Source organism: Heptranchias perlo, chromosome 14, assembly GCF_035084215.1.
Source record: "Heptranchias perlo isolate sHepPer1 chromosome 14, sHepPer1.hap1, whole genome shotgun sequence".
NCBI classification, from domain to species: Eukaryota; Metazoa; Chordata; class Chondrichthyes; order Hexanchiformes; family Hexanchidae; genus Heptranchias; species Heptranchias perlo.
The window spans coordinates 45,984,507-46,128,685 of NC_090338.1; the positions used below are offsets into that span (position 1 = coordinate 45,984,507).

At 43.7% G+C, this 144,179-nt stretch overlaps 2 protein-coding genes across 6 annotated transcripts; both read left to right on the forward strand.

The window, feature by feature from the left end:
* The first annotated feature begins 28,976 nt into the window (after positions 1-28,976).
* Positions 28,977-108,148, forward strand: fbxo38 (F-box protein 38). 5 transcript variants are annotated; one of them, XM_067996385.1, is made up of 23 exons: positions 28,977-29,066; positions 29,743-30,061; positions 31,618-31,786; positions 32,875-33,008; positions 35,339-35,502; positions 39,715-39,880; positions 39,984-40,121; positions 41,459-41,596; positions 42,672-42,765; positions 45,364-45,494; positions 45,702-45,872; positions 46,893-47,035; positions 47,737-47,923; positions 51,133-51,246; positions 59,712-59,894; positions 72,222-72,989; positions 87,570-87,670; positions 90,458-90,560; positions 95,205-95,371; positions 96,546-96,691; positions 101,791-101,894; positions 104,393-104,506; positions 107,180-108,148. In XM_067996385.1, the coding sequence occupies exons 3-23, from the start codon at positions 31,659-31,661 to the stop codon at positions 107,356-107,358; spliced, it is 3,573 nt and encodes a 1,190-aa protein (XP_067852486.1). In that variant the 5' UTR covers positions 28,977-29,066; positions 29,743-30,061; positions 31,618-31,658; the 3' UTR covers positions 107,359-108,148. The 5 variants fall into 5 exon arrangements, with proteins under 5 accessions (XP_067852486.1, XP_067852485.1, XP_067852488.1 ...); XM_067996384.1 differs by lacking the exon at positions 29,743-30,061; XM_067996387.1 differs by lacking the exon at positions 29,743-30,061 and having other exon boundaries at positions 104,399-104,506.
* Positions 108,149-121,007: 12,859 nt separating this feature from the next.
* Positions 121,008-127,690, forward strand: LOC137332213 (proline-rich protein 36-like). The gene is made up of 2 exons (XM_067995907.1): positions 121,008-121,071; positions 126,036-127,690. The coding sequence occupies exons 1-2, from the start codon at positions 121,008-121,010 to the stop codon at positions 127,688-127,690; spliced, it is 1,719 nt and encodes a 572-aa protein (XP_067852008.1).
* Positions 127,691-144,179: the final 16,489 nt, after the last annotated feature.

The window sequence follows — 144,179 nt, forward strand, 5'->3', positions numbered from 1 at the left end:
GGGATGGTTGAGGAGTGACCTGATAGAGATCTTTAAGATAATAATAACGTTTGATAGGGTAGACGTAGAAAAATGTTTCCACTTGTGAGGGAGTCCAAAACTAGAGTTCATAAATATAAAACAGTCACTAATAAATCCAAAAGGGAATTCAGGAGAAACTTCTTTACCCAAAGAGTGGTAAGAATGTGGAACTCGCTACCACAAGGAGTAATTGAGGCAAATAGCATAGATGCATTTAAGGGGAAGCTAGATAAGCACATGAGGGAGAAAGGAATAGAAGGGTATCTTGATAGGGTTAGATGAAGCAGGGAGGGAGGAGGCTCATGTGGAGCATGATCGCATAATGAAGCATAGACCAGTTGGGCCAAATGGCCTGTTTCTGTGCTGTAGTTTTGATGTAACTCAAAGTAACTTGACTTCTAGGGAGAGCTTGAATGCTCTGAACAATTGAGACCATGTGATTGATTGCTGTGTGAGAGCTGTCGAATGAAATAAAATTAATCATGTAGTCAATCCAAACATTGGAGGTCAGAGCACTCTGACAAAGAATGCAACAATTAGTTTCTCTACCACTAAAATAGTATTGGGAGCTATTGTCGAAACCAATGATAAATGGCACAGCTACAGCATTAATCACTGGAAGTAATCATGCTGTTTTTCACAGGTGTTTTATTTTCCAGAATTCCCATGAGAACAACATAAGAAAAGGATGTAAATTATCTTCCATATCTCTCAAATTACTGGGTGGGCAGTCCTACTGATTAGCATTTGTTGCATCACCCTATAAAAGATTTAGGGGAGCTAATGGACTGAACAGCGCAGTTATACTAGCACTTCCACGTTGATGCATAACATATGTAGATGATTTAACACAAGATCAGCAGTGAAACTTGGTAGGTCAGGTCCCGATCTGACCCCTGAATGCATCGAAATTGAAAGCTATGAGATCAACTCGAGTAGGTAGCTCCACATCACTTAAACTTTATACTGGATGTACTATAACTCCAGTGAAAAGCCAAGTTTAAGAAGTGCTCAGGCAACCCAGTTGCCCACCTGGGTACTTTATAAACTTATTATTGAATCATGTAGTATCAGCAGAGGACTGATGCTCCAGCCTGCTCTTTCCTAACATTTTATATTAATAGGCTGGGCAGCAAAGTGCTGTGTATGATACTTGTATGCACATAGAGAGCTCCTTTCTTGGGGTGGATGCTGTACACAGCAACATTTAGCTGGCAGCATAACTGGAGTTTCCTGGTTGCACATCATACTGTACAGATACTTATATTTAGTTAGTGGTAGACTTAGATGATTCTTCTTACTGATTATACAAGGTATCTTTGTTTCACTCCCTTGCCCAGGAAATTTATTGCTAGGATCAAAAGAAGGCTAGGTTGCATCAAATTTATCTAGCAACAGTTCATAATAAGACTTTCTTCGTCAAATGTGTCATGATATGGGATTGCTTCAGGATGCAGTTTTACTGCTACTTTCACATCAATGCAAAGGAGCTTTGGTTACACATTGACACATAAAGTGGCAGTCTAACTTGCGAGTCAGATGATTCCAGAGTGCACTTAAGCCAATGGTATCAGATCGCTCCAGGAAGCTATATCACATTGGTTTGAGTTCACATTGGCTGAAATATGATTTCATGCAAATATGAAAAAGCATTTTAAAAGTGGACTTTTGAGGTGGTACTGGGGACTTCATAAACTTGCTTTTCATTGTTGTTAATTGTTAAAAGAAGATGGATGCTTCTGCTGCAATCTCCTAACATTAAAAATATGTTTCCTGGGTAGTGGAACTTTGTGCATGTACCCAAGCATTCATGTACAGAGCTCATTTTATCACTTGCCTTAGTACAGCCCACAGTTAGCAATATAACTCGGGCCTGAAGACTGTACATTGCATTCCACATATCAGTCTGATATTGGTAGCTGCAGCCTCCGAGAACTAGATGGGAAGGAGAGCTGCAGCTATATCGTAGCTAAGTTGGCTTTCCCATACTACAGTCAGATGTCTTGGGAAATTTCGTACTGTGATGTTCTCATGTAATAATTCAGCAACTTAACCTGGTTATTGATGATGAACAAGCATGAACCATGAGTTTAGATGTCTTCTTATCAAAAATGTTTTAAAAATTTATAACTTGGACACCCATCTGCAAATAGAAAATATTTACTAAGAATTACAATCTGTTTTGTGTTGATATATATCTGATTCCTCTGGAAAGTTGGTGAATGTCAGCAAAGCACTGCTGGATCCTTTTTTAATTAAATGTATCAAATATCTGCGTAGCACTGAAAATTAATTGTTATTTGTAAGTTAGAAGTAATGATCACAAATCACTTGAATGATAATCACTTTAATTTATATGGCAAAACTTCAGAAACATTTCTTTTCCTAGTAAGATTTGATCGCTTCCTCATAGGACAAGGTTTAAATACATGGAAGCAACAATCTAAGTATTTTTAGTGACATTTAGAATTCAGGAAAACAAACATCTTTCTTGCTAACCCTGATATGCCTTAGGAACATAGGAACAAGAGTAGGCCATTCAGCCTCTTGAGCCTGCTACACCATTCAATTAGATCATAGCCGATCTGTAGCACATCTCCATTTGCCCGCCTTAGCTACATATCCCTTGATACCCTTACCTATCAAAAATAAGGTCTTGCTGCTGACAGTACTCACCTATACTAAGTAATTCTGTTCAGTTAAGGGCAGATCAGGGAAAATGTTAGCTTTTTGATGTGAAATTCTAGGCGTTTGTCTCTAGCCACACATTTAACCCTCCAACTGGCTGTTTCTCTCGGGTTTTCGCCAATCTTACCGCCGAAGCTATGGTGAGAAATCAGGGATCCCCTGTGGAAATTCTACCCAATATCAGAGGGAAGAATTCCATTTCCAGGATAAGAGTGAACAAGTCGGCCTGGACTTGAACAGAGCTGGGACCAATATCCCGGTGGGGAGGTTAACTGGATCTGTGGGGAGGCCAAAAGTAAGATATTAGGCAGCTTGGATGGGAAGTAAGCACTAGCATACTTAGTAGGCGGATCTGGTCATGTTTTCTATTGGGAGGCATTTCCCTAATTTGTATAGATTACAAGCAAAAGAAAAGATTGCCCAGAAAAGTTAGTCTGTTGAATACATGGCTGGGGATTGGAAAATCTGAGACGGCAACAGTTTCTGAAAAGATGCAGCTACTCATTAAAGGGGAAGTTGCGATGGTGACAGAAAAATAGAAAAAACTATTCACAATGATGCAGCAGAGATAAGTAGGCCACACCACTCCCTATGAAGCTGAAGAGTTTCAGCCAATTCCCTTGGTCGAGGGTCATCAGGCATTCATGGTGGGCTCCTGACAGGATTCCTACCAGCAAGTTGTAGCCGGATAGTGGCCCCCAGGTAAATTCCAGCAATGTTGCACCTGAGAGCCGCATTAAAGGAACAGAAGAGCTAAGAGAACTTTGAGTAATCTGGAGAGTGAAATGAAAGGAGAGGATGCCATCAGAAGACTTGGGGGGCCTTCCCAATCCTAGTTGAGGGACAATGGCCAGGTTTCACCTGGCAGTCCCAAGGAGTGATGGGAACAGGAGTGGACTGGAGGGAAATGGGCTGGGAATCTGAGTCCTCCCTTCAGTCTTTGCATGTGGTGGACAAGGAAGAAGCAGCCAGTTGGATTCCCAGCAGAGGCTGGGGAAGAGGAAATTGAGGTCAGGCGGTGAGACAGCAATAGCCCTCAATGCCCAACTTTCCCCCTTTTCCATGCAATCCATCACATTGTCTCAAAACTGCTGGAAATGAATGTAATTAGAGACAGGAGATGTTGGAAAACAGATTATAGTTTTACCGGAACTGTATTTTGTAGCTATGCTAATGCCCTTCTTTACTGGTGGTGAAAAATGTTATAGAACTAAATCCTCCCTCCTTGCTTATAATTATAAAAGAACAATAGATAAGAATATACATACAATGGATCCATCATATAGTCTTAATAGAGCATATTCACTCCAGGGCATCAGTGACCTTAGGAACATAAACATAATTTGTTCTCATGGGTCACTTTCACTACGTTTAGCTGAAGGAATATTGATAACACAAGTTTTATTGAACAAATCTGAATGGAATATTCCAGTAGAAACCCCATTATATTCCATAATCTGAATATATAAATTGCAATGAGTTTCTCATAAACTGTAAAGTGCTCTTCACCAACAAGGTAAATTGCCAATGCATACCATTGCCTTGAGAATATCCTGGAAAGTAAGATCATAAATTTGAAATGAACATCTGAAAAGCAATCTTTCAACTTCAATAAATATAAATAATGGCATTCAGTATAAAAAGGTTTTTGCAAGTGACCTTGCTGCCTCACTTCAATGCAGAATTGTGGAATTCATGGTTGATAGTTTAGTAGGCTATCTCTGGTCTCCCAGTATGATGTATCACAAATAAAGAGAAAATCAATTCTGATAAATGATCCTGGTAGGTAGAGGTGGCCTAGTAACTACAAAACTCCCAATTTCAGTCTTGTGTATCATTCAATTTCAGCCTTCCACTGGAGGGTGAGTTTCATCAGCCTCAGCTGGGTCATCTGTTGTTTAAGAGAAAACTGTGGAAAGTTTGTTCCCTGGCTGCACAATTCATGTGTGTTTCCAGGTAGATGGACCAAAGATTTCCACCAATAATATGGGGACCTCTCCAAGGCAGATTTTCCCACCCTGAGGAGATAACCGTGGGCTAACTTGAGGGGATAAAGTAGAAAGAAAATATCAAATATAAAATAAAACAATGATCTTGATGACTGGAAGAAAATGCTGCATCACAGCACAGTGCTTCTTGTGGTATTCCTTGAGCCTCTTGCTATCCACATTTTTTACCCAGAAGTACAAAGGCCAACCTGAAGGTTATTCAACCTGTAGTTACCCTTGAAAAGCAGAGATAACTTCTTCAAAATTCAGCTGTGGAAATCAAAACCACTTAACAGTGCAGCTGCTGCTTCCAAATTTGCCATTTGATCAAATATAAAAACCCAACCTATATAATGGCAATCTAATTGTTAATAAAATATGATGATCTTGCTAATAATGTATAACACAAACCTTTAACATGGATTAACAAGAACCATAACTAATTCATCATAATGGGGAAGGAGGAGACAGGAAGGAAATAGAGTGGAAGTAGAGTTTCTGAACCATCATCCCTTTTGTCATTTAATCACTTGTGCCCTCTACTCTATCACAGACCTTCCCCTTTGTTCTTACCTCCCCACACCTTCCCTCCCTCCCCCCTTTCCCTCGCTCTGTACTTGCTCAAAAAACTTTAACTCTTTTTACATCTTCCAGTTCTGACGAAAGGTCTTTGACCTGAACATTAACTCTGTTTCTTTCTCCACAGATGCTGCCTGACTTGCTAACCTTCTCCAGCATTTTCTGTTTTTATTTTAGGAAATAGAGTGGGTAATGATGTCCAGAAACTTTAACTATAAACTAATTTAAAAACAATCATTATTACTCTTTGTAATGTAACATATTCATAAAGTAAAGTAAATTCTCTTTTGTAATATATAAATTAATTATTACAAATTGCTTTCATTAAATTGTAATAGTTATTCTTGTAATTTGCTGTTAATGGATTAAGATTTAAAAGATTGTATGGGAATATCAAGTGTTCATTTCTAGCTGTTTCTTTTTCAGGTATTGGAAGAAAAACACAGGATGAAAGTTCACTTTACCTTTCATTTATTCTAGAGAGTGTTCTCACATGTGTTCTTAAACTAGTTACAGAGATTGAGGGGGTAAATTTCCACGGGGATGCTCCCTATCACCCAGAAAAATTGCAAACCCCGTTTACGCTGATTGTCCATGGTTTCCACAGCTCTTCGGCCGAAGTTACGGTGGAGGAGCAGAAGAACTCCCACAGAAATTCAGCCCTTGAATGACGAGTAAAATGAATCAGGAGGAGGTTCAGAGTTTAGTTTGCCATCTTCCTTTTTCTAAAACATGGCTGCTATACTTTATGCAGTTGGATGATATAGTGTTTTATAACAACAGCAGTGTTATACCATGTAATGCACAATATTTTATATAATGCAACACAAGAACCCAACACCACCTTATTTTAGATTTCAGGAACTTATTTGAAAATTACAGTTTTAATGGGACAGTGAGGATGTTCCACTTATTTTGATTTTTCCCCATTTTCTTTACCGTTCTTCTGAAGGCTGTGTCTTACATAGAGCACCTCATCCAAGTGGCTATTCTTCATTTGTGAGCCCAGAAAGTGAACAGCAAGCTATTCAACCATGTAGGTATCATAGGTAAGCCTAATCTAGTCTTTATCTGATATCCACACACATTCCTTGCAGCAAGGGTCTCTATGTAGTGATCAGGAATGGGAAATCTAGCTAATTTTACCATAGAGACATAGAAAGGAATTTTAGCTTCCCTACTGCTGCCCCAGCGCAAATCTGTTAACCCAGCATAGACCAGGAAACAACCCTGGGACATTTCTGGTATGTGTGACTTAATACCACATAAGACAGTATACGTATCCACTGAGCCACCTGATCAGAGTAGATAAGTTCCTGGACTCAGACTGGCATATTCTCAAAGTGAAAGGCAATCGAGAGAGTTAACTTACAGGCTTACATTCTGAGTGCCATTTGTTCTGAGTGCTCCGGGACAGAAAATTGACACTGCATTAATGGAAAATTTGATAGTCAAATGTTGCTACACAACAGTATGAGACACAAATATATAATGTCACTTTTCACTTCAACAGAAAAAGGCAACAATTGAATCATGCTAGTCCAGACATTGATTGCATTTATCAATCAAGCCCTATATCTCTTTCACTTTTATAAATTGTTGACAGGATTTCAGCTGAGCATGATGCATGTTGGGTGTCATAAAATCATTGCAGACAAATGTCTCTGTATGTATCAGAAGATTGCCCATAAAAGCTTCTGCAGAACTAGACAATAATTTCTTAACCCATCCGGGGGGAGATATTTATTACCATAGTAGAAATATATACAACTTATACATTTATGTTTCAAACTGACACACGATACAGTTTTAAAGTATCAATCCTCACAGAGGCTACATATAACAGAATGCTGCCTTGATGCCCAATTATAGTACTCTCAGTTCCTAAAGATCCTGTGCCAGCTCCAATTAATATAAATGTATCATGTTGCTTGACATTGGAATTCTAGATAGAGTAATTGTGTTTGTCCCAGTTTTAAAGGGTAGTCCAGTTTATGATCTCTAACATTCAGAGATCACAATACCAATAAAAAAACTATACCATCCCAGTATGTCTGTATATCTAACCAAAGTGGAAGAGATTCAAGTATTAGCACTGAATGTTCAATGAAATAATCAACCAGGTTTCAAAGAATAGAATGAAATGTGCAATCCCCTGCTGTATGATGCTTGCCAAGTACATAATTTCACAAGGTAAAAACAATCTGGCTCTCCCTTGAACACTGTTGCGGTACTGTGAGCTGATGTTGTGTTAATTGTGATAGCACTAAATCATGTCTGTGCCATGCTTTGTGGTAAATCTCAACTTGTATTTTTTTTAAAAATAAGCAATAGAGCTGGGATTTTGTCCCTAAACATTTGGAAAGGAGCCGGATCATTTAAATCATTCAAACAGAGCAGTGAGACTAGCACTACCTCTCCACGCCGACCTCAACTTTCCCCCCACCCCGCCCTTGCCAGGACCACTGCTGGCTGCCCCTTTCTCACCAGAAACATCTAAAGGCCACTCCCCCCATTTGCCACCCCCTGAACATACTTAAAAACTGTTCATCTCTAACATCTTCCAGTTCTGATGAAAGGTCATCGACCTGAAATGATAACTCTGTTTCTCTCTCCATAGGTGCAGCCTGACCTGCTGAGTGTTTCCAGTATTTGCTGTTTTCATTTTTAATCTTAGCCAAGTTGCATTTCCAAAGAGTTAAATGGAGTGCACAATGGAGGTGTAAGTCACACTCGCAGCAGGGCTAAACGGTACACATTTGAAGGAAGCCCGAATGGAAGATAGCAACATGGCATCTGCTTCTCCCACTGTGGCTATTTGTCCTTTTAGAGGAGGAAAGGACAAATCAGATAATCTGATACACAAACTGAGGATGAGCCAGAGAATAACACATCTGAGGGAGAATAAGCACGATCAAAATATCTTGCATATGTCTAGTAGAGCAGCAGTGTATAAGGAGGTAGAGCATCTCCAGGAAGGTGGTTACATTGTTCTGTAAAGTGAGTAGATCTGTGGGCAAATGGTTGGAAAAACAGCTTCAATTTTATGCCATTGCTACAGGATCTTACCTGACAGTCAATCCAACGGTGCACATCAATAGCAAAGACTTCCATATCTCAATGTTAGATGGTCTGCAATGCCCAAAGTATGACCTTACATGTGAATGCTCAATACCTGAGATCAATGCATGACTCACGTCTTCAACCAGTCATCTGTATTTGTGATATTTTAATGTAATGATTGGCCGCAAGGCTGATTATTTTGGGTCTGGAGTATAAGCTTCAGCCTAAAAATGTGGCACAAATCTCCATTGTATAGCTGTCTGTGTTTTATTTAACACATTACCTTTTACTGCCATCTTCTAGTTTCAAATTTGTCTCTGTTCTACTTATTAACCTGATAGTGTTGCAGTTAAATGAATTAAGTTTGCGTCAACCACATATTTTAGCACAGTACATTGAAATCAATACTCATCAGTGTCTAAGCAGATTATGCATATTTACATAATGATGGAAAACCATCACTACTGTGGAAACTGAGGTTGACTGTCCTAAATGGCTTGCTATCCTCATTTCATTCTGCCAGTATATATGACAATATCTGTCATTGTTTAAACCGCTGCCTTGTTTTTCTGCCCCACTGCAGCTTTCAGGAATTGCTTCCCAGACTCAAACAATAATAGAAAACTTGCTACTGCCACTCATATGCTGAAGTGGGTGAATAGTTGATTATGTAGTTAAGCATCTTATGAAGGTTTCCTCAATCAGATCTGACAGTTCCTCAATTGAGTTTGAATATGAAAGATTTAGCCATTCCAAACACTGGCTGAATTTTTCAACAGATCACTTTTGAGGATCGTAACACTATTAATGGAAAATGAAGACAGTTGATACAACAATCTACCATTCCACTTCTGAGATTTGGTCACTGCAACATCTAGTGGCAGAAATCAAGTACTACATTACATGTAATGGCACATCCGAAGTGCACTGACTCTAAGCATTAAAAATTTATATGTGAGAGCTTCTTGTCGCAATGCAGTGAGTAAGAAAATAACATTTTGAGTCACTGATTAATAGGCTTTATTCTTCTTTCAAGAGTCTGTTTTAAAATGGAATATACTTCAATTCAGAATTTTCAGTTTTTTTAACATACTGCAATGCACAAAATAATTACAAAGGGAACCAACAAATCGAGATTTTCAAGTTTCTTATTGCTAGCAAGAATTATTCCTCAACTCAGCTTGTCTTCTAGTATTTACTTTTTTTCCAAAGAAATTTTCAGTCTACACATTCCTTTGAAGCCATTGGCAAATTGAAAGAACACCCAATCAGGGATACAGAAGGCAGTACTAAAACTTTTCTGGGATTGCCAAAACAAACAGAAATAGTTTTTCTAAAAACTTTTTATTGTACTGAAACTCCATTAAAGGAGTGCATTTCACAAAATCATTGTGTCTGTAGATATTTGGGCAGTAAATGCAAACAATTACAACATTAGGCACTCAAGGAATAACATGTGATTTAATATTTTAACACGTTGATTTACTGACAGTGGTAAATTAAACTATTCAATGTTAAGTTAAGCCATTCAGATTGAATCATGCAAATTAAACAGATTAACATCTTGAAATTAACCTTCTGAACTTTGTTAAAAGGCTGATTTATTTTACAGAGGCCGGAAGTGAAACAAAATGCCATGAGAGGTACAAACTATTATGTTACCAAGAAGGCCTGGCTCGAGGTGGCAGAGGAGGTCACCTGCACCACCAACATATCGCGCACCTGCATACAGTGCAGGAGGCGCTTCAATGACCTAAGTAGGTCAGCCAAAGTGAGTACACTTACTCATTCCTCTACACTCCGTCTGCCACATCACCGCCCCCACCCCACATCTCCTTCTGCACTGCCAACACTACTCTATCACATCACCCCTCACACCCACTCAAAGCTCATCCTCATCTTACCTGCACTTACCTCGCCAGTACTCATCCCACCGCTACCACTCAACCCAATCCTCATACAATCTCATGGCTCTATCTCATACTCACCCTCTCATGCATCTCTTTCACTGTCAGCCTCACTCAACCTGCCACTACCTGTGCTGCAGCCACAGGGCATGCATCACATATGTGCAGTAGGAAGCATAAGGCGATCGTGTCGTGAGCATGAAGGGGATGCACAAGGATGTTTGAGGGCTTGTCATGGTGTTTACCTATATTTAATTTCTGATCAACTCACATAACATTATATTGTCACCACTACTGCCACATCTTTGCGAATCTTGTCTGGTTTGTGCAATAATGCCCTTTCCTGAGGATCACTATGAAGACCCACACCTGATGCCACCCATTGTGTCACTGCAGAGTGGGTGTAGGTGTATTTGCAGGGCTCTTTTGGGAGACGACTGAGAGACGTCGATGATGTCACTGGTGGCACCCTGGAAGGATGCGGAGGAGAAGTTTTTGAGGGCAGTGGTGACTTTGACAGCGACAGGTAAGAAGGTGGTGCTCGGGCCAGCCGAGAGTAGCTCGGCATGAAGGAGGCTGCAGATGTCCACGACTACATGTCGAGTGACTCTGAGCCTCCGTGTGCACTACTGCTCAGAGAGGTCCAGGAAGCTGAGCCTCGGTCTGTAGACCCTGTGGCGAGGGTAGTGCCTTCTGCGATGCAGCTCTCTCTGCCGTTGCCTTCCCTCCTGCTGTGCAGGTGGATATGTCACAGCACTGTGTTGTGGGGCTCTATGTGTCAGAGGTGGACGGCGTGGCCGGCGAGGCTGGTGATGCTGTTCGTCCTCTGAGGAGGTCATGACTGCAGCTACGGCGGCCCCCATCCGGAAGATGTACATTTGAGGAGGTCCGCAAGGTAGGTACATGTGTCTGGACACCGGGGTAAGTGTGCAAGTTTGTGCATTTTATTGTTAGGAGGAGGGTGGTGGAGGCCAAACTTTGTCCAAAGTGACAGAGTGGCCTCCTGCAATAAGTGAGGGTCTCCCCCCACCCCCCACCTGTCAAATGGACATTTGCAACTGCCACATGCTGATGGCTGCAACACGTCCATTTGAACTGGGAATGTTTCCCCCAGTACGGGAAACAATCTCAGTTCATTGCAAAATCCCACCCGTCCTAAAATGTCATGTTAATCAGGTCTGTAAACGACCTGAAGTACCTTAATGAGTACTTTAAGTGGCACCCTGCTGGCTTTAATTGCCGGCGGGAGTCCCACATGTGGGGGCTGCACGCGCGTGTCAGCACGTCACTGGAAGTGGGCGGGTTGGAGCCGGGCTCCAGACCCGCCCTGGGAATCCCAGATTTTCGCAGCCCCCCCGCCACGAACGCACCCGATCGGGGGTGCGAAAATCGAGCCCTAAGAGTCCAGGCTAAAACTGACAAAAATGAACAATTTGAGAAACCAGGAGAGATTGGTGAGTTTGCATTTGGATTATTTTATGCAGATTTATGCAGCCTGTCTACAAAATGATACATGATGGAAGATTCAGAGAGGCTCACAGAAATTAGTTTGTTTTCATTAGAGAAAATAGCATTGGTGGGAATGATGATCCAGGTTTTCAAAATATTGAGAGGTATAGATAACATTGAAGATGCACACAGGTTATTTAACTTGCACTGTGAGCACAGAATTGAAAGAATTAATACAATATTAATAGGACCTTGAATTTCCCCACATATATATAGGATATCTCAACTAAATCAATTAAATGTCATGCCAATTAACACCTTGTAAAAAAATGTTGCTGAATTAGCCGATTTAACCAGGGTAGTGACAAACAATCGAAGTTAGAATCCCTAGAGGCGGGAAAGATCAGCCAGAATCACCGCTCTGATTATTATTCAGTGGTCACTGTGGGAAAGTATGCATATATTAACGTTGAATATAGACACGTTCCATCTCTCCCCCATAGGGTTAAAGAGACTGTCAATACTCACTATTTCGGCTCACTCCTAAAGAAGATACTTGAATGGGTAGCAGAGGACTGCCGATATCCATAGAACTGTACCTCAACATTTGTCACCGCCTAGAGGATAGGAAAGGGAAAAATTGATGGAATACAAATCTTTAAAAAGATGAATACCTGGTTACAAATAGAACTGAAGTTTAGAAGAATGCATGCACACAAAGATAATCAAATGCTGTGTGCAACATGAGTTGCTGGCACCATGGAAACGTCATGCCAACTTGTCTAGGCTTACACTGTAGGACAGGGTATACAGGAAGAAATAATGGGGGCTTGTGAGAAAGGAACAGCGATAATCATAGGTGATTTTAATCTACATATAGATTGGAAGAATCTGATTGGTAAAGGTAGCCTGGAAGATGAGTTCATAGAGTGCTTTCGGGACAGTTTCTTAGAGCAGCACGTTCTAGAGCCAACCAGACAGCAGGCTATTCCAGATCTGATAATGTGTAATGACACAGGATTAATTAATGACCTCATTGTAAAGGAGCCTCTAGGTAGCAGTGATCACAATATAATTGAATTTCGCACTCAGTTTGAGGGAGAGAAGAGTAAGTCTGAGACTAGTGTTTTAAACTTAAATAAGAGCAATTATGAGGGCATGACGACAGAGCTGGCTAAAGTGAACTGGGAACTTAGGTTAAGGGATATGTCAGTAGAGATGCAGTGGCAGACATTTAAAGAGATATTTCATAACACTCAGCAAAGAAACATTCCAATGAGGAAGAAAGACTCTAGAGGAAGGATGTACCATCCATGGCTAACTAAGGAAGTTAAAGATAGTATCAAATTGAAAGAAAGAGCATACAATTCCACGAAGATTAGTGGTAGGTCAGAAGACTGGACAGAATATAAAAAACAGCAAAAAAGATTAAAAGAATAAGGAGGGAGAAATTAGAGTACGAGAGAAAGCTAGCTAGAAATATAAAAACAGATAGTAAGAGTTTCTAAGAGGTATTTAAAAAGGAAAAGAGTAAGTAAAGTGAGCATTGGTCCGCTAGAGAGTGAGTCTGAGGAATTAATAATAGAGAATAAGGAAATGGCGGATAAATGGAACATTTTTGCATCCATCTTCACTGTGGAGGATAAAATAAAATGCCAGAAATAATTGTGAATCAAGAGGTGAAAGGGAGGGAGGAACTTAAAACATTTACAATCACCAGGGAAAGGGTTCTGAAAAAAATATTAGAACTAAAAGCTGACAAGTCCCCAGGTCCTGACAGACTTCATCCTAGGGTCTTAAAAGAAGTGGCTGCAGGGATAATGGATGCATTGGTATTAATTTTCCAAAATTCCCTAGATTCTGGAAGGGTCCCATCAGATTGGAAAATAGCGAATGTAACTCCTCTATTCAAGAAAGGAGGGAAACAGAAAGCAGGAAACTACAGGTCACTTAGCTTAACATCTGTCATGGGGAAAATGCTAGCATCTATTATTAAGGAGATTATAGCAGGGCACTTAGAAAATCTCAATGCAATCAGACAGACTCAACACGGCTTTGTGAAAGGGAAATCGCGTTTGACTAATTTATTAGGGTTCTTTGAGGAAGTAACAAGCAACGTGGATAAAGGGGATCGTGTGGATGTGGTGTACTTGGATTTCCAGAATGCTTTTGACAAGGTGCCACATCAAAGACTACTACACAAAATAAGAGCTCATGGAGTAGGGGGTAACATATGAGCATGGATAAAGGATTGGTTAGCTAACAGGAAACAGAAAGTAGGCATAAATGGGTCATTTTCAGGTTGGCAAGATGTAAGGAGTGGAGTGCCACAGGGATCAGTGCTTGGGCCTCAACTATTTACAATCTATATCAATGACTTGGATGAAGGGACCGAATGTATGATTGCTAAATTTGCTGATGACACAAAGTTAGGTAGGAAAGTAAGTTGTGACGAGGACATAAGGGGCCCGATTTTAGCACCCGCTACCGGGTGCGTTCTCGGCAGGGGGGCCCCAAAAATCCCGAAATCCAGGTGCAGGACCGGATCGCGCCTCGATCCCGCCCACTTCCGGGTTCCCCGATGACGCGCCGGCGTGCGCGCGCTGCCCCCACTGGTGGGAATCCCGCAGGCAATTAAAGCCAGCGGGATGCCACTTGAGAGTATTTACCTTGCTTGTTCAGGTCATTAACTGACCTGATTAAGGGACTGTGTGTGATTTTGGGGAAACATGGGACTGTTTCACACACTGGGGGAAACACTCCCAGTTGAAATGGACGTGTTGCAGCTGTCAGCCTGTGGCAGCTGCAAAGGTCCATTTGACAGGTGGGGGGGGGGGGGGGGAGACCCTCAGCCATTGCAGGAGGCCACTCTGTCACTTAGGACAAAGGTTGGCCTCCACCACCCTCCTCCTGATGGTCGAAGTCACCAACCTGCACACTTACCCCGGGGTCCGGAGACATGTACCTACCTTGCGGACCCCCTCAGATGTACATCTTGCGGATGGGGGCCGCCGTAGCTGCAGTCATGACCTCCTTGGAGGGCAAACAGCATCACCAGCCTCGCCGGCCATGCCGTCCACCTCTGACACGTGGAGCTCCACAACACAGTGCTGTGACACATCCGCCTGCACAGCAGGAGGGAGGGCTACCGCAGAGAGAGATGCGTCGCAGAGGGCACTACCCTCGCCACACGTTCCACAGACCGAGGCTCAGCCTCCTGGACCTCTCTGAGCAGCAGAGCACACGGAGGCTCAGAGTCAGTCGACATGTAGCCGTGGACATCTGCAGCCTCTTTCATGCCGAGCTGCTCCTGGCTGGCCTGTGCACCATCTTCCTACCTGTCGCTGTCAAAGTCACCACTGCCCTCCCGAACTTCTGCTCCACAGCCTTCCAGGCTGCAACCGGGGACATCCCCAATGTCTCTCAGTCGTCTGCGCAGAAGAGCCCTGCAAATACACCTACACCCACTCTGCAGTGACACACTGGATGGCATCAGTGGTGGGTCCTCATAGGGATACCCAGGAGTGGGCATTATTGCACAAACCGGACAGGATTCGCAAAGACATGGCAGTAGTGGTGCCAATATAATGTGTGATGTGAGTTGTCCTTTAAATCAATAGAAGTAAGAACCATGACAAACCCTCAAACACCCTTGTGCATCCCCTTCATGCTGACGACACGTTTGCCTTACGCTGCCTACTGCACATATGTGATGCATGCCCTGTGGCTGCAGCACAGGTGGTGGCAGGTTGAGTGAGGCTGAGCGTGAGAGAGATGCACGAGAGGGTGAATATGGGATAGAGCCATGAGATTGTATGAGGATTGGGTTGCGTGGTAGTGGCGGGGTGAGTACTCGCGAGGTGAGTAGGTGCAGGTAAGATGAGGATGAGGTTTGAGTGGGTATGAGGGGTGATGTGACAGAGTAGTGTTGGCAGTGCCAAAGGAGATGTGGGGTGGGGGCAGTGATGTGGCAGATGGAGTGAAGGGGAAAGACTATGTGTTCTCACTGTGGCTGACCTACTGAGGTCATTGGAGCGCCTCCTGCACTGTATGCAGGTGGGCGATATGTTGGTGGCGCTGGTGACCTCCTCTGCCACCTCGAGCCAGGCCTTCTTGGTGGCAGAGGCAGGCCGCTTCCTCCAGCCCGCCGGGTGGAAGATCTCTGTCCTCCCCCTCCTCCTCACCCCATCTAATGATACCTGGGGTGAGGCATCATTAAACTGGGAGCAGCCTTCCCCCTGGGCTGCTCCATGCTGTAATTTTTGCTGTTTGTTGCAGCATCTGTCAGTGGAGGACTGCCCCTTTAAATAGAGCGCCTCCAGCTGACAGATCTTACTGCACATGAGCAGCCCGCCCGACGCACAGATCAGCAGCGGGGAACCCGGGGGAGCAGGTAAGTGGATCCAATTAGTGTGTGGCCTGCTACGATCGCGCGGGAAACCCACTAATTTCACCGGGGGCGTTTTCAACGCACCTGCTGGTCCACCCGCCGAGAACCCGCACCCCTGGTAAAATCGGGCCCAAGTAGTCTGCAAAGGGATATAGATAGGTTAAGTGATGGGCAAAAAGTTGGCAGATGGAGTATAATGTGAGAAAATGTGAACTTGGCCACTTTGGCAGGAGGAATAGAAAAGCAGTAAATTATTTAAATGGAGAGAGATTGCAGAACTCTGAGATACAGAGGGATCTGGGTGTCCTAGTACATGAATCACAAAAAGTTAGTATGCAGGTACAGCAATTGATTAGGAAGGCAAATGGAATCATAGAATCATAGAAGTTACAACATGGAAACAGGCCCTTCGGCCCAACATGTCCATGTCGCCCAGTTTATACCACTAAGCTAGTCCCAATTGCCTGCACTTGGCCCATATCCCTCGATACCCATCTTACCCATGTAACTGTCCAAATGCTTTTTAAAAGACAAAATTGTACCCGCCTCTACTACTGCCTCTGGCAGCTCGTTCCAGACACTCACCACCCTTTGAGTGAAAAAATTGCCCCTCTGGACCCTTTTGTATCTCTCCCCTCTCACCTTAAATCTGTGCCCCCTCGTTATAGACTCCCCTACCTTTGGGAAAAGATTTTGACTATCGACCTTATCTATGCCCCTCATTATTTTATAGACTTCTATAAGATCTCCCCTTAACCTCCTACTCTCCAGGGAAAAAAGTCCCAGTCTGTCTAACCTCTCCCTGTAAGTCAAACCATCAAGTCCCGGTAGCATCCTCGTAAATCTTTTCTGCACTCTTTCTAGTTTAATAATATCCTTTCTATAATAGGGTGACCAGAACTGTACACAGTACTCCAAGTGTGGCCTCACCAATGCCCTGTACAACTTCAACAAGACATCCCAACTCCTGCATTCAATGTTCTGACCAATGAAACCAAGCATGCTGAATGCCTTCTTCACCACCCTATCCACCTGTGACTCCACTTTCAAGGAGCTATGAATCTGTACTCCCAGATCTCTTTGTTCTATAACTCTCCCCAACGCCCTACCATTAACGGAGTAGGTCCTGGCCCGTTATCATTTATTGTGAGGGGAATGGAATATAAAAGTAGAGATGTTTTGCTACAGTTGTACAGGGCATTGGTGAGACCACATCTAGAATACTGTGTGTAGTTTTGGAATCCTTATTTAAGAAAGGACATAATTGCTTTGGAGGTGGTTCAGAGAAGGTTCACTCGACTGATTCCTGGGATGAGGGGGTTATCTTATGAGGAAAGATTGAACAAGTTGGGCCTGTATACACTGGAGTTTAGAAGAATGAGAGGTGATTTTATTGAAACATATAAATTCCTGAGGGGACTAGAAGGAGTAGATGCTGAGAGGATGTTTCCCCTTGTCGGAGAAATTAGAACTAAGGGCGACAGTTTAAAAATAAGGGGTCTCTCATTTAAGAGGAGATGAGGAGAAATTTTTTCTCTCAGAGGGCCATGAGTCTGTGGAACTCCCTTCCCCAGAGAGCGGTGGAGGCAGGGTTATTGAATATTTTTAACACTGAGTTAGATAGATTCCTGATTAACAAGGGAGTCAAAGGTTATAGTAGGTAGCCGGGAAAGTAGGGTTGAGGTCACAATCAGATCAGCCATGATCTTATCAAATGGCAGAGCAGGCTCAAGGGGCCAAATAGCCTACCCCTGCTCTTAATTCGTATGTTCATAGGCCGCATAATGTATTTTGTAAGGTTAGAACAGAATTCTGGAGCTTTGCTTTACTTAGGAGAAGGAGAGATTTTGTAGAGCCTTCTCTTAGGACACTGAATACCATGGGTAGAGTCCATGATGCAACATAATCTGTGGAAAGAATGGGCTTGACGGAACTAATCTTTCCTTATTCCATGTTTTCCAGGTACCAGCTTGGCTTAATTGGTCGCACTCTTTTTTCTGTAGGTTCAAAATCTCACTATGGACTTGAGCACATAATCTGGCACTTCAATGCATTACTGTGGGAATGTTATATATAGAAATACATAGAAGTTGCAACACAGAAATAGGCTATCCAGCCCAACCTGTCCATGTTGGTGTTTGCCCTGAATGTAAGCAAATACTTTTAATCACTAGTACCCACCCTGTTTCTATATCCCTTCATCCACCTATCCAATCTAATCTTCAATGTTGACATTTGGCCCCGATATTTACGGGGAGATGGGGAGTGTGCGAGGGAGGCCGAAAACGGCCGAAGAACCCGGTAAGGCCGGAGACGTGGAGGTCCTGTCAAACTTAATGGCAGGGCGTCATTATCATTTTTTTGATCCATTTCCCGCCTGGCAGCTGGCCAAATTGACAGCCTGGCCAGTGGCCGGGAGGGTAAACCAGTGGCAGGAGGCCACAGCCAGGGACCTTTGGGGCAATCGGGAAGGGAGAAGGTTGGCCTTCGTGGCTGGGGAGAGAAGATTGGCCATTGCGACTTTGTTGGGGAAGAGATCATATATTGGGGCTAGAGGTAGAGAGAAGCCATTGGGGCTGGAGTGGGGGAGGTCGGCAATCATGGCGGGGGAAGAGAGAGGCTGTGATTGGCCATGATCGGCAGAGGGGAGAGGCCACGATCAAGAGGGGGATGCCTACATTTGGAAGAGTGGAGGTCGAAGGTTTCCTTGAGGGCTGGGGGGAGCACTCTTACTCCTCCTTGCCCACAAGGAGTGCTGGAAAAGGCAGCTTCTGCCTCCCTTTCACTGCCGGGTTTCCCGACCCCTGGGAAACCTGCGCAGCAGCAGTGAATTTTAAATTGGACTCCCAATTGCACTATGGAAACCTGATTTAAATATATTAATGAAGTGTTCCGTCTCTCCATGGAGGGACACTCGGACGCCCCAATATCCACTGTCGTAAAAAAAATTGGTGGGCTTGTGCGCAGAGCATTGGGGACACGTTTCCCATATTTAAGTCTTTAACCAAACCCCCTTACCCTTTCCCGCCCATTTTGCAGGGTGGCGGGGGCGCGGTTTAATATCAAGGCCATAATTTCTACCTCAACCATGAACCCTTGGTGAATTCCACTGCCTCATAACTCACTGTGTAAAGTAGTGTCTCTTGCCCTCTGTTCTAAATCTCTTGCATTTAACCTTGTATCTATGGCCCCTTGCTCTAGATCCCTCAACTACTGGAAACAAGCTGCTTTGTTTCCAGTCTAATCAACCTGAGGTACTAACTTTAATATTCCATGAAGCTGTCCCCCCAATTCCCTCCTCTCTTTTATAACACTGAGCCTATTTCCATTCAGAGTATAATTATTGCTGTTGTAATGTCAAAGGTGCTGTCTTTCAGCTGAGATGTTGATTTAGATATATTTAGCTAATCTCAGCTGGGGAGCAGTTTCGTGCCACAATTGGCCACTACACCCCTGGGATAGGTAGAGGAAAAACAAACTTGGGTTCATTGCTATCCAGTAACCCCTCGATGAAAGTTACGAATTTCCAGTCTGCCCTAGATATTCTCATGGGTTCAGCACTCACCGCTTATGATTAGGAGTCTATCTTTACTAGTCAATATCGAGATATACAATAGTGTGACCGGGGGCCCTGACAATACAAACTCCCTTGTTATATGAACTGGATACCATAATCTCACATGCGCAGCAACATGAGGTGAGGCCAAATATGAATCATCAAGCTGTTTCATTTTACAGGCAGTAAGTGAACATTCAGAGCAACATTTATCGCAAATCTCTCCCTATTTCAATTTAATTCATTCCCTCCTCATAATATAGAAAATAACAAAGCATGCCACACTGTCCCTGTTAGCAAATTAAATATTGCTTTTCTGATCAGTAGTTCTTCTGACTGGCTCCCTCAACAGATCTTTACAAATGACTCCAGACCATGTGATCCCCTGTTCTTTGTTTCCCAGTGGGACCAGAACGCTAACGGCTTGAGCAGTTCCCTGCTCTCCCTGCCCAGGGACAGCCAGTAAAGCTAACAGTTAAACCAGCTACTCACCTCCCTTCGCTCCCCATGGATACTCAACCAACATTCCCTGATGAGATCACAGGAAAGAAACCATACCAACATAATCACCCAACCTCATATTTGGAATGGATTAATGAATCTTATTGTCCCCACCTGATATGGAATACAAGAACTACCATCCTGAAATAATGGGTAAGGAAATTCATTGTAATGTCTGAATGGACTTCCATTGTGTCAAGTTGAAGTGGAATGTGAGAGGCATCATTTTATGAACTGACACAAAGAAATAGTCCTCGGCACTCAGGTAGATCTCTGCTCCAAAAGCACTCCCCATGAATTTGCTTTTGATAAGAGCCACCTGTAGCACAGCACTTCGAGCAAGCACAGTGATGAAAATCAAAACTATTTGTCATGTGTATGGTGTCACAGGAAGCTGCGCCCTGATTTGCTAGTGCAGCCCTTCCTCATATTAAGGGCTAACTTTCCCCTTAAAAAAGAGGCACTGTGAAAACTAAAGAGCTGCTAAGGTTCTGTGCGGCCTAAGTCAGCAAACTAGTAAGGTAAAGCCATTATTTCGTAAAGAAACTTTGAGCTCCAGTTAAAAAGGGCATTTTGTTCAGATATTTTGTTCTACTACTTGAAGCTACAAGGAAGACACCAGTGGAAAGGGCAGGGTGGGTTGCCCTTTGGGATCCCCAATCACATGTGTTAAATGGAGAAAAAGGAGGAGGATGAGCAAGAAGCACTGCTGAGTGCAATGGTGGTGAAACTGCGATGAAGGAGGAAGGCACTAACTCAGACATATCCAGCTAAGCGGGTATACAAACCAAGACAGACATTCCTGCACTTCTCAGAGGAGCAGTGCATGTGGAGGCTTTGTTTCAGCATGGAGCTAATGAAAGGGCGTTGTTACCTGTTGGAAGAGGGCCAGAAGTTGCGATGCCAAGCATCCACAGGTCTTTCTGTGCCAATGAAAACTACAATAGCATTGACCTTCTCTGCCACTGGAGGGTTTCGGAGGGCCATAGGTGACATTGCCTGCATCAGCCAGTCCATGGTTCATAGATACATCCACCAAGTCACTGTCACCCTGTTTGCCAGGCTAATGACTACATTGGCCAGGAATTTCTTCAGAGCTTCTCCTGTTCCACCACTGTAACTTCGCTGGAATCATAGCAGAAACCCATTTACGCATATAAGTGGGGTTTCCACTGCAGCTCCGGCAAAGGTAGGCAGCGGAGTAGGAGCGGCTCCAAAGAAATTTTTGGCTATTGTCTTTTCAATAAATGCCAGGAAGCACCAAGAATGTGCCCTTGGCTCTCAGAGCACTTCAATAAACTCTGCACAAAGTAGCATCTAGATCCAATACATTTATTTCATGGAATTACAATGTCTCACTATCAATCTAACTCTTATCAGTGTGGTGCTTTGTATTCTAATAGGGGCTGTCTCTTGTGCTCAGCAAACTAGTCTGGTGCTTCATCTAAGTGTTTCCCCTGAAGCAGGAAGCTGGCAGCCGTGTGTCACCTTCAGATTTGGAAAATCTTGCTTTTCTTTTCTTTCTTTTCAGGTGTCAACCTTGGGTCAATTGGTAGCACTCTTCCCTCTGAGTCAGAAGGTTGTGGGTTCAAGTCCCGCTCCAGAAACTTGAGCACAAAATCCAGGCTGACACTCTATTGCAGTACTGAGGGGGTGCTACACTGATGAACGTGCTGTCTCTCACATGAGATGTTAAACTGAGGCCCCGTCTGCCCTCTCACAGGGCTAGTGGACATAACAGATCCCATGGCACCATTTGAAGAAGAGCAGGGGAATCCACCCAGTGTCCTGACTGATATTTATCCCTCAACCAACATCATGAAAACAGATCACCTGGTTATTTCATTGCTGTTTGTGGGACCTTGGCATATTGGCTGCCACGTTTCCCTACAATACAACGGTGACTACACTTCAAAAGTACTTAATTGACGGTAAACGCTTTGGAACATCCTGAGGTTGTGAAAGGCGTTATAAATGCAAGTTCTTTCTTTGCCTTCTAGCCAGGCCATATGATTTGTTTTCCGTCATGCTATTTCTCAGAAAAGTGTAAATAGACATTAAAAGTGAAGAAAAAAAATCACAAAACCAATAAAGGAGGGAGGAATAAGGGTTCAGAAAAGGTCTGAAAGTCCTTTGTGTCATTTGTGAAAGCAAAAAGTAAAATACTACAGATGCTGGAAATCTGAAATAAAAACAAAAATTGCTGGAAACATTCAGCAAGTCAGGCAGCATCTGTGGAGAGAGGAAGGTAGGTTTAACAATTCGGGTTGATGATCTTTCGTCAGAACCGGCAGATATTACACACGAACAGCTTATAAGGAGGAAGAGAGCCAGGGAAAAGGGGGCGGACAGAAGTAAAAAAGAATGGGCTGTGGTTAGGTGGAAACTAGGAGATGATTAAATGACAGAAGTGATAATGGTGTAACAAAAAGGAGGCAATAATAAAAGTAACTATAACAACAACAACTTGCCTTTATATAGTGCCTTTGAAGTGCTACAACGTCGCAAGGCACTTTACAAGTGTGTTACCAGACAAAATTTGACTGAACTACATAAGGAAATATTAGGACAAGTGGCCAAAAGCTTGGTCAAAGAGGTAGCTTTTAAGGAGTGGCTTAAATGAGGACAGAGAGGTAGAGAGGTGGAAAGGTTTAAGGAGGGAATTCCAGAACTTAGGGCCTAGACAGCTGAAGGCACAGCCACCAATGAAGGGGCGAAGAATATCGGGGATGCACAAGAGGCCAGAATTGGAGGAATGCAGAGTTCTTGCAGAGTTGTAGGGAAGGAGGTGGTTACAGAGATAGGAAAGGGTCAGGCCATGGAGGGATTTGAACACAAGGATGAGAATTTTAAATTTGAGTCGTTGCTGGGCCAGGAGCTAATTTAGGTCAGCAAACACAGGGGTGTTGGATGAATGGGACTTGGTGTGAGTCAGGATACGGGCAGCAGAGCTTTGGATGAGCTCAAGTTTATGGAGGGTGGAGGATGGGAGAGGTTTGGAATAGTTGAATCTGGAGGTAATAAAGGCGTGGATGAGGGTTGCAGCAGCAGATGGGCTGAGGCAGCGGCAGAGACGGGCGATATTACGGAGGTGGAAGTAGGCAACCAAGACCCAGAAGATGTGTAAATGGTTAAATGGTTACAATAGAAAAGCAGAATGGGAGGGAAGCATGGAAAATATTGCAGCAGAAAATGGCTCCAGTGGCCTGGGAGTGTGGTGGAAGAAAAAGGCTTGTGACACCAGTAGTGCAGACCACCCCACTGACCGTGTACCATTGGGGATCCCCATTCCAAGCAGTAGCCCTCAACCTCCCCCATTCCCAGAAACGCTGGTGCACCCATCCTAAATAACCAACACCTGTGAGAAAATGGGAGCTGAAGTTATTAAAGTCAATGTTAAGGCCAGAGGGCTGCAAAGTACCTAGCAGAAAGATGAGGTATTATTCCTCAATGTCACGTTGAGCTTCATTGGAACGGCGTAAGAAGCCAAGGCAGAGAGGTCGGAATGGGAGTGGAATGGAGAATTAAAGTGGAAAGTCAGAGTCGCACTTTTGGATGGAATGGAGGTGTTCAGCAAAGCGATTATCCAATCTGCATTTGCTCTTCCAGTTACAGAGGAGACCATATTGTAGGCTGCGTCTACAATATACCAAGTTGGAAGAAGTACGTAAACTGCTGTCTCTTTTGGAAGGAGTGTTTGGAGCCCTAGATGGTAGCACGGGAGGAGGTAAAAAGGCAGGTGTTGCATCTCTAGCGCCTGCATGGGGAAGTATCGAGGAAAGGAAAGCAGGTGCTAGGATGATGGAGGAGTGGACCAGGATGTCACGGAGGGTACGTTCCCTTCAGAATGATGAAAGGGAAGGGGAAGATATGATTGGTGGTGGTATCATGTGGAAGATGGTGGAAATGGTGGAGGATGATATGTCAAATTAGGAGGATGGTGAGGTGGAATGTGAGGACAAGGAGGACCATATCAGAGTTCTTGGAGGGCGGAGAATGGGTGAGGGTGGAAATGCGGGAAATGGGATATACACGATCAAGGACCCTGTTTTCTATGTTGGAGGGGAATCCTTGGCTGAGGAAAAAGAAAGATGTTCAGTGTCCTTTCCCTGCATCTGTCAAGTTTTGATCTTGGCGAAGGCGACAATTGGTTCTACTCTAAAGTCCCGATTTTAACTCGGGGTGCATTCGGGACAAGTGGGGTGCAGGGCAGGAGGGAAACCTCTGTGTTGAGTTGAATGTAAAGCCAGTTTAACTCATGGGCTCATTTGAACTCGGCAGAACCATCTCCCGCCCTAACTGGCAAGAGTGACGTCAGGGCCATTGGGCGGGAGCAGTAATTCATCCAGCAGCCGAAGCCGTTGGGGACCCAAAGGAACAGTGTCCAGCATAAGGGTTACTTCTGGGAGAGGGGTCTGAAAGAGCTGTCGGTGGTGGGAGTGAGAGGGAAGACCAGGTCTGAGGAGGCCCAAGGACTTCCAGCAGGGAGCACTCCTGCTCCTCCTAAACCACAAGGAATCCTCACCAAAAGTTTAAAAAATCTATTTACCTTGGCCTCTCGTGGCCACTGTGCTGCCTTCCACCAGGTTTCGCTGGCAGTTTTGGCACAGTGCAGAATTTCCCGAGTTAGAATGGAGTCACGGCGTCGACGACATAATAGGGCTGCAACTTTAGCGTGCTAAGTAGGCCTGGGGTGAACGGTCCACCCATGCCTGATGTGTGTCTGGTTAAGATGGTGTCAGGCAAGAACGCGTCAGAAATGTGGTGCAAATTTACCCCGACCGCCATTTTAACTACCCGGTTCGTGCCAGGCAGGCTGGGTTAAAATCAGGGCATACATTCCAAGGCCGACTCTCTCTGGCTATTGTCAGCAACTTTGTCCAATTCCTTCATTCTGCATGGCAGCTCTCCTGACTTCCTGACGGTTTCATAGTACCATAAGTATACAATATTCACAATGCAATATATGACACACTTTTTTGTTGAATGAGTTGACAACAAAACTACAGTCATAAATTTTTTAATTGAAGGATATGAGTTTTCAAATTGAATTAGTTCCAGTAAGTAGCAATAGAATAACATTTCAGATGATGAGATGATAATAATGCAAAAATGGTGAATAATACATTGAGAAACTTCAGCATTTACTACAGCTGTGTGGTGTACCCTTGATCTCCATTTGGGAGATACTTCAGGTCAATACTAAGATTTGTCTGCTGGTCAATAGCACCCTTGCCAAACACCATTCCTATTTCCAGCTTGCTGCCTGTCTTGACACTGCTCCTCTAATTATATCACTCCACTCTCGACGTGCCATTCCTCAGTGCAATCAGAGTGGAGATAAAGTATGTGAGGGATCAGGAGAATTTAAAAAATGGACAATTAGCCACTATGGCCCTGATATTTACAGTGAAGTGAGGAGGGTGCGATTGAGATTGAGAGGCCTGTGACTCCAGGCCGCAGCTGGGGAACGGAGGGAGTGAGGGAGGGAGGTGAGTCAGACATCAGGGGGTTGGGGGGTAGACGGACACTGGGGGGGAGATCAAGGAGCACACGTTGGGAGGGAGATCGAGGGGCGGACGGTGGGGGGGTGCAGTGTTGGACATCGGGGGTCGGACATTGGGGGTCGGGTCAAACATCAGGGGTTAGACATCGGGGGTCAGACATTGGGGGAGTCGGACATCGGGGAAGATCGCGGGGTCGGACATTGGGGGTCGGACATCAGGGGAGGGGTGTCTGATGCGGGGGGGGGAGGTGTGAAATCAGCCGATCAAGGGGGCCGATCGCAGGGTGGTTTACAGGTGAGCTTGGTGGGCCACGGGGAAGCACTCCTGCTCCTCCTGGCCCATAAGCAGTGCTGGAAAGGCACGTACCTGTTTGATCCAGCCATTCTCGCTGCCCTTCAGCTGCTGGGTTTCCCAAAACCTGACCGGCACATTAAATCTAGAACAGAGATAAAATCTTAGGAACGCAGACTCATTAAAATATTGTAATGACGGGCCCGCCTACGGAGAGCAGGCTAGTCGCCCGCCCCGCCCCCCCAACCTGCCTCCAATAAAACCAGAAGTAGGCACGTTGGAGGCAGGTTGGGGTCGGGTTTCCCATTTTTTAATCCCACACCCGTCTCCCCCTACCCCCCCCCCCCACCTCCCGCCCGACCTGCGGGTTTAAAATTACCCCCTATGAGTCTGTGAAAAGTGGCTCAACTCCCGCTCTTTACACCCTATAGATACGTTGAACAAAGAGTGAAGAGCTGTAGTTTCACATTCCATGAATGCTTAGATTCAGGTCCACAGGAAAACTGTTGCCTTTCCACACAGCCAGAATTTACTTCTTAATTTACGTCTTGTAGTGAACTGTTTACCAACGTGATAGTGTGCACTTAGGCCTGTGTACGCTCGCCTACGTGGTGAGCCTGGTTCCTCCACTTTGCCCTCTTTCACATGCAGTTGCACCTGAAGGAATGCCCTCTCCCCGCTGCAGAACACGCACTTGAATCTGGATGCATAGCTTTCACAATAAACCATGCAGACTGTTCCCTCTGCTAGTACACATGAGAGGCAGCAGCCACAGCTGGACTTTCTCACCAGCCTGCAGTTCCTGCTGGTGGAAGGTGGACAATGCCTTCTCATTGTATGGGGCACAGCCAACCATGGTGGATTATGGGGCTGGTTGGAGGATTAATGTCAGGGTGGGGAGGATGTACTGAGTGGGGTGGCCAAGGGCTCAGATTTGAGGCCATTACTAATTTACACCAAGACTTGGATTCAGAAACTCAATGCAAACTGGTCAAATTTGTAGATGATACCAAACTTGGAGGGACAGTGGAACCAACAATACTAATAGAATGTTGAACTACATAGCCAAAACAGTAGACTACAAATCAGAGGAAGTTGTGTTTAAACTGTACAGTGCTATGATCAGACCACATCTTTAGTACTGCTTACAGTTCTTGTTGCTGAGAACCAAGGGAGGCATTTAAACACTGGAAACAGTGCAGAGAAAAGCCAAAAGCCTGATTCCTAGAGTCAGGGGTCTGAGTTATGAGGAAAGAGTGAAAAGGAAAGAGACAACTGCCTGGAAAGGAAATATCTGAAATATGATCTTATAGAGGTGTATATAAGATAGTAAATGGTATGGAAAATCCAGAATACTACTTTAAATGAAACAGTGAGAATAGGACAAGGAGATGCAGGTTTAAACTAGTAATAGGTAACTTTATGATTGATATTAGGAAGTTCTTCTTCACACAGATAGTGATCAACACTTGGAATGGATTGCCGGGGAGAATGGTGGGGCGAAAAACCCTAGAATGAATTAAGAAACAACTAAATGCAGCAAAGGGAGAAGTCTAGAGTTGTTCTGAATGGGTGAATTAAGATGGGCCAAATGGCCTTCCTCATTCGTAAGTATGTGAACACAGCAGTTCCTAAATTAGCTGTTTTCTTTGCCCCCATGCAAAATGCATAAAAATTGGTGGAAAAGTTAAGTATTTGCATGAAAAATGAATGGTTGGCAATCAGAGACTGTTCGTCAGTTGAGGCAAGTGACTTGGCATCCTGCATAGACTTCCCGTCGGAAAGTTATAGGTATTTAAATTTAGATCAGCAGTCTGCTTTTCTTTTCCTGACAATGTGAGGGAGGACGTCCTGCTGGAAAGTTCCCGGCCCCTCTACTAAATTCAATTTAACCACCGGGTGGTAGAGGATTAGCTATTCCCCACCCCCACCTGATTTTCTTTTCAAGACTTGCAATGTTTTCTTTTCAAGACTTGCAATGTGAAAGGGGATGTCTTGCCGGAAAGTTCCTGGCCCCGTATTAAATCAAACCCTGGGGGCCCACTTGATTTTCTTTTCCTAACTAAAAGCCAATGTGAGGGAGGATGTCCCGTGGGAAAGTTCCCAGGATGGATTTATTGGCCACTGTGCAGCAACATTTATTAAGCATTTTAATAGAGTAAATAAGGAGAAACTGGGCACCGCACTTTAAGGATATATTGGCATTGGAGGGAGTGCAGCGTAGATTTACTAGAATGATACCCGAACTCCAAGGGTTAAATTATGAGGAGAGATAACACAAATTAGGGTTGCGTTCCCTGGAAATTAGAAGATTAAGGGGTGATTTGATCAAAGTTTTCAAGCTATTAAGGGGAACTGATAGGGTGGATACAGAGGAACTATTTCTGCTGGTTGGGGAGTCTAGGACTAGGGGACATAGCCTAAAAATTAGAGCCAGGACTTTCAGGAGCAAAGTTAGGAAACACTTCTACACACAAAGGGTGGCAGAAATTTGGAACTCCCTTCCACAAACAGCAGTTGATGCCGGCTCAATTATTAATTTTAAATCTGAGATTGATAGATTTTTGTTAACCAAAGGTATTAACGGATATGGGGCTAAGGCCCCTCTATCCCTTATGGAGTTAGGTCATTGATCAGCCATGATCTCATTGAATGGCGGAACAGGCTGGAGGGAGCCAGTTCTGACCAAGGGGTGGTGGACACCAAACGTTAACTTCTTGTTTCTTTCTCCACAGACGCTGCCTGACTGGCGGAGTATTTCCAAGCACTTTTTGTGCTTTTAATTTCAAGATCTCCAGCATCCGCGGTATTTTGCGTCGGATTGAAGAATCCTGTGTCAAGAAGCCGGGGTTATAAAATCGAAACTGAAAGAGCTGAGGACGGAATCGCAAAAGCATATATATATAAAAAATTCAAAAAACAAAATCACCACCACAAAAACTAAAAGCGCTGCGAAATCTTTTTTTTTTGGCACCGACGGCCACCGTGGTGGCTGGTGCGCAGTCGCAGTCGGGGGGGGGGTAGAGGCGGGGGGAATTGTGGGTAGAGGTGACGGATGTTGATGTCGCCCGGCGCGAGCTCCCAGTCGAGCAGCGGCCGCTCCTCGGACACGCTCTGCCCGTCCAGGTGAGAGGCTCAACCGCCCGGGGGCGGGGACCGGGACCGGGACCGGGAGGGAGCCCAGCCAGGGGGAGGCAGTGGTCGGTGGGGCCGAGTTCCTGCCCGGGCTCCTCTCTCTCTCTCTCTCTATCCCCGGTAAGTGAAGGCGGGGCGGCGGGCCTGCTCCTGGCGAACCTACTGATTAATGACGGCCGTAATTAGCAGCGTTCCCAGGGAAAAAATAGAAGGAGCCGCCGCCGGGACCTCGTCACCGCGGGCCTCTTCTCCACCACCCCCCCCCCCCCCCCCATATTACCCGGAACCCCGGGAGGAGCCGTCTTCCAACTCCCACTGAAAGTTGTGGGTTGAGGTTGGGGGGTTTGGAACATCCTGACCCCGAGCCCAGGGACGGGTGTCCGGGGGGACTGCCCGCCCGGAGAGGGCGATTTTTTAAAATAGGTTTCGTTGGGGAGAGCTGCTCCATTTTTTTTTGTTTTGTTTCTGAACAGTTCTGTTGATGTCGAATTGAGAAGTGATAGCAACAGAAAATGTAGCCTAGACAGGAGTTCTTTCAATTTTAAAATATTCTTCCTCTCCCTTCCCCTCCCCGCATGATTTGCAAAAAAATTAAACAACACTTCCTGCAATTTTTTTTTTTGTTTGAACTGAATTTCTCCCATGACACCCTACAATTCCCATTCAGGTCTGCACTCGCAACCAACTGCTCACTTATGTGGAGCTATTCTGCTGATGTGGATTATGGGCGAATGATCTGGAAGTCGGCATTTTGAACTGTCCTGGGTGCAGCTAGAGATGGACAGCACTAGTTTCTTGACTGACTTACAGATCAGCGTAACATTTGATTCAAAGTGCTGATTTCTGCATTACACGAAGTGGTTTAGTTTCTAGACAGACCCCCCTCACCAATGTTGTTGGAGGGGTTCCCTGTTGTAAGAGGAGACCTGAAGTGATGGGTCTCCATGGGGATGAGATTCAATCGAAAATGTGATATTTCCTGCAAGGTAGGCAACCTTTTAATACAGTCTTTGATCTGTGTGCTGGCGATTTTTTTGCTTGGTTAACTTGATTGCTCAGCTTTCTTCTGCAATTTCTACAGCTAGTTCCCAAGTTGATTGGCCTGGTATACTATTATTCTGTAAGGGATTTCCTGTTAGTGATCAGCTTGCTGTTGCCCTGAAGTCCCTTGTTCAGTTGATTGACATTGTCCCATAAATCACTCCTTTTGGGTTTAGGAGTGCGAAGGCTGGCAGCCAGGACAACCTACTGAAAACAGGCCTTCCTAGCCACCAGCTTTAGTAAACCTGGTGTGTTTACTCTGGTGTTGACATCTGAGCATCATCCCAATATAAAAGCAGCTGTAGTTTGAATTGCAAAACCAACCTGAGTTCCTGATAACAAGAAACATTCAGGTGGATAATTAAAAACTTTGCAATAAGAATGACCTTTGAATATTTGAGAAATAAATGTGAAAACAGTAGAGAAACCACATGACAAGAGCAGGAGTCATAGTGAGAAACCAAGTGATCTGTAAGGGACAGGATAAAACTGAGAACACAGATCAAAGCTTAACCTTGTTATGAGTGAAGTGCATTGCAGAGACATACTGGATTTACTGGGCAGTACTTATGGGTGGGTAAGGAGAAAAATACTTTAAAAAAAAAAAAATCCCCTTTAGGATAGTTCGGGTAGCATCTTTGGTGACTATGTTATCTTTTGTGCGATTTGTGCTGGAATTTTAGTGGAAGGAAATATTTCCATAATTGCCTATTGTGTACACATCTTTAAATGTACTATGTACTATGTATTAGTATGTAGAATACATAGAGGATAATGGCATTGGTGATTCAAGAAAAGAAAGAACATGCATTTATCACTTCTGAGATGTCCCAAAGCACTTCACAAACAAAGAATTGCTTTTTGTTTGGCAGTTGCTGTTATTTAGGCAATCACAATATTTATATGATCAATGAAGCTCACCACACAGCCATTGAATTACTTTTGGGTTCTTGATTGTTGATATAAACATTGTAAATCTCACAACTGTAGTGTAAGTATTTCATTTATTTCCCCATGACATTTTTTTGTCCTAATTTTTTTCTGCTGAGGATTGGAACACTTTTTGTTGATAGCAACAGGCACTCCCAGGTCAACTTCATGCACTTGGGTACAGAATAAAGCTGCATCCACTCTGCTTAACTATACCTGAACCTCAACCTACTGCATCATTGTGAAATGTTACGATTTCATCAAAGGCCTCTTGAGTGAGATTGCCAATTGGTGCTGAATCGCTAACCGTTTTATGCTGAAAGGCCATGCCAATTAGAAACAGAGCCTGACCAAGTTTATTTCATGTAGGATACTTGCAGCCAGCAGACAGAGGATATTTTTATCAGGCTGGATGGGATTTGAGTCCACATCCCAGAGGTGAAAGAGCAGTGTCTAACCCACTGCATTACCTAATTATCTGGTGACAATTAAAAATAAAAATATTTAGAATTCTTATAGGAGCTAGATGATTGTTGACTGAAAATATACTTTGATATGTTTGGACTGTCAGTGACTTTAAAAAGGAGCGCACTTGGGAGGCACTTGCTGAAGATGGGACCTCGACGGAAAAGTCTCAAAACATGCTCAAATGTGAATGGAGGAGGAGAAGCTGCAAAGCAAGATGAGTCAAGGGACTACATGAATCAGTTTTCACATGAAGTACTGTGTCATATATTCAGGTGTGTATTTTAGTGTTTTTTTTACTATTATTGGTGGGACAGATGGGAATATTCATAAATGTTTGACTAGGTGTCTCAGTTGTGCTAGAAGTTGTAAATTGCACTCTGCTCCTGCCCAGTAAATTTTTAATGTCAGCACAGGCACAAGTGTCCACTTTAAAAACTGTTTAAATTAATAGTGCCCAGCAGGTCGAGTTGTTATTGGTATACCCCAGAGTTCCATCATTGGCACCCCTCCTCTTTATCATTTATATACCACTCCTTGATAATCCAGAAGCACAGAATCAGCTTTCACAGCAGCTCAATCTCACCGTCACCTCTTGATCATATAGCTGTTGCCACGTATTAAGACCTGAATGTCAAAACCACGTCCAGAGTTTTGGATTGGTCCAGCAAAGAGCCGGCACAGACAAGATAGGTTGAATGAGTTCCTTGTGTGCTGTAAATTCCATAATTTCATAGCTTATATAACTAAAACCGATGACTTCCTCTTTAGTGTCCACAAATGCCTGTGTGCCACCAGGCTTGCCTCTTGACCCTGTCTTCCCTCGCCAACTCTGTCGTCCTCCACAGCTGCCACCTCAGGCTTTACCCAGAGATATGAAACTTTGGTGTATTGCTTGCCTGACTGACTTGATTGTATTAAATCAGGCGTGGGGGAGAAAACTGTCATTAAGACAATCCTGCTATGTATCCTTTTTCTCTTCCCTCCCCTTTTTTGCTCCACTGTCAGTGGCAGAGCCTTCAGCTATATACCCCTGCACTTTGGAATTCTTACTTCTCTCTGCACCTTGAAAAGCCTCCTAAGAAACTATATCTTCAACTAAACCTTCAGTTACCTCATGTAGCTCTTGCTAAGTGTCAGTTCCTCTTTCTCTTTCTCCCCTCCCCCCCCCCCCCCCCCCCCCCCACCAAACCCCCCAGCAGCACCTATGCATGTGTTATGGTAAAGATGCCCTATAAATGGAAGTTGTTCTAGTAGTAATAATAACTATTAATATGTAATACAAAAGATTGTCTAGTTTTCCAGGAAGAAACTGCTTTGACCACATAAATATTAGCTTAATGTCCAAGTATCTTGTTTGCAGGTATCTTCCCCTACAGGACATCATGTGCATGGAATGCTTGTCTCGGAAGTTGAAGGAGGCAGTTACTGTATATATGCGAGTAGTGAAGGTTGTTGACCTGTGTGCTGGCTGCTGGTGGGAGTACATGCCATCAGGTGGGTGAAACATGAAAATAAAAAAATCGTTAATGTATTACAGTAATATTTGTGATTTGACTTCTACAAAGTGCTAGTGTATTTTTATAACCAACTAAAAATATATGTTAAGGACTTTCAGACTGTCTATTTGTCAGGATGCCTCTTCCTCCTCCTCCTCATGAAACAGTTCCTTTTTTAAATAGTTTAAAATGTAAAGTTCAGTTTTCAACTTTTAGTGCAGCCTATACAATCCACGTGTGTAGATTAAATGCAGGCTACTACAGTAGTTGACTTAAAGCTACATTGTCTTTCAGAATTTATAGTTAGAAATGTTGTACAGACACTACCAGTTCAGTGAATCAATGCTGGGAATAGAATTAATTTTCAATTTCAAGGAAAACTTCAAAATACATTTTAATAGTACATTGTACTTTAAGCAAGACCTGATCATTTGCAGTTGCTGTCTCCTTGGTTTGTTTGATAACTTGGCAAACCAACAAGACTGCTTGCCACGCAATTTTCTTTGACTGGGAAGGCAGGCTGATCTGCTCCTATGTTACTCCAATTGTGCTCTGTAACCAGTTGCCTGGAGGTATTCAGTTGCTTATACGAAGGCAAAGAACAGTAGAGATCCCGCGGACTGGAAGAGATATAAAGAACAGCAACAGGATGCAAAGAAGATGGTAAGAGCTGCAAAAAGGGAATATGAGAAAAAGCTTGCGAGGCATATCAAGGACAACACTAAAGGTTTTTACAAGTATATTAAAAGAAAGAGGGTGGCCAAGAGTAATGTGGGCCCGTTAGTGACAGACGCAGGTGATATTGTAATTGGAAATCAGGAATAGCAGACTTACTAAATAGCTACTTTGTATCAGTCTTCACAGTAGAGGATGAGGATGAAATATCAGATACAAGGTAAACTAAAAATAAATTAAGGGGAGGAACTAACTAGATTCAATATAAGTTTTATTTTTAAAAATGGAGTGCGCATGGAAGTGGAGGCAGCCTATTGGCTTGGTTAGGAGGTAGGAGACAGAGAGTAGGAATAATAGGTACGTACTCAAATTGGTAGGATGTAACCAGTGGTGCCCCCCAGGAATCTGTACTGGGGCCGCAGCTTTTCACTATATTTATAAATGACTTGGATGAAGGAATAGAGAATCGTATCTCTAAATTTGCTGATGACACTGTTAGGTTGCACAGTAAAATAGTGTAGATGGGAGCAGAAAGTTGCAAAGGGACATTGATAGATTAAGCAAGTGGGCAAAATTGGCAGATGGGAAAGTGTGAGGTCATCCACTTTGGGCCCAAGAAAGATAGATCAGAATGTTTTCTAAATGGCGAGAAGCTAGGAACTATGAATGAGCAGAGAGATTTAGTGGTCCAAGTACAGAAATCGCTTAAACTTGTGGACAGGTACAAAAAATAATTTATAAGTCTAATGGAATGTTGGCCTTTACCTGAAGAGGGCTGGAATACAAAGGGGTGGAAGTTATGTTACAGCTGTGCAGAGCTCAGGTTAGACCCCAACTGGAGTACTGCATTCATTTCCGGGCACCGCACCTCAGGAAGGATATATTGTCCTTGGAGGGGGTGCAGTGCAGAATCACCAGAATGATCCTGGGGCTAAAAGGATTCAATTATGAGGATACGTTGTGTAGACTAGGCTTGTATTCCTTTGAATATAGAAGATTAAATGGTGATCTAATTCGATGTTGAAGATGATTAAAGGATTTGATCGGGTTCCTTTGGGAGAGTCCAGAACAAGGGGGCATAATAAAATTAGAGCTAGGCTGTTCAGGGATGATGTCAGAAAGTACTTCTTCACACAAAGGGTAGTGGAAATCTGGAACTCTTTTCCGCAAAAAGCTGAAGCGAGGTCATTTGAAAATTTCAAAATTGAGATTGATAGATTGTTAGGCAAGGGTATTAAGGGTTACGGGACCATGGCGGATAGATGGAGTTAAAATACAGTTCAGCCATGATCTAATTGAATAACTGAAGAGGCTCAAGGGGCTGAATGGCCTACTCCTGTCACTATGTTCCAGTGTGACTTGCCCTCTCTTTCCTCCTCATTCCCACCCATGCGAGAATACTACTTCCAATATGCTTACTAAACCCTACAACTCCCTGACGCCGCGCTAATATACCAGTGCGCTGTATCAACAGCATGACCCTTTGTATCAGACTTCTGTTAATCTGATGTATATCATAAATTGCAATTGTCCTTGAGAAATGTTTACTAACCAAAATTGTTTTTTAATTAAACTGGTATATTTAGAGTGTGTATAGTGCCTAATTATTCTATACAAGTGAAATATAAACTGCTTCTGTGTATTTATTACCAGGTTTCATAGATGCCAGTTTTTTAACATTATTAAAGAAAATGCCTGATTTGGAACAGCTATATGGGTTGCATCCTCGACACTTAGAACGACGGCGAGTAAGAGGGCATGATGCATTCAGCATTCCTGGTGTACTTGAAGCTTTGCAGGCCTGCCCAAATCTATTGGCAAGTAAAACAAACTTTCAGTAAGCAGTATAGTTCAGCAAGTTAAAAATAAATGTATTTCTAAAAATTTTCTGTTATTTTACCTTACAATTTATCGTTTGTTTAGTTTTCTTAAATATCTGGAAAACGTTTTTTTTAAAACCAGTATGGCACAAATGGCAAAAATTGTGTTGATATTGTTCATAATCAACATGGAATAGAGGCAGATGGCTCAGATTATTAATGATTGCAATTGCTAAATGTATAGATATTATGGTTTTTGTCATTTAATCTTGATTATTGGGCTTTCCCTTGAATGCTGCATTGAATTCCATTCTCCTAAAATAAGCCACTTCTCAAGCCTTTTGAAATATCACAGGGTGTGGAGCACAGTCCAGCCTCGTTATAATGAAACAGTTTGGGTAGAGATAAGGAATAATAAGGGGCAACAAACACTCGTGGGCGTAGTATATAGGCCTCCTAATAGTTGCAACTCTGCTGGAAGAAGTATTAATCAGGAAATAGTCGGGGCATGTAATTAGGGAACAGCTATAATTATGGGGGATTTTAACTATCATATTAACTGGACAAATCAAATTGGGCAGGGTAGCCTTGAGGAAGAGTTTATTGAGTGTATTAGGGATGGATTTCTTGAGCAGTATGTAACTGAACCTACAAGGGGGCAAGCAACCTTGGACCTGGTCCTGTGTAATGAGCCAGGATTAATTAATAATGTCCTAGTTAAGGATCCCCTTGGAATGAGTGACCATAACATGGTTACATTCCATATCCAATTAGAGGGGGAGAAGGTTGGTTCTCAAACAAGCGTACTGAGCTTGAATAAAGGAGACTATGATGGTATGAGAGCGGAATTGATTAAAGTGGACTGGGAAAATAGTTTAAAGGGTAAGACGGTACATAAACAGTGGTGTTCATTTAAGGAGTTATTTTACAACTTTCAAAAAATATATATTCCACTGAGGAAAAAAGGGTGTAAAAGAAATGACAGCCATCCGTGGCTAAGTAAAGAAATTAAGGATAGTATCCGACTAAAAACAAGGACATATAAGGTGGCCAAACTTAGTGGGAGGATAGAAGATTGGGAAGTCTTCAAAAGACAGCAAAAAGTAACTAAAGGATTGATTAAGAAAGGGAAGATAGATTATGAAAATAAATTAGCAAAAAATATAAAAACAGATAGCAAGAGTTTCTACAGTTATATAAAAAGAAAAAGGGTGGCGAAGGCAAACGTAGGTCCTTTAGAGGATGAGACTGGGAAATTAATGGTGGGAAACATGGAGATGGTAAAAATGCTGAACAAATATTTTGTTTCAGTCTTTACAGTAGAGGACACTAAGAATATCCCAACACTGGACAAACAGGGGGCTCTAGTGGGGGAGGAGCTAAATATGATTAAAATCACTAAGGAATTGGTACTCAGTAAATTAATGGGACTCAAGGCGGATAAATCCCCTGGACCTGATGGCTTACATCCTAGGGTCTTGAGGGAAGTGGCAGTAGGGATTGTGGAGGCTTTGGTAATAATTTTCCAAAATACTCTGGACTCGGCAAAGGTCCCGGCAGATTGGAAAACTGCTAATGTAACACCCTTATTTAAAAAGGGTAGTAGGCAGAAGGCGGGAAATTATAGACCAGTTAGCCTAACATCTGTGGTGGGTAAAATTTTGGAGTCTATTAATAAGGAGACAGTAGCGGAACATTTAGATGAACATAATTTAATAGGACAAAGTCAGCGTGGCTTTACGAAGGGGAAGTCATGTCTGACAAATTTGCTTGAGTTCTTTGAGGATATAACGTGCAGGGTGGATAAAGGGGAACGAGTGGACGTAGTGTATTTAGACTTCCAGAAGGCATTCGACAAGGTGCCACATAAAAGATTATTGCTCAAGATAAAGAATCACTGGATTGGGGGTAATATTCTGGCATGGGTGGAGGATTGGTTATCTAACAGGAAGCAGAGAGTTGGGATAAATGGTACATTCTCGGACTGGCAACCTGTAGCCAGTGGTGTTCCGCAGGGGTCGGTGCTGGGTCCCCAACTCTTTACAATCTATATTAACGATTTGGAGGAGGGGACTGAGTGTAACATATCAAAGTTTGCAGATGATACAAAGATGGGAGGGAAAGTGGAGAGTGAGGAGGACATAAAAAAACCTACAAGGGGATATAGACAGGCTGGGTGAGTGGGTGGAGATTTGGCAGATGCAATACAATATTGGAAAATGTGAGGTTATGCACTTTGGCAGGAAAAATCAGAGAGCAAGTTATTATCTTAATGGCAAGAAACTGGAAAATACTGCAGTACAAAGGGATCTGGGGGCCCTAGTACAAGAAAATCAAAAAGTTAGTATGCAGGTGATCAAGAAGGCCAACGGAATGTTGGCTTTTATTGCTAGGGGGATAGAATATAAAAACAGGGAGGTATTGCTGCAGTTTTATAAGGTATTGGTGAGACTGCACCTGGAATACTGCATACAGTTTTGGTCTCCATACTTAAGAAAAGACATACTTGCTCTCGAGGCAGTACAAAGAAGGTTCACTCGGTTAATCCCGGGGATGAGGGGGTGGACATATGAGGAGAGGTCGAGTAGATTGGGACTCTACTCATTGGAGTTCAGAAGAATGAGAGGCGATCTTATTGAAACATATAAGATTGTGAAGGGGCTTGATCGGGTGGATGCAGTGAGCATGTTCCCAAGGATGGGTGAAACTAGAACTAGGGGGCATAATCTTAGAATAAGGGGCTGCTCTTTCAAAACTGAGATGAGGAGAAACTTCTTCACTCAGAGGGTAGTAGATCTGTGGAATTTGCTGCCCCAGGAAGCTGTGGAAGCTACATCATTAAATAAATTTAAAACAGAAATAGACAGTTTCCTAGAAGTAAAGGGAATTAGGGGTCACGGGGAGCGGGCAGGAAATTGGACATGAATTTAGATTTGAGGTTAGGATCAGATCAGCCATGATCTTATTGAATGGCGGAGCAGGCTCGAGGGTGCCGATTGGCCTACTCCTGCTCCTATTTCTTATGTTCTTATAACACTACCTCCAATTTAAATGTGCAACATAAGGCATGTGGTATAACTGGTCTCAATGGAGGGAAGCATACAGTGGTGTTCCCCAGGGGTCCGTATTAGGACCATTGATCTTTTTCATAATTAATGATCTGGACTTGGGTATACAGGGAATAATTTCAAAGTTTGCAGATGAGACAAAAGTCGGAAATGTAGTAAACAATGCAGAGAAGAGTAACAGACTTCAGGAGGACATAGACTGGTGAAATTGTCAGACACATGGCAGATAAAATTTAATGCAGAGAAGTGTGAAGTGATACATTTTGATCGGAAGAATGAGGAGAGGCAATATAAACTAAATGGTACAGTTTCAAAGGGATTGCAAGAACAGAGACTGGAGGGGTGTAAGTACACAAATTTTTGAAGGTGGCAGGACAAGTTGAGAAGGCTGTTTTAAAAAAAAAATGCATGGGATCCTGGGCTTTATTAATAGAGGCAAACAGTACAAAAACAAGGAAGTTAAACCCGAATAAACACTGGTGTAGGCCTCAGCTGGAGTATTGTGTTCAATTCTGTGAAACCATACTTTAGGAAGGGTGTCAAGGCTTTTGGGTGCAGAAGAGATTTACTAGAATGGTACCAGGGATGAGGGATTTTGGTTATTTGGAGAGATGGGAGAAGCTGGGGTTGTTCTCCTTAGAACAAAGAAGGTTATGGGGAGATTTGATAGAGGTGTTCAAAATCATAAACGGTTTTGATAGTGTAAATAAGGAGAAACTGTTTCCAGTGGCAGAAAAGTTGGTAACCAGAGGGGACAGATTCAAGGTGATCGGCAAAAGCGCCAGAGGCGACATGAGGAAACATTTTTTTACACAGTTGTAATGATCTGGAATGCACTTGCCTGCAAGGGTGGTAGAAGCAGATTCAATAGTAACTTTCAAAAGGGAATTGGATAAATACTTGAAGGGGGGGAAAAAAATGACAGGGCAATGGGGAAGATCAGGGGAATGGGACTAATTGGATAGCTCTTTCAAAGACCTGGCACAGGCATGATGGGTTGAACAGCTTCCTCCAGTGCTATACCATTTTATGATATTATGAAATCTAAGTAAATCTATTATAGAGAGGGCTTTGGCTGCTAATTATGTTGATATTTTTGTGTTTCCTCAGTACCATTATAATTATTTTTTGATTTTGGTAGGGTGTAGAAACTTCCCATTTAGAATTAGTAGAAGCCATCTGGAATTACATGCCACAGGTCCACATCTTGGGAAAGTTTCGAAATCGTAATGGTGCTTTCCCAATCCCTCCAGAAAACAAACTAACAATTCCAGTAGGAGTCAAGATACAAACACTTCATCTAGTTGGTAAGCAGTTTTTTTTTATGCATGTGGTTTGCTGTGGGGGAAAAGGGATTTTTGGTTGAAACGTTCCTGTAAATTTGAATTAATTTTTTTTTTATTGTTTTAGGAGTAAATGTTCCAGAAATTCCTTGTGTCCCAATGTTGAGACACCTGTATTTGCAGTGGGTCCGACTAACCAAACCTCAGCCTTTTAAAGACTTTCTCTGTGTCAGTTTACGCACTTTTGTAATGCGGAATTGTGCAGGTACAAAAGAAGATTAATTTGAACATTGATGTTGTACCATACAGAAAATGATTATTACTTACTTTCTATAACACTTCTCCAAGTTGCATAAAATGCACTGTATGAACTGCATTACAAGCCATGGTTTATGTGTATTGTTAATAAAGCATGATTTATGCTTACAATAGAATCATAGAAGTTTACAACATGGAAACAGGCCCTTCGGCCCAACATGTCCATGTCGCCCAGTTTATACCACTAAGCTAGTCCCAATTGCCTGCACTTGGCCCATATCCCTCTATACCCACCTTACCCATGTAACTGTCCAAATGCTTTTTAAAAGACAAAATTGTACCCGCCTCCACTACTGCCTCTGGCAGCTCGTTCCAGACACTCACCACCCTTTGAGTGAAAAAATTGCCCCTCTGGACCCTTTTGTATCTCTCCCCTCTCACCTTAAATCTATGTCCCCTCGTTATAGACTCCCCTACCTTTGGGAAAAGATTTTGACTATCTACCTTATCTATGCCCCTCATTATTTTATAGACTTCTATAAGATCACCCCTTAACCTCCTACTCTCCAGGGGAAAAAGTCCCAGTCTATCCAACCTCTCCCTATAAGTCAAACCATCAAGTCCCGGTAGCATCCTAGTAAATCTTTTCTGCACTCTTTCTAGTTTAATAATATCCTTTCTATAATAGGGTGACCAGAACTGTACACAGTATTCCAAGTGTGGCCTTACTAATGTCTTGTACAACTTCAACAAGACATCCCAACTCCTGTGTTCGATGTTCTGACCAATGAAACCAAGCACGCTGAATGCCTTCTTCACCACCCTATCCACCTGTGACTCCACTTTCAAGGAGCTATGAACCTGTACTCCTAGATCTCTTTGTTCTATAACTCTCCCCAACGCCCTACCATTAACGGAGTAGGTCCTGGCCCGATTCGATCTACCAAAATGCATCACCTCACATTTATCTAGATTAAACTCCATCTGCCATTCATCGGCCCACTGGCCCAATTTATGCAATCCTAGATAACCTCCTTCACTGTCCACAATGCCACCAATCTTGGTGTCATCTGCAAACTTACTAACCATGCCTCCTAAATTCTCATCCAAATCATTAATATAAATAACAAATAACAGCGGACCCAGCACAGATCCCTGAGGCACACCGCTGGTCACAGGCCTCCAGTTTGAAAAACAACCCTCTACAACCACCTTCTGTCGTCAATCCAATTTTGTATCCAATTGGCTACCTCACCTTGGATCCCGTGAGATTTTGGTAGGGTGTAGAAAAAGATTTCTGAAAGATTTAAAAAAAATTATATCCACTTGTGTTGCATTTTGTAGGTCCCACCAATTCCTTAAAGTATGTTCCACTAGTGACTGGGTTAGCTTCAGCCAGGAACTTAGAACATTTGGAACTAGTTCGAGTACCTTTTCTTGGAGGACTGATTCAACATGTAGTTGAAGACAGCTCAAGATCAGGTATGTGACTCATCATTCTGCCTAAGAATAGGTTAATGTGACAAAAGTTTTGATTTAGTGGCTGTTTCTTTAAAACTCAATATGCTTTGGTTGTTTGCCAGCCAGTTAAAACCAAAGTTTTGCACTAAGCCTATTCTTATATAATGTTATAAGTTTGGTATTGTTTCCCTGGTGACAGATTTGAGAGAAAGTCTAACGCCTAATTTTCAAACATATACCGAATTCAGGGTTGGATCAGTTTTTATTTGAATTTGAGAGATCAGCAATCCAAAATCCAGGAAGTCGTGGAAATTTTTGGGGGATATAAAAGGGGCTGTTCTGTTCATGTGAACAGTTGGAAAGTCTCATGAGATTGACAGTTTTGAAATTTGAGAAGAGATCGGTTGATATTCCTAAAGATAGGAGAGACACTGTAGAAGTGAAATTTAACTTCAGCAGGGACGCAAAACGGATGGGTGGATTGGCCTTCTGTTATACACCCTCTGATTTTCCTTTCCAGTGGAGTGTATAACAAGTGGCGGAATCCCTTATCCCACCTGTTTTGCGCCCTGCCAAAGTTGAATTTCACTAACTAAAAAATCATTTACAAAGGATTTTTTACATTCTTAGAGTTGAGATCTTGTATTATTACCCAAGGAGTTAGTTAAGACTTTCTACTGTAAATAGATAAATATTATATCAATGCTAGGTTATTCTTTTGTTCACTATTTAAATAATACATTCACTCACTTTGTATTTTAAACCTTAAATGAGGTCTGATGTGATACTCTGCAGCTCTTGAAGATTGAAATGAGATTTTGTGGAGGCATAAGATAGTCCAGTACCTAAAAGCAATTACTCAGCAGGATTTGCTGTCCATTTACCCAGGTGCGTTATCAAAAACTTGCGTAGATCTCAGGTTGAAGATAGGCAGTCTGAAAGGTATAGGCAGATGGGATTCGCTCATGAGCGAATCCCAAGAGCTGAAATGATTTGGGGTAAAAAGGTTAGAAAAGACCTGACTCAGCATAACTGAGTCAATGCTTGTGCTACCATAGAAATGGGCCTTTTAGAACAATTACTTTTCTTGCTGTAGGTGGTTTCAGAAATCTACATACTATTGTATTTGGAGCATGCAAAAATGCACTTGAAGTGGACCTTGGCTACCTCATCATCACTGCTGCACGTAGGTAAGTTTATGCAACGTATGCCATGAACACTGAGGTGTATTGGATGGGTGGGAACAAGATGTGCCTATGGAGGACAGTTACATTTCATTATGACCTTGTATGCGATGGCAGTCATCCCAAATCCCATTTTTCCAGACAGAATTTAAAGATGTAGCAGATACATGTTAGATCTGGAGAGCAAGAAAAACATTTTAAGTGGTAGGTTGTGACTTGTGTGAGCCGCATTACCAATGATTTATTTTTATTTCAGTGCTATTCTGATGTCTGTCCTGTGTGATTTTTAATCAGATTTTATCTATTAGTGTACAAAATTTAATTAGCACATTATTCCACCACAGTTGGAAGATTTACAGAGTTGCCTTGTGGCGAGTTGTATAGGATTTTTTGCTGGAATCCGTATTGAAGTTTCATAAGTTAATTTCCTGTACAATATTAAAATAAGCTTTTAAAGTCAAATATTAAGAATACAGTTACATTATGACAGTACAGAGAGGGACAGGTCTTTAGGCAGTTGTCAGGCAAAGAAAAATGAAAGCTGGAATCCTGTGTCAAGTGGTAGATTGGAAGGACAAATAGATTGAAAAGACTTGTAGACTTAATAAGAGAGGGGATAAGTAATTCCTGTAAATTCAATGTATGTAACAATAACAATCAGTAAGTAAAGTTTACATTGAGCCTCCTTTGTTGGCAAGTTGATTTTAAGTATAACTCCATAAACTTTTGGAATCAAGCAATACTAACCCAACATAGAATCATAGAAATTTGTGACCGGAAGGAAGCTATTTGGCCACTCGTGTTGGTGCCAGCTGCCCCACCGGAGCTTTCTGTTTTAATTTTTCCTTTCCTTTCTCCATACCCTTTTAATACTCTTCAGTTTATCTAGTTCAATTTTAAATGTGCCCCACTGTGTTATCATTGCCGCTTTGAGTAATGCATTCACATCTTAACAATCCTTTGCATGAAAAAATTCATTGTACCTTTTCTCCACCCCTTATACTTCTATTACTGATCTTGAATTTATGTGCCCTTTTTATCAATTCATCAGTCAGTGGAAAAATGTTTCACTCTTTGATTTGTCGCGCTGCTTGTCTGACATCCAGTATTGGATGAGCAGAAATTTCCTCCAATTAAATGTCGGGAAGACAGAAGCCATTGTCTTCAGTCTCTGCCACAAACTCCGTTCCCCTCAGTGGCACTGTCTGAGGCTGAACCAGACCATTTGCAACCTTGGCGTCCTATTTGATCCTGAGCTGAGCTTCCGACCACATGTACACTCCATCACCAAGACTGTCTACTTTTACCTCTAATATTGTCCATCTCTGCCCCTGCCTCAGCTGATCTGATGCTGAAACCCTCATCCATGCCTTTGTTACCTCTAGAATTGATTATTCCAATACTCTCCTGGCTGACTTCCCACCTTCCAACCTCCATAAACTTCAGCTCATCCAAAACTCTGCTGCCTCTATCCTAACTTGCAACAAGTCCCGGTCACCTATCACCTCCGGTGTTTGCTGACCTATGTTGGTTTCTGGTCTGGAAATGCCTCAAATTTAAAATTCTCAACCTAGTGTTCTAATGCCTCCATAGCCTTGCCCCTCCCTATCTCTTTAACCTCTTCAAACCTTTCATAATTTTAAACACTTCTTAGAGCTTCCCTTAACCTTCTCTGCTGTAGTGAATACTGACATAGTTTTTAAGCCTCTCATAATGATCCATTCATCTCTGGTTCATTCTAGTGAATCTACTTTGCACCATCTCCATGGCTTGAATATTCTTCTGCAACGGGGTGCCTAAAACTGCACATAGTACTCTAACTTGTGGCATAGCGGGTGTCTTATGCAGATTGATTCATCACATCCTTGTTTTTGTATACAATGCTCTGTTTCCTTAAACAGGTTTTGACTTGTCCTTTTTTTAATAGCTAATTCCTCCTGCAGTCCTACTTTTTAAAGATCTGAGTATCTGAGAATCCGTGTTCCATTATGAATTGTACCATTTTGAGTATAATTTTATTCCCAAAAATACCTCGCATTTACCTGCATTATTTTATTTATATATCCATTTATCATTTACTTGTCAGTGTGACAATGTATTTGTGTACAGTTTACTATTTAAGTGTATACTTAACTGTTATGTCCAAAATTGCTCAAGTTTGATGCCCAGATTTCAGGAAGAGCATATTTACAAACCTGCTGAAAGAGCTTTAGTGCTCATTAGTCCTTAGCTTCTTGTGTAAATAAAACATAATAGCAAACTTTAGGATTTTTTTTAATATACAAGTTTGCATAATGAAGGGACTCCCAGATGGACACTGGCAGATAATCATTAGTCTCCCAGTTTTGGATGTGTGGCGCAGCAATGAACGAAGACAAATGCAATAGAAATATATAGTTTTATTCCCCAGGAAAAGAAGATGAAATGCAAATAATAAAAAAGAGTTATACAACAAGACACGTCTCGTGTATAACTTTGTCCTATAAAAACTCTGGTGGACCAGCAGGCTAGTGGAAAGTGAATGTGTAAGTATTTTTTTAATAAGTCATTAATGTTGCTTATTATTGTAAGAATTTTGAATTGTTCTGCTTGTACTTGCTTTAGGTTACACGAAGTTCGTATTCAACCTTCGCTAACCAAAGATGGTGTTTTTTCGGCACTAAAAATGGCAGAGCTGGAATTTCCCCAGTTTGAAACCCTACACCTTGGATATGTTGATGAATTTCTATTACAATGTAAGGATGTAACATTGTTTTTTCTTCCTTTTTTAAAAACTGGTGCTTCATTGGTGTGATTGAGGACATGACGTTTTGTTTTCACATATGGTACTGTTCATGATAATTTAGTTAAATTTTAGTTGACTAACAATTATAATTATTTCTCTATGTTCAAACTATATGCTGATGCACAATTTACTTTACCATATTTTCCCCTTTTTCCAGGTAAAATGACCAATGCTGAATTAGTGAAGCATGGTTTGGCAGATGTGGTAGAAAATCCTGGTATCATTACAGACATTGGGATGAAAGCAGTAAATGAAGTATTTCCTTGCATCAAATACCTAGTTATTTATAACTGTCCACATCTACATAATGCACACAACTGGATCACAGGTACAAAGATGGAAATTTTAAAAGGTCTGCAGTTATGTATCATGTAGAAATGTTTGTTTTTAGAGACATAGACTACAATAGTCTGAACTTAAATTTAGCTGGCAATACTGCAGCTGTTTGATGTAGCTTTTTTAACCACTGCATTCTATTTTATATTCCTAAAGGTAATAGTAAAAATAATTTTGACTGTTTAAGACAGATAAAAAGATTAAGCTATCAATTTTAATGGCAAACTGTAACTGTTTGTTTGTCTTGTAGTAAATTTTCCAATAATACAATGGGCAAATCTTCACTTCCATTTTTAGTCATTTTTAATTCAATAGCAATATATTTCAAGATATCTTTCCATTTTTGATCAACTTTATTCAGTAAATTAATATTGAAGAATTTGTAACACAGCTTCCAAGAGATCAGGTAGTCACTGGTATGTGATAGGGCTGGTATTAATCAGTTAGTCACTTTTTTAAAGCATATTTACTGCTAAATATAAATTGTGTACAGAGTGTAATTCATATAAAATTTCACTAATAAAATGGATACTTCATCTAAAACTGTATTTGCAAAGTTAAGGCTTTCAGACTGGAAGTTGATGAGTTTTGTAACAATCAGAAAGAAAGGCATGTATTATAGCACCCGATTGAGTGTCTTGAATGTCACATTCAAAACACATCACATGCAGTGAATTATTTTGAAGTGCGGTGAGTTATATTGGCAAACATTGTTTTATCAAAGGTGGAGAAACATGATCATCCACTGTTGATTCCTCAGCACTGTTTTACAGAAATTGACTGTGCAATTAGAAAAATATGACTATCTTATACACAGATCAAAATTCAAACTATAATGCCGATGACATTTAAAATGGTGCATTAATGTGGACCAAGTACTGAAGTTTACTAATGAATTTACATGCTGGCAGTTATCAAGTTTGTGTTTAAATTTAGTAGTTTATACATCTGTTAATGATCTCGAATAGAAATTTATTCTAAATATAATTATATAGTCTTGTTTCTTTTATAGACCATTCACGGTGGAGTCGCTTGGTGGATCTTACACTTGTTCGTTGCCATGCAATCAAACTGGAATCATTCAGTCAGTTTGTAGAAATGCTGCCAAGCCTAGAGTTCATTTCGTTGGATCATATGTTTCGGGAACCTCCAAAGGTGAGGCTTGGATTGCAAAACAAGGGAACTAATTGGTACTGTTGTTTACAACCTTAATGTGCATTAATATGTGTGTTTTAATGAATGTCCACTCACATGCAATGCTTGGGGAGCTTCGCATTTAGGGAACTGATTTCCAAGCTAGCATTGTAGATTTGAGACCTAGATCTGTTTTATATCATGAGTTCTGAGCCATGCTTCTTGGTGGAATACTTTGTGAAAGAGTAATTCACCTAAGTGTCTTGGTTTTTTTTTGCGGAGGTGGGCGGTGAAGAGGTTGGAGAGGAGGGGCAAACTAATCGTATCCAGCTCAGAGGTCAGTAGGGCATTAATGGTTATATATGTCTTTGGTCGGTTTATCTGAGCCGATGGCATTTTGGTTGCTGAGGAGAAATAGGGTAGAAAAAAAATATTAATCTGCATATGAATTGAATAATTTGAACGTCACTAAGTTTCCATTCACAGTTTGAGATTATTGGACTGCCTTCCAACTTTTTGTTACATTTTATGCTATGTTATAGTGTGAGTTGGAGAAAATATATGGTTTACAATGAGCTATAATCAGTGAAGTGTGCTGCAATTTCTGGCAGATGTAAATTTTGCTGATGCTTCTGCAAACTACCTTACATTTCTAGTGCAACAAAGAAACCTTAGTAGGATGCTACTGGTAAATTCACTGTTTTGCTTATCCATCACTTCAGGGCTGTGCTCGTGTAGGTTTGAGCGCTGGTACAGGAATTGGTGTTTCTTCTGCTCTTGTTAGCAATCAGAATTCCAACAATGATAATGATAACCACCAAAATAATCACGCTAATATCAATAATAATAATGAGGAGAATGATGCCCGGCAAGAGAGAGCAGCAGCTGACCTGCCGAACCCAGTGAATGGTAAGCTTTTAACAACTTTAAAGGCATATGGAACTATTAGTGTTATAAGAGAGTCCTAGAGACAACAAGGGGGCAAGCCATACTAGATTTAGTAATGAGTAATGAACCAGATTTAGTTAACGGCTTAACTGTGCGTGAACATCTATCCATTAGCGATCATAACAAGATCGAGTTCAATGTAGTGTTTGAAAGGGAAAAAAGTGAATCAGCTGCAAAGATTCTAGACTTGGGTAAGGCCGACTTCAATGGGATGAGACAGAGACTGTCCACAGTAAACTGGGCAAATCTGTTAATGGGTAAAACGACTGATGATCAGTGGGAAATGTTTAAAGAAACATTTAACGTGATACAGAATCGGTTTATACCCCTGAGGGGCAAGAACCCTACTTGCCAAAATAAACAGCCATGGACAACTGAAGAGGTAAGGGACAGTATAAGACATCAGGAAAGGGCATACAAAAAGGCAAAAAATGCCACAGATCCTGGCAAATGGGAAAGATACAAAGGGTCACAAAACAGATAGTAAGAGCTACAAAAAGAGAGTATGAAAAGAAACTTGCAAGGGCTATCAAAACCAATACAAAGAACTTTTATAGTTATATTAGGAAAAAGAGGGTGGTCAGGAGCAGTGTTGGCCCCTTAAAAACTGAAAGTGGGGATATTCTCATTGACAATGGGGAAATGGCAGACACGTTGAATAATTACCTTGCGTCAGTATTTACAGTAGAAAAAGAGGATAGCATGCCAGAAATCCCAAGAAAACTAATGTTGAATCGGGGACAGGGACTCTATTTAAAATTAATATAAGTAAAGCAACAGTAATGAAGAAAATAACAGCACTAAGTGACAAATCCCCATGACCAGATGGTTTCCATCACCAGGTTTTAAAGGAAGTAGATGAGCACATTGCAGATGCCTTAACTATAATCTTTCAAAGTTCTCTAGATTCAGGAACTGTCCCTCTAGATTGGAAAATTGCACATGTCACTCTGCTTTTTAAGGAGGGAAACCAGGGAATTATAGACCAGTTAGCCTAACATCTGTTGTGGGGAAAATGCTGGAGTCTACAATTAAGGATAGGGTGACTGAATACCTCAAATTTTCAGTTAATCAGAGAGAGCCAGCATGGATTTGTGAAAGGTAGGTTATGCCTGACAAACCTGATTGAATTTTTTGAAGAGGTGACTAAAGTAGTGGACAGGGGAATGTCAATGGATGTTGTTTATATGGATTTCCAGAAGGCATTTGATAAGGTCCCACATAAGAGCGTGTTAGCTAAGATAGAAGCCCATGGAATCAAGGGAAAGGTACGGACTTGGTTAGGAAGTTGGCTGAGCGAAAGGTTACAGAGTAGGGCTGATGGGTAGGTACTCACGTTGGCAGGATGTGACTAGTGGAGTCCCGCAGGGATCTGTCTTGGGGCCTCAATTATTCACTATTAACGACTTAGATGAAGGCATAGCAAGTCTCATATCTAAGTTGCCGATGACGCAAAGATTGGTGGCATTGTAAGCAGTGTCGATGAAAACATAAAATTACAAAGGGATATTGATAGATATGGGGATTGGGCAAAACTGTGGCAAATGGAATTCAATGTAGACAAATGTGAGGTCATCCACTTTGGATCAAAAAAGGATAGAACAGGGTATTTTCTAAATGGTAAAAAGCTAAAAATACAGTGGATGTCCAATGGGACTTAGGGATTCAGGTACATAGATCATTGAAGTGTCATGAACAGGTGCAGAAAATAATCAATAAGGCTAATGGAATGATGGCCTTTATAGCTGGAGGACTGGAGTACAAGGGGGCAGAAGTTATGCTGCAGCTATACAAAACCCTGGTTAGACTGCACCTGGAGTACTGAGCAGTTCTGGGCACCGCACCTTTGGAAGGACATATTGGCCTTGGAGGGAGTGCAGCGTAGGTTTACAAAAATGATACCTGGACTTCAAGGGCTAAGTTACGAGGAGAGATTTCACAAATTGGGGTTGTATTCTCTGGAGATTAGAAGGTTAAGGGGTGATCTGATCGAAGTTTATAAGATATCAAGGGGAACAGATAGGGTGGATAGAGAGAAACTATTTCCGCTGGTTGGGGATTCTAGGAGTAGGGGGCACAGTCTAAAAATTAGAGCCAGACCTTTCAGGAGCGAGATTAGAAAACATTTCTACACACAGGGTGGTAGAAGTTTGGAACTCTCTTCTGCAAACGGCAATTGATACTAGCTCAATTGCTAAATTTAAATCTGAGATTTATAGCTTTTTGGCAACCAAAGATATTAAGGGATATGGGCCAAAGGCAGGTATATGGAGTTCGATCACAGATCAGCCATGATCTTATCAAATGGCGGAGCAGGCACGAGGGGCTGAATGGCCTACTCCTGTTCCTATGTTTCTAAGAGCTACAGTTACTTTTTTTTAAATATCAGTTCTGTTGCATGTTAGATTTGCATTGTGCAGTTTTCTTTTGTTTAAAAAAAATTGTTACTTAGCAACTGAAACAGCCATGTCCTATTTCTAGAAAATGTCCAAAATTGCTGGAGTCTTTATCTGTCACTATATGGGGGTTCCACACTAAAAATAATTGGTCAATCCTAGCTGTTTAGGAGAAACTAAATGAAGAGTAATGAGAGTTGTCTTGGACAAATGAACACACTATGGTAACCTGATTGACAATATTCCAGAAATTAACAAGAAACAAAACTATTGGAAACTTCGGTTTCCCAGATATAGGAAACTCACTACATTGTGTCAGGCCAATACTTCAATGAGTTGAAGTTTTGTAAGGTTTTTTCCTCTTCCGTCCCCCTTGCCAAATACTGAAAGCGAGTAAGTAGATGACTCCTTTCAGGCTTCTGCCACTTTATCTTTTCACCTGGCCTGTAAAAGTTGCATGCAAATAGTGCAGTTTTACTTTCCCTCTGCTTTTTGATCAATTTAGATAGCCTAGATGTGTTAAGGAAGTTATTTCCTGAAATATTGTGGGAATGAGTGCATGTCGTATTGTTTCAGAGGATGGCATGTTAGCACCATCAGACCAAATGTTGCTGCTGATTATCTTTTAAACAAAGTACATTTTATTTTCACTGGCATTTTCAAGTATTGCAGTGAAGTTTTGTCCATGATGCTTTTAGGCCAGTAATGTGCAGTGGTAAATATAATCTAGTTTTTAGGTGTGTTAATTCGTTTGTGGGCTTTTTGCTGTTTCAGACCAAGGACTTCAGGAGGCAGTCCAAGATAGTAGACCAGATGGTGCTGAATGTAATTCTGACCGGAACAGTAGGCATTCTGTGACATCTATGGATATAGATGAAGAACAAGCAGGTAAAGTGTATTGTGTATGAAACTAGTTCTTGCAACATTGAGTATTTTGTTTTTACTTACTTTGCAATGTTGTTCGGCAACAGAGTGGTTTGTTAGGGCTTAATGAATGTGATTTCCAGTTTGCTTGTCAAAATGGCTGGCAGCTATGCATGAAAGCCATATGTGGTGGGTTCTGGTTCCTCAAAAAAGTTTTCTTCCATTTTATCGTTGATGGGTGCTACTGTTATAGGTTGCTACCTCAGTGAAATGTTACTTTCCCCTAAAGGAACTAAGGGGGATAAAAATCAAGACCCTCCCCAGTTACTGCATTTATGAAGGCTGTACAGAATGAGCTCTGAGTCTTTGCTCACATATTTCATGTGACAAGATTTTGCTTTATTCCAAGAGGCCATTTAATTTCAAGAAATACTTCTAATTCCTGGAGAAAGGAGGATGAGGGGTCAAAAGGGGCTTGTCTGTGTTTGTCTTTATTTTGAAAAAGTAGTTACTCTGGTATTTTTGTCTAATAGCTATATTTAAGTGTAAATAGTGGCTTAGTTACTTTTGTTTTGGTGTGATTTTGCTTTATTCATTGAAATGTGGGCATTGCTGGCAAGGCTGGTGTTTATTGCCCCTCTCTGGTTGCCCTTGAGAAGGTAGTGGTGGGCTGCCTCCTTGAACCCCTGCAGTCCATGTGGTTCCACAGTGGTGTTGGGAAGGGAGGTCCAGGATTTTGACCCAGCGGCAATGAAAGAACGGTGATATATGTCCAAGTCGCGATGGTGTGTGACTTGGAGGTGATGAGGTTCCCATGTACCTGCTGCCCTAGGTGGTGCAGGTCGTGGGTTTAGGAAGTGCTGCTGAAGAATCCTTGGCTGGTTGATGCTGTGCATCCTGTAGATAGTAGACACTGCATCCGCGGTATGCTGATGGTGGAGGGAATGCCGATCAATTTTTTTTTTTATTCGTTCACGGGATGTGGGCGTCGCTGGCAAGGCCGGTATTTATTGCGCATCCCTAATTGCCCTTGAGAAGGTGGTGGTGAGCCGCCGCCTTGAACCACTGCAGTCCGTGTGGTGACGGTTCTCCCACAGTGCTGTTAGGAAGGGAGTTCCAGGATTTTGACCCAGCGACAATGAAGGAACGGCGATATATTTCCAAGTCGGGATGGTGTGAGACTTGGAGGGGAACGTGCAGGTGGTGTTGTTCCCATGCGCTTGCTGCCCTTGTCCTTCTAGGTGGTAGAGGTCGTGGGTTTGGGAGGTGCTGTCGAAGAAGCCTTGGCGAGTTGCTGCAGTGCATCCTGTGGATGGTGCACACTGCAGCCACAGTGCGCCGGTGGTGAAGGGAGTGAATGTTTAGGGTGGTGGATGGGGTGCCAATCAAGCGGGCTGCTTTATCTTGGATGGTGTCGAGCTTCTTGAGTGTTGGAGCTGCACTCATCCAGGCAAGTGGAGAGTATTCCATCACACTCCTGACTTGTGCCTTGTAGATGGTGGAAAGGCTTTGGGGAGTCAGGAGGTGAGTCACTCGCCGCAGAATACCCAGCCTCTGACCTGCTCTCGTAGCCACAGTATTTATATGGCTGGTCCAGTTAAGTTTCTGGTCAATGGTGACCCCCAGGATGTTGATGGTGGGGGATTCGGCGATGGTAATGCCGTTGAATGTCAAGGGGAGGTGGTTAGACTCTCTCTTGTTGGAGATGGTCATTGCCTGCCACTTATCTGGCGCGAATGTTACTTGCCACTTATCAGCCCAAGCCTGGATGTTGTCCAGGTCTTGCTGCATGCGGGCTCGGACTGCTTCATTATCTGAGGGGTTGCGAATGGAACTGAACACTGTGCAGTCATCAGCGAACATCCCCATTTCTGAACTTACGATGGAGAGAAGGTCATTGATGAAGCAGCTGAAGATGGTTGGGCCTAGGACACTGCCCTGAGGAACTCCTGCAGCAATGCCCTGGGGCTGAGATGCTTGGCCTCCAACAACCACTACCATCTTCCTTTGTGCTCGGTATGACTCCAGCCACTGGAGAGTTTTCCCCCTGATTCCCATTGACTTCAATTTTACTAGGGCTCCTTGGTGCCACACTCGGTCAAATGCTGCCTTGATGTCAAGGGCAGTCACTCTCACCTCACCTCTGGAATTCAGCTCTTTTGTCCATGTTTGGACCAAGGCTGTAATGAGGTCTGGAGCCGAGTGGTCCTGGCGGAACCCAAACTGAGCATCGGTGAGCAGGTTATTGGTGAGTAAGTGCCGCTTGATAGCACTGTCGACGACGCCTTCCATCACTTTGCTGATGATTGAGAGTAGACTGATGAGGCGGTAATTGGCCGGATTGGATTTGTCCTGCTTTTTGTGGACAGGACATACCTGGGCAATTTTCCACATTGTCGGGTGGATGCCAGTGTTGTAGCTGTACTGGAACAGCTTGGCTAGAGGCGCAGCTAGTTCTGGAGCACAAGTCTTCAGCACTACAGCTGGGATGTTGTCGGGGCCCATAGCCTTTGCTGTATCCAGTGCACTCAGCCGTTTCTTGATATCACGTGGAGTGAATCGAATTGGCCGAAGACTGGCTTCCGTGATGGTGGGGATATCGGGAGGAGGCTGAGATGGATTATCCACTCGGCACTTCTGGCTGAAGATGGTTGCAAACGCTTCAGCCTTGTCTTTTGCACTCACGTGCTGGACTCCGCCATCATTGAGAATGGGGATGTTTGCAGAGCCTCCTCCTCCCGTTAGTTGTTTAATTGTCCACCACCATTCACGACTGGATGTGGCAGGACTGCAGAGCTTTGATCTGATCCGTTGGTTGTGGAATCGCTTAGCTCTGTCTATAGCATGTTGCTTCCGCTGTTTAGCATGCATGTAGTCCTGAGTTGTAGCTTCACCAGGTTGGCACCTCATTTTTAGGTACGCCTGGTGCTGCTCCTGGCATGCTCTTCTACACTCCTCATTGAACCAGGGTTGATCCCCTGGCTTGTTGGTAATGGTAGAGTGAGGAATATGCCGGGCCATGAGGTTACAGATTGTGCTGGAATACAATTCTGCTGCTGCTGATGGCCCACAGCACCTCATGGATGCCCAGTTTTGAGCTGCTAGATCTGTTCTGAATCTATCCCATTTAGCACGGTGGTAGTGCCACACAACATGTTGGATGGTGTCCTCAGTGCGAAGATGGGACTTCATCTCCACGAGGACTGTGCGGTGGTCACTCCAACCAATACTGTCATGGACAGATGCATTTGCGACAGGTAGATTGGTGAGGACGAGGTCAAGTAAGTTTTTCCCTCGTGTTGGTTCGCTCACCACCTGCCGCAGGCCCAGTCTAGCAGCTATGTCCTTCAGGACTCGGCCAGCTCGGTCAGTAGTGGTGCTACCGAGCCACTCTTGGTGATGGACATTGAAGTCCCCCACCCAGAGTACATTTTGTGCCCTTGCTACCCTCAGTGCTTCCTCCAAGTGGTGTTCAACATGGAGGAGGACTGATTCATCAGCTGAGGGAGGACGGTAGGTGGTAATCAGCAGGAGGTTTCCTTGCCCGTGTTTGACCTGATGCCATGAGATTTCATGGGGTCCAGAGTCAATGTTGAGGACTCCCAGGGCCACTCCCTCCTGACTGTATATCACTGTACCGCCACCTCTGGTGGGTCTGTCCTGCCGGTGGGACAGGACATACCCAGGGATGGTGATGGAAGAGTCTGGGACGTTGGCTGAAAGATATAATTCTGTGAGTATGGCTATTTCAGGCTGTTGCTTGACTAGTCTGTGGGACGGCTCTCCCAATTTTGGCACAAGTCCCCAGATGTTAGTAAGGAGGACCTTGCAGGGTCGACTGGGCTTGGTGTTTTGCCGTTGTCGTGTCCGGTGCCTAGTGGTCCGATGCCGGGTGGTCCGTCCGGTTTTATTCTTATTATGACTTTTCGTAGCGAGATTTTACAACTGAGTGGCTTGCTAGGCCATTTCAGAGGGCAATTAAGAATCAACCACATTGCTGTGGGTCTGGAGTCACATATAGGCCAGACCGGGTAAGGGCGGCAGGCTTCCTTCCCTAAAGGACATTAGTGAACCAGATGGGTTTTTACGACAATCCGGTAGTTTCATGGCCATCATTACTGATGCTAGTATTTTAATTCCAGATTTTTTTTTATTTAATTAATTGAATTTAAATTCGCCAGCTGCCGTGGCGGGATTTGAACTCATAACTCTGGATTTTAGTCCAGGCCTCTGAATTACTAGCCCAGTAACATAACCACTATGCTACCGTACCGGGCCTTCTGTTTTACGCCTAGTGAAAGGAGGTGAGAAGGCCCGGGAATCACAGGAAAGGCATAGCTTGTGGGCCCGGAGGAGCAGAAGTGCTTTCCACTATGCTACCAATTGGACTGCTTTGGCCTTGATAGTGTCGAGCTTCTTGAGTGGAGCTGCACCCATTTATATGTTCTGCTTTCTGGTGACTGAAGATGTAATAGAATTGTATGTAAATTTCAATATGCAATTTAGTATAATCAGGGCTAATTGTTAGACATGTGCTATGCTGTCTCTAAGGACAAAGTGAAGGTTACATATTTCAAATAGTGAGGGTGTCCAGTTTTGGGATTTCTGACTGCTGCCACAAAGGGTCCATGGTGTAACATATATTAAAAATGCAACTGCTGAGCTAAGCTTAGTTCTCAAAATTAAATTCATAGGACAGAAGGGCTGGAGGATGTATATTAGGGTTTAGATGGTGTGTCTGAATCAACATGCAGACAATGAAAGATAATTTAATATTTGTCATCATTCATACTGCTGTTCATGGTTATTGCTGCTGCAATAGCTCTATTCATTTGAACTCAGCAGAGGTCATTGTCAAGTTAGACTGGTGGATTCTGCTCTTGAGTGACGGATAGACAGTTTGACTGAAAGCTGACATTGAAGTCAGGCTGACTGCAAGGAAAAAAAACAGGAGACTGCAGGGAGAGGAAGTTCAGCCCTGTGCTGAAGGTACAAATGCAGGGGTTCAGTTTCTTATGGCCACTCGTTGTATAGAAAGTAAGATGATTCTGAAAATACAAGTAAGACAACCCACCAATGTGGAATAGTATCTTGAGTTCATTAATTATGAGGGGAAGTGAAGCTGAGTGGAGTAAATGAATTTTGAATACAGTTGGTATTCTGCGTGTGTACCTTACTGTGAAATAAGGTGACATCAATTCGCAAAGGGCCTTGTTTTACTAGCTGTTTGTTTGGTTTGCCCTCAGAGATTGAACAAGAAGTTGTGCAAAGGATATGAATATCTGGTTCCTATTATAAGAGGATGCTATTGTGTACCTGCGTTATGCTACTGAGCAAATAGATATAGGGCAACGTGAGTTAACATCTATAAAAGTAATATACTCTGATGCTTACACACATGATTGCCGCTGAACCCAAGAAGGTATCTGTGGCAGGCATGAATTTGTTGTCTCGCCGTTTTGAGAAAATTGGGCTTTAAAAGCCCAAATTGTAACAATGATTTTGTCATTTTAATTCCCAGTTGAACAGTGCCTTCAAAATATAGCATATCATACTTTAATGTTGAGAGAACAAGTTGATAAAAGTTTTTTTAAACTATTGGAATGTGGATTTTATAAATGAGGATACGATGTACAAACGGAATAATGCTATACAAATAGCATTGTTTAAGTAGCACGTGGAATATTGTGTACATTTTGGGTTCCCTACTTTAAGAAGGGATGTCAAAGCCATGGAAAAGATACAGAAGAGATTCACAAAGATGATACCTGGGATGGGATGTTTTAGGTATGAAACGACACTAGAAATTGGGCATCTTCATTAGAGCAGAGAAGGATAACTGTTGGCCAGGACATCAGGAGAATTCCTCTACTCTGAAGTGCATGGCATTGTTTACATCCATCAGACGGTAGACGAGGCCCCTGTTTAATAACTCATCCAAATGACAGAACCTCAGAATTCACTCAGTACTGTACTGAAGTGTCGGCCTAGATTATGTGCCCAAGTCTGTAGAGTAGAGCTTGAATGCGCAACCTTGAATTTACAGGAATTTGAAATGTGGTAGAGACTGGGTAAGTTCAATAATTTTGGTATGAATTATTTAATTTTATATGTTCCATAAATGTTTAATAGTATAAACTGGAATGACTCCAATGAAGGTGGATGCTAAGCTTTGAATTTTGAGCGATTGTGATTAGTTTTCTGATGCTTTATCATCAGCTGTTTCCTACTGTTTGTTAAATGGAAGTATTGGTTTTAGTTTTTGGAAGTGGTGACTGGTTTGTCTTTCCGTTGTCCTTGTTAGCTTTTTCCCACCTGAGTGAATTTCAGCATAATGACTTCATAAATAGTCAAGTGATTTATGATTGGCTGAAATGTTAATAGACCAACCAGTCATTGCATTTTTGAGGGATGCCATTCACTTTTGAATTGTGATGCCTACAAGTGTACAGTGCATGCAAGACTTTGTGTGATGGTGCATGCTGAAGAACATGGGCTGTTTGCATGATAGGCAATAGGGTGTATAATGTATTAATTGGAAGAAGGAACCTAGGGGAAGGGGGAAAAACCTGCTTGTTCCAACATCTTTCATATTGAAACAAACTGCTCACCTAATAAACAAAACAGTGTTTTTGCAATATCAACACTTAGAAGACCACCTAAAAGCCCATAGTATGTGTTTGGCAAGCAATCTCCATACTAGATTCACCTAAAAATTGATTTTCTAATCAATGCAGTTAGAAAGGCTTATACCTGTTGTTGAATGCACAAACTTTATGATCTATGTCCTTCAATTTCCATGATTTACTTGATTCCATGATCAGTGAAAAGTGATAGTTTTCCCCATTGAGATCGCAATAATTTAATGAATCTATAATGTCTTTTAAATGATGAGGATTGAGAATTTTGGGAATAAAACCTTGGTGCATCTGGGTTGCTGCTCTTTGGTTGATTTTAACATCGCAGTAATGATAGCGAGAACAGCACTCCATGCCATTTCTGATGGATTTAGATAGGTGCACCCTGTCCTGCGTTTTGACAAGCACAGTAAAACACTGCTTTAGGTCATTAAAAAAAAATTGTTGAACTGAAGTATTAACAGTTCAATTATACTGAAGTATCTTCCACCACTGATTAGTTGCAAGGATGACCTCTTTTCAGTTGAAGGAAACGCATATATAATTGCAAATGCAAAACTACTTCTTGAAGAACAATGTACAATATACTGTGGCATGATGAATAGCAGTTATATGTATTGTGTGTTTTATCTTTTTTCTTGTTTTGATGATTAAGAAAGATTTTAAGTTTCAATATTTCCAGGTTTGTGACTGTAGTTCCCTACATGATGAATTAACAAATTGCTGCATTTATCTTGGTGCTTCTGTAAGGTAAACAAGGTGGCAGTACTGCATCTGCAAGTTCTGAAGCTTACCTAAGGAGGTGAATATTCTCCAGCATTCCAGAGGCAGCAGTGCCCCCACCAGCAATATAAGCGTTACTGCCTGAGGCAGAAGCCACCATCTTTTCTAGCCGTCGGCATGCTTAATGTCTCAGCGTACCTGCACAAGCCGGCAGTATGATTTTGCACTTGTTGGCTGACATCTTTTCCCAGTTATTGGTGGGGTGGCCCTAACACAATACTGAATTGTGACTTTAAAACAATTACATGTGTGCAAGTTTCTGCTGCATAATGGTTTTTCTGTTCTAGTGCTCTTCAGTTCACCTACCAATATAAACAAAGCAGTTTCCGTGGCACCCAGACCCCAAATCAATATTGCACAAACAATTCTTCAAACAGTTATGCAAAGTAAGAATGTGATCTGTTTGTTGTGGGGAGACTAGATATTTTTCTACATGGAGTGTCAGTTAGTTACAGTTCCTGGTGACCAGTTGTATGGTAGAGGCCTAATATCAAGTCACCTGACCCCCTGGAAATTTTGGAGTTGGGGTTAGCTTTATTCTGAGACTTGATCACATAATCTAAGCTTATAGTCCAGTGCGGTACCGTGGGTGTGCTACGTTGTCAGAGGTGTGATCCTTCTAATATATAAAAACAGGATTCCTATTCAGGCAGAATTAAAGGTGTCGTGCCACTATTCAAAGAAAAGTAGGGACCTCTCCTGGTGTCAAGGCAAACTTTCTTTCCTCAACTAAAAATAGATTGAGTGTTACCTATCTCATTGCTGTTTGTCAGAACTTGCACAGTTTCCAAGGCACCAGCCTCCTTGAGCAATATTGCCCACAATTCTTGAACATTTCTGCAATATAAGGAAAATGTCTGCTGTGTTTGGGATCAGCAGTCATTGGACTTCAATGTAAATAAGTGTATGTAATGTACTTTGAGATGTGATTATGGTGCTATATAAATGCAAGTTTTTTTTTTCTGAATGCAGGTATGTTTGCTTTGCAGATTTGCACCTCTAGATATTTTGCATTTGCTTCAGTTCCCGTGCATTTCTGTTGAGATGTGTAACGTGTCATTTGTTTAGGACCAAGTGGACTTCAGCCAACTGTGAAAGTAAACCCAGTGATGGTACATGATTCAGATAGTGAAGATGAGGATGAATATAATATGGATACTTCTGGGAATCGGAATGGAAATGATATTGGGGATAATTATTCAGATGGTGAAGAAAAGAAGAAACCTACACCAATACTTTGTGAAGGTTCTGGTGAGTGGTGCTGCAGTTGGTGCATGGAACAAAATATGTGCTTGTATTAAATTTTATTTTTTATTAACTACAGTTTCAAAATTATTTGGTTTAAACATTATAAATGTTAATTTAAAATTGATAGGGCTCTTCAGCAACTTTTGTAACTATGTTGAGAAATTGTTCATTTCTAAACATTTTGTGGTGTGACAAAACGTATTATACAGTGGAACTCATTTAGTAAACCTGACCAGAGTGAAATTCCATCTCAATTCACTTGCCATGTATCTGAATGGAATAACCTTTTTTGTAGGGTGTTTTGGGGTTGTTCTCACCCTATTGACCGGTGCAGATATCTGGTCCCTGGTCTAGCCAAGGAACACTTATACCTCACTGATCGGGGTTCAGGAAAACGGGACTTATGCTAACGCAACTGGTGATGGATCACATAGCTGAATAGCACAGAACACACAAACTCGGTGTTTGAATTGAATCGGAATGTTGGTTTTATTATACAGTCAACACGAAGAAAATAACGATAACAGTCCTACACAGTACATTGAATTACACGCACCTACTACAGTACTTTATCCCGCTAAACTAAGAGGTCGGTGGGGACCCTGGAGACACCTATCACACACTCGCACATATGGTCGAGGCTCACCAATCCTTTGCACTTGCAGGTCTGGCTGACCGGTTCTCTCACTTAGGGTTCATTGGTTTCGCTGGAAGCTGCTCTCCTCCCTGGAGAGCTTGGGTGAAAAAAGAAGAGCGAGTAGGCACTAAGAGGAAGAGAGAGAGAAGAGCTAAGAAGCAAGAGAGCAAACAAGAGAAAGAGGGGTTTCGCGATTTCACTTGTATACCCCTCTCTTGCAATCGTTTTCATCGTTAAATGAGGCACTTCCATGTCTGTTTAAACAGTTCTTACAAAGTCCTTAAGAGTCCTTGATGGCTTTTGATTGTCTCTCATCACGTTGCAATTGCTTCTCTCGATGGGCCGTTGTTCTTCGAATTCATTCCAATCGTCGAGCACTTGCCGCACAAGGCTCCCTTTTCATCCCACATCCTAGGTGTTGATTGGTTTTGCATCAGAACCGAGGCATTCTGGAACAGTTGCCTCTCATTGCTGATCGTTGACCACCTGCTGTAGGTTTTGCATTAAAACAGACATCTGAAGCAGTAATTCTCCCACATTCCATTGTGCGTGTGTGTGTTGATTCGTCTGGTGACCTCTCACCTATCCTTCCATCTTTGGATTTTGGTCAATGGCCAAAGTTTTACATACTCAGGGAAACGGTGGAATTCCCAGAATTCTTACAATCGCCTCCTACGAGGAAGCGAGTCCCTCAAAGGACGTGGATTCCTCAAAGTACTTTTCCCTGGTTAGTGCTTCCTAGTGCGGCCTCTCCGCACCCCCTCTCCCCCCCCCCCCCCCCCCCCCAAAGCGATGCCAACCAAGCTCTCCCTCCCCCGTTACACTAACTTGGGGAGGCATTGCCTCGTCCATTCCCCCCTCTGTTATATACACGTTTTCAAAATCAACTGAACTGTACATGTGAAACATTACATCTCAAACACCGGCATCTGACCTTACGTTACAGAAGATGCCCTTTGGTCAAGCTTTTGGACTTTTCATTACAGAGAACACCTTTAATTGCAGAGTTTAAAACAACTCATCTTGTCGTACATCTCATGGGCTGTATATTGGGGCCCCGCTGGGTCTTTCCAGCAACTGGTCCCATCTGTGCCGGAGAACGTCTCCATTCCCCGCGCAAGCTTTTTGTATCTGGTACAGAACCATGAGAAGCTGTAACACAACTATAACGTGAAATTATTCGGATCCACGATGGGATCTCTATATTTAAACCGAAGTCCCACCACGGTGGCAATACCACATCCACGATCACTGTCCATATCTTTCTACTGTGCTGTTCCAGTTTGTAAAAATGAGCCTGAACCCGTTCCGCTGCTTTAACCAGGGCTGTGAGGTGATCAGGCAGAGGTGGGATGTCGTACCCAAACGTGGCCAGATACCTCTGCAAGTCCCCCACAGAATCATTGATTTCCAACCGTAATTGCTCCCCTGCGATCGGAAGCAGTTGCTCATTCCAAATCTGTACTTTGGTGCTAGGCTTAAAGTAGAAAGTGCTTTCGGTCAAAGGACACCACGTGTCCTCGTGAACCCTGTACCTATCCACCCCCATGGTGACACAATACGTGCCGTTCCCAGAGTATGCCACCTGAGGCGATACGTGATCCCCATCCATCGCCTCCATGGTACAACTCAACGGCTCAGTTCCCTCGGATTTAAACCCTCACAACGGTTGATCAAACGGGTTCAGATGCTGAGGACACAAGACAAGGTGTTCCCCATGCATCTTACATCCCTGCAGGTCACTCCCACCCATACCGTGCTCCCACTGGATCAGGTATGCTGGGACCTCCCCGGTGTCGCACATGGACACCGTTCCTTATTACCCCAATGTTCTCAACTCGGCAGGCCTCTGACCCCTGCTGAGGACCGGTAACCGTAACACTATCCCCACGATTGTGTGATTCGATCAGCCACAGACCATCGGAACTGGGAACGCTTCCAAGGTCGACCGAAGCTGATACAAACTCAGCTCGTTGTGGTATGGACTGATCGCTGCGAGGTGCCTGTTCGTGACCCATGAAGGGACGCGACCTTCCCTAAGGTCTTCCAAATTACTCCGTCCTTCATTTAACAGCCAGGCACTGTAAAACACGCAAGCGTTGTTCCACGCCGCCTGAGCAGAGGCATTCTTATCTTCCATCATTAAAGCGTTTATGGTACTAGCATGAGACTCGAGCTGGGCGATCACTTCACGCAAGTGGATGGTCATTGCTTGGTCCTCATTCGTAACAATCTCGTTCCCGTCCTCCAGGACCTTTCGCAACTGGGTCCTGAGGGTGTTTATTTGCACCTGTAACTCAGCATTATCCAGACTGTTAATCACCAACATTCCCGTACTGAACGCAGTTGCTGCATCGTTTCAATCCACGCTTGGACCTACTAGAATCGGCGCCTTCCCTGGTGCTTCTCAACATTTGAGTGATCCTCACCGTAACTGAATTCGTAGAACTGATGGTACATGGTTCTGAGCAATGTCTGTTACAATTGCTCCATCTCTACCAGGCACCATGATGGTAACTGGACTCGCGTGAGGTTCAGAATCACTGAGGTGATCTGATGGTGTACCTCGTGGTATAATACCCTTCCTGTGGGGACGAACAAACCCATTCCCGGGACCCGGTGTGGTGTGCGGACAACCTATCTCATCTTTCCTAACCGGTCGGGGTGTTGGCGGGGGCCTCTTCTCCTGTGTCACAATATCGGTGTTGTAGGGATCCAGGGACACAAGGAAATGTGACTCCTGTACCATCCCATACCTGCCCCTTCATCCTGCCCCTGGAAGGCAATCGACACACCCTTCGGACAGACCCACAATGATCCCCACGCACACAAAATCCCTTGTTCCTCCTTCCACCACTTGTTCCAACACACTTCTACACCCCCTTGTTTCCCTGTGATAGTCCGGTAGGTGTCATTCCCTAGCCTCTCCTCGGCTGCTGTGGCGTTGCCCTTGTCCTGATCTAACTCCCTCAACCACCACCATCTTCCCAGGGAATTGTGTCCCGCGCATCTGAGGCAGACGCGCTTGCCTTCAACTACTCTGACCCTGTTGGTGACTATCTGAGTCCGGAGACATGGCACAGATGCTTCCCCGAAGGTGTACCCAGTCTCATTCAGGTAGCGCGTCGAATTCGACCCTACCCACCCAGGCCACCTCCCCACATGGGAATACTGACCCTGTCCGTCCACTGTCGCTGCGTCCCCTTTAGTCACCATCGGTCCGAGTCCTCCAGTATATCCGTACACGAAGGATGCTTCGGTATCTCCCCTCTTCGTGTTCCCGGTCTGGAGCATTCCCAGGATGAATGGCATTGTCAATATAGCGCCGTGTGCTGCCCTTTTCCGCTGGGCCTTCATGCTCTCTGAAACCCAAAAAACAAACAAACTCCACCATAATCCTCGGTGCGTGGCGACTACCTCCACAGGTCCGTGATTATAAAACAAACATTATTGTGAAACTGTACAACATAAACTGAAACTACTATGTACATGGTTGTCGGCAAAGCCACCCATGACTACAGGGAAACTAGCCGGGGTTTTTGCGACGCTGCGGGGGTGAGTTTGGTGTCGTCCACCGCTCCGGTGGCCGACGCACCCGGCCGTTCCTTCTCACCCCTACCCTACGCAGGCCTCGTCCTCGACATCCCACGTGATCGGTGGGAGACCATGGCTCGCCAACGAGGACACCTGACCTGTGCCGTCCTTCATCTTGGCTGCCCTTCTCTCCTCCCTAGGAGTATATAGCTTGCACTGATTGATGTGCAGCCATCTCGTCCTCCTGGGGAGCTTCACTGCATAAACCATGGGGCTAGCCTTATCTATGATGTTAATGGCCCCATCCACAGTGGCTCAAACGCCCCTACGCGGACGTAGTTACGGACCATCACCTGGTCCCCGACCTTCTATTCCTGGCAGCGCTGAGGCTCCAGCAGTAACTGATTCTGCCTGTGCGGTCTCCCTATATTACCTGCAGCTTGCAGGTAAATTGCCCGCAGCGTCTCGTGAAGGTTACTGGCAAACCGGTCTCGCTTTACTTCCCTGAGCTGCGTCTCATTCAAGCCTGGCGCTAACAAATGCGTGGGGGTCCTCATCTCTCTCCCCATCATTAACTGGTGTGGGGAATACCCGGTGCTCCGGGACGGTCTGGCCCATACCCCCATGAGGATGTCAGTGGGAATCGGGGAAAACTCTCCAGTGGCTGGAGTCATACCTAGCACAAAGGAAGATGGTAGTGGTTGTTGGAGGCCAATCATCTCAGCCCATGGGCATTGCTGCAGGAGTTCCTCAGGGCAGTGTCCTAGGCCCAACCATCTTCAGCTGCTTCATCAATGACCTTCTCTCCATCATAAGGTCAGAAATGGGGATGTTCGCTGATGATTGCACAGTGTTCAGTTCCATTCGCAACCCCTCAGATAATGAAGCAGTCCGAGCCCGCATGCAGCGAGACCTGGACAACATCCAGGCTTGGGCTGATAAGTGGCAAGTAACATTCACGCCAGATAAGTGGCAGGCAATGACCATCTCCAAAAAGAGAGTCTAACAACCTCCCCTTGACATTCAATGGCATTACCATCGCCGAATCCCCCACCATCAACATCCTGGGAGTCACCATTGACCAGAAACTTAACTGGACCAGCCGTATAAATACTGTGGCTACGAGAGCAGGTCAGAGTAGTTGAAGGCAAGCGCGTCTGCCTCAGATGCGCGAGTGACTCACCTGACTCCCCAAAGCCTTTCCACCATCTACAAGGCACAAGTCAGGAGTGTGATGGAATACTCTCCACTTGCTTGGATGAGTGCAGCTCCAACAACACTCAAGAAGCTCGACACCATCCAAGATAAAGCAGCCCGCTTGATTGGTACCCCATCCACCACCCTAAACATTCACTCCCTTCATCACCGGCGCACAGTGGCTGCAGTGTGTACCATCCACAGGATGCACTGCAGCAACTCGCCAAGGCGGCTTCGACAGCACCTCCCAAACCCGCGACCTCTACCACCTAGAAGGACAAGGGCAGCAGGCACATGGGAATAACACCACCTGCACGTTCCCCTCCAAGTCACACACCATCCCGACTTGGAAATATATCGCCGTTTCTTCATCATCGCTGAATCAAAATCCTGGAACTCCCTTCCTCATAGCACTGTGGGAGAACCGTCACCACACGGACTGCAGCGGTTCAAGAAGGCGGCTCACCACCACCTTCTCGAGGACAATTAAGGATGGACAATAAATGCTGGCCTCGCCAGCGACGCCCACATCCCATGAACGAATAAAAAAAAAATCCCACCGCTTAGGCAAAGCGCCAATCTCCTTAATCTTTCCTTCCTTAATCTCTCCTTCAGGGTCCGGTTCATGCATTGCACAATTCCCGACGACTGGGGATTGTGGGACACATGCCACTTCCCCTGTATCCCCAAAAGCTGAAGCGTGGCCTGCATTACCCTTCCGGTAAAGTAAAGTCCCCTGGTCGGACTCCACCATGTGGCAACCCCCACCGGGAGAACACCTCCCTCACCAGCAACCTCGCGGTTGCTAATGCTGCGGCCGACCTGCAGGGGAATGCTTCCACCCTCTTCGAAAACACATCTACCACCACTAGACAATGCCTGTGCCACGACCTCGTGATCAGCAGCGGCCCGGTGTAATCGATTCGCAGGGACCGCCATGGCTCCTCTGCCCTTCTAACGTGGCCCAAAATTGCCTTCCTTCACTGGGGATCGGGGTTGTTCGCCGCGCACACCAAACAGTGCGTGCAGAACGCCCATACGTCCCCTCTAAGTTGAGGGCACCACCCGGCCTCTTCTACCCGCCTCCAGTGAGAAGTCCTCCCACCCATTCACAGCCCCTAGTGCTGGCGCTGTCAGGAGATCCCCTTTGAGATGCTCATACGCTGCCTTGCAGTTGGAATCCCACTCCCATTCGACTCCCTTGTGGAGGAGCCGAAGTAGAGGGGCTGCTGTGGTGGCGTAGCCCTCGATAAAGTCTCGGCAGTACCCGGTGAGTCCCAGAAAAGACCTTACCCCCGTAATGTCCCTTGGCTCTGGCAACTCCCGTACTGCCTCCCTCCTTGCCTCATCTGTCGCTCTCTCTCTCCTGCCCGTATGGTCAGACCCAGGAACTTGACCTCCTCCTGACCAATCTGGGCCTTTTTGGGATTAACCTTCAACCCCGCCTCCCTGAGCAACCCAAGTAACTCGTCTAATAGGGCCCCATGCTCCTCCTCCCCTTCTGAGAAGAGCAAGAGGTCATCTACATACTGTACCAACTGGTGGGGTTGGCTGAACGCCTTCAGGGCTTCAGCCATGCTCTGGTGGAAAATGGAGGGGCTATTGTGAAAACCCTGGGGAAGGCACATCCACGTGTACTGCTGTCCCTTGAACGTGAACATGAATGCGAACTTGTACTGGTCCTCCCTTTTCAGGGGTATGGACCAGAACTCGTTGGAAATGTCCAGCACCGTAAACACTGTAGCAGTGGCTGGAATTCCCCCTATCAACTCGGCTACGGCTGTGACTGTGGGCGCGCACGTTGGGATATTTTTGTTGAGGACGCGATAGTCCACCATGGCTTGCCACGACCCGTCTGGTTTCTTAACCGGCCACAATGGCGAGTTCACGTGGGTTGCTATGATTCTCAACACCCCCTGCTCAACAAGGGACCCCAGTGCCATCTCCAATTCCGTCTCTGCTTCCTTCGGGAAGCCGTACTGCCTCTGTGGCCGTGACATCGGGTCCCCCTCGACCCGGACCTCTATTCCCGTCATTCGGCCACAATCATGCTTGTGCGAGGCGAACGCTGCCGGGTTTGCCTGCACAATCCCTTGGAATGGGGCTGGGGTGCTTGCGACCAGATCTCCCAGGTCGTAGCTCCCCTTCTGCCGCAAGGTGCAGCAGCTCCCCTCACTATCCCTAGCCCTTGGGATAACTAACACTTCCTCTGCCTTCTCTGAACCCCCTGCTCCCCACAAGCAGTGATTCCGGAGATCCACTATCACTCGGTGCCGCAACATGAAGTCGGCTCCGAGGACATCGGATCCCGGCTGCTTTCACCTGAAGCACCACCTTCCACCGTGTGCAAAGGGTTCCCAGGTGGATCTCTAGTGGCTTGGAAATCGCGCCCGCCTGCTCGTCTCCTGTGAAGCCCACTAGGTCAAACGGCTTCCCGCTGAACAGGAGTGAAGTGGCCGGGTTATCTTCCTTGATCACCATGCTCGATTTCCCCGGTGCCAATCAGATACTCCCCCTTGACCCCCTCGACCTCCATGTCCACGGAGGGTCTGCCCCATTCGTCATAGTGCAACGGACACAGGAGTATGGGCTGGGCACTCTCTAGTCAGGGCTGTGGAAGTGGCAACAGGGGCTGTGCTGGGCACGGCTGCGTCCAGCTTCCCCTTCCCCTGCTCCAGGACCTGTCTCATGGCACGCATCAACAGGGCGAGCTCCTTAGCATCGGCCTCCTTGTGCGCACTCCTGGTAGGATCTCTGCACCGGCCGATCTGGCCGAGGGCAGTCCGTCCTGTAGTGGCCCGTCTTCCCACACCCGAAGCATGTTACGTTTGAGGGCCCACTACCCATATCGGTGCGCCACTCCTTTTTACGCTCTATCGGGGGCCCACTACCCCCTTCATGATGCCATTCTCCCCTTTTATCCCCGTGATGAGCCTCATGGAATTCCCCCTTCCCCTTTGGCTCATCCTCGGTGTCATTCTGGTATGCCACTGTGAGCCGGCGCACCACCACTTCCTCGGTAAGATTGGGGTCTTCCCCATCGAACCAGTTGTCGATACACTGCCGCACCCTTGGTAGGCAGTTTGCCACCAAGAGTCGCAGCCAACGACTCCTCGCGTCCTCTGCGAACTGGAACCCGTCTCCCACTATTCCTACCATGGCCCGGCTGTACACTAGCCACAACCGAATCGCGAAGGCTTCTGGTGGTTCGTCCGGTAGCTGCTTCTTCCTTTCTACCTGGGCAAACGGACTACCGTTATGAGCCATGGCTCTGAGGATTTCTTCCTTCAGCTCTTGAGCATGGGGACGGACGTACAGAACGGCGGACGGGAGGCTTCCGTACAGACGCCCATCTAGGGAGAACAACAAGAGCTTGTTGATCTCCTCATTACACCCGTGGAGCCCATCCACCTGCCCTATCGTAGCAAAATGGACGGATGCATCCCCGTCTCTCGTTCGGTGCGGTTTCCCCGCCACCATTGCCTGTAACTGCTGCATATCGAATGGAATCATGTAGTCACACTGCAGCTGCCCTCGGTCCCCATTAACTGCCAGCGGGCCGAACTTCTGCTGTCGCAGAGGGCACATGGGTCGCCTAGGCCTGACCGGACCCTCTAGGCCTCCCTTTCCCGGGAGCTCCCCTGCCCTCATTGGACCTACCAGGGGCCTCCCTCTGTTCCCAATGGAGCGTCCAGACCAATTCGGGTCTTCCAGACCTCCCCTACCCATGGGATCCTCGAGCCTCTCTGGATTTCCCATGTCCCCGAGATTCCCTGGCCTCACTGGACCATCGGGGTCTCTCGCATACCCAGGGTTCCCGGACCTCGTCGGGCCTTCCAGGTTCCCCGCACCTATGGGATCCTCAGGCCTTCCTTGACCCTCCGGACTTCCCATGTCCCTGAGTCTCCCTGGCCCCGTCAGACCATCGGGGATGCTCAGCTCCGTCCTTTGGGGTAGGCTCCCCCGTCAGTCCCACCCTGGGACCCTACGGCCACCCTCACCTCGGGTTCCGCTATGCTGCCTCCCCATCGTCTCCCATCCCTGGCCACCGAGGCTGCCCCCGGCGGTACCAGACACACCATTCCTCTGGCGTTGGAGAGAGCTTGGGTTAACTCCTGAATCCTTTCCTGGCACAGACTGTGACCTGTCCCTCCCTAGGTCATTTCTTTCACCACCATATATGCGCCCCTCGTATCCCTGAGGCGCTCTTCTAGCTCTGCATTCTCATACTCTAATTCCCGTATTTCATCCCGACTGTTCCTAACCAGGGTTCTTGCCTCGGTCAGCTCACCCCTTAGAAATTCTACCTCAGTCCAGGAGACTTTTACTTGGTTACTCATCTCACGCTCTGTGTAGTGGAGCCTTTCTAACAACTGGTTTGACACTACACCCCTTGCTTCTGCTGCCTCTAGTTCCTGCTCTAGCCGGTCCAGCTGCTGTCTTAACAGCTGAACTTGTTTCACTAGACACTGCGATCAAACGGCCTTCTCCTGAGACTTCTTATGGTCTTTGGACCCCGTCCACACTGCCGCACTCTGTTGCGGGCAGCTGGAGTGTACCAAGTCCAGAACCCACTGCTTAGCCACATTAATCTTTGTGTAGGCATAGCTGTTAATCCGCCTTTCCATCCCTTCCAATTCTACTGTGTTATGACTCAGTGATCCAAAGGGCACACTGCCTGTTTCTCCTGGCTGGCTCGCCGTTTCCTGTAGGGTGTTTTGGGGTTGTTCTCACCCTATTGATCGGTGCAGATATCTGGTCCCCGGTCTAGCCAAGCAACACTTATACCTCACGGATTGGGGTTCAGGAAAACGGGACTTATGCTAACGCACCCGGTGATGGATCACGTAGCCGAATAGTACAGAGAACACACAAACTTGATGTTTGAATTGAATTGGAATGTTGGTTTTATTACACCGTCAACACGAAGAAAATAACGATAAAAACGGTCCTACACAGTACATTGAGTTACACATACCCACTACAGTACTTTATCCTGCTAAACTAAGAGGTTGGTGGGGACCCTGGAGACACCTATCATACACGCACGTACGGTCGAGGCTCACCAATCCTTTGCACTTGCCGGTCTGGCTGACCGGTTCTCATGTAGGGTTCGTTGGTTTCGCTGGAAGCTGCTCTCCTCCCTGGAGAGCTTGGGTGAAAAAAAAGAGCGAGCAGGCACTAAGAGAGAGAGAGCTGGAAAAGAGATAAGAGCTAAAAAGCAAGTGAGCAAACAAGAGAAAGAAGGGTTTCGAGCTTTCACTTAAATACCCCTCTCTTACAATAGTTTTCGTCATTAAATGAGGCACTTCCATGTCTGTTTAAACAGTTCTTACAAAGTCCTTAAGAGTCCTTGATGGCTTTTGATTGTCTCTCATCACGTTGCAATTGCTTCTCTCGATGGGCCATTGTTCTTCGAATTCATTCCAATCGTCAAGCACTTGCCACACAAGGCTCCCTTTCATCCCACGTCCTAGGTGTCGATTGGTTTTGCATCAGAACCGAGGCATGGCTCCGCCAGTCTGGAGCAGTTGCCTCTCTCGATGGCCTACTGCCTCTCAAATTAGTGCTGATCGTTGACCACCTGCTGTAGGTTTTGCATTAAAACAGAGACATTGAAGCAGTAATTCTCGTGTGTGTGTGTGTGTGTGTGTATTTGTTTGGTGACCTCTCACCTATCCTTCCATCTTAGGACGTAGGTCAATGGCCAAAGTTTTACATACTCAGGGAAATGGTGGAAGTCCCAGAATTCTTACATTCTTTATAATTATAAATGACTAGGAACGAAGTTATGCTAAACCTTTATAAAACACTGGTTAGGCCTCTACTGGAGTAGTGTGTTCAATTCTGGGCACCAAACTTTAGGAAGGATGTCAAAATCTTAGAGAGGGTGCAGAAAAGATTTACTAGAATCGTACCAGGGATGAGGGACTTCAGTTATGTGGAGAAGCTGGGGTTGTTCTCCTTCGAGCAGAGAAGGTTAAGGGGAGATTTGATAGAGGTGTTCAAAATCATGAACAGTTTTGATAGACTACATAAGTAGAAACTGTTTCCAGTGGCAGAAGGGTCGGTAACCAGAGGACACAGATTTAAGGTGATTGGCAAAAGAACCAGAGGAGACATGAGAACATTTTTTTACGCAGTGTTATGATCTGGAATGCACTGCCTGAAAGAGTGGTGGAAGCAGATTCAATAATTTTCAAAAGGGAATTGGATAAATACTGAAGGGAAAAGAGTTACAGGGCTATGGGGAAAGAGTAGGGGAGTGGGACTAATTGGATAGCTCTTTCAAAGAGCTGGCACAATGGGCTGAATGGCCTCCTTCTGCGCTGTAACATACTTGCTTGAAGTGAAAATCTGCTAATTTGCTGTATGGGCCAGTAAAATGCATCTCGCATTAATAGAAACTAATGTTTCGATTTAACATTTGCATGTTCTGCTCCTGTCTACAAAGTGTTTCTCAACACATTAAAATCTAGTTTCCTCCTTTTATCCAATTATCTGATAGTGATCATTCTCTGCATTTCTAGAAGTAGTCTGCTATTTGCGGAAAACTATATTTTAGCAATTTGGAAAAATCGTTGTGATTGGCATGTGAATCTAACTAGCACTGTTTTAATAGTGTAAATTTTGAGTTTTATTTGCCACAATTTTTCCTTGTCTGGTTACCTATTTCATTCTGTAATTTTTTGTCCCAAATTTAATTTTCCCACGGTTTTTTAAAAAGTAGTTGGATATTACATTTGAGTTTTTGATACAAGTCTTTCAGCTGATTTTCTGTAATATAAACTTTCATCTATTTTGCTTTTCCTCTCTATATTGCAATGGATATCAGCTTGTTTTGCCCTGTAAATGTTGATGCTGTTCCTACATTAATAACCTATATATACATGGTTTTAAACAATTGTGCTCAAGTGATTCATTTGTTTCATAATGTCAGATTAATGTTATTTTCTTTACAGGCATTTGTGGTAAAGGCAAGGCCCCGCTACGGAAAAAGAGCCCAGTTAATCAATCAGGTCTGCCAAGACCATCGCAGGTGGAGGAGAGCAGTTGTGAGAAAGGCTGTCAGGTGACCAGTGAACAAATAAAGGCTGATATGAAAGCAGCCAGTGATGTCCCAGAGAGGAACAGGAACAAAGATGTTTCTTCGGGAACAGGAACCTGTTCCACTCCTTCAGGAACAACCAACTCAAATGCTGTTGCATCTTCTCAGAATATAGAACCTAATAGGACAGCCACTGTGAATGGAGGGTGCAGACATTCCAATACAGCATATTCATCACAGCGTGGTAGTGGAATTCATGCTTGTTCGTGTGCTTCACATAGAATTGGAGATGCTTCTGATAGCAATGAGGGAAACTCAAGGAATAGTTCAGTTCGTACTAGCTGCGTATGCAACACATCTCAGGTAAATGAAAGCAGGACAGGTGAACGTTCTGAAGCAGATGAGCCTTCCACAAGCAGGACATCTGGTAACTGTGATTTAAATGGACACTGTAACACAGATTCAACCGTATCAGAATTTTCGCAAAGGAAATCTTCCACTTGTGCACAAGAACAACTAAATGTTGATAATGGGAGGACTAACCATGATGGTGTCTGCAAGGCAGAGAATACTAATCATCGTCCCATGTGCTCTAAAGGGGCCCAGTATGAAGGCTATCCGCGCAGACCTGTGACGAGAGCCAGTAGCAAATATAGCCAGGTTCCGTTGGTCGCAGAGCCAGGTAAACAACAAGTATGGTTGTTCAGTATTATTATGCATTACAAAATATTTACAATACCTACTGTAGTGTAAAGTATTGTGTAGAAGACAAATATGGAAAAAGGTGGTAATTTAGCCCATCCATACAGGCCCTGCAGATAACCTAATTGCTAAGTAATTCAAATAATTTCACCTCCACCACTACCCACATGCCTGTTCTAGATGTTCATCACTGAAAAACTTCCTGATAGTTCTAAATTTGGCTTTTACTAGTTTGAACCTATGGCTCTTAGACCTGCTGTCGCAATTTAGTTTTGAAATTTTTTGGATCTACCTTTCAATATTGGTTACTAGCCTCTTAAGATTGCATCTGGGTTGCTCTTTCAAGGCCTAAGTTTCTCCAGTTTTACTTCATACTTGAGACTCCTGAGACTGTGAATCAGCTTTGTGGCTCTTCTCCGAACTGCTTTCAGTGCTGAATGCTTCTTCGTGTCTCGGTGACTGGAACTGGACTTGAGATGTGGTCTGACCAGAGCAATAATCTGTAAGCTTGACTTCTACACTACTATTTTGGCGTACAGTTTGACATTCTGCCATCTGTGTGTTGCTGCTGTGCAGTGGTTGAACATGTTTAACCTCAAATCTATTAGGACCGTGTAGATCTCTTTCAACATCAGCTTGGCTATTTCAATACAATCCATGGTGTATGTATCTTACACATTTTTTCCACTGTGTCCAATACTTTACACTTGTCTGTATTAATTTTCACCTGCCATAGTTTGTTCAACTCACTTCGTATTTCTCAAGCTGCTTCCTCAGAATAAATTGGCCATCCTAGTTCATCGTCTGCAAACTTGACCAATTTACATTGAGTTTCTGAACCCAAGTTGTTGACCACATGGTTTCTAATTTAGATCCTAATACTGATTCCTGGGGCACCCCTGTCAGCACATTTGCCCCTCCCCCATCTTCCAACGTAACTTCTCTAATTAGCTACTATTTGTTACTCTTCAATCAATTTCTAATCCATTTCCAAGCTTCACCCTCAATCCCCACCACTATGACCTTAAATTTTTGGAAGTCTATGCACCACATTAGAGGGTTATCCACAGTCTACTTGGAAAATAATTTCTTCAAAAAAAAAGTCAAGGAAGTCGTACATGTAGCATCTTCACCTGAATTCAAGTTGACTAGCAAACAGCAGATTATTATATAGATTAGGTTTACTCCTGATAATCCCATTAATTTACATGGTATTGAAGAAAGACTAATTAGTCTATAATTGCCTGTCTGTTTTTATCAGCCTTTTTGAAAATGGATACCAGTTTAGCTTCTTTCCAATCTAGTAGTACCTCCCCAGTGTTCCACTGACTCCCTAATAATTATCCACACCTAACAAATCTTACTCTGTTTCTCTTACTAATCTGGGATAAGTACTGTACATCTTTGGGGAATTATTTGTTTTTGAGACTATTTAATCTGATAAGAACTTTTGTCTCCTTTTTATATTGAAGTCCTTAATTCTACTTGGGTTATTGCCACTTAGGGCATGTTGCTCATGGCTTCCCTTATGAATACTTGGAGAAAGTAATCGTTCAAAATGTTAGCTATCTGTGCTTGGCACTGTTTACTTCATTTATGGCTCTTACCTTATCTTTGACTGCCCTCTTAATAGGAAATTCTCTCTATATTTTAATAAATTTCGCGACTGAAGCTGTGCTTTTTTTTCCCAGATCTCTATCTCGCTACCTCTCTGGCCACCCTTTTGACATGTTTCTGTGTGATCCACATCGTGCTCTTTTGCAAGTGTAAAGATAGACAAAAGGACTTGTATTTGAATGGGATCTTTCGTACGCTCAGAAGAACCCAAAGTTCTTTAAATTTAATGGCTTAGTTTTGAAGTACACTCCCTTATTATGCAGGCAAATGTGGCAGTCACTTTATACATTAAGGTTCCACAAACAGCAAACAAATGAATGATCAGATAATCTGTTTTTGATGGAGTGGTTGAGGGCAGTGGGAGAATTCCTTGCTCTACTTTGAATAGTTCATGGGATCTTTTGTATCCATCTAAGTAGGCAGAGTGGGCCTCAGTTTAACCTCATCTAAAAAAACATGTCTGCTAATGCAACACTTGCTCAGTATTGGACTGAAGTGATGGCCTTAGATTATATTCTCAAGGTTGTAGTGGGGCTTGAGTTTACAACATTCTGACTGAGGAGAGAGTGCTCCCAACTGAACTAAGCTAACACTTGTTTTTCCTCTTTATTTCACTTCTGATTAATTTGTTAATACTGTTAGGCTCATGCCTGTTTATTCAATGCCTGCTAATTCTAGGTATGTATTTATGCTGCATGCTTTGCATATGCCTGCAAAGGTGTTCCACTTGTCTCCACAGAATTATTGTCAAATAACACATACATTTGATTCCCTTGTCCTCAGTAAAGCCATCACTGTCTCCTACTTCCCCCTGATACAGCCCCCATCTTTACTCCCTCAAGTCCAAGAGGCGCAAATCCGACTGGCTAAGCTTGTTTTACATTCATCAGATCTGGTTTCACCATATTAAGTTCTACTGTGCCTCCCCTTCCTCTGCCAAAGTTGCCCATTACTCTAGTATCATCCTGGAGTGCAAAGGTGATTGCAGGCTCCTTTTCTGTAATGCAAAGTCCCCTCCTTAAATCCCTCTCTCCTCTACCCACACCTCTCCACCTTCACTTCTAACAACAACAGCTTGCATTTATATAGTGCCTTTAATGTAGTAAAACATTCCAAGGCGCTTCACAGGAGCGTTATCAAACAAAATTTAACATCGAGCCACATGAGATATTAGGACAGGTGACCAAAAGCTTGGTCAAAGAAGTAGGTTTTAAGGAGCGTCTTAAAGGAAGAGAAGTAGAGGGGCAGTGAGGGTCAGGGAGGGAATTCCAGAGCTTAGGGCCTAGGCAGCTGAAGGCACGACTGCCAGTGGTGGAAAGATTAAAATCGGGGATGCGCAAGAGGCCAGAATTGGAGAAGCGCAGAGATCTGAGGATTGTAGGGCTGGAGGAGGTTACAGAGATGGGGAGGGGCAAGGCCACGGAGGGATTTGAAAACAAGGATGAGAATTTTAAAATAGTCATTCCTGGACCAGGAGTCAATGTAGGGCACAGCTGATAGGTGAACAGGACTTGGTGCGAGTTTCAGATGAGCTCAAGTTTATGGAAGGTGGAAGATGGGAGGTCTGCTAGGAGAGCTTTGGAATAGTCAAGTCTAGAGGTAACAAAGGCATGGTTGAGGGTTTCAGTAGCAGATGAGCTGAGGCAGGGGCAGAGACTGGAAACATCTATTTGAAGGTAAATCAGTGTCAGAGCAGTGGGAGACATTCAAAGGGGTGATTCAAGGGGTTCAGGGCAAACATGTTCCCACAAAGATAAAGGGAGGGGCTGCCAAATCTAGAGCCCCCTGGATGTCAAGAAGCATTCAGGGTAAGATAAGGCAGAAAAAGAAAGCTTATGATAGACACCGGGAACTCAATAGTACAGGAAGCTTAGAGGAGTATACAAAGTGCAGGGGTGAAATTAAAAAGGAAATTAGGAAAGCAGAGAGGGCATGAAAAAATATTAGCAGATAAAATCAAAGGAAACCCAAAGATGTTTTATAAATACATTAAGAGCAAGAGGATAACTAAGGAAAGAGTAGGGCCTTATCAGAGACCAAAAAGGTAAACTGTGTGGAGGTGGAAAATGTGGGAATGTTCCTTAATGAATACTTTGCATCTTTCTTCACAAAGGAGAGGGATGATACAGGGATTGAAGTTAAGGAGGAGGAGAGTGAAATATTGGACTGGATAAACATAGTGAGAGGAAGTATTAAGGGGATTAGCATCTTTGAAAGTGGATAAATCACCAGGGCCGGATGAAATGTATCCCATGCTGCTAAAAGAAGCCAGGGAGGAAATAGCGGAGGCTTTAACAATCATTATCCAAACTTCACTGGATACAGGCGTAGTGCCGGAGGATTGCTAATGTTGTATCGTTGTTTAAAAAGGGATCGAAGGATAGACCGAGTAATTACAGGCCAGTCAGCCTAACCTCGGTGGTGGGCAAATTATTGGAATCAATTCTGAGGGACAGGATAAACTGTCATTTAGAAAGGCCTCTGACTAATCAAGGACAGTCAGCACGGATTTGTTAAGGTAGGTCGTGTCTGACTAACTTGATTGAATTTTTCGAGGGGGTGACCAGGAGGATCGATGAGAGTAGCACATATGATGTTACATGGATTTTAGCAAGGCTTTTGACAAGGTCCCACGTGGCAGATTGGTCAAGAAATGTAAAGGCCCATGGGATCCAAGGGAATGTGGCAAATTGGATCCAAAATTGGCTCACTGGCAGGAAGCAAAGGATAATGGTCGGGTGTTTTTGCGACTGGAAGGCTGTTTCCAGTGGGGTGCCGCAGGGCTCGGTATTGGGTCCTTTGCTTTTTGTGGTATACGTTAACAGTTTGGACTTAAACGTAGGGGGCATGATTAAGAAATTTGCAGATGACACAAAGATAGGCCGTGTGGTTGATAGTGAGACTGCAGGAAGATACCAATGGACTGGTCAGATGGGCAGAAAAGCGGTAAATGGAGTTCAATCCGGAGAAGTGAGATAATGCATTTGGGGAGAGCAAACAAGGCAAGGGAATACACAATAAATGGGAGGATACTGAGAGATCTAGAGGAAGTGGGGGACCTTGAAGTGCATGTCCACAGATGCCTGAAGGTAGCAGGACAGGTAGATAAAGTGATTAATAAGGCATATGGAATGCTTTCCTTTATTAGCCGAGGCATAGAATATTAAAGCAGGGATGTTATGGTGGATCTGTATAAAACACTAGTTAGGCCACAGCTTGAGTACTGCGCACAGTTGTGGTCACCACATTACAGGAAGGATGTAATTGCACTAGAGAGGGTGCAGAGGAGATTTACGAGGATGTTGCCAGGACTGGAGAATTTTAGCAATGATGATGCATTGGATAGGCTGGTGTTGTTTTCCTTGGAACAGAGGAGGCTGAAGGGTGATTTGATTGAGGTGTACAAAATTATGAGGGGCCTAGATAGAGTGGATAGGAAGGACCTATTTTCCTTGGGTGGGGGGGGGGGGGTCAATAACCAGGGGGCATAAATTTAAACTGGTAGAAGGATTAGAGTGGAAATGAGAAATTATTTTCACCCAGAGGGTGGTGGGGATGTGGAACTCACTGCCTGAGAGGGTAGTAGAGGCAGAAACCCTCAACTCACTTTTTAAAAAAATACCTGGATGTGCACCTGAAGAGCCGTGACCTGCAGGGCTACAGATCAAACGCGGGAAAGTGGGATTAGGCTGGGTGGCTCGTTTCTCAGCCAGCGCGGACACGATGAGCCGAATGGCCTCCTTCTGTACCGTAAATTTTCTGAGACTGGCGAGGTTGTGGAGGTGGAAGTAGGTGGTCTTGGTGATGGAACGGACGTGGTCGCGGCTCAGATTTCTTCACGATAGAAACTATTGATTCAGCTGCCTCTATTGCATCTCCCCTTTCCCCCTCTCTACCTAAACAAAACTTCTTCCCTCTACTTAACCCTGAATGCCCATATCTCTTTCTAGTTTCTTCGCCATGTCCCCTCTGAGCTTATATGAGACCTATCTCCTGCTCTCTTGACCCCACTCCCATTAAACACCTGTATCCCCATGCTGGCTTACATTTTAAATGGTTTCCTCGCTTAAGGCACTGCTTTCCTTTTCAAAAATGCTGTCAACACCTCAAAAAAAAAACCTATTCTCACTGCTCTGTCCCCTCTAACTGCCATACCTTCCCATCTCCAACCTCCATTTTCTCCCCAAAATTCTTGAATTTGTAATAGCTACCCAAAACTGTACCCATCTCTCCTGTAGTTTCCTGCTTGAATCCCTACTCTCACAGTATCAAAATGGCACTAACCAAAGGCACGGATGACGTTCTGATATTGTAGTGGATTATCCCTCCACAATTTCTCTGCAGCCTTCGACACGGTTGATCACACATCCGCCTCCAATGCTTCTTCTCTTGTTCAGCTCAATGCAATTGCTCTCGCCTATCTGATCATAGCTAGAGCACCTGTACCCACCATTCTCCTTTTGGTTTTCTAATCGCTGCACCATCCTTGGCCCCCTTCTCTTCCTCATCTACATGCCTGCTGATGATGCCAAGAGCAGCAATAAGTTGTCACCTTTAGTGCATATGCTGTCGACAGCCAGGTCTACCTCGTCACCTTTTCTCGAGTACTCCACTGCCTCTGTGCTATTAGACTGCATGTCTGACATTCTGACATGGATGAGCCGTATTTTCTTCCAGTTAAACATTGGGAAGAGTCAAAAGCTATCAATCTTCATCCTCCAGTACAAAGTCCATGCACACACCACCAAGTCCATTCCCCTACTGGCAGTTGTCACAGGCTGGACTAGATCCTTGGTATCCTGTTGAATCCCGTATCCTTTCCACCACTAACATCACCCATCTCAATCCCTACTTCAAATCCTCTGTTATTGAAGCCCTCATCCATGCTTTTGTCACCTCCACACTTGTTTATTCCACTGTGCTCTTCACCCAGCTTACCAACTTCGTAACCTTCAGGCAATCCAAAACTCTACTGCCTGTATTCTATCTTGCACCTAATCCTGCTTGCCCATCACCTCTGTCCTTGGTGACATGCAGTGATGCTACGTCCCCCTTTGTATCAAATGTAAAATTTTCATCATTGTGTTTAAATCCCTCCATGGCTTTACCCCTCCCTATCTCTAACCCCACTCTCCCCCTAAACTCTCCATTCCTCTGAACCTGGAATCTTGTACAGTTAGATTCAGATGATGTAATTTAAGGGGTCATCTGACCTTATGTGACACTCCAGCTTAGACACTTTGTTACATAGCTCATATTTAACCATCTGTTTTGTGTTTGAGTAGGATAATGTCCTTCGCAGTGGTACTGATTCAGCCCCACACGCTGCTTTCTGTTCTACCAAAGCTTTGCAGTTGTAGGAAAGATAATTTTGAATTGGGCGGGGTAAGTGTATTGAATTATCACATCTTTTACATTGCAAAGAAAGATAGCTGTGGATTTATTTGGGTCTGTCATTGGCATCTTGATGCCTACTTTAGACTTGTTGATTAGAAATGACATGAAAGCAGATATTTTATGTAGGGCTTGCTATCCTGACAAAATGAAGTTCAGATCCAGTTAAGATGTGGGTGGCGACTGGTATCTATTCTATTCTTTCTACTCATAACATCATATCATATGGAGAGTTCCACACACAATCTCTTCAAGGCTGCCCTAAACAGCAGTTCCAAAGCATACAAGGGAACAAGAACTGTAGGATATCTCCCTTTTTTAATAACCTCTAGAGCATTTGAGACAATTCAGTAGGTTGTACATTTATTTAAAAGGTTAGTTATGGGAGGCTAAAATTCCAGAAATTTTGGAACTAATTCTTGTTTGATGTAAAAACCTTTTTTAATGTAATTTGCTATGTTTTCCTAATTTAAATAACTCTTGAATTGGATGTAAGTGGGTGAAGTATTATAAATGAAACATTATAAAAACAAACCTTAAAAGCAAAGAGGAAAACCACTGAAGTAAATCAAAGTCAGTATTGCAGAAAGAACTTGCATTTATGTAGCACCTTTCATGACCTCCAGTCTTCCCAAAGCACTTCACAGCCAATGAAATACTTTTGAAATGTAGCCACTATTGTAATGTAGCCTATTTGCGCACAGTAAGGTCCCACAAACAGCAATGAGATGATGGTCTGTTTTCAGTGGTGGTATTTGAGGGATAATTGTTGGCCATGACACTGGGAGATCTCCCTTGCTCCTCTTGGAAAAGTGCAATGGGATCTTTTATGTCCACTTGAGAAGGCAGACAGGGCCTTGGTTTAACGTCTCATCTGACAGACGACACCTCAGACAGTGCAACACTCCCTCATTACTGCACTGAAATGTCAGCCTAGATTATACGCACAAATCTCAAAGTAGGACTAGAACCCAAGACCTTCTGACTCGGGTGAGAGTGCTACCACTGAGCCAAGACTGATGTCAAATACTGGAGCACAGCATAATGAAAAGCTAAGCTGTGGTATTTTCTTACATAACCTCTTTCCAAAATCTTAGTGTATTGGTTTGTGTTTGTGTGACCCATATTTGCAACATTGTGAACTGATTTAAACGGTCTCTGTTAATTCCTTGCATGTCGAATCTGGACTCTGCTCTTGCTTAAGATATACTGTTAGATTTGGTGAAGTTAGGGGGAATCTTGTAGTTTAACAATAAAAGGGGAGGGTTTGTGGGCATTTGATATGGTTCAGCACGTGAGGCTTTTGAAGGAAATTAAGTTGCACCGAATTAGAGGCATATTAAATGACTGGATCAAAAACTGGCTCAGCTAAATAAAACATAAAATGGAAAAGATTGCAGCCATAGTGGGGGAGGATGTAGAGAGTGCAATCTATGACTAATGGCATTCCGTAAGGCTCTGATTTGGGATCACCAACAGTTTACACTATTCAGAAGTTATATGGAAGAGAATACTATAATTTTTCTGTTGGTCTGGAGATTGATAACATTGAGGAGATCTGGACGAATTAAATTGATCAAGTAAAGAATTGCAGATGCATTTAAAAAAAAAAAAATTATTCTCACCTTTTCCTTCCCTCAAGTTGGCAGCTCTTACTGGCTATGGTTCCATAGTAGTCGTGGCTACCCTATGTTACCGTGCCAAAATGGTTATTCTTATGAGCCAGAACATTGGGTGTTAGTAAGCTACTCAACTGTGGGACCATCATAGCCGAGCCTAACTTTGTCCTCATCTAGCATCCATTTGGCATCCATACGTACACCATCAGGAGCAGGAGTTTTGGCCGACATTATTTTTTTTCCTCCCTATCCCAGGGTCATTTGCGCACTGAGACCAATTGTAGCACCCCCACGGCTGTCCAAGTTGAGATCGGCTAACTCAGTAAAGACAAGGGACCGGACCTGGGACCCTACCACGCAGCGCATTTACCCACTGAGCCATTGGGGAGCTGCAGATGGATTTTAATATGGATAAAAGTAAGTTAATACACATTGGTACATAAAACATGAATGCACTGCATTGGTGTCCATTACCAAAGGTGTAAATGGAAAAAGATCTGGTTGTCACAATTCACAAAGTATACAGATAATGTAAAGCTGATACCAGGAAGACTAATCAAGTATTGAAATGCATCTTTAACACTTGATTATAAGTCAAAATAGGTTATTTATAAAGCTTTGCAACATTTTGTTAGAATATGGCATTTGGAATGCAGTGTATGGTTTAAAGCACCCTGCCTTCAATAGTACATTATATATTGGGAAAGGACAAAAAAGAGCAACTAGGATCTTTCTGGGATTGGAGTTTAAGTTTTGAAGGGTGGCTCACAGAATTCAACTTAATTTCACTGGAGAAAAGTTTGAAATGGAACATGACTCTGCTCTTTCAGGTGCCGGCGGATAGAATAATGTAGGTGTTAAGTTATTTAACTGGTTTCAGAGTGAGGTGGCACAGTATAGAATTAATAAAGATCAGGCAAAATGAGAGGTTAGGAAAATATCGCAATCACTCAATTCCAAGATTGTACAGTAGGAGCAAGATCAGTATTTGATTAAAAGCACAAATTATGGTTATAAGCACTAATGATTATGCTGTGTAATTCTTTCTTGGTACCTTTTTATTATAACAAGTCACCTATACTAATACTATTGTGGTAAGTTACTATGGTAATAGGTCACAAATCTACAGAAGAATAAGTATAGATGTAGATTATCAAATGCATTATGGAACACTGGTTCTTTTCAATATCACTGTAGAAGATAGATTATTATAGGCATCTTTTATTAGCTGAACCACATTACTGGAATCCTCCTTCAATTCACCCACCGCAGACTTTGGAATCATTTTGCACAGCTGCTGGAATATTGGCATTATTTTACTTGTGACTGCAAAAATGGGTTGAATATTATTTTTAGCTGCATGGACCATGGAAATTACATCTTTGGAATGTAACTGGATAGGTTGAATAATGTAGATTGTAATGTAAGATCCATTTCCTGAAGTTTTTGTCCAGTTGCCAAAAATCTACAACACTTTTTGGAAATATTACTTTCCTTAGATTCTGTAAGTTGGGGAGACTCCATGATGGTGTAAATTATACATGGCCTTTTGGAAGGAGCAGGTTTTTTGGGCAAAGCGACCTTTATTTCATTGCACATTTGCTACTTTCTTGTTAGTGTAATTGTTGACCTACTGCGCTTGTACAGCACACAAAGCATTTCAGATAACATTTTAAGATTATACTTTTATAGTAATTCCTAACACAAACCAAGAACAATATTAAAGGAAGGTTAACTACGTAGCATTTTTTTACTGACTGCATTAATGAAATTCGATCAAGAAGATTGTACAATTCTAAAGGCAATACACTATGTCATGAGCTAACCTGGGAATTAATTTGCCAGTGCTTCGTATATAACCTTTGTGTTTGTGTGCAACTAATCAGTAAAGGGCTCAGAAGGCTTGTAGCATAGCAGGTGCTTTATTTAATTAATTAATTAATTAAGCCACCACAATTATGATAACGAGAGAACATAAGACAAACTTGTTTGTGCAGTAGAGCAGCATCAAACAGTACCATTTGAGTGAAAGGAAACAAATTCTTTCCTCCAATGAGTCCTCACTTTCTGCCATGCTGTTTTGATGAGGGAAGATTGGATCAGTCTCCTTAGGTCAAATCATGCACACCTTGTGGGGTGGGTGAAAAGCAGCATTGGGATTGATGTCTGTGAATTAATTTGTCAATAGTTTAAAAGCATATATAGCTAAAGCGGAATGGCAAGATTGTGGGGAGGGGAGGGAGAGGCTGGGAGGACAGAAGGAAGAGAAGTAACAGCCTCGAAAGGGAAAAGACCATTCAGCTCCCTTTGACATCCATTTCTTATGGCGACTGAGCTATACATTTTTTCTACCAAAGCTGATATTCCACAATAATTCAACCAAGTCATTTACTACAGAAGGGTAATCCATTCCATAAGTCAACAACTCCCAAGTGTGAAGTTATTTCTTCAGTTACATTCAGCTCATGTCTTCTTTGACTTCTAGGCTTGGGCTTTCTGCTGGGCATTTGCACCAGTGGAAGCAAGGTGAGGGAGGCACTTGTGCTGGCCCAAGTGATGGTGTCCTGCCCCAGCTGTATTTCTTGCCCTGGCTTCATTGCCATACAGGAGATGGGCACCTCAGCCTCTTGTCCAGGAAATTGCTCTAGTCACAGGGTGAAAATATGCAGGAGAGAGAAAGGTTGATAGCATGCAGTTCTTGCAAAAAAAAATTAAATCTTAAAATTTCAAATTTTCTTTGCAGGGCCACTGCATGGTAGCACTGAGAGCCCTTGTACAGGCCCCTCTTCCAATCCTGCCCACTAACTTCATACAGATCTCTAGACACCAGGGCCTAGCTGGCAGCCCCTTGTGCAGCGTAATTATAGTGCAAATGTTTGCCAAATTTGCACGTCTGAAGAGCCGGGAGCATTTTTGGCTGTTGGAACCTGCCCGCAGAAAGCAGTGGGGAAACGGGGATGTAGCAATGCACATCTGAGTTACTAACTGTGTCTCTGTCTGCCTCAGATCCACCAACAAAAAATCGTTTGATAGGAAAAGACTAAGTGGTCCCTCCAGCCTGTCCCATACAGTCATGATGCCTCATGCAACACGATACAGGCATCCCCTATCCACCTGGAGCCATGTAAACTCCTGGGAGAGGCAACAAAGCAGATAGGCATGGTGGAGGCAGAAATCCAAGTCCACCGTATCCTGATTATTCTAGTTTTGCATAAAATACGTCTACATCCAATTCACTTCATTTTCAAAATTTGAATGTCTCCCTCCCAATATTCTTTTTGTCAGATGAGAATAAAACCTGTTATTTTTTTTAATGGATATTACTTGTGGAGGTAACCTACAATGCATTATGACGCTTTCAGTCCCAACTTTTTTTAAAAATAAAATAAAAACATGCAATCTTACAGCCTTTGTTTTAAATGTCTACAAAATAATTGTACCATGCAAAAAAAAGCATTACTTTATTACTGATTTTAATAGATAAGTGTTTGCATTAGATGCAGTTATATTAGATGGATTGCAGTAGCCTTTATTGGAAAAATAATTTGCTTAGATGAAGATGCACTCCATTATTTCGTTTAGACGTATCAAAAGAATGCATCATGTAAACCAAGGTTAACTCTGGTGTCACACTGAAAGCCTACTTGAACTAAAATGAAATCAGAATGTTGGAAATACACAGTGGGTCGATCAACATCTGAAAAAGAAAGCAAGATTAATGATTTGGGTAAAATGAAGGGCCATATCTAAAATACCAGCCTTACTGTTTCAGAAGCTAGCATTCTGTATTATTTTTAGTTTTGTATTTCAGATTTCCAGTATTTTGCATTTTTAATTTCATTCACTGCTACCAAGTTAGCAGTCCTGGAGCTAGATCGATGAATCTTCTAGTAAGCTTTGAATCCAAGGTAGTCAGATATGAACTTGGCAAAGCAAATTGGCGAACTGGTTAGCCCTAACCGTAACTGGTTAATGAATGTTTCAAATAAGCCTTAGGTTTATGGTGTGTTTAAGTTTGAGTCTCTATAAATAAACAGCCGCATCTGATTTATAAATTGATTCCATACTGCTCTCTGGTAAGATATTGGGAACCAGTTATATTACATGCATGTGCCAAGTTCCACTCACTGGCTTCTGAGTGCAGGTTAAATTTTAACAGAGGGATTAGGAGTCTGCACTCTGCTGCATTTAAACAATTCAAAAGCGTTTTAGACTGCAGCCAATGATTCTATATCCTGCAGGTTGTCTTGTACCTGTTACATTTACAGAGGCGATCTTATTGTAGACCGATCAAATTCCATGAGTTACACTTGTGCAGTGTTATGTCAATGTGCATCCAAAATCACTGCATTAGGCAAAAGGGCAGTATGTTTGTTAACCTATACCTTTTAGAACATTAAATCGTGTTAAAGTACAAATAATTGTGAAAAATGGAGGAGGAAATTTTTCAAAAATCTGGATAACTGGTTAATGCATCAAAATTAAACTCTGGGGTGTGATCTTTTCTCTTTCTCTTTCCCCCCCCCCCCCAACTGCAACTACACATGTTAGTGCAGTATAAATGTATCCTTAATCCAGTTTCCAGTAGATGTAGGTCCACAGCCTAAAACTTCTCATTGGCAGAAATATTCAAGAATGCACAGAAGTAGATGACGTGAGGAATGCACCTATTTCTGGCATGGTCGGGAAATTTTGGGTTAAGATGCAGTTAGAGAAGAGGGATTTTACATTAATTTTCAACTTGCACTAACCTGGAAGTATTTGACAGGATAAAAAGTGGAAAAGTTCTCCATTGCTCAACACTAATAATGCCATGTGAAGTTTAAAAGCTTCATTGGTATATAAAAATAATTTGTGATTGGTGTAAAAACAGTGAACATGTTAACTGCAGTGTTTAGCAGGTGGATTTTTTGAGATCCTACGGAAGTCATTTTAAAATTGCTGTTCCCAGTCTTCTCTGTGGAGCCTTTCACATCTTTTATTATTAGTCCAACGAGAGTTGTAATGATTTCTTCCACCTCCCTGGTAACAGTGAAATGAATTGAGTGGGTGGCTAAACACAGATCAACGTTCTGCTATTCAACATTCATCAATAAATTTCAGTATTGTGAGCAGTTCTACTGTTTTTCAGTCTGTATACAGTTTGTTGGATCCATGGAAAAAATTGGCAGAGACTGTTTGGCCTGAAGACTTCCTGCATTGTCTTAATAGGATCTGTAAGGGAAAGTCTTCTGTACTTTTTGTGTTTTTATATAAAGCTAAATGGGGCACGAGAGAAGTTCTTATCATTCATAGACATGCCCCTGGAGTTACCACCTTTAAAGAAATTCCCATGAAGTATAAGATTTATGTATTGCAGGCTCAAACCTAGACTGGCTGTCATTTCAATTTGCCAGTCTCTGTTGTCTGAGTTCTATCCGTCCTCAGCTATGCTACTTCATGCTCAAGACAGCAGGTCCCTCTGGTAGAAGAGATGAAAAAGATTCTTCCCTTGTCTTGCGGTGATTCTACATTGCTATTTTTGTAGCATCATTAACAGTACCTCTGACTGGTTCAGTGGATAAACAGCCCACTTTCTCAGCTGCCTGTAATTTGTATACCCTCCTCTGTACAGGGATGTGGGTGCATGGTACAAAGAATTGGAACCCAGGGTTTTGTGACTGGAAGCAGATGCTTCCTTGTTTGGATGCAGGGAGAAGGCCTGAGAGATTTAATCTAGAGAAGCATTTCTTCTTGTGATAACTTTGCATCTGCATCGATGCAAATTTAGTGGTATGTTGATTTGTACAGCACCTGGCCTGATCTTGATTTGGTCCTGTTTTTGATGTTTCTCCCAAGTCCAGTTGTCATTAAAATTATTTTTATTCACATTATTTTTGTTTGTTTTTAAGTTTTCAATTCCTACTTTCTCCTGTAAACTTTTTTTCCAGATATTTCTAAACCCAAGCCCAGGCAATCTGTGAAACGGAAACGAACAGCAGATAAATCTACGAGCACTAGTGATCCTGTCATTGAGGATGACCATGTCCAGGTGAAATGAGCAACCTTTTTTTCATTGAGCATTACTATTAATGTGGTGAGGAAAATTAAAATGTAAAGAATCATTCACTGCAGGTTCTTCCAAATAAACCGTCCACATTTTAATAAATTAACTTTCATTGGTACAACATTTTTAACTCTGCAGTTACAAAAAGAACGTCCAAGTGTGCTTCTATTTTTTACACCAGTTTTCTTCCTCTTCAGACCCTCTTCACAGTGCATCTGCATGTGTTGTCTCCTTGCTGGGTTTCTATGGGCGTCATTTTAGCACCCGCTATCGGGTGCATTCCTGTCGGGGGGGGGGGGGCTCCGAAAATTGGAGAATCCCGGAGTGGGTCGGGAGCCCAACTCCAACCCGCCCACTTCCGGGTTCCCCACTGATGCGCCGGCGTGCGCGCGCAGCCCTCGCTGGTGGGAATCCCGCAGGCAATTAAAGCCAGCGGGATGCCACTTGAAGCTATTTACTTTGCTTGTTCAGGTCATTAACTGACCTGATTAAGGGATTATGTGAGGAGGGGTGGGATTTTAAAGCAAACTGGGACTGTTTCCCACACTGGGGGAAACACTCCCAGTTCAAATGGACCTGTTGCAGCTGTCAGCCTGTGGCAGCTGCAAAGGTCCATTTGACAGGTGGCGGGGGGAGACCCTCACTCATTGCAGGAGGCCACTCTGTCACTTGGGACAAAGTTTGGCCTCCACCACCCTCCTCCTGACAATCAAATTCACCAACTTGCACACTTACCCCGGGGTCCAGAGACATGTACCTACCTTGCGGACCCCCTCAGATGTACATCTTCCGGATGGGGGCCGCCGTAGCTGAAGTCATGACCTCGGAGGGCAAACAGCATCACCAGCCTCGCCATCCACGCCGTCCACCTCTGACATGTGGAGCGCCACAACACAGTGCTGTGACACATCTGCCTACACAGCAGGAGGGAGGGCTACCGCAGAGAGAGATGCGTCGCAGAGGGCACTACCCTCGCCACAGGGTCCACAGACCGAGGCTCAGCCTCCTGGACCTCTCTGAGCAGCAGTGCACACGGAGGCTCAGAGTCACTCGACATGTAGTCGTGGACATCTGCAGCCTCTTTCATACCGAGCTGCTCCTGGCTGGCCCGAGCACCATGTTCTTACCTGTCGCTGTCAAAGTCACCACTGCCCTCAACAACGTCTCCTCCCCATCCTTCAAGGGTGCAACCGGGGACATCGCCGACGTCTCTCAGCCGTCTGCACAAAAGAGCCCTGCAAATACACCTACACCCACTCTGCAGTGACACAATGGGTGGCATCATTTGTGGGTCTTCATAGTGATCCTCAGGAAAAGGCATTATTGCACAAACCAGACAAGATTCGCGAAGACATGGCAGTAGTGGTGCCAATATAATATGTAATGTGAGTTGGTCAGAAATTCAATACAAGTAACAACCATGACAAACCCTCAAACACCCTTGTGCATCCCCTTCAATCTCACGACACGTTTGCCTTACGCTGCCTACTGCACATATGTGATGCATGCCCTGTGGCTGCAGCACAGGTAGTGGCAGGTTGAGTGAGGCTGGCCGTGAAAGAGATGCACGAGAGGGTGAGTATGAGATAGAGCCATGAGATTGTATGAGGATTGGGTTGAGTGGTAGTGGCGGGATGAGTACTGGCGAGGTGAGTAGGTGCAGGTAGGATGAGGTTTGAGTGGGTATGAGGGGTGATGTGACAGTAGTGTTGGCAGTGCAGAAGGAGATGTGGGGTGGGGGTAGTGATGTGGCAGACGGAGTGTAGGGGAAAGAGTAAGTGTACTCACTTTGGCTGACCGACTGAGGTCATTGGAGCGCCTCCTGCATTGTATGCAGGTGGGCGATATGTTGGTGGTGCAGGTGACTTCCTCTGCCACCTCGAGGCAGGCCTTCCTGGTGGCAGAGGCAGGCCGCTTCCTCCCGCCCGCCGGGGGGAAGATCTCTGTCCTCCCCCCTCCTCCTCACCCCGTGTATTGATACCTGGAGTGAGGCATCATTAAACTGGGAGCAGCCTTCCCCCGGGCTGCTCCATGCTGTAATTTTTCCTATTTGTTGCAGCATCAGTCAGTGGAGGACTGCCCCTTTAAATAGAGCTCCTCCAGCTGACAGATCTTACTGCACATGCGCAGCCCGCCCGACGCGCAACTCAGCATTGGGGAACCCGGAGGACAAGGTAAGTGGATCCAAATGGGCTACGATCGCGCAGGTGGCTGACTGACTTCGCCGGGCGCGTTACCCACGCACCCGATGGCCACCCCCCCCCCACCGCGAACCCGCAGCCCTGGTAACATCGGGCCCTATAGGTGTCCTCTGGTAACGTGGCTACATGGCCATTTCTCATGTGTGAGCCTTGACAATGAGTGTCAGTGGGCTATGTAAACACGACATCACAGCCCTCCCCAATCTCCATGCACACTTCCAGCAGGAGTTGCTCGATAATCAGGAATAAGAGAATTTTTTTTTCTCCTTTTCTCTCCTTATAGTCGGGGCAATGAAAGCAATTTTAGCACCCATGCCGCCATTTTGGATGAGAGCTGAATCAGCACAGACCTGGAACCTTCTTGGGATGTATCGTTCAGCTTCTCCTTGAACTACTGGAGAAGTTATATATTGTCCAAACTGACTCTTTATTTTGTAGTCTATAGCACATGTGGCCTCCCAGAACCTATGTTGTTAAATTACTTTTTAAAAAGTAATTTTACATTTTTAATAAATGCATATCTCCCCCATTATTGCCTGCCTGAATAATTAACATGCACTATTTATTGCAGGTTCTTAATCTGAAGTCCAAAAATTTGGTTGGGATTACACTTACAAATTGTGGAATTACAGATTTGGTTCTCAGAGATTGTCCCAAAATGATGTTTATTCATGGTAAGTACTTGAATTCTCTTTGGCAAATTCACCATAGCAATACATTTGGAGTTTTTATACATCATACATTTATATATAAAGTATCTTTAACATAGTGAAACATCCTGACTAGGGTATTGTTTACTGACCAGAAGTGGGAAAGCAACTGAAGGCATGGTTGACATACATACCAATGTACAAAACTTAGAAAAGCTGGCAAGCTGCTTCAAAATGGCTAATATTGTACAAGAGGTAAACAGTATTAAATAAAGGCCACTGCCTCAAAATGACTGAATAAATTCCTTTTAAGTATTATAGATGTCAGGATTTTTGGTGTTTTGCGATCACATTTTTCAATTCAGTTTGTTTTTCTGTGAAAACTGGAACTCAGTGCCCTCGCAGAAAAATACAGAAAAAAATGTTAGTGACATGCATTGAGACATGAACTTGTCATTACTTCACTTTCAGCAATGCCCTATATTCAGTTGCATTATATGGAGGGGGGTAAATGCAGTATGCAAAAGTGCAATTTTTGCATTAATGCATTTAGAAATTTTTAAAGGGGAAAGTGAGTTCTGTATTTCTTGAGGGGTCTGATGCAATGCCTACCTGGAAAAGTTTGATTTTTACACCTTTTTGAAGCATTTTCCTGTATTTTGAAGTATACTGTGATTTTCTTTGCCTACCTTTTCTGTTATTTTGTTGTGCTTCTCCATCAGGATCAGGCTCACCTCTGTTGCCTCTTGAGCGCAAGTGACCTGTTAATTCTAGTTTCTACCAACTCTTCTCAGTCTATAGTTGACAGGCTATAATTATTTCCCAGGCTTCTGCCAATGCTGTTTTTGCTGCTGAGATGTCCACATAAATGGCTCCATGGATAACTACCCCCACCTCCCTGTCAGTTGATCGACACCCTATCCACCAGCTTAAATATCCACTCCCCTCACCACCTATGTACCATGGCTGCAGTGTGTACTATCTACAGGAAGCACTGCAGCAACTCGCCAAGGCCTCCGTGACATCTCACAAATGAGTGACAGCCACCACCCAGAAGGACAAGGGCAGCAGGTATACAATCACCTCCAAGTTCCCCTCCAAATCATACACTATCCTGACTTGGACATATATTGCTATTCCTTCATTGTTGCTGGGGCAATATCCTCGAAATACCCACTTAGCGGCACTGTGGGAGTACCTTCACCTTATGAAATGCAGCTGTTTAAGAAGGCCCACCACCACCTTCTCAAGGGCAACTAGAGACGCCCTATCCTAAGAATATGTACTTTTTAAATCTCATGGGAAGGATCCTCAATAGCATAAATCAAATTTGAGAACTACAGCATAGAGTCACCTGTCTGGTAGTATGATGGGTTCAAGTCCCCTGCAGAGACTTGAGCACATAATCTAGGCTGACACTTCAATGTAATACTGAAAGAGTGCTGCACTGTCAAAGGTGCCGTCTTTTGGCTGAGATGTTAAACCAGGGTCCCGTCTGCCCCCTCAGATGAAAGTAAAAGATCCTAAGGCACTGTTCAAAGAAGAGCAGTGGAATTTCCTGGTAACCTATCCAACGTTTATCTCTCCGCAAACACCACTTAAACAGATTATCTGGTTATTTATCTCATTAATGATTGTGGGATGTTTCTGTGTGTAAATTGGCTGCTGCATTTGTCTACATAACACTTGATTGATGGAGCACCTTGGGACATCCTGAGGTGGTGAAAGGTGCTATATAAATGAGTTTTTTTTGGTAAAGTAAAGTGAGTTTTATTTTCTAGTAAGATACACCACTCACTAAAGATTTGATCTTATCTCTTTTGAAGTGTTAATGTGCACTGCATTTTGCAGTTGTGTCATGGTGCCCTTTTGATCTGTTCCCTGAGTCACATTGTGCCGATGCTTATTTATTAGTCCATCATGTCAGATATTTATATGGGGCAGAAATTGATGTAATCATCCTTAGGTTAGGTTTGCAGGAATGGTTTTGTCAATGGGGACTACAGATTATGACTCAGCCTGAAGATGGTTATAGAAGCCTCCAGCTCCAAGACAAGTGAACTTTATAACGCAAGGGAGAGACACTTACAGAATGAGTAGCTTGGGCTTTTAGCAACTGGGAGACATTTTTTTTAGGATTCTGAACCAGAGGGCAAAAGTCAGAGCTCCTTCACGTTATCCCATGTCTGAACGACCGCTCTGATGTTGAGGAAGGAACCTGTGTATAGTGACTTGATAAGGCAGGATTAAGAAATGGAAGTTGGCACAAACTTGTAGTGCTAGCACAATCCAACGACAAAGGAGAAGCAAGTAATGGGAAGACATGGGTGTCTCTGCCCCCCAGCCTACATCTGTGAATATTACAATCCAAACCAAAAGAGGGAACATTAGTCAGCAAGTGACTCGTAAGTCGGAACCATCAAAAGAGCTCATTCTCTTCCTAATACATTACAACATGCATCGTGCTCATTTCACATATTTCAGGTGTTACTTACCAGTAGGGGTGACACTGCATACCTGCCAATGTTTTTGATTCCAAAGGATGGTGCTTGCACATAGGGAGCTAAAGTCAGCTGTTTTCAGCAATTCGCTGAATTTGCCTCAAAATGCATTACAACTCACTATTCGCATATGTGAAAAGAGAACTCGTAAAGTGTTGTAGAGCAGCTTTTAAAGCCACAACAATTGTCTATTTGCAATGTACAAGTAGAGCCAATGGAGGCCTAAAACATAAAATGCTCGCTCAGAAAGCGAGCAATTGCCAAAATACATTGGAAGAAAAGAAAAAAGAGCTAACTTTATCTAGTACCTTTCAGGACCTCGCTTTACAGCCAATGAAATATTTTGAAATGTAGTCTGTTATTGTAGGGAAACGCAGCACCCAATTTGCACTTGGGTAAGAGCACTAGTGTAGAAATTTATATGTCTGATTTTAAAACCTTAGAGCATGTGTAGGAATGGTGTAGCTGAAATTCCATCTTTTAGGCAAGAAAGGAGTAACCTAGACAAGTGGTGTCCAAAGTTTGTCTTTTTAAAAAGTTTAAATCCATGTTCATGTTAATTTCTGTATATCTCAAGTTGCTGATAGTAACAGATCTTGATGCTCTGATCAGTCTACCAAGCAACGGTGCTAAGGACAACCCTCTCCAAACTTCCAGGCCTGCAAAATGTAAATCAGTAATTAAATATGAAAGCAAATAGTACTGAGTTCTTTGGACTTCACGGGCTGGATTGCCAAGGCTCGGGCTGCATTCAAAGTTATAGAGCCACAGGTTGGGCAACCCTGACCTAGCTAGCTGATACTTGGGTTAAATCAAAAACCAAACAGTTGCATTCCAGTTCACTGGGAAGTACTTTATTTTTTTTTTTAAAGTTAAAATCGTTCCCTTTTTTACAAATAATCACTTGTGCATTAAGGTGTTTAACAAACTGAGTACTGTCCCAAAACAAAAAAGCATTTTGCCATCATGGTAGTATTGTACCCAAGATTTAAACTTTCAAAGCATGTTTATTAGTTGAGGGTGCAGGTTACAGATTTGATGCCATGACGGTGATTGATATGAACCATTTGCTTAGGTTCTTGTATCAGTTGTGCGTAAACATCTATTGCGATACTAATAAATCATTCTGGCAGAATAATTCTATCCAAAATTATGATGCATTCCAAAGTCCTGGTCCAACATCCAGTCTTGGATGAGCCATAATTTCCTCCAGTTGAGTGTTAAGACAACAGAAGCCATTGTCTTTTGCTCCCCCCACCCGCGCGATAAATTCCATACCCTTGCCACCAAATCCATCTCCATTCCTGGCCACTGTCTCGGGTTGAACCAGAATGTTTGCACCTTGGCGCTATAATCGACCCCGAGCTGAGTTCCGACTCATATCTTCTCCATCACAAGCCACCTGTGTAACATCACCCGCTTCTGCCCCTGCCTCAGCCCATCTGCTGCAGAAACCCTCATCCATGCTTTAATCACTTCCAGATTAAACTATCTCCAAACTGCTCTGGCAGCCTCCCATCCTCCTTCCTCTGCAAATTAACTCTGCTGCCTATTACCCCTGTCCTTGGCTGCCAGTCCCCCAACACCTCCAATTTAAAGTTCTCATCCTCGTGTTTAAATCCCTTCATGGCTTTGGCCCTCAATTCTGTAACAACCTCCAGCCCTACACACAGCATCCCCCACCCCCCCCCCAAACTCTCCATTTCTCCAACTCTGGCATCTTGTGCATTTCCACTCCCTAAACGGCTCTGCCTCACCAGCTCCCTTGCTCCTTTAAGGCGGTCCTTAAACCCACCTCTTTCACCAAGCCTTTGGTCATCCATCTTAATAACTTCTTCTTTTGGCTCAGCACCCATTTTTGTCTCATTGGGCCTACCTTAAAGCACCTTGGAATATTTTTCTTATTTAAAACTGCTACATAAATGTAATGGATTTGTGAACAAATTGTATACTTTGCTTTCTTAGTGATAAAATATCTTATTCTCTAAGTTTCTTCTTAATAATTTTGTTACATCAATAGTGCTCCATTGCAGGTAAGCTCTCAGAACTGAGAATATAATGTGCAGTGCACTAAGCTGTGCTTTTTATTCAGAACAATCTAGTCCATAAATCCTTTACAGTAGTCATGATCCAATAAGTAAATACCAGTGTTTGTCTTTTTTTTAAGCTACTCGATGCAGGGTACTAAAACACCTAAAAGTTGAGAATGCGCCAATTGTAAACAGATTTGACTATGTGCAGTGTCGGAAGCTCAACATTGAACAAGTTCTTGACCAAATTTTACGAATGCCACCCGAAAGGAACCGTATTATTTATCTCCGGCCAATGCAGCAGGTGAATGAACATAGCTACTTTTGAAATGCAGTTAACTTCCATTTTAAGGTCTATGAAAAATTATCTTTAATTTCCATGATATTTCAATACATCAGCAGTAGTTAATTTTATAGTGGCATTAACTTATGCGTATGCCGGTCTAAGATAATGTGCTCCAGATTTTCATGTAGGAGTGTATTGTGTTTGATCTTGGTTGTTGATATATGGACAGATTGTCAAACCATTGTTGCTGTTAATGTTTCAAACGGATTTAGTTTGTGAAATGAGAGCTCGCCCCCTCCCCCTCTCCGTGATTGTTTGACCCTGTAAGTACGTACATGCCCTTTGCAACTTGTCTAGCATGATAGGGCCTCTATATCTACATTGGTCAAGTCAGAGGACTGAGGAGGATTTGCTACGTTATCATCTTTGCCACACTTCTAGCTGTGAAGTGTTGTCACTGGAGCTACAAATTGAGACAAGCCGCAAGCATAGAATCATACAGCAGAGAAAGAGGCCATACTACCCATAGTGCTTCTGCCGGCTCTTTAAAACAGCTGTTCAATTAATCCCCCTCCCCTGCTCTTTCCCCATAGACCTGCACGTTTTTCCTTTTCAAGGCAGTAGTTATGAATCTATCAATTCATTTGTATAATTTTTTGAACTTTTTAAAAACAGAGCTGCTGAATTGCAAAAAGTGAAATACTGCAGCTGCTGGAAATCTGAAATAAAAACAAAGCTCTGGAAGCACTCAGTGGGTCAGGCCACATCTGTTTGCTGCTGAGTGTTTTCAGCAACTTCTGTTTTTAGTGCTGAGTTCTTGTTGGATTGAAGATATGTCAGCTCATAAATTAAATGTTTTCATTTTGAAAAAAATATACAAGGCTTTATTAATCTTTCAAAATGAGGGCTAAAAAATCATTTTCCCCTTTCTCTCTACTGGCTTCAACAGCAGGTGTCATCGCTTTCCTTTCAGTGTACCTTTAATGGGAGGTGCTCAGAAATCCTAAGATGTAATAAAATTAGCAGAAAATTTTTAAGTGTAAATATGAAGGAAAGGAGGAGTTCTTTTTTAAATTGGAAAGTATTCCACTTCATGTGGAAGAACGTCGACCATACTGATGATTATAAATCTTTTTTAAACAATTATTGAAAATTAAGTGTTTGAAAAGTAACTGAAATTGTATCATTGCAGATTGACACTTTAAAATTGGAAAGGAAGATATTTAGTGGACCATACCCCTATCATATCTGTATTATTCATGAATTTAGCAACCCACCAAATGTGCGAAACAAGGTTCGCATTCGTAGTTGGATGGACACAATAGCAAATATTAATCAGTAAGTATTGTCTACTATATAAATTTGAGGTTACTTGAATGAAATCATAGTGTTTACAATTTTAAAAAAAATTGGTATTATTGGTTTGTGCGGTGCTCGAATAGTGAGGACTTTTTAAATGGAATTTGGTGAGAGTGGGGGAGAAACTGTGAGCAGGTAGTGGGTAAGTAATACAGAAATTGTTTTTTTTATCAGTTAAATTTAAGCTTAGTTTTTAATTTACAAAATTTTCAAATCAGTAGGCAGTTAACTGTGTCAGGTCGCTGGCCAGGTGTTAATTAGATACATTGTGGTTGGGGTCTGACTGATCAGTTGAAACTGGTTTGTGTCTGAAAGGATTATAAACGGTGATAGTTGCGAGAGCAGCACGGCGTGTGCTTTTCAAAAATGGGAATTTGGTGAGTAGGAATTCGGTGCTGAGGAGGAAGGAGGTGCTAGGTAAATTAGCTGAGGAACAAAGGCCAAGTGTTAAATTAGTTATTCACACTTTAATGCTTAAGCTACATGATTGATTAAGGAGCTATTAAACTTTTTTTAAAAAATTAGGAATGAATAGAGGCAAAGGCAAAAAACTAACTAGCAGCTTTAAGTAAGTAAACAAAAATTAAATAAATAAAAACTGACTTCAACAATGACTAAATTGAGCAATAAAAATAACTAAAACAAATTACATCCATCTGATTTAGTAGTAAAGGTGAATGAGTTAGCACTGGAAATAGATGAATAAATAACTTCTGTACAATGAATAAATATACAAAGTGGATAATGGCAACACAGGCACTGTGTTGGTACTGCAGCATGTGAGTATCTGTTGACAGTGAGACCGTCCCGGAGGGTGCCACCTCTGGGAAAGGTCTGTCGAGTCACTCCGGCTCAAAGTCGTTGAGCTGGAGGGTGAGTTAGAGATACTCCGACGCATAAAGGAAGGGGAGGAATATCTGGATAGTTTACTCCAGAACACAGTCATATCACATAGCGAGATATAGGTACCGCAAGAGTATGACTGACAGCATGGTCGAGGGAATCTAGTGGAGGCAGAGAGGGAGGAACCGCAGAAACTGGTCCTGTCCCACAAGTATGATGTACTTACTACCTGTGGGCATAAGGAAGAAGGCCATGTAGTGTAAGGCAGAATACTAACAAAAGCACTGGAATAGGATGCAGTCCAAGGGGAGAGGGAAGAACAGAATAGAAAGGGTTATAGTTATAGGGGATTCCATAATTAGGGGGATAGAGGATATCCTCTGTAGTCACAAATGAGGGTGGAGAATGCATTGCCTGCCTGTGCCAGGGTAAGGAATATATCAGAACGGCTAAATAGGAACTTGGAAAAGGTGCAGGAAGAAACAGTTGTCGTGATTCATATCAGAACCAACGACATGGGAAAGAACGGGAAGGTAGACCAGCTAAAGTTGTTTCAGGAGCTAAATTAAAAAGCACAATCTTGAGGGTGGTAATCTCCAGATTATTACCCAAGCCACCTGCTAATTGGCATAGGGATAAACAGATCAAGAAAATAAATGTGTGGCGGAAGGAGTGGTTCCATTTCATGGGACACTAGCATCAGTACTGGGATAGGAAGGAGCTATACCGCTGGTAGAGGCTGCATCTGAACTAGGCTGGGACCGAGGTCCTAGCGTAAAGTGAGTAGGACTGTAGAAGGGATTTTAAACTAGTAATGGTGGGTGAGAGTCCGGGTGGAAATAATAACCTAAAGATAAGAAAAAGATGGGATAAGAGCAATGGTCAGAGTAGAAAAAATAACAGATAACATAAATACTCTGGGAATAGAGAGGGTTAGAAACAGAAAAACAATTACGACACAGAAGGAGGCCATTCGGCCTATCGTGTCTGTGCCGGTTGAAAGAGCTACCTAGCCTAATCCCGCTTTCCTACTTAGTCTGTAGCCTTGTAGGTTATGGCACTTCAAGTATATATCCAAGTACTTTTTAGATATGATGAGGATTTCTGCCTCTACCACCCTTTCAGGTAGAGAGTTGCAGACCCCCACCACCCTCTGGGTGAGAAGAATTCTCCTTAGCTCCCCTCTAATCCTTCTGCCAATTACTTTAAATCTATGCCCCCTGGTTATTGACCTCTCAGCTAAGGGAAATAGGTCCTTCCTATACACACATCTCGTCATTTTATGTACCTCAATTAAATCACCACTCAGCCGCCTCTGCTCCAAAGAAAACAACCCCAGCCTATCCGATCTTTCCTCATAGCTAAAATTCTCCAGTCCTGGCAACATTCTCGTAAACCTCCTCTGTTCCCTCTCTAGTGCAATCACCTCTTTCCTGTAATGTGGTCACCAGAATTGTATGCAGTACTCAAGCCGTGGCCTAACTAGTGTTTATACAGTTCTAGCATAACCTCACTGCTGTTATATTCTATGCCTCGAATAATAAAAGGAAAGTATCCTCTTGTAGGAAGTAATAAAATACCTAGTTAAAAAATTAAAGCAGGAGTAATGTGCGCAAATTGGCTGCCACGTTTCCTACATTACAGCAGTGTGACTACACTTGAAGAAAGTACTTCATTGGCTGTAAAGCACCTTAGGACGTCCTGAGGTCATGAAAGTCGCTATATAAATGCAAGTTCTTTCATTCTTTAACGATATTTTATTTCTTATGTTCTTATCGGGGAGCGGGCAGGAAATTGGACATGAATTTAGATTTGAGGTTAGGATCAGATCAGCCGTGATCTTATTAAATGGCGGAGCAGGCTCGAAGGGCCAATTGGCCTACTCCTGCTCCTATTTCTTATGTTCTTATGTAATGAAAAGTAAGAATATATTAAATTGCCTGTATAGATAGCCATGTGCAAAGTATCGGCAACAAAAATTGTGATTTTTTTTTAAAAAAAAACATATGGGCAGGGGCAGTTACCCAAATGAGTTCTGTACACAAATATATGTACATTAGAAATAAAACAAATTACTTAGAAGTACAAATTCAGCTTAAAGGATATGATGTAGCCAGGTCTCTAATGGTTACAAGCTGGGCATGACTGGGACCAAATTTTCCAGGCCACAGGATCGTTACTAAAAGTAGCGACGCAGGTTAATATGGCCAGAATAAAGGCAAATCAAGCACTAGGGTTCATTTCTAGAGGAATAGAATTGAAAAGCAAAGTAGTTATGTTAAACTTGTATAAAACCTTGGTTAGACCACACTTAGAGTATTGTGCACAGTTCTGGTCTCCGTAGTATAGAAAGGATATAGAGGCATTGGAGAGGGTGCAAAAAAGATTCACAAGGATGATACTAGAACTGAGAGGATACACTTTCCAGGAAAGGCTGAACAGGCTGGAGCTCTTTTCTCTAGAAAAGAGACTGCTGAGGGAGTGAACTGAGGGGCCTTTAAGATAATAGGGTTTGATAGGGTAGACGTAGAGAAAATGTTTCCACTTGTGGGGGGAGTCCAAAACTAGAGGTCATAAATATAAAATAGTCACTAATAAATCCAATAGGGAATTCAGGAAAAACTTCTTTACCCAAAGAGTGGTAAGAATGTGGAACACGCTACCACAAGGAATAGTTGAGGCAAATAGCACAGATGCATTTAAGGAGAAGCTGAATAAGCACATGAGGGAGAAAGGAATAGAAGGGTATCCTGATGGGGTTAGATGAAGTAGGGAGAGAGAGGAGACTCGTGTGGAGCATAAACACCAGCATAGACCAGTCTGGCCAAATGGCCTGTTTCTTTGCTGTAGTTTCGATGTAACTCAATGTTAGAAAGGACAAGGAAATTGGAAAAGGAGGAGGAGGAATTGTAATATTGATAAGATACAATTACAGCAGTAGAAAGAATTTCAGTGTGGGTGATCAGGCAGTGGAAACAACATGGGTACAGCTAAGAATACAAGACTCTTGTGGGAGTTATCTACTGACCTCCTGACAGTAGTTATGTTGTGGGGGGAAATGTATAAGTATAAAGTGGAAATCCAGTGGACTGGGAGAGCTATGAAAAACGGGATATAAAGAAAGTAACGGTGCAAAAAAGAAATGAAACAAAAACTAACAAGGGATTTCAAAACGAACAGCAAACTTTTTCATAAATATATTGAGAAAAAGAACGATAAGGGGAATGTGGGTTTATTAAAGATAATTATCCATTATTGTCTCACCTGCATCATCTTAATCAGTGATGAAGATGCAGGTGAGACTGTAATGGATAATAAGGAAATGGCAGACTTATTAAATGAATACTTTGTATCCATTTTCACAGTAGAGGAAGAGGACAAAATACCAGTGGTACAAGGGAAAATAAGTCAAGGAGAGGAACTTATTGGAATTAATATATTTTTTAGAAATAGTAATGGAGTAAATAGTGAGACTTCAGAGACAAATCTCCAGGACCTGAGGGTATTAAAAGAAATGGGTGAGAATATTGTAGATGCGTTAGTCATTTTCCAAAGCTTGCTAGATCTGGGAATTGTGCCTTCGGATTGGAAATTTTCAAATGTCACTCCATTATTTAAGAAGGGAGGGAGGAAGAAACCAGGAAAGTACAGACCTGTCAGTTTAACATCAATTGTGGGGAAGTTACTGGAATCTATCATCGGGGACAGAGTGAGCGTTTGGACAAGTATAAGCTGATCAGAGAGTCACCATGGATTTGTGAAGGGTAGGTCATTCTGACTAATCTAGTTGAATTTTTTGAGGAGGTCACTAATACGTTGGATAGGGGAATGTCTATGGATGTTGTCTATATGGATCTCCAGAAGGCATTTGATTAGGTTCCACACACACACGAGATTCTCAATGACAGCAGATGGAACTCTCTCCCCTAGAATGCTGTGGATGTTGGGTTAATTGAAGTCTTCAAAACAGAAATCGATGGATTTTTGTTGGGGAAGAGTATGGATCAATGGTGGTTAAATGGAGTTGAGGTACAGATCAGCCATGATCTGATTGAATGATGGAACAGGCTGTCGGGGCTAAATGGCCTACTCCTATTTGTATGTTGTGAAAACCTGTATTGTATTCTATATTCTGTGTTCTACAGTACTTGATGTGCAAATTGGAACTTGGGTAAATAATGCATTAACAAATTTACCAAAGGTTGCTGATTTCAAACTTTTTTGAAAAAACTTAGGGAATTGATCAAGTATGAGTTCTTCCCAGAAGCCACGCGGACTGAAGACGATGTAAAGAGGTATCCGAAGTACCCGTGGGGGAGGGATATTTACACTTTAGAAGGTAGGTGCAAGTATTCTAATTTAGTGATTTTCAAACTGGGGTTCACAGACTGTTGGAGAGCTACAAGGTCACCAACACTAACTGATATTTTGAAAGTGCATGTGTGCAATTGACCTAGTTACCTAATAATTTTATCATTCTGAGCTTTGATCAATGGGACGGCATTGAGACAGGTTATTGGCCCAGAAATTGCTCTGAGCGGTGAACCAACAGTGCTCATCGCTTCATAGATTATACTAACCCACTAACTTTACTGGGTGCACTTCCTCTAATAGGAAGTGGAGAAGAGCCCAGCGTTAGCTCCAGCGCAGCTAGGACCCATGGGAGAAACAAGGGGATCACACTCTCCCCTTGACCAATCAGATTACAGGATTTTTGACAAGCTGGAACGTAAAATCCAGGATGTGAAAGGTACAACACTCAAATCATTGGTTAAAAACAGTTATAGACAGCGAAAAAAAAAGGGTAAGAAATAATTGAATTAAATAAAAGGGACAAAAGGGAAGTTTTTAAAAAATTTAACTTTTTTAAATTAAAAAAAAATGTTTTTAATGACTCAAAAGTATTAAAAATGAGTAATGAGACTCCACGTTTTCAAAAGTTAATGAGTGTCAAACACTTAACACACTGTAAAAACTTAGTTTAGACCTGGTATTTTTAAGCGTACCTGTTTTGTGGCGATATTACTTACTTTCCAGCTGGGCAGATGAGCAAGTTGGCGCTGGTCCATTGTTTCCACTGATTCCAGCCAGCGAAATCCCTTTAATTCGAAGCTGTCATATCGCCGGTGAACCAGGAGGTTCAAGTTTTAGATTTCCGAGTTTGACTGCACATGTGCGAAAATCGGAACTTGCTCCTCGATTTCACTACTAACAGCGAGCGCTGTTGAGCTCACCGTTTTTTTTTTAAGCAATTTCTGGGCCATTATCTTCAAAGGAGAACATCAAACATCCAGTGACTGGGTGTGCTGATGTTTGGGCCAGCTCATGTTCTCAGTGGTATCTTTATCATGTACTTTTACTGTGATGGTCTCCAATTTGTCAATCATTGCTGTCCACTCCTACACTAGCTTATTAAAGCTATTATTGTATTATTTTTCTCATGTTCTATGCAATGTTTTGAAGAAATTTATCTCCAAAGAATATGATCTCCTACCTGAATTTCTCAATCTCCTGCTGATGGAGAGCCCAGTTTCATATAATGTAGAATTGCAGAAAGGCATTTTGTATTGTGGACATGCTGGATGTGGGTAAACCTATATTTTGCACAAGGGTTCTATCATTTGGGGGGCATAAAAATCATTCTGGAAGTGGTAGTGTGGAGTTGATCTGTGCAAAGTTTGCTCATTTTGTTCCGGTATCCTGAGCATCATTTTATTGGTGGTAGAACTAGGAGAGTATCTAGAAGAGACCGTGGAGTGTCTCAACAGTTAGATGCTTCCCAGTGAAGTTTGAAAATTACTGATGTAATTTCATAAGTGTAGGTAATGGCACATAGCATTACCAAGAATTAATTTTGTTTATGCTCCATGTATGATGATTAACATGAGATGCAACTGGGAAAATCATGTGAACATTTGTTCCTTTAAACCACCATGTGTGGTCGCAGGATATCCTGTTATGTAGATGTTCAGTGGTTACATTACTAAAGTCTTTCTCAATCTTTAGGGAAAGTTGTTTGGGTTCCTTATTATGAGTTGGTCATTAATGTTAATGTTACCCTGACTTACATATGTTTGACACAAAAGTTTTCAAAAGATCCCTGATATGTCTTCCAGTTTCAACCTTTCAGCAAATGCATGATTTTTCCACCTCAAAATTTTGTTTTAAAGATGCCTATTTTTGATTCCTTCCCTCACTCTTAACTCCCTCTTTGGGATTGACTATCTACATATGTAATGTGGAGTGTACATTCATTCAAAGAATTATGATTACTATACCTGTTAAGAGATCATGTAGTTTATGTTCATGCTATTTTTATTTTATGTAATTTTCTCTCTCCCTCCTTCCCCTCCCCGTGGTCCCTCTCTATTGAAGGCATTGGCAGTGTTTTGGCTATCTCAATTGATCACCCTTCCCTTTCCTGGCATTGTAATATAGGATTCCGTAGGTGCCACACTGGCATCTCCCCCAGGTAGCCATTCTTCATGTGTGAGCGCAGACAGAGTGTTGTAGGACATGCATTTGTTTCGCATTTGAGCCCGATGCTGTCCTCCTCTGATGTGTGCACGTACACTTCCCAGCAAGGGTCACTGTATAGTGATCAAGAGCAGCAACCTTGGGTAATTTTACTTGTTTTTAACACCTAAGCATCATGTTATTTTTAGAATTTATGCTATATATAAACTGAGAGTTTTGTTTTATTTAATCGTTCTACGTTTAGATTGAGGTTTTACTATTTTATTTGTTCATAAGTTATTTACATCCTAGCATTTCAGAAAATTGCATTGTTTTTTCTCAATTATGTTAGATGTTCTACTCACGATTTTGTTTTGACAGGAACAGTAGATGGAGCTCCCTACTTCATGATCACTGACTTCCCATGGCTTCGTTCACTGCGTACTGCAGAACCGAACAGCTATGCAAGATATGACTTTGAAGATGATGAGAGAAGTAAGTCTTGCGTACATGTATATTCTGATTACAAGTTTTTATACTTACTTTGTAGGTACTTAAGTCATGGTTTTTAAACCAGGGAATTGCAACCCCTGAGGGTCCATGGAATTACTATAGGTGTCTTCAAGTAGCTCTGCGCTTCTCTTATCCACCAGTGTTCTTTCCTTATCCCTCTCTTCAGTCTGTGTCTACTATGCTGCCTGGCAGATATTCCAGACATTTACCAACTTTGACAGGCAGAAGTTTTTTTTTTGGTACCTGCTTTTTTTTACCAGTTTATGTTTATGATCTGCAATCCTTTTATCCTTATTTGGAAGTAATATTCAGGATTTTCCATATTTAATGTAACTCATGCTGACGCATTGATTTATGATCAACAACAGGAGACTTAGCAGATATCTTTTCTTCCCCGACAATCCGGGGATGCTGACGCTAATTGTGGCGTCCCTAATGCCATCTCGATCAGATAATTCAGCACAGACTGAGAATTGAACTTGGGCCTGGTCTGTATAAACAGAGAGGTTAAGAAAAAAGTATGCAGCCTACTGAAGCTCATTTGTCTAGTACTTCAACACACTCAGCCTACCATCCAACTGTGTCTTATAAAGTCTGTGCCTCCAATTTGCTACCTGGCAGCTATTCCAGACATTTACCACCCTTGGCATGCAGAAGTTTTTTTTGGTACCTGTTCTGTTTTTTTTAACCAGTTTATGTTTATGACCTGTAGTCCTTTTATCCTTATTTGAAAGTAACATTCAGGATTTACCATATCTAAGCCCCAGCTGTCTATTTTCTGATAAGTTTAAAGAAAAAGCTTAATCTCGTCATCGCTCTTGCGCTTAGAATTGTTCTTTGCACACTCCAGTGATTGCTTATCCATTTTGTGGTATGATTGCCAGAACTACACCAGACTCTTGTATGGTGCGTAGTGCAGCTATAACATAACTTTATAGCTCAACTACTCACTGAATAAATTTGATGAGCTATTATGGGAGTTTGGTTCTGAGACAGATCAGATGGATGCTTGGGTGTTTAACATGACTAATACAAACATTGCTATATGGTATGATGACAGCTGTGCTGAACTATTCTTGAGAGAATCCTTAAAACAAAAGTTTACAAGATTCAAAGGTTGAAACTCTGATCTAAGTTGGCTAATACCCCATTAGTACTATCAAATGGGAGTTGAATTAATGCATTGTTGAATTACTTTTGCTAATATAAATGGCACAAATTTTAAAAAGCAGGTGCAGGCTTCCAGAAATCTGAGTTGTCAGATGTGGCTTTAGATTTTAGTTTCTTAGTATAATTGGCAGCAGCTAAAATATGTCAGTGGTGGCCAAAGCAAAAACTCCTTCCTGACCTTTCCATTGAAACTGTGGTCACACAGCAGCATGGTTTGTCTTCCAGGGCTATGGAATGTTGCAGGATGGGATGGAATTTAAAAATTGAGCAAATATATTGTGGCTTGCAAGCATTTTCTTTAACATAGCAGTTGATCCCCAATGGCATTATTGTATGTTAATTGTATGTTGTCTGTGTTGCTGTGTCCTCTTGGTTCTTTCTGTCTTTGTTTTGTGATTGTCTTTTTCGGCTCTTTATCCATTGTGTTTTTTCTTTTGCATTCTCTCAGATGGGAGGAGGCATGTGGCGTGGGTACAGGGTGGTAGTGACTAGCAATGTGAAGGGATGGTACTGTAACCTCCTTCCTCCCTTCACTTTGTCACCTTCCTTTTAATACGGCTCCTGTCCCATACCCTGTGTGTTCCCCCCCCCCACACTCTTCCCCTATTTCCTGTTACCTTTTCACCATCACACCAAACCTTCTGCCATCACCTTCTTTTCTTATCTCCCTCACCCTAAACTTGTGTTCTCTTCCCCCTAGTCTTTATGCAAAGGTTTTTCTAGCCAGAAAAGCTGGCAACCCTGATTTGACTGCCTGGTCTTCACTTTCAAACCAAGCTGCCAGTTTCCCAGAACCAGCAAAGATCAGGCAGGGGAAGTTTAGAAGTGACACTGATATAAATGGGAGGTTAGGTGAAGCAAAGAAGATGTGGAAGCCCCAGGTAGTGAAACTGAGGCCCATAAATAGAAGGCTAAGGTCAATGAAAGCTTAAATACCACTAAGTAGCAAGGTTCAGCTGTGGACAGAAAGCAACAGTCTATTCCAGAGGGGCGGGAAAACAGGCTGGGGAGTAAGCAGCAAGTTGACGAGGGAGAGTGCAGGCAGCAAAAAATTATCTTGACTTCGAAGAATGGACGTGAGTGACAATTTTGAACAGTAATGGCATGACATCAGTGGGAGGACTAAAAGGTAAGTTATAATGTTGAGCACGAATACTTTAACTTCCTATAATAAAAAAGCATGGTATAGAAAATAAGTCACAGCAGGAAATGTATGCAGCCATAAGACTTTTAATATGTTATAGAATTTTGCCTCAAACATCTTCTGCAGTGAGGGGGAAATTAGCCATGGTTCCTGCTCCTTTTCACTATCTAAGTAAGGACTGCTGATGGAAAGTCCACATGTTTAGTTGTGGCAGCATAAGGTATAGCAACCTAGAAATGGAGCACTTAAGACCTAAAATAATTTCATTGTGGTAATTTAACCAAATTAAGTTGAATAGTCTTGAGCTCTTTGAGTTGTAATTATCTTGGCTTTTTTTTCAGCTACAATCTATGCTCCTCGGAGAAAAGGACAGTTGTCAGCTGACATTTGTATGGAAACGATTGGTGAGGAGATCTCCGAGCGACGGCAGATGAGGTGTGGTGTATTTCAGCGAGTTGTAGCTATTTTCATACATTACTGTGACGTCAGTGGAGAGCCTGTTCACGATGATTATATCTGACTATGCCTTTCTTGCTTATGACTGTCCAAAGGCCAGAGAGACTACAGCCTGCAAGATTTGAATTATCAGCACTATGTAGCTGCACTATGCCCCAAATACTTTTGGAACAAATTATATAATTGTGTATAAAATATTTGTGTACAAATGATTTCTGTATAGAGATGCTCTTAAAAAGAATTAGCTTACTAAAGCAGTATCATTTCATATGTTTATACAATTGACTTCATTCAAATGTTATTGAAAGGGAATATAAATAGGATTTTAAGAGGCTATTTATATCCCCAACTTATACAGTTACTAAGATGAGCATTTTCTGATATTTTGTTACAATACTGTTAGGTACAAAATATGTTTAAAAAAAATCAAGGCCATGTTCTTTGGCATACTTCACAGCTCAGTAAAGATGTGACTTAGCTCTATGAATTTTCTTTGGTACTATGTGCCTTTTTCCCTTAAATTACACTTTTGAGTGTGTTGATGAAGAGTTGAGGAAAAACAGGAACTTTGTCTTGTGTGTTTTTTTTATATCTACATATATATATATATATCTCTAATTTGAACATTATATTGATGCCTTGGGTTATTGAGGCAGTTAACCCAGAATGGGTGTAATAAACAGTAACAGAAATAGCATTTTATTACACAATGACATGCATTTTGTTGTGCACTGCTTCCAAGGAACAAAGTGGCAGGGAAATTGTATTATAATAAAATATTTAAATATAAGAAACATTTTCTGAAGACACATTTCTTTAGGTTTATTCTTGTCCCAATAAATGGTTCAAACTCACTAATTTCTGTAGAGCATATGTGAAGCTAAGAATTATTTTCTGTCTCTTAAAAGATTAAAGGTTTGTTTTAAATTATTTTAAACCATACCTGTTATGCAAATACCTTGACTGACTCTTTTCATATTCAGTGAAATGCAAGCAGATTGAATTCATGCCACCTTTGATCCATGCCTTCTTTGGCTTGTCACTACCCACTACTACGTACATTCAGTTGAGAATGAATGTTTGAGCTGCAAACTCAATAGTTCCAACATCAGTTTAAAGTAATCATAGTTGCCAGGGAGACTGAGGTGAGTCAAGTTCCTCAGTGCTGACTTGTATCAGCAGTCTTGTGCAACCAGACTAATACAGTGCATACCCATTTTGAATACAAATTAGAAATCCCAAACTTTTTTTGTCTACACCCATTATATTCATTCCTGTTAATTGGCAAGAAGTAAAATTGAGTTGTCTGTAGATCTTCCTATGTTTTATAACCTGTATTTGCCACAGTCTGTATATGTTATTTATTTCAACAAGTTACCAAATTACAAGTCAGAACTGATGTGACAGTTTACATTTTTGACATGATCGAGGAATGGTAAGTACTAGCACATGAAGAAGTTGCTTCTATATGTGTTCTTCCCATCCCCACACAGTAGCTTCCAGATTTGCACTTATTTATGGGTAGAATCGTAGAAGGATACAGCACCGAAGGAGGCCATTCAGCCCATCGAGTCTGCGCAGGCTCTATGCATGAGCAATCCAGCTAGTTCCACTGCCTCACCCTATCCCCGTAGCCCTGCACATTTTTTTTGTTTCAAGTACTTTTCCAGTTCCCTTTTGAAGGCCATGATTGAATCTGCCTCCACCACTTCCTCGGGCAATACATTCCAGATCCTAACCACTCGCTCTTTTTTTTAAAAAAGTTTTTCCTCATATCACCTTTGGTTCTTTTGCCAATCATCTTAAACCTATGCACTCTGGTTCTTGATCCTTCCACCAATGGGGAATAGTTTCTCTCTATCTACTCTATCTAGACCCTTCATGCTTTTGAATACCCCTATCAAATCTCCTTGCAACCTTCTCTGTTCCAAGGAAAACAGTACTATAGTTGTGGCTGAACTAGTGTTTTATAAAGGTTCATCATGATTTCCTTGCTTTTGTACTCTGCCTCTATTTATAAAGCCCAGGACCCCATTTGCTTTTTTTAACCGCTTTCTCAACATGCCCTGCTGCATTCAATGATTTATGCACATATACCCCCAGATCCCTCTGTTCCTCCACCCTTTTTAGAATTGTGCCCTCTAGTTTATATTGCCTCTCCTCATTTTTCTGTGTTAAACTTCATCTGCCACATGTCTGCCCATGCCACCAGAGTGTCTATATCCTCTTGAAGTCTATCACTATCCTCCTGACTGTTCACTACTCTTCCAAGTTTTGTGTCATCTGCAAATTTTGAAATTGTGCCCTGTACTCCTAAGTCGAAGTCATCAGTATATACATCAAGAAAAGCAGTGGTCCCAGCACCAACCCCTGTGGAACACCACTGCACACCTCCCTCCAGTTCAAAAAACTACTGTTCACCACTACTTTGTTTCCTGTCATTTAGCCAATTCTGTATCCATGTTGCTATTGCCCCTTTTATTCCATGGGCTGCAATCTTAATAGCAAGTCTACCATGTGGCACTTTAATCAAATGCTTTTTGAAAATCCATATACACCACATCATCTGCATTGCCCTCATCTACTTGCTCTGTAAACTCATCAAAAAATTCTCTTTTAAAATAGAGTGTAAATTGCTATCAACTGTTTAATTTCAATTTTAAAGTTTAAATTTTTAAATTTCTGTCAGGCTTAAGCAGAGACAAACAAGCAAGCTCTCCTACTGGAGAGCTGCTCTAGTTAGTTAATTGGTTAGCTGGATTAAGCTGGTTCCTGAAACAGGAGCAGGCCTGACTCATCTGAGTCACAAACAGTAGAAATACAGGGGCCTGTGAGTGCAACGGAGCAGAGTGAACAGCTGAGAGTTTGGTGACTATGGGAGAAGGAAGTGCTGCTTTGCCTTGCTTTCCCTAACTTTTTCCGCAGAGCGACGGCGGACCTGAGCAGCAGAAGACTGAGAGTGGGGATATAAAGCAGCAGCAGACCTGCAACAAGAGAAAACTACTGTGCGACGTCACAGGTGAGGCAGGAGACTCAGAGAGGTGAGCACAGTGTAAAAGGAGTGTCTGAGAGCGGGACGAGAGTCTGAGGTGAATGCAGTGTAAATCAAAGGCATGTCATGGCAGCACAGCTCGCACCTGTGATGATGCTCCTGTGCTATGTGGGAAGTCATGGACACTACCAGTGTCCCTGGTTACCATGTGTGCAGGAAGTGTGTCCAGCTGCAGCTACCGGCTAACTGTATTTCGAAGCTGGAGCTGTGGGTGGATTCACTGTGGAGTATCCGCGATGCTGAGACTATCGTGGATAGCACGTTCGGTGAGGTGGTCACACCGCAGGTAAAGATTACGCAGGCAGAAAGGAAATGGGTGACCGCCAGGCAGAGTAAAAGGACTTTGCAGGTTGAGCAGGAGTCCCCTGAGGCCATCTCCCTTGCCAACAGATATACCGCTTTGGATACTGTTGGGGGATATGGCTTATCAGGGGAAAGCAGCAAGAGCCAAGTTCGGGGCACCACAGGTGGCTCTGCTGCACAGGAGGGGAGGAATAAGTGGCAGGGCTATAGTGATAGGGGATTCAATTGTAAGGGGAACAGATAGGCTTTTCTGCGGCCGCAAACGTGACTCCAGGATGGTATGTTGCCTCCCTGATGCTAGGGTCAAGGATGTCACTGAGCGGCTGCAGGGCATTCTGGAGGGGAAATTGAACAGCCAGTAGTCGTGGTCCATTTTTTAAAAAACCAACAACATTGGTTTTTTAAAAAAGGGGTGAGGTCCTGCAAGGTGAATTTAACGAGTTAGGAGATAAATTTAAAAAGCAGGACCTCGAAGGTAGTGATTTTAGGATTACTATCAGTGCCATGTGCTAGTGAGTATAGGAACAGGAGAATAGACCCGATGAATGCGTGGCTGCAGGGATGGTGTAGGAGGGAGGGATTTAGATTCCTGGGACATTGGTCCCGTCCTGCATGTACAGGTCCCACCTTCCCCAGAACCGGTCCCAATGTCCTCGCGTGGGTGTTTGCTAGTGCAGTTGGGGAAGGTTTAAACTAGAATGGCAGGGGGATGGGAACCTGAGCAGGGAGACAGAGGAGGGGGAAACAAGGATAGAAACAAAAGACAGAAATGGAAGAAGCAATAGTGGAAGGCAGAGAAAACCAGGGCAAGAAACAAATAGAGCCATAGTGCAAAATAATGCTAAGATAACTAGCAATCTTAAAAAGACAAGTCTAAAGGCATTGTGTCTTAATGCGCGGAGCATTCGCAATAAGGTAGATGAATTAACAGCGCAGATAGATATTAACGGGTATGATATAGTAGCGATTACAGAGACATGGCTGCAGTGTGACCAAAGATGGGAACTGAACATCCAGGGGTATTCAATATTTAGGAAGGACAGGCAAAAAGGGAAAGGAGGTGGGGTAGCATTGTTAGTAAAGGAGGAAATCAATACAATAGTGAGGAAGGATATTGGCTCGGAAAATCATGGTGTGGAATATGTATGGGTGGAGCTAAGAGAAACCAAGGGCCAGAAAACGTTGGTGGGGGTTGTCTATAGGCCCCCAAACAGTAGTGGAGATGTAGGGGAGGACATTAAACAGGAAATTAGAGACGCATGCAAGAAGGGTACAACTATAATCATGGGTGACTTTAATTTACATAGACTGGTCAAACCAAATTAGCAATAATACTGTGGGGGAGGAATTCCTTGAGTGTGTACGTGATGGATTTCTAGACCAATATGTTGAGGAACCAACTAGAGAACATGCGATCCTAGACTGGGTATTGTGCAATGAGAAAGGATTAATCAGCAATCTTCTTGTGCGGGTTCCCTTAGGGAAGAGCGACAATAACATGATGGAATTCCTCATTAAGATGGAGAGTGAAGTAGTTGAATCCGAAACTAGGGTCCTGAATCTAAATAAAGGAAATTACGAAAGTATGAGGTGTGAGTTGGCAAGGATAGATTGGGGAACTTCACTAAAAGGGATGACGGTGGATAGGCAATGGCTAATATTTAAAGAACGTGTGCAGGAATTACAACAATTATTCATTCCTGTCTGGTGCAAAAATAAAACAGGAAAGGTGGCTCAACCGTGGCTTACAAAAGAAATTAGGGATAGCATTAGATCCAAAGAGGAGACATATAAAATTGCCAGAACAAGCGGCAAGCCTGAGGATTGGGAGCAGTTTAGAATTCAGCAAAGGAGGACAAAGATTGATTAATAGGGGAAAAATAGAGTATGAGAGTAAACTAGCAGGGAACATAAAAACTGACTGTTAAAGCTTCTATAAATATGTCAACAGAAAAAGATTAGTGGTGACAAATGTAGGTCCCTTACAGTCAAAAATGGGGGAAATTATAATGGGGAACAAAGAAATGGCAGAACAATTAAACACATACTTTGGTTCTGCCTTCACAAAGGAGGACACAAATAACCTGGAAATGTTAGGGAACCAAGAGTCTAGTGAGAGGGAGGAACTGAAGGAAATCAGTATTACTAAAAAAAAATTGTGCTAGGGAAATTAATGGGCTAAAGGCTGACAAATCCCCAGGGCCTGATAATCTACATCCCAGAGTACTAAAGGAAGTGGCCCTGGAAATAGTGGATGCATCTTCCAAAATTCTATAGACTCAAACAGTTCCTACAGATTGGAGGGTGGCAAATGTTACCCCACTATTTTTTTTTTAAAAAGGAGGGAGAGAAAAAACCAGGGAATTACAGACCAGTTAGCCTAATATCAGTAGTGGGGAAAATGCTAGAGTCTATTATAAAGATGTGATAACAGAACACTTGGAGGGCATTTACAGGATTGGACAAAGTCAGCATGGGTTTATGGAAAGGAAATCATGCTTAACAAATCTACTGGAGTTTTTTGAGGAGGTAACTAGTAGAATAGATAGGGGAGAACCAGTGGATGTGGTGTATTTGGATTTTCAGAAGGCTTTTGATAAGGTCCCACACAAAATTAAAGCACATGGGATTGGGGGGAATATACTGGCATGGATTGAGAATTGGTTGACAGACAGGAAACAGAGAGTAGGAATAAACGGGTCTTTTTCTGGGTGGCAGGCAGTGACTAGTGGGGTACTGCAGGGATCAGTGCTTGAGGCTCAGCTATTCACAATATATATCAATGATTTGGATGAGGGAACTGAATGTAACATTTCAAAGTTTGCAGATGACACAAAGCTGGGGTGGAATGTGAGCTATGAGGAGGATGCAAAGAGGCTCCAATGTGATTTAGACAAGTTGGGTGAGTGGGCAAGAACATGGCAGATGCAGTATAATGTGGATAAATGTGAGGTTATCCACTTTGGTTGTAAAAACAGAAAGGCAGATTATTATGAGTGGTAATAGATTGGGAAAAGGGGAGGTGCAACGAGACCTGGATGTTCTTGTACACCAGTCGCTGAAAGCGAGCATTCAGGTGCAGCAAGCAGTTAGGAAGGCGAATGGTATGTTGGCGTTCATTGCAAGAGGATTTGAGTACAGGAACCAGGGATGTCTTACTGCAGTTGTACAGGGCCTTGGTGAGACCACATCTGGAGGTAGTGTGTGCGGTTTTGGTCTCCATATCTGAGGAAGGATGTCCTTGCCATGGAGGGAGTGCAACGAAGGTTTACCAGACTGATTCCAGGGATGGCAGGACTGACGTATGAGGAGAGATTGGGTCAACTAGGCCTATATTCACTAGAGTTTAGAAGAATGAGAGGTGATCTCATTGAAACATAAAATTCTAACAGGACCAGACAGACGAGATGCAGGGAGGATGTTCCCGATGGATGGGGAATCCATAACTAGGGGTCACAGTCTCAGGATATGGGGTATGCCATTTAGAATAGAGATGAGGAGAAATTTCGTCACTGAGGGTGGTGAACCTGTGGAATTCTCTACCACAGAAGGGAGTGGAGGCCAAATCATTAGATGTATTCAAGAAGGAGATGGATATATTTCTTAATGCTTAAGGGATCAAGGGATATGGGGGGAAAAGCAGGAACAGGGTACTGAGTTAGACGATCAGCCATGATCATTTTGAATGGCAGAGCAGGCCCGTAGGGCCGAATGGCCTACTCTTGCTCCTATTTTCTATGATTCTATAAGTTGGTTAAACATGATTTGCCTTTAACAAATCCATGCTGGCTTTCCCTAATCAATCCACACTCGTCCAAGTGACTGTTAATTGTGTCCCAGATTATCATTTCCAAAAGTTCCCCGCCACCAAGGTTAAACTGACTGGCCTATAGTTGCTGGGTTTATCTTTACACCTTTTTTTGAACAAGGTTGTAACGTCTGCAACTCTCCAGTCCTCTGGCACCACTCCCATATCTAAGGATGTCTGGAAGATTATGGCCAGTACCTCCACAATTTCCCCCTTCCCTCAGCATCCTAGGATGCATCCCATCCGGACCAGGTGACTTATCTACTTTAAGTACAGCTAGCCTTTCTAGTACTTCTTCTTTCTCAATTTTTAGCCCTTCCAGTATCTTAACTATATCTTCCTTTACCGAGACTCTGGCAGCATCTTCTTCCTTGGTAAAGACCGATGCAAAGTATTCATTTAGTACCTTGGCAATCCCCACTGCCTCCATGAGCAGATCATCTTTTTGGCCCCTAATCGGCCCCACCCCTCCTCTTACTACCCGTTCACTGTTAACATGCCTGCAGAAGACTTTTGGATTCCATTTTATGTTGGTTGCTAGTCTATTCTCATACTCTCTCTTTGCCACTCTTATTTCCTTTTTTATTTCCCCTCTGAACTTTCTATATTCTGCCTGGTTCTCACTTGTGTTATCAACCTGACACCTGTCCTACACTGCTTTTTTCTGCTTCATCTTATTCTCTGTCTCCTTTGTCATCCAGGGAGCTCTGGCTTTAGTTGCCCTACCTTTCTCCCTCCTTGGAATATACCTTGTCTGTATCCAAATCATCTCTTTAAAGGCTGCCCACTGTTCAATTACAGTTTTGCCTGCTAATCTATGATTCCAATTTACCTGGGCCAGATCTGTTCTCATCCCACTGAAATTGGCCCTCCTCCAATTGAGTATTTTTACTTTAGAGTGGACCATGTCCTTTTCCATAGCCATTCTAAACCTTATGATACTATGATCGCTGCTCCCTAAATGCTCCTCCACTGATATAGGAACAGGAGTAGGCCATTCAGCCCCTCGTGCCTGCTCTGCCATTTGATAAGATCATGGCTGATCTGTGATCTAACTCCATATACCTGCCTTTGGCTCATATCCCTTAATACCTTTGGTTGCCAAAAAGCTATCTATCTCCGATTTAAATTTAGCAATTGAGCTAGTATCAATTGCCGTTTGCAGAAGAGAGTTCCAAACTTCTACCACCCTTTGTGTGCAGAAATGTTTTCTAATCTCGCTCCTGAAAGGTCTGGCTCTAATTTTTAGACTGTGCCCTCTACTCCTAGAATCCCCAACCAGCGGAAATAGTTTCTCTCTATCCACCCTATCTGTTCCCCTTAATATCTTATAAACTTCAATCAGATCACCCCTTAACCTTTGAAACTCCAGAGAACACAACCCCAATTTGTGTAATCTCTCCTCGTAACTTAACCCTTGAAGTCCGGGTATCATTTTTGTAAACCTACGCTGCACTCCCTCCAAGGCCAATATGTCCTTCCAAAGGTGCTGTGCCCAGAACTGCTCACAGTACTCCAGGTGCGGTCTAACCAGGGTTTTGTATGGCTGCAGCATAACTTCTGCCCCCTTGTACTCCAGTCCTCTAGATATAAAGGCTAGCATTCCATTAGCCTTATTGATTATTTTCTGCACCTGTTCATGACACTTCAATGATTTATGTACCTGAACCCCTAAGTCCTTTTGGACATCCACTGTTTTTAACTTTTTACCATTTAGAAAGTACCCTGTTCTATCCTTTTCTGAGCCAAAGTGGATGACCTCACATTTGTTTACATTGAATTCCATTTGCCACAGTTTTGCCCATTCACCTAATCTATCAATATCCCTTTGTAATTTTATGTTTTCATCTACACTGCTTACAATGCCACCAATCTTTGTGGCATCGGCAAACTTAGATATGAGACTTTCTATGCCTTCATCTAAGTCGTTAATAAATATTGTGAATAATTGAGGCCCCAAGACAGGTCCCTGCTGGACTCCACTAGTCACATCCTGCCAATGTCAGTACCTACCCATTATCCCTACTCTCTGTCGCCTTTCGCTCAGCCAACTTCCAAACCAAGTCCGTACTTTTCCCTCAATTCCATGGGCTTCTATCTTAGCTAACACGCTCTTATGTGGGACCTTATCAAATGCCTTCTGGAAGTCCATATAAATAACATCCATTGATATTCCCCTGTCCACTACTTTAGTCACCTCTTCAAAAAATTCAATCAGGTTTGTCAGGCATGACTTACCTTTCACAAATCCATGCTGGCTCTCTGATTAACTGAAAATTCTCAGTGTTCAGTCACCCTATCCTTAATTGTAGACTCCAGCATTTTCCCCACAACAGATGTTAGGCAAACTGGTCTATAATTCCCTGGTTTCCCTCCTTAAAAAGCAGAGTGACGTGCAGTTTTCCAATCTGGAGGGACAGTTCCTGAATCTAGAGAACTTTGAAAGATTGTAGTTAAGGCATCTGCAATGTGCTCACCTTCCTTTAAAACCCTGGGATGGAAACCATCTGGTCCTGGGGATTTTTCACTCCTTAGTGCTATTATTTTCTTCATTACTGTTGCTTTACTTATGTTAATTTTATTGAGTTCCCTGTCCCTGATTCAATATTAGTTTTCTTGGGATTTCTGGCATGCTATCCTCTTTCTACTGTAAATACTGACTAAGTAATTATTCAACATGTCTGCCATTTCCCCATTGTCAATGACAATATCCCCACTTTCAGTTTTTAAGGGGCCAACACTGATCCTGACCACCCTCTTTTTCCTAATATAACTATAAAAGTTCTTCATATTGGTTTTGATAGCCCTTGCAAGTTTCTTTTCATACTCTCTTTTTGTTGCTCTTACCATCTGTTTTGTGACTCTTTGTTGATCTTTGTTTCTTTCCCATTCTCCAGGATCTGTGCCATTTTTTGCCTTTTTGTATGCCCTTTCCTTATGTCCCTTACCTCTTTAGTTGTCCATGGCTGTTTTTTTTGGCAAGTAGAGCTCTTGCCCCTCTGGCATAAACCGATTCTGTATCACGTTAAATGTTTCTTTAAACATTTCCCACTGATCATCAGTCGTTTTACCCATTAACAGATTTGCCCAGTTTACTGTGGACAGTGTCTGTCTCATCCCATTGAAGTCGGCCTCACCCATGTCTAGAATCTTAGCAGCTGACTCACTTTTTCCCTTTCAAACACTACATTGAACTCAAATCATTTAATGATCGCTATTGGATAGATGTTCACACACAGTGAAGCTGTTAACGAAATCTGGTTCATTACTCATTACCAAATCTAGTATGGCTTGCCCCCTTGTTGCCTCTAGGACATGCTGCTGTAGTAAACTATCCCAGACACACCCAAGAAATTCACCACCTTTCTGACAGTTGTTAGTCTGCTTTTCCCAATCTATGTGAAGGTTAAAGTCCCCCATTAAGACCACTATGCCTTTGTTACACGCTTGTCTAATCTCTGCATTTATACAATCTAGCACTTCAGAGCTGCTGCCAGGGGTCCTATACACAACTCCCACTATGGTCTTCGATCCTTTCCTATTTCTCAATTCAACCCATAAGGTCTCTGTTGGCTGCTTACCTCTCATTATATCCTCCTTTATCATTGAAGTGATTTTATCTCTAATCATTAAGGCTACTCCTCCCCCTCTTCCATTTTCCCTGTCTCTCCTGTGGACCCTATAATCTGGTATATTTAGTTTCCAATCCTGACCATCCTGCAGCCATGTCTCAGTAATAGCTATCATGTCATAACCTCCAATTTGAATTTGAACCTGTAATTCATTTAATTTATTTCTTATGCTCCGTGTATTTGTATATAGAACTCTTAGTTGGGCCACACACCCTAGCCTGACCTTCAGCTTTGATGCTGGGTTAATTGCCTTACACCTTCTAGTTTTCACTTTATCTGTAGTGTCTAAAGTACACTTTCTTTCTGCTGCTCTACGCTTTTCCCTTTCACTTGTTCTTGAACAACTGTTTGTACTATTTGTATTGTAAATTTCCCCTGGGTCTTCCCTTCTCTTGCTGCTCTCAACTTTACTCCCTTCTGACTCCCCGCTCAGGTTCCCATCCCCCTGCCACTCTAGTTTAAACCTTCCCCAACAACACTAGCAAACACCCCCGCAAGGACATTGGTCCCGGTCCTGCTCGGGTGTAACCCGTCCCGCTTGTACAGGTCCCACCTTCCCCTTACAGGTCCCAATGTCCCAGGAATCTAAATCCCTCCCTCCTACACCATCCGTGCAGCCACGCATTCATCTGGTCTATTCTCCTGTTCCTATACTCACTAGCACGTGGCACTAGTAGTAATCCTGAGATCACTACCTTTTGAGGTCCTGCTTTTTAATTTATCTCTTAACTCCTTAAATTCACCTTGCAGGACCTCATCCCTCTTTTTTTACCTATGTTGTTGGTACCGATATGGACCACGACTACTGGCTATTCACCCTCCCCCTCCAGAATGCCCTGCAGCCGCTCCGTAACAATTGCTCCACTTGGCCTGTTTCATTCCCTAGAACCAAGTCTAGCAATGCATCCTTCCTTGTTGGGCCACTGGTCGAGAAAGTTATCCTGAACGCATTTCAAAAATTCCTCCCCTTCTTTGCCCCTTATTGTTATCCCAGTCTATATTAGGATAGTTGAAATCCCCTGTTATCACTACTCTATGGCTTTTGCACCTCTCTGTAATTTCCCTGCAACTTTGCTCCTCTATATCCTTCCCACTAGTTGGTGGCCTATAGAATACCCCCAGTAGTGTAAAACTCTAACCAAATAGATTCTGTCCTTGACCCCTCCAGGACATCCTCTCCCCCCAGCACTGCAATATTCTCCTTAATCAATACTGCCAACACCCCCCCCCACTCACCCCTCCTATCTTTCCTTCCCTATATTTCCTGAACACCATGTATCCAGGAATATTTAGTACCTAATCCTGCCCTTTTTTGAGCCAGGTCTCTGTTATCGCCACATCGTATTCCCATGTGGCTATTTGCGCCTGCAGTTCACCAACCTTGTTTACCACGCTTCGTGCGTTCACACACATGCACCCCAAACCCTTCTTAGACTTCCTTGTATTCTCTCTTGGTCTGACCCCACCTACTACCTTACTATTTTTTACTCTAGGGCTATCCTTCTCTCCTGATCCTTTTATACTTGCTGCAGAGCTTGGAAGTGATCAATTTTTCGTGATTTGATTTTATTCTGCACGTAAATTAGGCTTAGGTCTATTCTATAATAGGGTGAGGGGGCAGGGTGGCAGGAGGAGAAATGTTCCTTCAAAGATCTTTGCTCATTATGGCCTTGTGATCTCTTGTCATTATACAAAAGTTGTGACTGTATACTAGCTCTCTGTTCTTTTTCCCTCGTCATTAACAGTATTTTGCTGTTGCTTTCTGAGTAGAAGGTCTTCTAACCCTGTGGATTGTTTGTCAGTTCTATATTCATGGCTTCACAGCTTAATTTATGGTGTCTTAAGTCAGCAAAAGAAGATTGAGAGATAATTCTGACATCATAGCATTTCTTAAAAGTGAAAATTTGCTTGGTACGTGTGCCAGCGATGCCAACTTGCTTTATGTAATTTAGAGATCACACATTTTTCATTGAAATGTTCCTGTTTTCTAAAGTTTCAGTAGAACCTACCTAAATACCATATTGTGCCCCCACCAACAGTACTGTTAAATTTCGTGGGATTTTAATTGAAAACTGGATTTGTGCTAAATACAGCGTCTGCATTATCTCGCTAGACTTCACATTCTCTGTGACCTTGGTAGGTTTCCCAGAAAGATTTGGACAGTGACCATTTTTGTCACTATCTTTTGACCCACAGTTTGAGTGTAAAGTCAATCTTCACCCGAAGTGCATTTAAGAGATACTAAAGTGCAGGAAAATTAACTCTTAAAATGGGATGGCTTTGCTTTGCTCAATACTGAGATAGAATATCAATATTGAGAGATAGGACAAACTGTCACTTGGAAAGGCATGGTTTAATCAGGGATAGTCAGCATAGATTTGTTCAAGGAAGGTCATGCCTTACAAATCTGATTGAATTCTTTGAGGAAGTAACAAGGAGGATTGATGAGGGTAGTGCAGTGGATGTTGACTACATGGATTTTAGTAAGGCATTTGACAAGGTCCCACATGGCAGACTGTCAGAAAGGTAAAAGCCCATGGAATACAGGGAAATGTGGCGCATTGGATCCAAAATTGGCTCAGTAACAGGAAACAAAGGGTAAAAGTCGATGGATGTCTTTGTGAATGGAAATCCGTTTCCAGTGGTGTGCCACAGGGCACTTTATTGGGTCCCTTGCTGTTTGTGGTATATATTAATGATTTGGACTTGAATGTAGGGGGCATGATTGGAAAATTTGCAGACGACACAAGAATTGGCCGTGTAGTTGATAGTGAAGAGGATAGCTGTGGACTCTGAGAAGTGTGAGGTAATGCACTTAGGGAGGGCAAACAGTAAAAGGGAATACGCAGTAAACGGGAATATATTGAGAGGGGTAGAGGAAGTGAAACCTTGGAGTAGATGTGCACAGGTCCCTGAAGATGGCAGTTCAGGTAAATAATGTTGTGAAGAAGGCATACGGAATGCTCTCCATTATTAGCCGAGGTATAGAATACAAAAGCAGGGATGTAATGATGGAACTGTATAAAACGCTGGTAAGGCCACAGCTGGAGTATTGTGTGCAGTTCTGGTCACCACGTTACAGGAAGGGGGTAATTGCTCTGGAGAGACTGCAGAGAAGGTTCACAAGAATGTTGCCAGGGCTTGAAAATTGCAGCTACGAGGAGAGATTGGATAGGCTGGGGTTGTTTTCCTTGAAGCATAGGAGGCTGAGGGGAGACTTGATTGAGGTGCACAAAATTATGAGGGGCCTAGATAGAGTAGACAGGAAGTACCTGTTTCCCCTTGCGGAGAGTTCAAGAACTAGAAGACATAGATTTAAGCTGATTGGCGGAAGGATTAGAGGGGACATGAGGAAAAACATTTTTACCCAGAGGGTGGTGGGTGTATGGAATTTGCGGCCCGAATTGGTGATAGAGGCAGGGACCCTCAACTCTTTTTTTAAAAAAAAAGGACCTGGACCTGGACCTAAAGTGCTGTAAGCTGCAGGGCTATGGACCGGGTGCTGGAAGGTGGGATCAGAATGGGCACATAAGAACATAAGAAATAGGAGCAGGAGTAGGCCAATCGGCCCCTCGAGCCTGCTCCGCCATTCAATAAGATCATGGCTGATCTGATCCTAACCTCAAATCTAAAGAACACAAGAAGTCGGAGCAGGACCCGGCCACTCAGCCCCTGGGCCCGCTCCGCCACCCACAGGGCCTTGACCGATCCGAACTCAGCTTCCTGTCCAATTTCCTGCCCACTCCCCGTAACCCCTAATTCCCTTTACTTCTAGGAAACTGTCTATTTCTGTTTTAAATTTATTTAATGATGTAGCTTCCACAACTTCCTGGGGCAGCAAATTCCACAGACCTACTACCCTCTGAGTGAAGAAGTTTCTCCTCATCTCAGTTTTGAAAAAGCAGCCCCTTATTCTGAGATTATGCCCCCTAGTTCTAGTTTCACCCATCCTTGGGAACATCCTTACCGCATCCACCCGATCAAGCCCCTTCACAATCTTAGGTTTCAATAAGATCGCCTCATTCTTCTGAACTCCAATGAGTAGAGTCCCAATCTACTCGACCTCTCCTCATATGTCCACCCCCTCAACCCCGGGATTAACCAAGTGAACCTTCTTTGTACTGCCTCGAGAGCAAGTATGTCTTTTCTTAAGTATGGACACCAAAACTGTATGCAGTATTCCAGGTGTGGTCTCACCAATACCTTATATAACTGCAGCAATACCTCCCTGTTTTTATATTCTATCCCCCTAGCAATAAAAGCCAACATTTTGTTGGCCTTCTTGATCACCTGCATACTAACTTTTTGATTTTCTTGCACTAGGACCCCCAGATCCCTTTGTACTGCAGTACTTTCCAGTTTCTTGCCATTAAGATAATAACTTGCTCTCTGATTTTTCCTGCCAAAGTGCATAACCTCACATTTTCCAATATTGTATTGCATCTGCCAAATCTCCACCCACTCACCCAGCCTGTCTATATCCCCTTGCAGGTTTTTTTATGTCCTCCTCACTCTCCACTTTCCCTCCCATCTTTGTATCATCTGCAAACTTTGATATGTTACACTCAGTCCCCTCCTCCAAATCGTTAATATAGATTGTAAAGAGTTGGGGACCCAGCACCGACCCCTGCGGAACACCACTGGCTACAGGTTGCCAGTCCGAGAATGAACCATTTATCCCAACTCTCTGCTTCCTGTTAGCTAACCAATCCTCCACCCATGCCAGAATATTACCCCCAATCCAGTGATTCTTTATCTTGAGCAATAATCTTTTATGTGGCACCTTGTCGAATGCCTTCTGGAAGTCTAAATACACTACGTCCACTGGTTCCCCTTTATCCATCCTGTACGTTATGTCCTCAAAGAACTCAAGCAAATTTGTCAGACATGACTTCCCCTTCATAAAGCCATGCTGACTTTGTCCTATTAAATTATGTTCATCTAAATGTTCTGTTACTGTCTCCTTAATAATAGACTCCAAAATTTTACCCACCACAGATGTTAGGCTAACTGGTCTATAATTTCCCGCCTTCTGCCTACTACCCTTTTTAAATAAGGGTGTTACATTAGCAGTTTTCCAATCTGCCGGGACCTTTGCTGAGTCCAGAGAATTTTGGAAAATTATTACCAAAGCATCCACAATCCCTTCTGCCACTCCCCTCAAGACCCGAGGATGTAAGCCATCAGGTCCAGGGGATTTATCCGCCTTGAGTCCCATTAATTTACTGAGTACCAATTCCTTAGTGATTTTAATCGTATTTAGCTCCTCCCCCCCACAGAGCCCCCTTTTTGTCCAGTGTTGGGATATTCTTAGTGTCCTCTACCGTAAAGACAAACAAAATATTTGTTCAGCATTTTTGCCATCTCCATGTTTCCCACCATTAATTTCCCGGTCTCATCCTCTAAGGGACCTACGTTTGCCTTAGCCACCCTTTTTCTTTTTATATAACTGTAGAAACTCTTGCTATCTGTTTTTATATTTTTTGCTAATTTATTTTCATAATCTATCTTCCCTTTCTTAATCAATCCTTTAGTTACTTTGGGAAGACTTCAAAAGACAGCAAAATCTTCTATCCTCCCACTAAGTTTGGCTACCTTATATGTCCTTGTTTTTAGTCGGATACTATCCTTAATTTCTTTACTTAGCCACGGATGGCTGTCATTTCTTTTACACCCTTTTTTCCCTCAGTGGAATATTTTTTTTTGAATGTTGTAAAATAACTCTTTAAATGAACACCACTGCTCATGTATCGTCTTACCCTTTAATCTATTTTCCCAGTCCACTTTAATCAATTCTGCTCTCATACCATCACAGTCTCCTTTATTCAAGCTCAGTACGCTTGTTTGAGAACCAACCTTCTCACCCTCGAATTGGATATGGAATGTAACCACGTTATGGTCACTCATTCCAAGGGGATCCTTAACTAGGACATTAATTAATCCTGGCTCATTACACAGGACTTGGTCCAAGGTTGCTTGCCCCTTGTAGGATCAGTTACATACTGCTCAAGAAATCCATCTCTAATACACTCAATAAACTCTTCCTCAAGGCTGCCCTGCTCAATTTGATTTGTCCAGTTAATATGATAGTTAAAATCCCCCATAATTATAGCTGTTCCCTTATTACATGCCCTGACTATTTCCTGATTAATACTTCTTCCAGCAGAGTTGCAACTATTAGGAGGCCTATATACTACGCCCACTAGTGTTTTTTTCCCCTTATTCCTTATCTCTACCCAAACTGTTTCATTATCCTGATCCTTTGTCCCAATATCATTTCTCTGTATTATAGTGATTCCTTCCTTTATTAACATAGCCACCTCCCCTTCCTTCCTACCTGTCCTTCCTGATTGTTAAATACCCTGGCATATTTAATTCCCAGTCGTTGTCACCCTGCTGCCATGTTTCTGTAATGGCCACAAGATCATACCCATACGTAGTTATCTGCCCCGTTAACTCGTCCATCTTGTTACAAACGCTACGTGCATTCAGATAAAGAACTTTCAAATATGTTTTGTGACACTTAGTTCCTGCTTTTTCCTTTTTCAACACTTTTTACCTTTTACTCCATACCTTCTGTCCCTTCCTGACACGCTTTCCTCTGTCACCCTGCTCAGGTTCCCAACCCTCTGCCGCTTTAGTTTAAACCCTCCCCAACAGCACTAGCAAACACTCCCCCTAGGACAGCGGTCCCGGCCCTGCCCAGGTGCAGTTTGTACTGGTCCCACCTCCCCCAGAACCGGTTCCAATGCCCCAGGAATTTGAATCCCTCCTCCTTGCACCACTCCTCTCGCCATGTATTCATTTGAAATATCCTCCTATTTCTACTCTGACTAGCACGTGGCACTGGTAGCAATCCTGAGATTACTACCTTTGAGGTCCTATTTTTTAATTTACCTCCTAACTCCCTATATTCTGCTTTTAGGACCTCATCCCCTTTTTTACCTATATCGTTGGTGCCTATGTGCACCACGACAGCTGGCTGTTCTCCCTCCCCCTCCAAAATGTTCTGTCGCCGCTCCGAGACGTCCTTGACCCTTGCACCAGGGAGGCAACACACCATCCTGGAGTCTCGGTTGCGGCTGCAGAAACGCCTATCTATTCCCCTTACAATTGAGTCCCCTATCACTATAGCTCTTCCACTCTTTTTCCTCCCAGCCTCTGCAGCAGAGCCACCCATGGTGTCAGGAAGTTGGCTGCTGCTGCCTTCCCCTGATAAGTCATCCCCCCCAAAAGTATCCAAAGTGGTATATCTGTTTGAGAGGGGGACGGCCACAGGGGACCCCTGCACTACCTGCCTGCACCTCTTACTCTGCCTGGTGGTCACCCATTCACTTCCTGCCTGTACACCCTTTACCTGCGGTGTGACCAACTCGCTAAACGTGCTATCCACGTGGTTCTCAGCATCGCGAATGCACCAGTATGTATCCATCCACAGCTCCAGTGCCGCAGTGCGGTCTGTCAGTAGCTGCAGCTGGATACACTTCCTGCACACATGGTAGTCAGGGACACAAAGTGTCCCTGATTTCCCACAGCAGGAGGAGCATGCCACGGGGCTGAGCTGTCCTGCCATGACTTACCCTTTAATTGATTTAAATTAAATTAAAATTAAATGGATCCCTCGGGGCTCGCCTTTAGAACCTCCGCTCGGGGCTCGCCTTTATTACCGCCCTCGGGGCTCGCCTTTAGAACCGCCCTCGGGGCTCGCCTTTATTACCGCCGCTCGGGGCTCGCCTTTATTACCGCCCTCGGGGCTCGCCTTTATTACCGCCGCTCGGGGCTCGCCTTTATTACCGCCCTCGGGGCTCGCCTTTAGAACCCCCGCTCGGGGCTCACCTTTAGAACCTCCGCTCGGGGCTCGCCTTTAGAACCCCCGCTCGGGGCTCGCCTTTAGAACCTCCGCTCGGGGCTCGCCTGTAGTACCCCCGCTCGGGGCTCGCCTTTAGTACCCCCGCTCAGGGCTCCCCTCGGGGCCCTCCGCTCGCCCCCTCGGGGCCCTCCGCTCGCCCCTTCGGGGACCCCGCACGGGGCCCTCCGCTCGCCCCCTCGGGGACCCCCGCACGGGGCCCTCCGCTCGCCCCCTCGGGGACCCCCGCTCGGGGCCCTCCGCTCGCCCCCTCGGGGACCCCCGCTCGGGGCCCTCCGCTCGCCCCCTCGGGGACCCCCGCTCGGGGCCCTCCGCTCGCCCCCTCGGGGACCCCCGCTCGGGGCCCTCCGCTCGCCCCCTCGGGGACCCCCGCTCGGGGCCCTCCGCTCGCCCCCTCGGGGACCCCCGCTCGGGGCCCTCCGCTCGCCCCCTCGGGGACCCCCGCTCGGGGCCCTCCGCTCGCCCCCTCGGGGACCCCCGCTCGGGGCCCTCCGCTCGCCCCCTCGGGGACCCCCGCTCGGGGCCCTCCGCTCGCCCCCTCGGGGACCCCCGCTCGGGGCCCTCCGCTCGCCCCCTCGGGGACCCCCGCTCGGGGCCCTCCGCTCGCCCCCTCGGGGACCCCCGCTCGGGGCCCTCCGCTCGCCCCCTCGGGGACCCCCGCTCGGGGCCCTCCGCTCGCCCCCTCGGGGACCCCCGCTCGGGGCCCTCCGCTCGCCCCCTCGGGGACCCCCGCTCGGGGCCCTCCGCTCGCCCCCTCGGGGACCCCCGCTCGGGGCCCTCCGCTCGCCCCCTCGGGGACCCCCGCTCGGGGCCCTCCGCTCGCCCCCTCGGGGACCCCCGCTCGGGGCCCTCCGCTCGCCCCCTCGGGGACCCCCGCTCGGGGCCCTCCGCTCGCCCCCTCGGGGACCCCCGCTCGGGGCCCTCCGCTCGCCCCCTCGGGGACCCCCGCTCGGGGCCCTCCGCTCGCCCCCTCGGGGACCCCCGCTCGGGGCCCTCCGCTCGCCCCCTCGGGGACCCCCGCTCGGGGCCCTCCGCTCGCCCCCTCGGGGACCCCCGCTCGGGGCCCTCCGCTCGCCCCCTCGGGGACCCCCGCTCGGGGCCCTCCGCTCGCCCCCTCGGGGACCCCCGCTCGGGGCCCTCCGCTCGCCCCCTCGGGGACCCCCGCTCGGGGCCCTCCGCTCGCCCCCTCGGGGACCCCCGCTCGGGGCCCTCCGCTCGCCCCCTCGGGGACCCCCGCTCGGGGCCCTCCGCTCGCCCCCTCGGGGACCCCCGCTCGGGGCCCTCCGCTCGCCCCCTCGGGGACCCCCGCTCGGGGCCCTCCGCTCGCCCCCTCGGGGACCCCCGCTCGGGGCCCTCCGCTCGCCCCCTCGGGGACCCCCGCTCGGGGCCCTCCGCTCGCCCCCTCGGGGACCCCCGCTCGGGGCCCTCCGCTCGCCCCCTCGGGGACCCCCGCTCGGGGCCCTCCGCTCGCCCCCTCGGGGACCCCCGCTCGGGGCCCTCCGCTCGCCCCCTCGGGGACCCCCGCTCGGGGCCCTCCGCTCGCCCCCTCGGGGACCCCCGCTCGGGGCCCTCCGCTCGCCCCCTCGGGGACCCCCGCTCGGGGCCCTCCGCTCGCCCCCTCGGGGACCCCCGCTCGGGGCCCTCCGCTCGCCCCCTCGGGGACCCCCGCTCGGGGCCCTCCGCTCGCCCCCTCGGGGACCCCCGCTCGGATTCGAATTAAAGAAGGAAATGTAGGGCGTATTTTCAGTATAAAATACTTTCTTGCTCTTTATGTATAATATGAAAAAACATTACCTTATTGATTTTATAGCTAAATTTATCTGCTAGAAAGTCCTGTCATTTTGGTTCTCTATTCACACCTAGAGCTGCTCCGAGCCTCTGGCTTCCCACATTGGCTATCTTCTCTTTCTGGGCCATAAAACAGCATATATGTTCCTGTAAAGAGGGAGGGACTGGGAGTGGGGAGAGGGACTCAGTGATTGGATAGCTCAATATCGCATCGCAGGGTCGAGTGTGATCACAGAATGATTACAACAAGGAAGGAGGACATTTAGCCCATCTGGATCTGGTCAATGTAACCTTTTGCCAGGTTGTATCCCAACATCTTATAATGGTATTTATAATTGTGCTATTGTATTTTAACAACTTTTATTACTTATCTTGCACTATAACTCTTAAAACCTTATGCTTAGAATTAATTATTAAAGACCAAACCATAAACTGAACTTACATTTGTCGCTCCAACGAGGTTGCAGGATGTGAAGTTTTGTACAAAGTATAGGTGTTTGGGTTGTTGTATCTGTTAACGGGCAAAGTGGGGATTACATGTTTTTGGCCATGAAAGACCTGTGTCATTATATGTTTTTGGTCATAAGATACCTGTGTAGAAGTCCAGGCCGGTGCCGGTGTGAGTTGTTAACTCACAATTTTGAAGGGTGGGTTGTTTAACGTGGTGAGAGATTATGTCCTCGCATGGACTCAATTTTACAAAAACAAAAGTTTTTTTTAAAAAGGCATTTAGCCATGGCAGATGAGATTGGTAGTTGCGGGAATATGGGAGAAGACCCAGTAAAAACTCTGGCGGAGAGAACAAAGAAATACATACAAGGCAAATTAGGCACTTGCACCTTGTTATGGAAGGACTGCGAAAGTTATGGGGAGGTGGAGACTAAGATGGAACTGGTAAAGCAGAAGGAAATTAAAGAGGATGATTGGAAAGCAGGAGTCGAGTTTCAACTGCAAGAACTAGGGAGGTTGAGAAAGGAAGTTGATGTTCTGAAGGGTAGGTTGAAAGATGAAAAGAGGAATAACAAGTGAAAATGCCCCTTTTTGTTCAGCGTACTGTCTCTTTAAAAGCCTGTGACTGGCAACTGCCCCTTTCAATGTTTGTGTTTTTCCCTTTTGTGTAATGACACACAGATTTTGTTTAGCTGTGAAGGCTAACTTTTTCTTCAGTTATATTCAGTATTTTTTTAGTCATTTGGAAAGGTGCCTGAAGAACGAACAAAAAAAGTAAAGATTTACTTTATTTTAGTTAAGCGTGTGCTATTTTAATTTTATCTTCTGTTTTGTGTTCAATTTAATTCAGCAATATCTTAAATTAGAGTTATTGAGGTTAACTAAACTTAAATTGTGAGTACCAGACTTTTATTGTGACTACGGTGAAATTCTGGTTATTGTAAATTATGTGGGAGTCTCTAATTCCGGACATATAAAATTGGCATTTTAAATTTCTTATGTAATAGTCTCATGTCCGGAATTAAAGACTCCCACATAATTTACAATAACCAGAATTTTACATATAAAATTGGCATTTTAAATTTCTTAAATGCTTAATGATTTGAAGTGGATAAGGAGTTAATGTCGAGTGAATTGATGTGTTAAAATATGAGTTGATAAATTTTGGGCCCCTCTTAAATAATTTTGTAGATAAAAAGGCTAGGCACAACCTGCTCTTTTTAAAATGAGGTGAATGAAATAAAATGCTATCTTACCCAGACATGTGTTTAGCATTATCCTGAATTTAATTGTATTTGGAGCTTTTATGCCATTTTTAATGGCACAAAGACCTTTTTCATTCTTTTCATTTAGCATAGTTTTTTTAATTTACGTGGAAGTTGTGAGTGAGATGCACTGTGAGTCTGATAACTAGATCCATTGTCATTTTTTCTGCAGAGAAGTTGACCCCTTCCATCTTTTTAATTCACCAAACAACCACCTTTACATTGCTGAATGTAACCATATATTGGGCATTATTAAATTTTAAGTTTCTTAATTTGAGTGGATGTTTCCCCATGATGACAGAAGGAAATCATGAATTGACAAATTAACCCGTTGGGCTCTCGAAGAGCCACAATGGATTTTCTGTTTTCCTTTTCTTTTAAAACAGGAGATCACGTTTTTCGACAATGCATGACTGTTGATGGTGTCGGATTACCGAGAGTAGTTCTTTGACATAAAGGTTTCTCAGAGTTACAGAGCAACCTTTGCTGGAAAATTGTTGGTGCAGGAAGCGATCCAGTGGTGTTAAGAATTTAAGACCTTATCTTAAGACATCAGCAGATATCAAATAGTGATACAGCAGATACAGTGTGGTGACAATTTGGGCTAGGACTTTGCCTCTCAAAGGCTCAGCTTTAACCCATTAAAGGTCCATGGTAATCTTCGACAGAGTGCTCGAGGTGTTGGAGGGGGGGTGTTGGAGATGGAGTTACCTCCAAAAGTAATTACAAGCACTTCTGTCTCTACTGTAAAACCACCAATCTTGGGCATAATTTGTTTCTGAAATTGGAATTAATAAGATAAATTAAAATGAGTTGCTTTTCAAGCACTTGAGAAGGGATAATCTACCCGCAGTTTAAGGGGATTATCAAATTTTACTTGGAACAAAAAGAGTCCAGTCTAAGTAGTTGCTGCCCAATGCTGTGAATCAAGGAAGCATGTTTTTGGGGAAAATAAAATTGAATATGGACAAGTCCTGGCAGTCCAACAATACTGCTCTCTAAAATTGGGATAATTTTGAAGTGACATAATTGTACTCGAGCACAATATAGCAACATATTTTGGGAAATAAAAGGTCCAAGAAGAGGTTAAGTATAACTTGGACCAAGTTGGGAACAATTAGTCTATGTTTTAAGGGTTAATATTGTTTGGATAGAAACGTTCCTCCAGGGCTCATAAATGATATGAAATGGCAATTAATAGGATGTGTAAAGTGATATGAGGACATTATTGAAGGTATGTGATGGAAGCAGAGAAAGTGAACCACCAAATAGGGTCTAGGGTCATTGCCCTAGGTATTTGAAAGGTGTGTGAGTGCACCAACAAGTAGTCAGGAAAGTGTAGGTGAGAGTAGTTAATTAATAGCTTTCTCTTGGAAATGTTTGTGTCCTTGCCTATATTGAACAATAAGAAAATGCATTTGATAGACTGGCCACTACCAAAGACATCATAACCATGCAGGGGAAGAGAAGCAAAGACCTTCAGACACCCACCCCGATCTTTTGATAAGATAACCTGAAAGCCCAGGAATGCCTTGTATCTGATGTCAAGTGTGGCACGATGTGTGTGCAAATGTGAGGCAACTAGCATGCAGAAATGCATGATGAAGGTGCATTGAAGAACGGGTCTCAGACATGCTCAGACTTAACAGCACGAAATAAAGTGGATAATGTGGCTCAGGAGAGTGAGAGAACCTTTTAATCAAGGCATAGAGAAACTGACTAAAGTAAAGAGGGTCATAGAATTTGGATTTCCAAAATTCAGGGTTGGTTTCCTTTGAGCTAACAGTGAAATTGGGTCAACCGAGGGCAAAAGGGAAATAATGCTTAGCAAGAATTATGCTCTCCTCCTTTTACATTATCCACAAGATGGATAATGTAAAAGGAGAGCTGGAGAATATTTTAAGTCCGTGATAATATGGTACACTGTAGCTTTCCATGTAATATATTATGATTTTCTTTGTCTGTACCATGATGTGTAATACTAACCAAATGAAACTTAGACTAAAACAGCAAATGGCTCAAGAAAGGTATGTGATGCTAACATGATGACCTTAGATAAGGCCATGCAGGGTCACCAGGGACTGTTGGAGATTAAGACTGAGAAGTAGTAAAGGAAATCATTTTCTTGGATTACTTCTGTAGTTTAAAAACTCTAATATTGAAAGACTGACATGCATATGAAACAACATAATGCTGACGTTAAAAGAAAAGGGGGACATCTACCCTTGGGCATCGTGCATGGTGGGAGATGGTTTACAACCCATGGGCTAGAGGAATATCAATGAATTTTGTCATAGCCCAGATAATTGTCCTTATAATTCTGATTGGAAAAGTGTGTTGGTTCAAACTATTAATTACAAGACGGTCATAGAAAGACCCTGAACTTGGAATTGGCTGCTTTGATTGAAGGATAAGGGGTCAGGAACTAATTCCTTCAGCGTAAACTTATGTTTAGATTAGGTGTTTTTAACATATACTGAGTTACATCGAAACTACAGCACAGAAACAGGCCATTCGGACAAACTGACCTTTGTGCTCCACATGAGCCTCCTTCATCTAACCCTATCAGGATACCCTTCTATTCCTTTCTCCCACATGTGCTTATCTAGTTTCCCCTTAAATGCATTTACGCTATTTGCCTCAACTATTCCTTGCGGTAGCGTGTTCCACATTCTTACCATTCTTTGAGTAAAGAAGTTTCTCCTGAATTCCCTATTGGATTTATTAGTGACTATTTTATATTTATGACCTCTAGTTTTGGACTCCCCAACAAGTGGAAACATTTTCTTTACATCTACCCTATCAATACTTTAAAACTGCTATCAGATCATCCCTCAGCCTTCTCTTTCCTAGAATAAAGAGTCCCAGTATTATCAGCCTTTCCTGATAAGGGTACCCTCTCGGTTCTGGTATCAACCTTATGAATCTTTTTTGCACCTTCTCCAGTGCCTCTATATCCTTCTATAATATGGAGACCGGAACTGCTCACAGTAAGCTAAGTGTGGTCGAACCAAGGTTCCATACAAGTTTAACATAACTTCTTTGCTTTTCAATTCTATCGCTCTAGAAATGCACCCTGGTGCTTGATTTGCCTTTTTTATGGCCTAATTAACCTGTGTCGCTACTTTTAGTAATTTGAGTATCTGTATTCCTAGATCCCTTTGCTTCTTTATCCCGTTTAGACTCATTATCCAAGCAGTTTGTGGCCTCCTTACTCTTCCTACCAAAATGCACCACCTCACACTTATCTATATTGAAATTCATTTGCCAATTACACATGCATTCTGCAAGTTTATTTATGTCCTCTTGCATATGTTCTCTTGGTATATAAACCACTTACCTTTTATGTTAGTCTTAATGCATAAACAGCACATGCTAGGGATTGTAGGCTAGTAACTAAAGATGACAAATAGCCAAGTTAAAACCACCCAGAATGCAGAACAATAGGCTGCCAGCTCAGAGAAATGATGTGGAGATGCCGGTGATGGACTGGGGTTGACAATTGTAAACAATTTTACAACACCAAGTTATAGTCCAACGATTTTATTTGAAATTTACAAGCTTTCGGAGGCTTCCTCCTTCATTTACCTGAGGAAGGAGGAAGCCTCCGAAAGCTTGTAAATTTCAAATAAAATCGTTGGACTATAACTTGGTGTTGTAAAATTGTTTACAAAGCTCAGACAGAGACACACACAGAGACAGAGACACACACAGAGACAGAGACACACACAGAGACAGAGACACACACAGAGACAGAGACACACACAGAGACAGAGACACACACAGAGACAGAGACACACACAGAGACAGAGACCCGTCACCCAGAACAGTGTCCCAGCTTGTGCTTTCACCCTAGATAAGCACTGCCCTAATTGCACTGTTAGTGTTCAAAGATGGAAATTGGGATGTACGTGGGAAGAGGTCATTACTGTGTAATGACATCGGACTTTGCTTACCGTCATTGCAAGCTCAGTCCTGATCAGGCTACAGAAATTCAGGTGGAAATCAGTTTAAGGGTGGAAGCTGAGAATGCAGTTATATAGTTTGGACATCCGATTCCACCACTGTCAGAGAGTCTTAAACCTATACTTGACTGGACGGTCACATCAGGGCACCACATAATCTAGGACAGCATGGTGGGATTGTAATGCTTTGTGCAATATCCTCAATGTACAAGAAGCTACTTGAAAATGGATGTATTGCGCCACTGAGCTCTGAGCTAAGGTTGGTTTGGACAGGTGAGCCTAAGGACACTAGGTGCAATAGGTGGGAAATGTGAGAAAAGCATAGTTACAGGTTTTCTGTTAAAGATTGTTAAGGGCATCAACAAAATGGTGCCCATATAATTGTCAACCTGCATATTTATAGCTTGTCATAATGCAGTATGAGACACTATGATTTTCGGATGGCCAAGCGTGTGCATTGGGGGCGGCGGGGGGGGGGGGCTCCGAAACTGGCAGAATTCCGGAGCGGGTTCAGAGCCCGGCTCCAACCTGCTCACTTCTGGGCTCCCCAATGATGCGTTTGGGTGCACGCGCAGCTCACGCTTGCGGGACTTGCACCGGCAATTAAAGCTGGCGGGATGATAATTTAGATACTTATTTGGGTAGTTGAGGTACTTGACAGACCTTATTGACTAGAAATTTTGGCAGGGGTGCAATTTTGAAGGATCTTCATTGTGTTTCAGCCAGCAGCCAGTGGGAGAGGCAAAGGATTTTTTGACAGTTGGTGGGGGGGGGAAACCTCATTTATTGCAGCAGGGCACTCTGTCACTTCAGACAAAGTTTTGGCTGTAACACCTTTGTCTTTCCACTCAAAATTATTAACTCTGCTGTGCAAACACATTTACCTATGTTGTGGACCCCATCAAACTCTCACGGTCAGGATTTGGGGGATTGGGGGGGGGGGTGGGCGCCATGGCTGCATTCATCACTTCATCCGAGGACAAGCATCACCAGCCTCGCCAGGCATGCCGTCCGCCTCCGCCACAGGCACCTGCACAACAGCAGGCAGGGCAACAACAGAGAGAGCGGCATTGCAGCAGGCACTCCCCTCGCCACAGGGTCTACAGACCGAGGCTCAGCTTCCTGGACCTCTCTGAGCAGCAGTGCATACAGAGGCTCAGAGTCAGTCGCCAAGTAGTCACAGACAGCTGCTGCCTCCTTCAGGCCGAGCTGCTCCTGGCTGGCCCGAGCAGCATGTCGCTCTCAAAGTCACCACTGCCCTCAACTTCTTCGCTTCCGGATTGTTCCAGGGTGTCTCAGTCGTCTGCACACAAGTGCATAAGGCAGGTCACTGACGGCTTGTTTCGCAGGGCCTCGCATTATATCAACTTCCCCATGGATGACCTCAGCCACACGGAGAGGGCAGTGGGATTCCACTCTGAGGCTGGCTTCCCACGGGTGCAGGGTGTAATCGATTGCACCCATACAGCAATACAAGCGACTCCACACGATCCAGGACTGTTCATCAACAGGAAGAGCTATCACTCCATCAACACTCAGCTCACCTGTGACCACCGCAAGAGATTCCTTCACATGTGCGCCAGATACCCTGGCAGCTGCCATGATTCCTTCATCCTCCGGGAATCCAACATCCCACCCCTCTTCCACGCACCGAACACCCGCAAGGGCTGGCTCCTCGAGGACAAGGGATACCCTCTGCACACGTGGCTCATCACACCTCTGAGGAACCCCACCACTGAGCAACAGCGTCAATATAACGACAGCCACATCGCTACCAGGTCGACAATTGAGCAAGCTATAAGGCTGCTCAAGATGTGCTTCAGGTGCCTTGATCGTTCTGGGGGAGCACTTCAATAAAACCAGACAGAGTGGGATGCATTATAGTCGTTTGTTGTACCCTGCACAACACGGCACAACAGAGAGGGGTGCTGCTGGAGGAGGCCCCATTCACATCTGCCACCCATATTAAGGCAGAGGAGGAGGAGCAATCCGTGGGCAGAACAACGGCTCACCTGGCTGCTTGTGAGGCCAGGGAGTCACTGATACGTGAACGGTTCTGCTAACATCAGACAGTGTGAAGAGTCCAGTCCTCACCACCTGGACAGAAGAGCGGCCACACCAGCCCCCTCCCACCCCCTGCACAAAATAGTCGTGCAACTACACATACACCCACTGTATAGTGACCCAATGGGTGGCATCAAGTGTGGGTGTTCATGGTGAACTTCATGAAAGGGACTTATTACACAAGCCAGTCAAGAATGGCCAAGATGTGGCAGTAGTGGTGACAATAATATTGTGTCATTAACAAAAATCAAATATAAATAAAAAACATGACAAAGCATCAAACACCCTCGTGCATCCCCTTTGTGCTCACAAAACCTTTGCCTTACACATCCGACTACTCCTACGTGGTGCTTCCCCTGTGGCTGCAGCACAGGTAGTGGCAGGATTCTCTTGTTCATATCCTGACCGATTAGATACTTTGGGCCTACCCCCTCTGGATTTCGGTGCAGGGGCAGACTCGACCACCTGGAGAGGAGGCAGCATTGTGGGTACTGGTTGAGAGGGGGGGCAACGGGTGAAACGTGGAAGCACTTCGAGTGGCGTCCCCACTTCCATGTCCCCTTTCGCCATCATCCCTCTCCTGGGCCAGGCCCACATCACTCCTACCACCCTGCTGGACGTCAGTTTGCAGGACACCTGTGAAGCCTTGGATGGCCAGTGCTGGTGTATCTGCCTGCCTGTTTAAGGCGGCAGAATGTTGCTCACCCTGAGTCTGAAGGGCTGTTGTCAGGGCCTCAATGGACTCATTGTTGAGCCGTGCTTGAAGCTCGATGGAGGCTAGCCTTCCCTCCATCGCAGACATTCCAGCACTTACCTGCGACACTATCTCAGAGATGCCCACGTGTCCCTGTGACAGTATCTCGGAGATCCCCTCCTGTATCTGTGCCACCATTCCATTCATGCAGGAGTTGGACTCCTCCATCCTCTGCACGATTGTGGAGAATGCACGTGGCACCTGTTCCAGCACTTCGCAAATATGCTGCTGCCCCTCGATCATTCTCCTTTTAAAGGACGGCCCCCAGGGTTCAGCATCTGTGTCCAGCTGAGCAGACCCTGGAGAAGAATGCTCCCACCGACGCGGACTCTCCACAGCTGCCCCTGCCACCAGTGTCTGCTCTTGCTCACGTGTGGTGACTCACCATGTGCAATTCCAACTAAGTGACGATGGGGACCCACCGAGGTGTGTGTATCTGCGCTGTTGGATGGCTCACTCAGATGTGACGGTGCCCCCTCAGAGGCCGGCAGGTCCTCTGAGGAATCGCCTTCTGCCGTTACAGCAGTCGCTGAAGGCCCTGTAAGAGAACAGAAGACAATATTAAGCATGATGACAGATGTTGAGGTGCTGAAGATGGCAAAGCATGTTAACATCATTTGCTGTTGTGAGTGTTGAATGTTAAAGTTCTGTCACCAGCCATTTGTCGGGTGGCAGTCTCGGCATCCCTGACGGACAGGCACTCGAGGGTGAGGCTTAATTAAAGAGCCTCCTGCTCAGTGTCCGTGAAAACGACCTGATGTTGCGGCCCCACTCCGGTCTTCGCCCTCCCCGTGCCTTCTGGGCTCTCTTCTCCTATAATGGGAGATCGTAGAGAGGCGTGAGTGAGGGATGGTGACGTGGCTAACCTCTGAATGCACTGGTTTGGGTGAGGCTGACTGTGAAAGAGATGCATCAAGAGGGTGAGTATGAGACAGAGCCATGACGTTGTATGAGGATTGGGTTGAGTGGTAGTGGTGGGATGAGTACTGGGGAGGTGAGTAAATGCAGGTAAGATGAGGATGAGCTTTGAGAGGATGTAAAGAGTGATGTGATAAAGTAGTTTTGGCAGTGCCGAAGGAGTTGTGGGGTGGGGGGCGGTGATGTGGAAGACGGAGTGTAGGAGAATGAATAAGTGTACTCACTTTGGCTGACCTAGTTAGGTCATTGAAGCGCTTCCTGCACTGTATCCAGGTGCGGGAGACGTCGCCGCTGCTGCTGACCTCCTCTGCCACCTCGAGCCACGCCTTGGTGGCAGAGGCAGGCCACTTCCTCCAATCCGCCAGGTAGAAGATCTCCCTCCTCCTCCTCACCCCATCCAGTAAGACCTGAAGTGAGGCATCATTAAACCTGAGGGCAGCCTTTCCCCTGGGCTGCTCCATGGTGCTGTGTGATTCTTTGCTGCAGGATCAGTCATTGGAGGACTGCCCCTTTAAATAAGGCTCCTCCAGCTGATAGCCTGTAATGCGGGTGCGCAGTCCGCCCGTTGCGCAGGTTTCTGATGGGAAGCCTGGAAGCTACATTAAATGGCTTCAATTTACCCGCGATCGCATGGAGAATGGACGGATTTTACTGGGCGGGTTACCCACGTGCCCAGTCACCCACCTGCTGCCAGCCCGCCTCCATGGTAATATCGGGGCCTATGTCTCCATTATCATCTAATGTTTGTAGTGCGTCATGGCATGGGAAACAGTTAGTTGCCTGTTTCTGTATTGTTGCGGAATGTACAGGAGGCAACACGTTAATTGATGTACAACCCCAAAAAAGGGGGGCTCAGGGATCCGAATGAACTAATGGGTGGTTGTAACGGTGTGTGTGTGTGTGTGTGTGTGTGTGTAGACTTAAAGCGTACTAGTTAGAATGTTCTCTGAGCGGCTGGACAGCTCAATATCTCATCGCAGGATCGAGTTGGATCACCTTGGGACCTTGTCGTTGTACCTCAACATCTTATATTTGTACTATTGTATTTTAACAACTCTTACTACTTGCCTTGTACTGTAACTCTTAATAAAACCTTCATGCTCGGAACAAAACACTTCTTCGCCTTTTTGATTATAGACCAAACCATGAACAGAACATATAGCCTGAGTGGCCAAGGGCCATCTGATCCTCCTCTGCCTGCAGCCACTCTGCACCTTTCCACCCATTCTGGACAGAACGTGGACTGGCAGTTAAAATCGGCATGGCTTCCTGCTGCCTCTGTCTGATGGGAAATTAACTTACTGCTATGGTTTCCTACTGGAAACCTGCTTCAAGTTAAAATCCGCTCCATAGTCTTCATCGATCAGGGATGTCCAAACTATGGTTATGGTAATATATGACACAAGCCTGGGAAATCCAGTCTACAAAGCCCAGGCAACTCAGTTATGCATTTGTATTTCATACCTGGTTGAAATTTGAGGGCCTGCAGGCATGGAAAAGGATGTTCTTACTGCTGTTGCCTCATTGGTGAATAAATCCCATATCAGAAAACCAAAATCTATTAATATTAGCAAATTAATGAGAACATTGATTTAAGTTTTATGTGTGGTTTTCAAGGCTCCATGTTGCAGATAGAAAGTTATGTCATCTTTGCCATAGTTGAAAGTTTGGCATACTTGTTTGCAACAAAAACGGCTGCCACTGTGCTCTGTATTTTTGTTCACTCTTTAGTCAGTGTGGGATCACTATTACGTTGTGTCTAGAGTATTTCCTGTCAAATATCCTATGTGGAATAGTTACCACTAATCTACAGTTCTTATTTTTTGTGGTACACTGCAGACTTAGTACAAAAAAATACTTCAAAGCAAAATGGCCAAAGACATTTTTTGCAAATTCATCAATTATCATGAGGGAACATGAACTGCAGTTCTTTTATTAAGCACTTGCATGTGTTTTTTATAAAGAAATACAGGACTAACAATAGATGCAAGTATCTTGTTTAATTGGAGATAGGCAGGCTGAATGAAAAATGAGCCCAAAGTCTGACCTCAGTTCAACAAGACTGGCATTCAATCATACATTACAGATTTTAATTTTAACGAATATGCTTTTATTTAGTTCCCTTCTTTGTACCAGTAGTCTATACATTCCAGTATCAAGACTACCAATGTCATAGTCACTTTCCTCAGGCTGATCAGTTCTCAATTAATAAAGTAGTGAAAGAGGTGTGATTCGGTTTCAGTTCCAACTAAACTGCACTTTAGGTAAGAGGTTGGAACAGAACAATTCCACATAAGGGAAACTTTCCGGGAATGACTCAACTAATTTTAACAAAAAAAATATCGGCGTTTGTACCAATTTACATAGGAGCAAAATGAAGATTATTGTGATAAATTACTGCCTATACAGAATTTTGATTTGGACAATTTAGCTCCATAAACTTCATCTTTAAAGTCAGCAGGGTTAGAATGGAGTGGAAAATTCAAGCTTAAGTAAGATGACAGCTTCGTGGTAACAAATGCTATAGCTTAATTCTAAGCCTGGTTAAATCCCTTTCCAATGGTGAACCACTCATTGTTCATGTGCTCAGTTAAAGGGAGTATTGTCGCAATGATATGGTATTGCTTTTCAGTTAAAGCTGAAATAAATCAGCAATTCAGTACAAATCATAATTTTTCCATATTTATTGAAAAAAAACAAGAACTACATTGTAATTAAAATATTGTGCTGCTTTTTAATTTGAGCTGCATTTTCCATGCTTTTATTAATAATCTCAAATATTTGCTGCTTCTTCTGGTTTGCTACAGCAGTCTGACCTGAAGTACAGATTGCCAACCCATAACAAACCTACAGACGTAACAGGAAAAATATACTCTCTTATCAGAATGGGCAGCGTTGGGCATTGTTTTTTCAAGATTTCAACTGACTGGGTTTAGTTATACCTGTACTTCTAAATAAACCTGCCCTAGTCTTGAATCTGCATCGTTCTCTAGTTTCTCTCCTAAATCCCCTCTTGCCCTCTCCAAGCTCATCTAGTCCATGAGACCCACCTCCTATTCTCTCAACCCTATTCCCATTAAACTGCTGACCACCTAACTTCCCTTCCTGCTTCTGATATAGCTGATAATGTAAACGATTTCCTTTCCTCAGGTACCGTCCCCCTCTCTTTCGAATCAGCTGTCATCATTCACCCCCCCCCCCCATTATAAAGCCCACCCTTGACCCCTCCCATCCTCTCCAAAAGTCCTTTAGCATGTAGTCGCTCCCAAATACATGCCCAACTTTCCCACAATTCAACGTTTGAACCTCTCCAATCAGTTTTCCGCCCCGCCACAGCACTGAAACAGACCTAATCAAAGTCACAAATTATATCCTATGTGACTGTGACCATGGTGCACTATCCCTCTTCATCCTTCTCGATGTGACTGCAGCCTTTGACACGGTTGACCACACCATCCTCCTCCAATGCCTCCCCTCCAGTGTCCAGCTGAGTGGGACTGCCCTCACCTGGTTCCACTCTTGTCTAGTCGAGGCCAGAGAATCTCCTGTAATGGCTTCTCTTCCCGCTACCATGCTGTTATCTCTGGAGTGCCCGCAAGGATCTGTCCTTGGTCCCCTCCTATTCCTTATCTGCATGCTGGCCCTCGGCAACATCGTCCAAAAACAACATCAGCATACAGATTCCACATGTACACTGATGACACCTAGCTCTACCTCATCACCACCTCTCTCAGCTCCTCCACTGCCTCTATGTTGTCAGACCGTTTGTCCGATATTCAGTCCTGGATGAGCCAAGATGTCCTCCAATTAAGTATTGGGAAGACAGAAGCCATTGTCTCCACCCCCCCCCCCCCACTCCCCCAACAAACTCCATTCCCTAGCCAACAATTCCATCCTCCTCCTTGGCCACTGTCTCAGGCAGAACCAGACTGTTCACCAGCTCGGTGTCTTTTTTTTTATTATTCGTTCACGGGATGTGGGCGTCGCTGGCAAGGCCGGCATTTATTTCCCATCCCTAATTGCCCTCGAGAAGGTGGTGGTGAGCTGCCTTCTTGAACCGCTGCAGTCCGTGTGGTGACGGTTCTCCCACAGTGCTGTTAGGAAGGGAGTTCCAGGATTTTGACCCAGCGACAATGAAGGAACGGCGATATATTTCCAAGTCGGGATGGTGTGTGACTTGGAGGGGAACGTGCAGGTGGTGTTGTTCCCATGCGCCTGCTGCCCTTGTCCTTCTAGGTGGTAAAGGTCGCGGGTTTGGGAGGTGCTGTCGAAGAAGCCTTGGCGAGTTGCTGCAGTGCATCCTGTGGATGGTGCACACTGCAGCCACAGTGCGCCGGTGGTGAAGGGAGTGAATGTTTAGGGTGGTGGATGGGGTGCCAATCAAGCGGGCTGCTTTATCTTGGATGGTGTCGAGCTTCTTGAGTGTTGTTGGAGCTGCACTCATCCAGGCAAGTGGAGAGTATTCCATCACACTCCTGACTTGTGCCTTGTAGATGGTGGAAAGGCTTTGGGGAGTCAGGAGGTGAGTCACTCACCGCAGAATACCCAGCCTCTGACCTGCTCTCGTAGCCACAGTATTTATATGGCTGGTCCAGTTAAGTTTCTGGTCAATGGTGACCCCCAGGATGTTGATGGTGGGGGATTCGGCGATGGTAATGCCGTTGAATGTGAAGGGGAGGTGGTTAGACTCTCTCTTGTTGGAGATGGTCATTGCCTGGCACTTATCTGGCGCGAATGTTACTTGCCACTTATCAGCCCAAGCCTGGATGTTGTCCAGGTCTTGCTGCATGCAGGCTCGGACTGCTTCATTATCTGAGCTGAGTTTCCGACCTCATATCCTCTCCATCACTAAGATCGCCTTCTTCCACCTTCATAATATTGCCTGTTTCCGCCCCTGCCTCAGCCCATTTGCTGCTGAAACCCCCACCCATGACTTTGTTACCTCCAGACTCATCTATTCCAATGCTCTCCTGGCCAACCTCACATCTTCCACCCTCCATAAACTTAAACTCACCCAAACTTTGCTGCCCATGTCCAAATTCGCATCAAGCCCTGTTCACCTATCAAACCTGTGCTTACTGACGTACTTTGAATGCCTCGATTTTAAAATTCTCATCCTTGTGTTCAAATCCCTCCATGGCCTCACCCCTCCCTATTTCTGTAACCTCCTCCAGCCCTACAACCCTCCGAGAACTCTACATTCCTCCAACTCTGGTCTCTTGTTCATCTCCCCCACTTCCTTCACTCCACCATTGGCGGTTGTGCCTTCAGCCGTCTAGGCCCGAAGCTCTGGAATTTCCTCCCTAAACCTTTCTGCTTCTCCTCCTCTCTCTCGTCCTTTAAGACCCTCCATAAATCCTATCTCTCACCTGTCCTAATGTCCCCTTTTGCTCAGTGTCAATTTTTATTTGATAGTGCTCCTATGAAGTGCCTTGGGATGTTTTATTACATTAAAGGCGCTATATAAATGCAAGGAATTGTTGTAAAAAAGATAGTAACTCTTTTGCAACCATTGTAAATAAGTAGATGGCTCTGAGTAGGAATAAACGAGTCATTTTCGGGTTGGCAGGTTATAACTGGTGGGGTGCCTCAAGGATCAGTGCTTGGGCCTCAACTGTTTACAATATATATGAATGACTTAGATGAGAAGACTGAGTGTAATGTATATCCAAGTTTGCTGATGATACAAAGCTAGGTGGGAAAGTAAGTAATCAAAGGGATATAGACAGGTTAAGTAAGTGGGCGAGAAGGTGGCAGACGGAGTATAATGTGGGGAAATGTGAAATTATCCACTTTGGTAGGAATAATAGAAAAGCAGAATATTTTTTAAAAGGTGAGAGAATAAGAAAGGTTGGTATTCAAAGGGATTTGGGCGTCCTTGTACATGAATCACAGAAAGTTAACATGCAGGTACAGCAAGCAATTAGAAAGGCAAATAGTTTGTTAACCTTTATTGCAAGGGGGTTGGACTATAAGAGTACGGAGATCTTGCTGCAATTGTATAGGGCTCTGGTGAGACCACACCTGGAGTACTGTGTACAGTTTTAGTCTCCGTACCTAAGGAAGGATATACTTGCCTTACAGGGGATGCAATAAAGATTGATTCCTGGGATGAGAGGGTTGCCTTATAAGGAAAGATTGAGTAGAATCTGTATTTATTCTCTGGAGATTAGAAGAAGGAAAGTTGGTTTCATTGAAATATATAAAATTCTTACAGGGCTTGACAGGGTAGATGCTGAGAGGCTGTTTCCCATGGCTGAAGAGTCTAGAACTAGAGGTCATAGTCTCAAGATAAGGGGGTTTCCCATTTAGGACCGAGATGAGGAAAAATGTCTTCATTCGGAGGGTTGTGAATCTTTGGAATTCTCTACCTCAGAGGACTGTGGATGTTCAGTCATTCAGTATATTCCAGATTGAAATCAATAGATTTTTGGACACTAAGGGAATCAAGGGATATTGGGATAGGGCAGGAAAGTGGAGGGAGAAGATCAACCAGGATCTTGTTGAATGGTGGAACAGGCTCGAAGGACCATATGGCCTACTCCTGCTCCTGTTTATGTTCTTTAGCATTAATGTAACATCACCATTTTTAATCATCAAACACTTTGCAGTAGTAATTGGACAGCATCTGAAACCGGGCCCAATTCAAGTGATGTGCAGCGATAGCGTGCCATAACGGGGAGACCAGAGGACCATCCTAAATTCGTCCTCTGATCTCATCATCATAATTCAGATGAGCTGTGGGTGACAATCGTCCATTGCCGAGGCCCACAGGTAAATTCGGGGGGAGGGAGGTGAACGGGAGGGGGTCGAGGGCAGTCTGGCAGCAGCCTGCGATTATTTTTTTGTCCTGCTCCTTCTGACTACAAAAAAGACTTTTCAGGAAGTTTTGAGGCCTTTTTTTGAGCAACTTCCAGTAATCGCCTTAATGACAACTAGTTAGGCAGCTGCAAAGCTGGAAACACTGGTCGGAGCTTGCGAAGCATAAGTATAAATAAATTTAGGCACTCGGGTCAAAA

Excerpts from the sequence above, each read along its gene's own strand:
- fbxo38 (XM_067996385.1), top strand. The coding sequence starts at position 31,659 with ATGGGACCTCGACGGAAAAGTCTCAAAACATGCTCAAATGTGAATGGA. Across the intron at positions 39,881-39,983 it reads ACAAACACTTCATCTAGTTG|GAGTAAATGTTCCAGAAATT; the intron begins GTAAGCAGTTTT and ends TTATTGTTTTAG. Across the intron at positions 96,692-101,790 it reads ACAATAGCAAATATTAATCA|GGAATTGATCAAGTATGAGT; the intron begins GTAAGTATTGTC and ends GAAAAAACTTAG.
- LOC137332213 (XM_067995907.1), top strand. The coding sequence starts at position 121,008 with ATGGCAGTTCAGGTAAATAATGTTGTGAAGAAGGCATACGGAATGCTC. Across the intron at positions 121,072-126,035 it reads GCTCTCCATTATTAGCCGAG|TACCCCCGCTCAGGGCTCCC; the intron begins GTATAGAATACA and ends GCTCGCCTTTAG.